Below are 111,162 nucleotides of genomic sequence, written 5' to 3'. Positions count from 1 at the left end.
GATGGATATTAACTGCTTTTTGTATAACATTAAAATACAATTTATTTACTATATATTGTCTAACTTTCTTGTCAGAAATTGATCTATATTAAGACAACTCATTGAATTATTTTTGATGCAGGGACTACACATTTAGCCTGATGGGGTAAGTAGTCGTACAGGTAAGGAATGTGAACCAGTATAGACTTTTATAGACAGTGCAGAAATATTTTACTTTTTGGGATGTTACACTGTTCCAAGTGGATACAAATTTAAGAAATATACTGACATCTCATTTCTTATTGTACTGTTACACTTTGATCTTTAAATATTAATACTTGCTGTGATCATTTTCTAAATGCAGCCTATTTAATTTTATCTACATTTTCCCCATTTTTGCTTTTGCTATACCATGAGATATTGAGCTACAGCAGTTAAACTAGTGGCCAGTAGGCTTGAAATTAAGACTTCTTTTAAATAAATGTGTTGTTTCTCATTATTGAGACTTATATTTCAATTCTTTCAAAGGCTGTTGATAAATAGCGTGGACTAATTTTACATCCAGACTTTGGTTTGAGTAATAGATAAACTCCTATTAAGTTACCTAGGTTTAGGCGCTTGCCTAAAGTTAGTTAATAGGCTGTTTTTGTTTTCTATGTTTTAAGAAATGGTCAGTTCCTTTGATATTAAGAGTTCTAAGTGATGGTATGGCTGGAGCTGAGAAAATCTTGGTACGTTTGGTTGATTCGAATACCTTCTCAGACCTTGTAATGGAATTTATAAAAAAATTTGTTTAGTTAGTGGAAGTCTGTTTGTTTAGTGAATTGATGTCAGAACTCTGATTTTTTTTTTTTTTTTTTTTTTTAAGTATTCATGATTTATGTAATAATGTCACTTATTTTTAAAATTAGGTTATTTTATGTGGTTGGTACTTTGATTTTTATTTGCAATTACTTCCTTGATATTAAGAAAACAAGGTATTAAACTTCCTGGTTCATTTTTAAGTTGCACAAACAACATTCAACAACCATCTATCTCATTTTACTGATCTGGAAATTGCAGTACTCCTCCGGCCATATTAGTTCAGAATAGGCAGCAGCAATGAATGTTTCCCCATACCACCTAGCCAGTCTCCCTTAGCCAGGACCTGGAAGTAAAAAGGGTGGCAGCTATTTATGTTCTCCTGCTCAATTGTTGATATTTGCTCCAAATTTCGCCCACTTAGACTCTCACATACTATACACAGGGGATAATACACTATTAGATATTGGTAAGTTACAGAGATGCTAACTTTGGTTTGAGATATTTACAAAAAAAATAGGGAGGAATTGGAACATTTGCTTGGACTAGTGGTATGTGCTAAAGATGCAAAGCCAAATACATATAGGATGGGATGTGGGGTAGTACTTTGAATGCTTATGGTGCATTTTAGGTGCACTTCTGTGCATGCTACAGTAGTTGGGCCCTCTCTCTCTCTCCCCATCTGTAGCCAACTACCATTGCAACCTGACACACCCCTAAACAGGGAGAAGTGACCTCTCCTGCCAGATGCAAGTCTGAAGGTCTAACACCAGAGGGAGCACTAGAAGTTACTCTAGAGCAGTGTTTCTTAACCTGGAGTTTTAGAGGGGTCGCAAGTGCAGAGCTGGTATTGGGGGTGGCAAGAAAGGTAATTGCCTGGAGCCACAGGGGCGCCATGAAACTAAGTTACATGCCTCAGCCCCGTGGGGGTGGGACTCAGGCTTACAGTAGTTTGGAAAGGTTAAGAACCACTGCTCTAGAGTCCTCTGAATTTTGGGCAAGGGTAGTTTTGTTTTGGGAGAGAATCTAACATTTAAATACATATACCATATGAACTTTCAGTGTCATGCATACAGTTATGTTTTGGGTTTAGTTAACAGAACAAATTTAGAAATAAGATAATTGCACTATTTTCAAACGCTGTCCATACTATAAACCGCTTCAGAGAATACACAAGAAAAAAGGATGATACATATAACAGGATACACCATCCATCAAAAACAGTAACAGGCTAGGAGACTGTAAAGAGATTGACATTTATCTGGCACAAGACTTAATCCTTGAATTGAAGATAGGGTTGCTTTAGAGGTGTATGTCGGCATAAGTGTAGCACTTACATAAAATGTTTACTGCTTGTTGTATATTAATTTTTAAAACTTTTTTAAAATTGTGTGCAAAAAGGATACTGGGTCTTAAAGGCTTAATTTCTTGCATCTACAATGGTCTGTGGTTTGGGATAGTTCAGAATTCTGTGTAATTTGAGAGACTTGAAAGGTGAGCTTGTGATAGTCCGCCAAACAGTTGCTCATATCAATGACGAATTGTAAAAGACTTTTTCATTGTGTTTTACAGGTAATGTATGCTAAATTGTAGTTAAATGTTGCATTCAGACTTTAGGTTCTAATGAAAATGTTTTCTCCCCCCTTTCCCCCTCCTCTCCCCCCGACATTTATTAGACTGAGAATGGTTAAACATGTTCATGGAAAGACATTAAGTATAGACTGAATTTTTTTTTACTGTTATGCAATAAGACATTACTGACCTATACTAAATGTCTATCCTATTAGCTATCACCAGATCTAAAAATAGTGGTATTTAAAATGTCTGGAAATGTCATATTAGCCCTGAAGAGTTTACTTTATTCTAATGGAAAAAGTACTCTATTATCTTTATTTAAAACAATAGAATGAAGATTCTTCTGTTTGTATATTTTTAATATATCTTAATGTCAAACAGTTCTATCCTTAATCAAAATACCTGTTTATGTGTGTTATTGTCATTAATAAAAAATTATAGCTACATAGGCTTTGGGAAGTCAAAATGTGAGTGTTAACATTGTGTTTCTCCAGACATTATTTGCGCTCATTTGGTTATTTAAGATATTAAAAATTGTTTGCACTATGTACAGTGATCCGTAACCTTCCAATAACTGAAGCTGTACTGTAATTCTAAGTAAATTGTCCAGATTAATTCATAATATAATTTTGTTTAGTATAATGAATTTAAGTAACTTTTTAAAGCTCTTCTCAATAAAATTAAGAATTGTTTCATACTATGATACTTAAGAAAAATACTTAAGTCTATGGATAGAGGGAAGGAACAGCAACTGCATTTTTACAGCTTTGCAAGCCTGTTGATCTTAGACTAAGTGTGTAGTCAGAGTAGAAGGCTTTTCAAAGTTGCATTAGACAGCTGACACCAATAGCAAGATTTTGAGTATCAATTACAACTTAACCCCTTAATGCAATGAAGTTGTGACTTTGGAGGGCCTTTATTGTTTATGTCAAGAATAGGATTCACATGATAGTGGGGAAAATATTAACAGCTGAATGCATTAAATAAAGTAGTGTGTGTCCTTAATCCCAAAAAGTGTACTGGTAAAGGTGGTGTTATGCATAATAGCAGAAATTCAATTTATTTAGCTCTTAGATAGCAAAGGCTCTCATTAATGTGTGTTTAATTAACATCCTTTGTATTATTAGTTTAAAAGATTTTTTTATATTTAAAACAAAAAAAAATGCAATGTGTGTTCAACCAGTAGCTTTCCAGGGCCTGGTTCCTGCCTGGAAAATTCCAAGTTCAGTGAAATACAATGCACTTACAGCAGCTCAGCATAAGCTCTGCAAATGTAATTTGTGTACAGAATTTCTGCTTGGCTCTTCTAAATGTAGTTTTGAGTGCATCTGTGCAACAAAATTACGATATGCAGGATGTTGGATCCTAGGAAAACTGAGTCCTCAACTAGGTTCTATAGTGGACACCACCTCAGTGGCCCTGTTGTTATGGAAGTTACTTTATTAGAACACTTTGTCTAAGTCAGTCACACAATCTTATACATCCCCTACAGAATCTATGTACCCATCTTTCCCAGGGAAAGGGTGTATATTTATCAATTTTAAAAAAAACAGCCTCACAGCAGAGAGTTTTTCATGGCTTGTTTAAATAGAAAGCTCCTTCTGTGGCATTTCTCTCTACCAAGTAATGGTTACTGCCTTGTCCCTCCATGTGAAAAAGGAGCAGCTTAGGGTAGGAAGCTTTTAGTTTCCTGCCTGTCTTGTGGCAAAATTGGTTGTTTTGTTTGCTGGTGTCAATTATTGATGTAATGTTTACAATGCTTCACACACTGGAACCATCTAGGACTTTTTGGCACCTTTCTGCTTTGCTGAGCATTCCAGTACACTTCTGAGGGCTCACTCACACCCAGTAAATAACTGGAATGATGGACCTTCAAATTCTGAAAACTTACAGGTAAGGAGCAACTGTCCTATTTGTCTTAATCTAAAGATGCAATAAACACTCTTGATCCTTGGCTTCTAAGGCTATATTCCAAAACTAGTATTTGGGGCCCTTCTGCAGAGAGGGATTTTGTATTCTTTTTAATATAATTCATTAAGCAGTTGTAAGAACAACACTGAACAATGTAGGATTAGTCCTACTATGATCCACAGCTTTAACAGACTTCCTTATACACTGCATATATAGAAGCCAGTTGAAGCAAAATATTTTAGTGTGCGCTTCAGTGTGATTACCCATTAATTAATCATTACAATCCTGTCACAAACACACATTTGTCTTGAAGTCTACAACATGTTAGTTCCAGTGGTGGTATATTTCAAAACTAGCCATTCATTAGTAGAACTAGCTTACAGGAAGTGTGGTCAAACCTTTATTCATCTAATACCAAACTGAAAAATTTAAGTTTAAAAAATCTGAAATACTACATGACTTCAATCTCTCTTCATGGCCTAACATAAGGAAAACAACATTCAAAGAAAGAGGCTCCTATTCACAATATAATCAGCTTTCCCATCATTTAAAACAGATGTGTAGACTGATGTGCTGTCTGTAATTTAAACTACCCACTTAAAAAGAGGGTGGAAAAATGCATGAGGTTACGAGAATAATACGATTCTTTACAAAGGGAGTATGGCAAAGGAAACTAGAAATTAACAATTTAAGGGTGTGCTTTCTCTATACTCTTCAGAAATATTTATACTACAACTACTATGTTAGAGCTTTAAAACCCCAAATCAAAAACTTTTTTTCATTTTGAGTACCCAGTTTTTCCACAGGTGAGATTTAAGGCTTTCTGTGTACAAGCTTGAATTTTCTCTCTTCAACCTTCCTTCCCCATGCAAAAAACCTACCTTTTTAAAAACTCATGTGATTTGTCAAATTTCTCATGATGCTGCTGTGCCAGAAGAGCACAGTTTTAGAAATTCCAGGAGAGAATGAAGTTAAATACTAAACTGTTGGGAGAAAAAAAAATTAATTCTTTGCATATTTTAAGAATCCTCTAACATCATGTTCCAAAAATCCATGTTATTTAGTTGGTCATACTTTTCATTGGGGACTTATACTCTATTCTTCACAGACATGTACCCAATGCTGAATGTCTGAATAGGTATTAGTGTACTAAATAAAGCCTTCGTTCAAGTATAACACTGAGTGAAGGCTGAAAAAACAGCCTGTATCTGGGCTCAGTGACTATTAGTATTTTTTGACTAATGTTAAAGGGACTTTGAAGCTAAAATTGCTAGGTGTGACCTGACTAATATCCATAGCAGAATAAGACAGTAAAGAGGAGAGATCAGTGATGCAAACCAGTAACTCAAATGTCTCTGCTGTACTGGGTGGCTTTAGTATCTTGATCCTTATTTTCATCTTAAAAATATTTCTTAAACATTTATTATGCCTCAGTGACATTCCTATGAGAGAATAATCATAGCCCTATTTTACAGATGGGGAAAATAAGCTCCGATGTTTATTTTGCTCAATTATCCTACCAGGCAGTGGCAAAGCCAGGTTTAGAACCTTATGGATAATGGGCTAGATGATGCTGTGCATGCAGATGTCATTTAACCATTAAAATGGGCAGACATGCTAAACAAGTGATTAATTGATATGTTTTTCCCATGTGCTACAGTAGCTTTGGTGGCATGCATTCACTGGGTGAGAGTATTTGTGCATTTGATATTATCTGTAACTCCGATTAGTGAAATCTTATATTTTATTCCACATCTATGGGGGCTCCTCCCTTCCCCCCAAACAGACTCCATTTCATTTATCACAAATGTGTATTAAATACTTGTGCTGACGAAGATGAGAAACTTTTCTCATAGTTGTGGGAGAGATGGGTCTTAAGTCTTATTTTAACCACTCTTCCCCCATACCTAACCTAAGGGACCTGTCCGCAACTGCATCATCAAATATTTCCTAGCTTTTAACAGTTTGGCCTAAAAATGCTATAAATGTAGGCTGGCAGTGTTAAAGCTTGAAAATACACAACTGAGTATTAAGATTAGGCTCTTAAAATAAGTCCTTGATCCAAAAATGAACAAAATCGGGAATATAGGAGTCTGGCAATGGTATCTGAGCACCACAACCACCTTAACTGGGACTCACGCTTTACATTTCTTTTAAATTTAATCACACTGAAATTCGTGTTTTGTAATATTTTAACACATGCATTTTTGCAAGGTTTTTAGACACAGGACATTAATGCATAGTAACTTTTTTTTTTCTGGGGAAATAAGCAGTCTTTACTGATAGCTCATCTGAAAAATAGTAAGTGCATTTACTTTAATTACATGAAGTTTAATATGGATAACTTATATAATACAAATGTTACCTTATCACTAAAGCTATCATTATACCCATCTGTGTACTGTAAACATAAAACTAGAGTATCAGAGACATTAAGTATTTAGAGCAAAAGTTTCAAAAATGCTTAACTGAGTTAGATGCTTTTAAAAATATACCCCTACTCTTCTTCACATTCTGGTGTCTGCTGGGGTTTGCAAGCATGTATACTCTCCTTCACTGATGCCTGTCCATGCTGCTGATTAGAATTGTTATATGTAAAACTTGTTTAGTAAATTGGCACATATAAAGCTGCAGGAGCACTTTTCTATTACTAATAGTCAAGTAGAACTGAGATTGAGACCCCACTCAAAGTCAGGCCTAACTTTTAATGGGTGGCATCACACATCACTGTTTTTTGTATCACTAGGGTCCCATTTTTACCACCTGACAGTTGAACATGAGTGTTAAATGTAGACATGCAGGATATCTCGCCCAATCGGCTTAAAGTTTACTATTCAAGTGCTCAAGACTGGTCTTGACTGAAAATCCCCCGTCGAAAGCTGCATTCAGAACTTCATCCAGGCAGCTTGCAGTAACAAAACTCAAATCGTGCCGCACATTCATTGCAATCTCTTCAAGGTCTTTTTCATTTCTGTGAGGAATGATAATTCTCTTCAGTCCAGCTCTGTGAGCTGCTAGGACTTTGTCCTTAATTCCCCCAACCTATTAAACACACAATTTAAAAAGAAAAGTTACTTAGTTATGATGATTGCAAGCAGAGCAGTCATGAGGCATTTTGAATTAAATCTTAAGTGAACAAGACAGGATCCCAGATGTGCATCCATAATTCAGTAAATACTGAGAGCTTAAACTGCATGGGCATCTTTTCAATGGAGTGGTTTTCAAGAGTGGCACTTTTTAGGAGAAAAATTTGAAAGGGTTGGCAATCATTTTAGCTCATAGTGGTAAGGAAAACAGGTGCATATTAACCTTAAACTGCTGGAATGTGAAATGCAACATGATTATTGAAAGAGGAAGAAACCTCATTGGCCCAACAAAGATTCCAGCTGTACAGGTTCAAGAATCTCAAACATGAGACCTCATTAGTCTCTTAGCCTTCCTTGCACCCATCTTCATAGATGTTTTTTTAGAAGCGTTTTTCTTATCTCCCTTATGATTCCCATTAACATAATATCACTAAGGTGTGCACAGCAGGGCAGAGCCAAGCCTTAATGGTGGAAAGGCAGGCCACTGTTTCAGGTATATCTGCCTCCCTCTGCCATGTAGACAAGCCTTTATTTTAAAAATAAAGCCTTACATACAAAAGAACTTATGCAAACAACTATACTTTTCAAGCAGTTGAAAATACATGCTGTAGCACATTCAAAAGGCAGCCAAGCATCCCAACTACAGCTGTGAATCCCTACACGTAGGGCCAAAATATGTAGCCGCTATGTATGTTTAATGGAGTTTGTTCAAAGAATCCAAAGAGGGATCATTATTTCACTAACAAATTACTAGAATAAAATTATTTCTTTCACAGTATGAAATCTTACAGCTAAAGAGACATGAAATATGCAGGTAAGTGGGAAAGAAATCACCAATTAATGTTTGGTGGTGGTGTACTTTATTGGTTCAGGAAAAAAAAACTAGCAGAATGGAAAAATCTTGGAGGGGATTTTCAAAAGCACCTTAGACTGAGCAGCCCTCATCACAAAACAGTTGTGCTCCTTTGGCAGTTGGCTTTGAAAATCCTTTTTTGTAGGAGTGTTTAAGAGCAGCACTCCCTTTAAGTCTCCTGTCTTGAGCTGAACAAACCTCATAATTTGTTAGTGCATTTCACCTCTAATCCTATCTGCAAAATTTACAGAAATGGACACTTTACCATCCAAAGAAAGCAAAAGCTGTAGTGCATCATGGGAAGGGAAGAATGGATCAACACAAATTAAAGTAAAACCAATCCAAAAGGAAATATTTAGATCTGCTTCAACAAACTGACAGGAAATGTGAGTTAGGAATGTCAACTTTCAGAAGTGGGTGAGATATCTTTTATTGGACCAACTTCTGTTAGTGAAAGAAACAAGATTTTTGAGCTTTCACAGAGCTCTTCAAGTGTGGGAAAGGAAGAAGGTTGTAAACTCATCTTTCTCCAGCAGAAGTTGGTCCAATAAAAGATATTAGCTCATCCCCCCTTGTCTTTAAGACCCTGAGATCAACACAACTACAATAACACTACAAATTACCAAAATTGTCAATATTTTGACAAACCAAACCAGAATTTTTCAGAACTTTATTTTGTGAAAAGTTGATATTTTGAGTTTGTCCTACTTCAGAAAGAAAACAAGTGTCAATATCAATTTCCTGCATGACAGAAATTTCAGTTTTAGACCAACGTTTATGATATGTGATCTAGTATCTTGTAATGGCTAGGAGATTAGTGATGCCCTTAGAGCCATAGAAGTTTATTTGCACATCTCTCTCTCAAATTCTACCACCAAGCTTAATCATACTATGGGGTGAGAAGAAACATGAGCCACTTTTATTCTCTCTCTAAAAAACCAGGTCTGGTATCTAGTACAAAGCACCATAAATACCATAGTAGTTAGCACCAAACTATCACTCTGAAATAAATGTTAGCCATTAGGCTTTATGAGCCAAAAGTGAAATTAACAAGTTTCTCTTGAAAATGTAACTTTGCCATTATAGTCAAACATCTTTGACAATGTCTTATAACAATCAGTGACATAAGTGTAATACATGGATTACCATTCTAAACACATCATATGTATTTTTAAAAAAAGTCTTGCAAGTGACAGGTCTGATCTCAAACAAGTTGTTATGCAACGGTCTGTCTTTCCTTCCCCCTCACTGCAAACAGAATGGGTTGACAAAGAGCTTTCCAAAATGCTCAAAATTTGTCAGATGATGTTCTTACTGGAATTAATGAGCCAGCTCCTCAGCTGCTGTAAGGTGGTGTGGTTTTGTTGACTGCAATGAGCTACTCTAACTTATAGCAGTTAAGGCTAAGGCATTAAAAAGCATTTCTTGGGTACAAATCAATGAATTTTAAACAGGTCAGTCTTTGCTCAGGAATTTAAGTTAAAAAATAAAGTATTCCAGGTGGGAAAGTGACCATAAAGAATGGACTTAAGTTGGCATTCTTATAAATCCTAAACCAATGAAAGTCCTTGAGGGAGAGAGCTTCCTTTTGCTACGATGAAGCACAGTTAGAATGCAAAATTAGGATTCTGTATTTTTAACATCAAAATAAAACCAAACAATCCTACTTATCACAAAATAGAAAAAGGGCCCAGTCCTGCTAACTCCCACTATCTGCCCTAAAGTGTCCTACTACATGAAGTCCTTTTGAATTCAATGGGCTCCTCATGTGAGTGTCATCAGGATTCTGGACTTTCAAGAGCCAGCTTTCAGAAAGGATAGAAGAGCATTTCTCAAAAACAGCTAATACAGGCATGTATTTGCAGTTTGTACTTAATGACCTGACCAAAAAACTGTGCCAGATCTCTTATGTTATTTAAGATGCAACAACTATATTTAATTTGGAAATCTGAGATCAGAGTAAATGCTCTCAATTACTGCAACACCCTCTTTCTCTGGCCTTCACAAATGCAATTTTGCCCTGGTCACATTCAGAATGCTGCTGCAGAGATCATTCTCCTAGCCTCTCACTAACATCACCTGTCAAACATAAGTGGCTTGTCTTCACTTTCAAAGCTCTTCACACCCTGTCCCCACCCTATCACTTCTTACTCACTACTGGAATGTCAACTCCCATCTCTCATCAGCCCATAATGCCAGCCTACATTGCCTACTTGTTAAATTTTCAAACAAGCAGCTTTGTGCTTTTCCTGATGCTGCCTCTCATGCTTGGAGGAGCTCCCTATAAATAGCCACAAATCTACTCCACTCATTAGCTTCCTTCAAAGCCCTTTGGCTGCCTGATGCCTATAAAAATTAGGCTGTTTGTTTGCTCATACCACAACCTATCATACTGACCAATATTGCCTCATTGTTTCCTTGAATTCCCCTGTCTGTCTGTATCCACTTCCGTCTTATGGTTAGATTGTAAGATCTTTGGGGCAGGGACTGTCTTTTCATTCTGGGGACTTGGGCTGGGCTGCAAGCTGCTATGGTAATATAATACTACATAATAGACATTTTTGCACTGCCCTCCTAATTGCATGGTTTAAGGTAGTTTTTAAATTGTGAAATAAATACTGTTCATGTTAAGTATAGTATAGTTCTATAACTAAACTACACCCAACTTAACTCAATTCTTTACACATAGTTGCTATAATTATGTTCAAAAAGAGCTTAGGGCCTTGACTAAAGCCAGATTTTATCGACACCATACTTTAGTGTTAAGGGGAAGAAAAACATTTGTGGTTTAGATTGAACTTCAGCCCATAGCCATAGCACGTTTGTGATGCCTACATATGCTAATTGTACAAATAAAGTGTATGCTATTATAGTAGTCTAATCCTCTCTACATAGACCACCATAATAAAAACACCCTGTCAATACAAAGAATATATTTTTTCCCCCAACCCCAGGAATTAATGCTTTATTTGCAATACACATGTAGGAAATGTAAATGGATATTGTGAATTTTAGAAAAGGAAATTTGTACAAGTAATAAATCTAAGTTATCTACTTCTGTTCCATTGAAAACATCACCCATATACTAAACTTTTTCATGCAAATTACATAAATTCAGGTAACTTTTGTAGTGTACATCTGGATGTTAACTATAAGTTGTTTTCTGTGTGTCTACCCTAATTATACTGAAAGAATGCAGAGCTGTCTAGGAATGATCTGTAGAAAGATTACAAGGTTTACACCTGGGTAAGTAGCTTTGAAAAAAATGACTAATTCATCTTACAGTTGGCATAAAGAGGAAAAGCCCACAGTGCTAACTTAATATAGGTTATCTTTTCCAAATGTGACTTACTGGAAGAACAAGGCCTCTTAGTGTAATTTCTCCAGTCATTGCTACATCTGAACGCACCAGCCGCCCACTGAAAAGTGAGGCAAGACAGGTTACTATGGTAACACCAGCAGATGGTCCATCCTTTGTGACAGCTCCAGCTGGGAAGTGCAGATGGATGTCAGTGTTGTCAAGGAGATCAAAACTTCCAGAAGCTTAAAGAAAAGAGAATGGTTTTGAATGTGGAAAATTTAAACCTGGACTGTTCCTTGTCATTGTTCTAAAAAGGCCAATGGAGAACTAGAATTCTTAGCAAATGTGTTATTTGAAAACAGTCCACTTAAAAATGGAAAGAAAAAAAAAAACCCCAAACACACTATATAGGACCCAGAAAAACCTAAATTTCTTAAGCCAAGGTGGCTTGCTAGTGATATTAAATAGGATAAAAGTCTATTTTTGGGGGGAAAAAATTGGATTTTTTTATTTAAATTATAATTTTTTCTTTTAAAAAATAAACCCATTTAAAATGAAATCAGAATTTAATACAAAATGTGTTTAAGGCCTAAACTTATTACAATCTCTTAAAACATTTAAGTAGAAATAAATATGCTGAATCCATGAGCCTCCATCAAAATCTTTGAGTTAAAAAAGGCTGCTTTTCTATATAAAGAATGAATCAGGAATAAAATATTTAATTTTTAAAGTAAAGCTTTATAAATGGCATAATAGGCCATGTACTATATTAAGGGTTTGATCCTGTGGAGCCATGCTACTGGGTTCAAGAGACTGGTAAAGTCATCACAGGCAGTGGGACCCAGCCTTTGACTCCAGGAGACACCATCATGTATCTCATCAGCATCATCCACTAAGCCTATGTGGGCAGTCTCACTCTCCTACTTTATAGCTTCTCCCTACCCGAGCTCTGATTGGCTCAGTTCACAATTTAAAAAACAGCACTAGCAAAGCACCTGGAGCCATAGTTTGTGGAAGTGCAAAACCAGTTTTTGATAGTAATAGCCTCTTCTGCAGGCAAAGAAAGATTATTTTCATTCAAGTTGAGAAATCAACTGGAAGTTGAAAAAGTAGGAAAATCACTTTTTTCACTTCCAATCAATCATTAAAAACAAGGGAAGGAATGAGATCTACTAGATTTAAAAGTTTGAAGGACAAAATAACAGACTGTCTCATTTTCAAGAGACTTAAGGCAATTAGAAACTCAAGCGCCAATCATTTTCATTTAGGCATATTTGAAAATTTTCCCAAGCTGACCTGAAATCAATTTAATTCACTGACAAAAGTTAAGCCCTCTGTTTAATAATAAATTGTTTAATTGTGGAACACCTTTTATAAAAAAATGTATGTATTCAAACATTGTTTTAATAAAAATAAATTTTATGTACTGTTCTGTATATTTGAATTCCAGTTACTATATTAATGCAGCCTGATACAAACCATGAGCTAAAAGTTAATTATCTAGCAAATAAGCAATATATCATTCACCATTTTTAATAGACTATAAATGTACAATAAGAATCTGAAAATATTAAGCTATCTAATCACTTAAATAAATGTTTAGAGTTTATAGCATATCCTCCTAGCTAGCAAAAAGATGTACCAAATCTAGTATAAAGGCTCTATTTAGTTGTAAATCAACATGTTTTAATGGTTATGTCAACCAATGAGAAAATGCACCTCTCTAGAAAATAACTGAAGAACAAATAGAAAAGTTGATTAAAATCAATTATTTAAATTGAGGCTTTCCCCTTAGTAATTTAAATTGCCTTCATATAAATCAATCCACCCTGATACTATATTCCTAAATAAAAAATATAATTTAACAATGAATTAAGATTGCAAATTTACTTACAAAAAATTAAAATGTTTAGAAGTCACAGGGTGGCTTACAAGTTAAATGTCAGGAAACTCTAACATGGAATCAGTAATAAAGGACTAATAATTTCTGGAAATCATTAGAGGTTCAAAATACACCTTAACTGTGATCTGTACCCCAACCACAATCTTTCAACAATGGACCACAGTCCCCAAAACCCCAGAGAAAACTGCTTGCTTGCCTGTAAACTAATCTGATCCTTTAATAAAGATCTGAATGAAGTCTACATATTCCCCTTGCACTTCCCGTATGGGACACAGAACACATCTCACATTACCACGTAGCATTCTGCTTCTGGTTACCATCCTACCTGATACACTCACTACAGATTATATGTTGTAGCCAAATCAGAAATCGTTCATTTGGTCCTTGGACCCTCTGCTAAAACTACCAACAGAAGGTCGGTCAGTCAGTCATGTTTATTGTGATGGTTTTTATTATTTGGCTATTCAATTCCTGAGAACAGGTCACAAAACCATGCTGCAGACTTCTAGAACTTTTTATTTTCTTGATTAAATCGTACTAGATTTAAAACTCATTTTCATGATGAAGTCTTTTTCTCAGGCTATTCATGGGTAAAAGATGTTTGTGTTTCACAGTTTAATAGTTCTATTACAACCCAAACATGTTGAAAGCCAGTCAAATAGTCTATGTCTACAAGGCTTATTAAACAAAGTTTTCCAAAACAACTTTTTATAGAAATGGTTACTTTATTTTATAAAACAAAGTGTTTTTCTGAAAAATAAACTGCCCTGAGGCATTTACCTCTCAAACACCATAGCACTAGGTTAGTAACAGAGAACCAGAAAGTGAGCAAGCAGCACAATGATGAAAAAAGTAAAATTAGAAATTTAAACTGGATAGAATTTTAAACATCTAAAGTTGTATTAAATAGGTAAAGCCACTTAATAATCAAAGAGAACACGGGGTTGAATCCTTAGAACTGGCTAAACATTATCAGGCAGAGGAGGAACCACAAAGGAGCGATTTATGGCTGATTTTTTCAGCACAGTAGAGCAGGCCCTTTTCTCCTTAAAGGTAAATATAATTCTTTTAATGTTCTTAAATAAGACTTAATCAGCATGTTGTTATAATCCATTACTGAAAAATATGATACATTTTGTGTCATCACAGAAACATCATAAGCCTTGCATTTATGCATCTCTTAAGTGAGAGTTACAACAGGTATTCACCACTATGCTGTATTAGGCTCACACCAACATTCTTGTTTTGTGTTTTTCACATACCATTAGTTAGTTGGTATTTCTTTGCATTGCTGCGCAGCCAGCTAATTGCAAGATGTGCCGACTCCTTCATGACATCCCCCAGCTGTCCAGTTAGAGTAAGCTGACCTTCTCCATCCATTTGGCTGGCTTCTACAAACATGATCTCACCTCCTAAAGGGGTCCAAGCCAAGCCTATGGCTACTCCTGGCTGATTCAAACGTTCAGATACCTGAAAGAAAACAATCCACAGTAGAACAAGATTTTCAAGAAAGAGAACTCAGGAAGGTTTTGAAAATACTTTTGAAACTCCTATTTAACATTCAGAACTTAAAGTTAAAACTTTTAGGATAGCCTAATTTGGTAGGGCAGGGATGCCTCTGATGCCTTCAAAGCAACTATTAAGTTTAGACAGAATGGAAACTTGCCTTTAGCCTCTCTCTCATTTAATCTCTGTAAGTATGAAAATAAGTTACAGTAGTAGGGCATGTCAATGGATGTGCTAACTATCATCTATGGCATGCAGCTGGGCAAACAGATGCTGACCCAGAGTCCACTTAAATCAATGGGAGGTTTTCCTTTGACTTCAATGGACTTTGGATCAGGCCCATTCTGCAAATACTTGTTTAAACAAGTTCATGTTGACTGTGTTCTCATCTCTAACATATTTCTTATTATGGCTCTTCTACCAAGATGCAAAATTCATTGACTCAATTATTCATCAGAAATGGTTTGTCCAGTTCTACTAATGAATAAGGAAGGCCTTGCCCCTTAGGAAGTTCCAATCGCTATGTGGCTAGGACCTACTTATCTGAAAGATTGTATACATTTCTCTTGCCACACAGGCACTGTTGAAGCAGTGGGGGAGCCGGGAGAAAGGACAGATGGCAGGTGTTCTCAGTGACGGCCCCTCTGGTTTGGAACTCCCCCACCCAGTCTGAAATAGTTCTAGCGTATCAACCTTCAAGGCCCTCTGCAAGATTTGTTTTCCTGAGCTGGAAGAGTGGAAGGACTGTGGCAGGAGATTATAAAAATATCCATCAGGTTTTCAGATGCCAGGTTATTGTATATTTATTACTGAGCAAAAAGGGGATACTGGAGTAGTCCACATGTAAGATGTGTGTCACAAGCAGTGCCTAGAGCAAAGGAAAAGTGCTCCTTATATGGAATGAGTGTATAAATACAAATAAATAAAGGTGACATATGAGTTTCCTTTCCATTTTTATATTCCCTCCCTCCCCATAGAATTGCAAAGATTGAAATTAATTTGAGTCAGGGCTCTGAAAAGATGGATTATTAGCAAAATGCTTTAGAGAACAGTTTCATTTTACAGGGACAGAAGAGAAGTGCCTCAAATGGGCTTTTTGCAACAGGGAGTGGAGAAATCATTTTGCAACCTTCAGACAAATGAGTGGAAACTTCTTCAGTGATAGCATGGATGCAAAATTTCCACCTGTCCTGATTTCATAGCATAATCCAGTTACATCCTCCTCCTCAGCTCTTCAAACGTAAATACAATGCAATGAAGGGCCAAACAGTGTATGGGCCACACAACAGTGCTACTCTAAAATCAAGGTTTTTAAAGCAAACCATTCTTTGTAAAGTTTGCACACTAGCTACCGTCCTCCTCTTAAAAAAATCCCTCTATTATGCCATCAAATACCTAAGACGACATCTCAGCTGCAGAGTGGTGGAATGAGTTTCTTTTGAATGGTAACTCTCTACACAGCAAAGATTATCGTTATCCGAGCAGTTTCCTTAGGTTCGCTGTCCTCTAAGCATTGCCACTATCAAAGGTAAACAAGTTAGTGTTTGTACAACACTGTGAAAATGTAGAGCACTGTATCTGGTACGTGTGAGAAACCGATATGTCTGTACCAAACTGCCAACTACATTTTGTTTTGTGTCTTCCAGTGTATGTGCTAACTGCCGGTTTGTATTCTGTGTTGTAAAAGCAGCCTGGCCTTGATGTGGCCAGTCGATTCTAGACACTGACCCTGCCCAGAAAGGGTGAAACACCTTGAAGATGAGTTTCAATAAGAGTTATTAAGGGCAATCAATTCCGTCTCTCAACTACTGGCCCATGCACAAGCCCAATGAATTGTCTACAAAGAAGCCCAGCTGGGGTGTGTGGCTGGAGTATGTCACTCAGCCTTGGCACAAGGCCAAAGGGGTCTAAGGTTTCATTTAAGAGGGAATGCTCTCTGTGAAAGGAGGTCATCCATCACCCTTGTGACTGACTGTGTTACAGACTTCTGCTGGTATTACCTGTGTTGGTTATGAGTGAACAGGCGTGTGATCCCTGAGCAACAGTTTTGCTGGCAGAAGTCTGATTTAGATGCAGTCATACTGGCAAAAACTACAGTTTTTCTGGGATAGCTTGTTTTGTTCAGGAGCAGTGATTTTACTATTTGGTACAAAGGGCAGCTATGCTAGTATACCTATACCACTAAAGCACTTCTAGTGTAGACATCATCTAAGTCAGTGTTTCTTAACCTGGGGGTTTAGAGGGGTCGCAAGTGCAGATCTGGTATTGGGGGTGGCAAGAAAGGCAATTGCCTGGAGCCACAGGGGCGCCATGAAACTAAGTTACATGCCTCAGCCCCGTGGGGGTGGGACTCAGGCTTCAGGGGTACAGTAGTTTGGAAAGGTTAAGAACCACTGATCTAAGTATTTTAGCCCTTCCTCAGATGCCTTCCTGTAAACATTCCTTCAAGACTACCAAAAATTCTCAGATATATCACAGCTCAAGCATAGGCCTACCTTCCTCCAGCCCTGTCAGAACAACATCAATCTGAGGTAAGCATAAGGAAGGGTATGTTGTGCTCCTGTTTATTTTACTTATCTGGGCTCTGACTAATACACTGACATCCAAACATAATTAACAATGCAACATTCAGGCAGTAATCCATCCCATTACCAAAGTATAATTAAAATTGAGAATGCAAAGGTTTCTTAATGTTTGGCTTTCACAAGTTCCCTTTCCTGTCTAACCAGTACAAAACAACTTCCTTTCTGCAGTTAAAATGAGTGAACAGTTTGGTCCCATTGGTTACTGGCCAAAGGATGTTCAGGAAAGAAAGGCAGCTGATTCCCACACTCTCTCTCTCAACATAGCTACCGCCATTCAGGGGGGTGGTAAGCTCGCTAAGGTAGATATGGCCCTAGTTAGAACAGCTGTTTCTTTTTTTAGAATGTTGTTTGTACAGACTTGATTTCTCTTATATGGCATTCTTAAAAGCATCAAGGATCATTTAATCTACTGAAAACTCTACAGGACTTGTATCCTAATAGGAGCCACAATGATCACTACCTGGAATTTTCTTTAGCTACAGTATGCATTTTTCTCCTCACATATTATTAGAATATTGAACAAACATCTGTTCACCTAGAGTAGTAAGAAAAGTCCAATAATAAAACCAAGGATTGTTTGATCTCAGTCTGGTGTGAAGTGCCTAGCAATGTTCCAAAGTTTTATTGCTCTTGCTTTGGAGACCAGTTGCCCAACACTCATGCATTTGGGCACCCCGTCATGTAGACTCTTTATAATGAGCGTGTCTGCCCCATAGACTACTCTTTGGCATACAGAATGGTGCACTGGGCTGGGTGCCAGGACACCATGAGTCTAACTTGAATGGTGTTAATATTCCTGTGTATTTCATAACCTAATCCATCCACTCCCACTGAAACAGGACCAAATACATTTATCTAGACTATCCCTGACAGGTGCTTGTCCAACCTGTTCTTAAAAACCTCCAATGATGGAGATTCCACAACTTCTCTTGCTAACACATTCCAGCACTTAAACTATCCTTATAGTTAGAAAATTTTTCCTATGTAGATAAAGACCATGGCCATTTCTGAATCACTTCCTTTCTCACAATGGCAAAGGAATTCAAATTATAACAAAGACCCCATTACACTTGCAAAACAACTGAAATTAACAATGGTCATTTACAACAGTCACTGTACCTCATGTAAATTTAATCAGGTTAGACATGGTTGGCTTTTCCCTTTGTTGAGAGAGGGAGAGGAGGTCAAACAGCATGAACCTTTTTTTTAAAGTTATTTATCCCAAGCAGAGGTGAGACCAACCCTTGTTATAAACCAGTTGGGCCACAACTGGTTAAACAATCATTGTTAAATGTTTTGGTTGCATGGAGAGGACTAAAAATAAAAGGCACAAACATCTAAAAGAGCATCTGACTGCACTAAATAATTTTTTTAATATCTGCAGAGATAAGAAAAGGGAAGACATTCTCAGAATGTGAAGAGTTTTAGATGTGAAAAAAGAAAAAAATGAAGCTAGATATAAAAGCATTTTGCTTTCTAGATTTATATTGCTTTGCTGTGTCCATTTATTAGAACAGGACCCATTTTTGATGGCTTTGATTCTACAAATCCACATGTAGTGCACAGCACAAGTGTGACTGGATGCTAGATATGGACATGAATAAAATGAAGCATTTGGTGAAGTCAGTTCTCTTACCCTCTCTGCCAGAGCACCTTCCTCAAGTGCACTGGATTAAAAAAAACAGAGGGTTGTTGTAGGTAGACATGAGCCTAAGCATGATCATCATACTGGCAAGGTGCTCAGCTTTCTCTCTTTGACCTTCTTTTGCTCCTAAGTATAAGTAAGTTGGCTGTAGCAAATTAGCGATGGCTTTGGTACAGAATCAAATTCCTCCAAGAATCCTGATCTGCACATCACTTTTCATCTTACGTTTATTATGCACAGTATATGATCAAACTTGTACCTGATTATACTGTCAAAGTGCAAGGCATGAAAATGAGAAAACATTAATAGTGACAATAAATGCCGCAGTGTAAAAATGCTGAGGAGGGTAAGTAACTATGCTGAGTAAGAATCCATAAAATTAGAATGGCCCAATAAAGAATAAAACTTGAATTGAACGACTAACAAGTCAGTGCTAGTACTTTGGTGACGAAACATTGATCTTCACAGTCTTGACTACTGTGGCCGGATTTCTGTATACATGATGTTTCAAGCACTGAAGCAATGCACCTCTAAGACATCATTCTAGTTCTCTCTCTATTTATTTTACAGGCCGTATTTTGTAGGTCTTTGGATAGCAGAAGACTCTATCTTCTAAGCATCTTTTCTTAAGATTGCTTTAGCCAGTTTAGAAAGCATTTATAGGTTGAAAAGATTAAAAAAAGGGGGGTGGAGGAGAGGAAACATATGTTAAAGATTCCTTTAATATAGCAAAGCAGTAATGTTGTGGCTGTATCAGACCAGTAATTTATTCATTTTAAGGTACTCACACACTCAAGTTCAGAAGGGACCAATATGATCATCTAGTCTGACCTGCACAACGCAGGCTACAGAACCTCACCCATCCACTCCTGTAATAGACCTCTGACCGAGTTATTAAAGTCCTCAAATCATGGTTTAAAGACTTTAAGGAATAGAAAATTCACCAGCAAGTGAGCTGTGCCCCATGCTACAGAGGAAGGTGAAAAACCCCCAGAGCCTTTGCCAATCTGCCCTGGGGGAAAATTCCTTCCCGACGCCATCATGTGCCTGATAAATCCTAATATGCTGTATTAATGGAAGAATACACAACATCTTACATCGACATAAATTATATCACTCAGGAGATGTGAATTAAGTCAACATAATTTAATGCCCGGGTGGACAGAATTATGTCCACAGCAGAGCTTCTCGCACTGACACAGCTACCACTGCTCACAGGGGCTGGAGTAACCAGCTTAGAGCAGCTACCTTAGACTGCTAGTGTAGCCAGAGCCTCAGAAGTGTCTATTTTCTAAATAAATCCTTGGCCAAAAAAAAAAAAAAAAAAAAAAATTATTTTCACTCCTTGTTCTTTTTAACTTGAGTATATTCAAATAGGACTACAAACATGGACCAAAAGAAACTGGGTTTCTTTTTAATATGGCACAGAAAACTTTCAAAATCCACCCTTTTATGTCCAGAGAGTATTTTCCCTTTAGATTAAAAGCCCACAATTCCTGCCAAGACACAGGATCAAATATAAACAAACACCCTACTTTATATAATTTTTCATTAAACTCTAAGTTTTAATTCTTGACAGAGGGAACAAAAATAGGCAAAACTGTCTACAAGTCACCCTACCTCTAGAAAATGCATATTATTAACAGAATAACAACACTTAAAAGGTCATACATGATACATTTCCCCCATTCAAAAAGGAGCATATTACTTTGAGTTAATGAAAAGTAATTCTTTCCTTGTCATTGAACATTCCTTTTACAAGACGCATTAAACTAGCTGATGCCAGTATATTTAAGACCATCAGACACACATTTCCAGACTGTCTGATTTAGAAATTGAGTAAGTCAGCACAGTTGACAAATGCCCATTAAGTCACGGATCAATAATGCCAAGATCAGTAAGAAAGGTTATCGATGAACATTTTGTTATTACATTGTCGTTCTGGAGGCCCTCACATCTACGCCCCCTCCTATTCCTTCATGGTAAGCATTTTTACAATTTACTCCTTCATTTACCAATGGCCAAAAGACAGAAGCAGTTTTGCTCTAACTGGGGGAGACTCCCTTATCCTGCAAAAACCACCACATCAATGATGCGTTTTTCAGATAATGTCTCCTTTAAAAGTGCCCAGATACAGGCAAAGACCATCGGTTATTATTTTTATCTGCCATCTAATACATTATATAGATTTCTGCACCACTAATGAAGTGGGACTCTATACTTTCGTGGCACCCACGCTTTTCACTTCCAAGCACAATTGATGAGTATATTTCTGTGCTCAAGACCATTCTATCCTCACTCCTGTTATATTCACAAAAAAAAAAACTTACTAATTCTGCTGAGTTTTTAATTTGGTATTGAGAACGTTTCACTAGCTCACTGGAATTAAGAGAGGAAAGGAAATGAGCCACTGAGCTTGGGGCTAAAATCCAGGCGGTAATAGCAATGTTTTGTTTCAGAACTCCAGAAAGATAGAAAAAGTTATGAGAGTATGTTGTGCTAGGAGGCATCACAAGTCTGCCACAATTTAAACTACTGTTATGATTCTTCCAAAGCCTCTTCCATCATTAGCCAACTTTGACATCCTAGGAAACGTAAGTTTTGTTCTTTAAGGTAACCTGCCAAGATTATTGTTTGTTGAAAATTAACCTTACAGTTAAGACTGAGGTTTAGATCCACAAAGGGACTTAAACACTGCAGTGCCTAACCCTTCGATACCACACCATCCAGTGGAATCCATAGCCCCAAGTTAGACATCTAGACTCCCTATAACACACATGAAGGGAATTAGGTGCCTAAGAATGAGATCCAGAAAAGCCAGACTGCTGAGCAGGGAGCTGCCTAACCTAGCTAAGAGGCAATGATGGATCCTTCACCCTGACTCTCTCAGGAAGCTCTGCTGCTAAATATAGGCCTGAAGGAAGTTCTTATCTCCGCTTGGGATACTCAGATGTGAACCATCTCCTGGAGTTACCAACTTGTGCTTTTTTTTTTTTTTTTTGGGGGGGGGGGGGGGGATTGAGGGGACAACAGCCTCCATTATAACCTTTAGCCCAGTAGTCAGGGACCTCACCTGTGAGGTGGGAGACCTGCGTTAGGTGAGTGCCCTAACCACTGGGATATGGGATATCTGGTGTGGGTTTCTCTCAATCTATTGAAGCTGTTCCATGATGTATAAATAATTAATTAGTCACTGGGCCACAGAAAGAGTGAGAGAGAATGACTAAGTCCAGCCGGTAGGGCACTCACCTGAGAGGTGGGAAACCTAAGTTCAAATGCCGTCTGTACATCAGGAAGAGAACCCAAGTCTCCTACATCTCAAGATTATAAAGGAGGCTTCCTTCTCTCATCCCCACCCAAAAAAACCTCCCCTGAGCTGTTTTGTGTGAGTTTAGACAGCTTCTAGGCATGCCTACCAAATGGAGCCCCACAGGTGAGATAGGTGGGGCGATGCCATCAAAGGGATCCCCCGGGGCTTAGGCATGAGATAAGTGCCCAGATGCCTAGACTGAAGCAGTTGTGCATTGGCATGAACATAGGCACCTCAAGGACTTTAATGGTTGAAATCAGGTGCCTACAGGGATAAGCACCAGCTGAGCAAGACTTTTGAGGAGCTCAGTGGCACCTAAGTGTTGGACATAGATGCTCAACTCTTTTAGAGGAACTATCCTTCTGTCCATTTTTATTGGGAGACCTCAGCAAAAAATTATAGGAGTAATTTATTAAAAAGTTCTCATTCCACGGTATTCCCTTAGGGAAAGCAGATCAATCCAATCACTTTAAGTGTTCAATTCCTCTTTGCTTGATCCACTACAACTAAGTACTAGCATGACAATCATCTTCATTGTGTCTTGATTTCAGCTAATTATATATGGCAGAATGTAGATCATAGGCTCTCAAAGCTAGATATTGAGAGAAACAAGACTCTCTGCAGGTTGCAAAAAAGAAAAACAAGTGGAATCCATCCTTCTTTGGGATGAGGGCTACACTTTTCATTAGAAAGAGAATCACTGGGCCATTTGAGAAAGTTCATTAGAAAGAGAATTTAATTGAGGAAATTCATTAGAAAAGAGTCACAGGGTCATCTTAGGAATCAAACACACACACACAAATTCACATGACCAAAAGTATTTATTTTGAAATATTCTGGAATCCATGTAATAGTTATGTATCACAAGATAGTTACACAATTACCAGCCAATGCAATTTGTTATCTGGAAGCTGATCACCCTTAGTTATGCCTCCCATCAGTTAGTTATGGAAACAGTAACTGATATATTTATTGCTCAGGGATAATTTGACTAGCACAACATATTTCAAGTAACAGATATGAGAGAAATTTCAAGGTGTTTAGGGACTTAAAGCTTTGCCTGGATTCATCTATTCCTATAAATGCCATTTGGTTTGTCTCCCTGACTTCCAAGTATGTAAAAAATGTTTACATATTTGAGGCACAGACCAAAAGTTTTAGCCAGCCTTTGTTTTGCTAATATGAGGCCAGTGGATTCAGGCAATGTGTACATGTACAAGCTCTGCAACTATATATGCAAAATAATAACTACATATACAGAGGCAGAATTCACCCAAATTTGCACATGAAAATTGGATGAGTGCACATGCAAAGAGTGGCACTTGCACATTTGTCCATGTAGCATTAGGAACAAGGTTTAAGCTTGACATGTAATATTTATCCCTGAAAAACTTCAGAACTGTTAAAATATTTGGGAAAATGTGACAAATTAGCAAAAATAGTACACAAAAAGGTGCATTCCTGTTCCAAGTTGAACAACCTATTCTAGAACTGGTTCCAAACTGAGATAACTGATAATTGAGATAACTGATGAAAGTCATAAATCAAAATGCTGGGATTTTTTGTCTGTAACCTGAATAAAGAATACAAAGAAATGTGACCATTTCAAAAGGATTCAAGAACTACTCCTCTTCTTGACTGGAAAATGGTGTGTAGCTAGCTATGTGTGTGGGTGTAATGAACTTTTGTTGGGATTTAAGAAGAGAATCCTTGTTGACACTGCAGTATTTAGAGCCATCATTTAGTTTTATCCCCAAATTTTTTACTATGAAATCTCCCCTAGCAACAGTGTTGACTTGTCCAATCAGAGATCAACAAATTGTGTAGATCAGAGCTTCGCCTAGGTTTTGAATTCCTTGAATATTTAAATCCATAGGTTACTGTGATAGCTTTAGACAAATCTGCACTTAAAATATTAAAAATTCAAGTAATTCCCAGATGATCCCTTCAGATTCTACCCTTAAAACCAAATTTTCCGTGGCCAAAGTAAATTTGTATAATTGAGAAAATGATATAAAATGTTATTTCCTTGAAATGCACTTTCTGTATTTCACTAACTTGTTTCCAAACACAACAGACTCCAAGGAAAGACTGCATAAGCAATTCCTGTAAAAGCTGTAGACAGTATTACAAATAATGTGATAGCAACTTGCAATTAAACACAGTCATATCAACACTAGGGGAAAGATTTAAAAGGCACCATCTTAAATCAAACTCTCTCTCAATTTGTAATCTGCCCAAATTCTGCTGTTGGGATTAGCAGGAGGTTTCTGCAGGACTGAAATGAAAGGATGGAGGCTGCAGAAAAATCAAAATCATTTGCCTAGCAAGCAAGTTCCTCTACTTCTTACCTCCCAATGTGCAAGTGCAGAGGCCAAAATTGCTAATGTGAGCTTATTCCACCAAAGACCAATTTACATTATTACCCCATGCTTCACTATGAGTTCTCCTCCCTTCCCTGCCTCCAATTCCCTCAGCTTCCCCTGCTCCTATCAATCATTTTTTCATCATCCTTTCTGACACAATTCCATTGTTCCTGCCTCTTTACCAATCTCATTTCCCTTTCTCTCCATTACCACCAATCTCTTCATCCCTGACAGGTTTATACTCCAAGCATCCCCTCAGCCAGATCCCAAACAATTAACTCATTTTCCTCCCCAGTCTATGCATCCCCAGATGCCTCTTTCCTCTCCAAACTCCTTTACAGTCTGGCCCTCCCATCCCAGTGAGAGGGAACTTCAGGGACAAGCTATTAGAAGCAAGCATTTATCATCCCATTAGTCTTCTCTTCACTTTTATTACTTATTGGTTCATTGCTCCCTTCTCCAGAAATAAGGAAACAAATATGGCTCTCTTCATCAGCAACTGTTTTGCTCTCCTGTGGTACTAGACATTGACTTATGGAGTACTACAGCCACCATTTGCCGCTCAGTAAGTTCACCTGGATCCAAGGTGAGGCACAGAATAACTGTAGTACAAGAAGCCAACAGAGAATCTGAAGATAGGGAGTCTAACTTAAGGAATGGTAGTTGGTTCCTATAACAAAGAGCAAAGTACCACCTGTGGGAAGGAAGTAACAGGAGGACTAAAGGCATGCCCTTTCAGAGACGGGCAAAGGAGACTAAAGTTGGGATGGGGCTGTAGTGTCAAACACAGTTTTTGGTAGCAAGTGGTATAAAGTGAAGTGGTTGGTTTTATATCTAAAAAATCTTATTTTAATTAGGTTTTGGGTTTAGCTGTTAGGGTCTGTGCTTAGGAGACAGGATTCCTGGGTTCCACTTTTGTCTTTTTGTCTAAGGCAAATAAAAATAAATTTATAAGCACTACCAAACAATATACTTTTCAATTTTTTTATCTAAAGAAATTTAATCTTGTTGCATGCAGTCCAGATGAAAAGATGCTTAGGGAGAAGGGTCGCCAAAGGGAGGAAACACAGTTCTAACAAAAATACATTAAAAAATAAAAAACACATCCTGCACAAAATCAGTCACCAGTAATGGAACGACTAATCACAATGGACAAAAATATAAAGTGAAAAGTGAGAAGTAACCAAAGAAAAATTAAAGACTTACCTCCATTTCATACATAGGTGGCCCCAGAATATCTTTTAAGGCATGAAAATCAATTAATATCGGCATTTCAGGTGGCAGAGCCAGATCGGGTGTGTCACTGATGGATTCAGTTTTTGCATCTTCTGTGGCATGCTCTCTGCTGTCTAAGAAAAGAAATTCCCCTTAGGACTTGTAGTAGTATTTCTTAAACACTAACTCTCAGATAAAATTCTTTTATTACCACAGAGGAAAACAAACACTCAAAAGATCAGAATCATTAAAAGTAGTTTATAAATAAACCTAAAACATTTAAGTCTTTGAAAAATATCCACTCATCAGATAAGAAAATACTCAAGATAAGATTATGTGCTATCCAATTTTACTATTATGCTTAAATAGCCAAGTATTTTAGTGGAACAGAAGAGATGTCAATTCAGAGATGAGGATGGGAGAGAAGTGGTAATGTTGACCTATAAATTATTTCTTAAAACTAGGTTATTTAAAATAGTAAGTCATTTAGTTATTGCATCCACAGAACAAAAGGCAGTTTTGTTTTGGGTTTATATTCTCCCTCAGAGACATGCGTACACATTATTTGTAAGGTATAATCATATTTAGTGTACCATTATGTGGAAACAGTTGCTCTGAATATGGAAATAACAGTTATAGTTATGTCTCTTGCTAGTATTTTGTAAACATGGTCAATATTGCACAGTATTGCACTCTTTTTGCAAGGGGCCAAGGACTTGAATTGGCAACACTCAAAACAAGTTCTGTAAAATGAAGCAACAGTACTTCGGCCAAGTTCGTATCAGACATTGTTTTGCTGTATGCCTGCAATTAGCTATGATTATCTTGCTTTTATGTTCAGCTGTAATTAGTAATACAAGGATGTAAACAACTAGGGGAGATTTGGGGATTCCATTAACAAACACACACTGAGTGCAGAACAGAAGCTCGTTATCTCATTTTAAATCTTTAAAATTTTTATTGTTATGTTATAAAACTACTCATTAAAGTGATATTCAACAGATTTAAAGAAAAAAAACAAAGTTCCAGCATGCCCCCTGCCCAAATTAAAAAAAGTTGTCTATATCCCTGTAATAGCAAAAAAAGACAAAGTTTGCTGTTCAATAGCTCTGCTTCCCTCACCTCAATCCACAGATTCCATTCCTATTTTCCAAGCAGTATGTCCTGTCAATCACTGTTGGGGGTGGCAGAGAATGGAAAAGAAAAAAGCCACCTGTCTGGAATGCAAATATGTCTCATTGTGGCTCATCAGATCCTGACATGCTGGATTTCACATTACAGACACTCAGAGGGATGCAGTAACCCAGTCCAATAAAACTCACCTTTCTCACTCAAAGAATACTCTAATTTCTTCAGATTCTCTCTCAGATGGCTGTTTTAGGCTACTTAACCCTCCATACATAAAATCCACTTCCCTAGTTTGTAGAGTGGCTAGTTGGGCCCACACTGAGCAAAACTGAAGTCAATAGGAAAAATCTCCAAATGATTTCAATGAGACCATGACTTGGTACAGTTGCTTTGTCTTGAAAGGTTATCCCTGCACTGGGGTACTGTACTATTAAAATGAGTGCCTCTATTTGTTTGCTGGATGTGATGTCTTTCAAAAACTAACAATACCATAATGAAATTCTACTCAAAAGATAGATCACTTCCAGATAGATTCTTATAGAAATATTTGTGTGTGCTTATGTGCCTTACAGGGCTATGTCATCCAAATAGCCTGACCCTTAGGCCTGGTCTACACCTAAAATTTAGGTCAACCTAGTTACATTGCCCAGGGCTGTGAAAAATTTCAAGACCTGGGCAACATATTTAGGTCGACCTAACCCTCACTGCAGATGCAGCTAGATCTTAGCTATTGACTCTCAAAGGGGTGGATTTATTATAGCAACAGATAAGTCCCGTCCATCACTTTAGTGTCTACCCTGCAGCGGTGCCACTGTAACATTTGTAGTGTAGACATACCCTTATAAACAAAATACTTGAGGGCCACAAAAGAGGATGATCCAGTGGTTTGGGTGCTAGCCTGACATTCAGGAAACCTGGCTTCAATTCCTTGCTCAACCTACAGGCTTCCTCTGTGATCCTAGGTAAGTCGCTCCGTCTCTCTGTGCCTCAGTTCCCCATACATAAAATGGGGATAAAATGACTTCCCTACCTCACATGGGTGAAGATTAAGAATTGCTCAGATACCATAATAATGGTGGCTGTAAAAACGTATCTTTGATAGAGAGCTTCAAAGCTCTCTTAACCTAGTCTGTTTGTGTAGGTATAACCTTTTGCACACTTGTGACCCAAAGAACCCCTCAGTGACAATTGGCAAGAGGGTTACAGGGATATCCTGATTCTAATGTGTACATTCTAGTTCACCAAAGAATGTGATGTAAGGTCTTAAATGAAAGCCAGTGTCATGGGTCATTGTTATTGTTCTGAAATGTATGTATGGATACTACAAAAGGAGTTAAATATGTATACCAACAATATGTTCTTAGTTTCTGTATCACAGCAAAGGTGGAGAAACAGGTTTCCTGTCAGATAGGGGATGTTTATTCACTTCTCTCTCTGCTGGATATGAGGAGAAGCCAAGGAAGATATGCCCTTATCCTGCACTTCGGAAGTAAACAAGCAGCATGTTTACATTCACGAAAATAAGATCTCAACCAGCCTTGGTTGCTAACACCACAGAAGATATTTGGGGTGAGAATCTTCTGTAGACAGGAGGTTTAGCCCGATTAGTCTCTAGAACATGTTCTGATTTTGTTTCCATTATCTTTACTCACTATCTCTTGAATCTTGGATAATAAACATTGTTATTTTCAATATAAATACATCTCAGTGCTGTGGTAACAAGTTGCTGATGCTGAGCTGAATCATACAAGCTAGTGTGTACACTGTTGTGTACACTGGTGTGACAGCAGACCTGGTATATCTATAAGCATTCCATGGATAAGGGAATGGACACTACAGGGAAAGGCTTCAAAAGGGCTTGAGAACTGGGTACACCTATTCTTAATCTGAAAGGCAACATTAGGGCTGGCACTGCCCAGAGGAGAGTGCTTGGGTGGCTAACACACTGGTGGTGTCAGGTGGCTGACATCCAGTTAAACACGAGCAAGTCTTCCTCTGCTGAAGACAAGAGGATAACAAGGTGACTCAGAGTCCTCGGTACCCGATATCTTTGATAGATAGTTACAAAGCTCTCTTAACCTAGACTATTTCTGCATGCATACTTTTTTTTACACACTGCTGCTTGGCTGAATAAGCTGAAGAATTTAAACATAGCAAGTGCCATTTGTTCCTTATTTGTGCTCAGCTTCCATGTGCACTTGCATATAGTGTACTGAGGAAGATAATGTAAGTGGGATTCAGCTCCATGTGGCATTTGATCCAGATGCAGAAGACTGATAACCATTCCCTTTAGAGCACTATGCAGATCTCAGTGGAACATTTATCAGAGAATTAAAAAATATCGGAAATAACCAGATGTTTCCATGGCAGTGTGTATGAATGTTATCATGTGTGTGTATTGTGATAGTGCCTAGATGCCCTATGGCCCTTAATGTGCTAGGCACTGTACACATAAACATAATGATGATGTGCTACCCCAAAGATCTAAGAACAAATAATCTAGGAACAAGCTAATAAAATCTACAAATTATTTACAGAGTAATTCCTTATTACCACATGATGTAAGGGATTCCAAATGGGAAACTTCCCTCTCCCCACCATACTATTTTAGAAAATCAACTTCTGCTGCTGCTTCAAGAGAAGAATAATTCACATAGCCTCTTTTTCTTTGAAACTTCTTCCCTCTCCAATTCAAGTGGAGTGTTCTTACATTCAGCGTGAGAGATCTACTTTCCTCCCATACTAGTGGAGGCATATAATTTCTATAAATATTAATAAAAGATACGTATGAATAGCCTTTCCACACCAACACTTTCCAATAAATGAATTCATCTATTTAAGTTCTCTTTCATACAGGAAACCCTTGGTATCAGTGTGGAATAGAATAAGACATTAAGTCTACATTTCATAATGCACATTAATAACAAACTGCCTTTTTATTAGCACTCTGAGGTACCTAGCCCCCTACAAAAAACTAAGTTACAGTTAAGGTTGCTTTAATGCTTTTCTTAACAATGCAAACAATAAAAATCAAGGAAGTCATTTGTTAAATCACCATTAACCACATCAACCTTACTTCACATGTGTTAACTCCAAAGGAACTTCTAATTTCCACAACAAACTTTTCACATTCAGCATACAACCATCAGTTCCTCCAAGACATCTCCTCAGTCTGGTGACCCTTATACATTACTTTATATCATATGTTGAACTGGAATTTCTGCAAAGGTGGTATGCAAAGGAAAGCACAATGGGGTAGAATGGCTATGAAAAGAGCAGAAGCAACAATAGGAGAAGCAGGGGCCAAACATTATGCTTCTCTGACCCCCCAAGCCTCTCTACACAAGCAACATATGTTTGAGTCTGCATCAGTTTTGACATGACAGAACTAAGGCTACATCTACACTACGAGCTAGGGATGTGATTCCCAGCTTGTGTTCACATGATCACAATAGTTCTTATCAAGCTAGCACAAGTATAAATAATAGTGTACTGCGATAGCACAGGCAGTGGCGGCACAGCTTAGCAATGCTGAATGTAAACCTGCCCGAAACTGGTGGGTATGCACTCACCAGAGCCACTGCCCATGCAACCACAGCTACACTAGTATTTATACACACACTAGCTCAAAAGCTAGTGGGAGTACGTGTACACAAGCTGGGAATCACACCTATAGCTTGTAGTGTATACGTACCCAAAGAAGCCACCATGGCACACTATGTGCTTCTCTAGCAACTTGCCTGGAAATGACAGTGGAAGATTAGTGCTATCAACTTTCATTAACTCTGTGCCTTCAAGGTACGAACCATCTTTTGTAGCAGATGTACAATGTTGGATTTTTTTTTAAAGGGAATAATATTCAGGGAGCATAAGCACAGCTTGTTTTTGTCCCAAAGCCAACGTATTTTAGTCAAAGATTTTTTTCCCCAAGCAAATATGATTTCCACATGAGTATTTCTGCCTCTTTTTACTCTACCTAGTTCTCTGTATACAGCTGAGGCATACACAGAGGCTTCTTGTAAATGAATCAGTAGTTAATTGTTGAGGCCATCTGCCTTATTAAAAATAAGATTCTCTTTTCTTTGTGCTTAAATAACCTAATTGAGTAAGCCCTGTTCTACATTCTGTAAAATAATAGAAGGCACTCAGGACTTCCCCAATCTTCTACACAATTAACTTCAACTCTGACCTTTTCTTATATATTATTACAATTCAACTATATGTTCCAAAGCCTAATTATAACCAACACTAATTTTTTTACTCCAAAGATCATACTTTCTCACTTCCATGTCTTAACAAATAAGTGGGTGCTGAATATGAGGAATCTACAAAGTACCAAATAATCAGATTTGCATTCATTATAAACATATGCATGGGCACACAAAGGCACAGCCATAAATCATAATGTAGGTTACATGACACTAACTGTTGTTTGCAGTATTTTTGTAGATATGTTGGTTTCAGGATATGAAAGAGACAAGGCATGTGAGATATCTTTTATTAGACCAACTTCTGTTGGTGAAGCAAGCTTTCAAGCTCCACAGAGCTCTTATTCAGGTCTGGGTAGCTGGTCTTGACTCACTAATCTGTCTAGAAAAAATTACTCATCAACTATTTAACATTATTAGATTCAATGTGAAAGAATAAACTCAAAATTTTCAATTTTCGGTGGGCAGTTTTGGGAGGGGAAAAGGGGAGGAGGGGGGGGGAGAAAGAATCTAGCTTGTTTAAATTTAGCCTTAAGTTAAAGGACTAAAAAGTAAATACATACATAAAATGAAAGGACATATTGAAAGAAGTGCCAAAGCCACTTCAGGAACTTCCAACTTTGTACTGGAATTATGTTTTCTGTTCTTCTATCAAGACATTATTTCAAAAATAAGAATTATAATATTTAATCATTTTAACAATTTACAACAAGCTCAATCAAAAGAAGCAGCCTGTTTTAGATTCAAACATACTCACAAAGGAAACTAGAGTTGCTCTTCCAAAGCCAGCCAAGAAAAGCAAATATTTTGTTTATGATACTTAATGGTTCAAGTTTAATATCTGACTCCAAATTATAAATCCTTCATTTTACAGTACTGTCTTAACTAAGAAATACAATGCTAGACACAGCCAATTCAGAGTTTTAATGTGCAGAAAAAATATTTAAAATCGTTGTATACAGGTGACTGTATATGCTTTAAGTTAATATTAAACATTCCCATAAGAATTAAAGGAATCACAGGGATTTTAATTTTCAAAACTGCAGCTTTCTTTTAGGAATACTATGAAAGTGAATAAGCAGAAGTTCTGTACAGTTTTTTCATACTTGTACCAATAATTTCTGTCTTCTGGTAAACCCAATGCTTGCTTCCAAGCAACGAACATCAGCTAACCAGATTGTTTCACATACAGAGATTTCTGGTTATGTCTATTGACCAGAAGTGAGATGGAAAACAATGAAAACTTGAAAATAAAATTAAAACAATATTTAATGTATCACATGCTGCTTTAGTGCACTGCTACAAAAGAAGGACCAAGACATTTTTAAAAAATCAGCATAAAAACAAAGGGTTTTTGTCCTTAAATGCAAGAAGGGGGAAATGGCACATTCGCTTCTTCTTAACTAATTTACAATATCACCTGCAAGGGCCCCACAACATGAGACCATAGACCTGGTATTTCCTACACCCCTCCAAATTAAGAAGGAAATCCACAGAACTGCTTTTTGGTGGCAGTTAGAAGATGGTGTTGGTTCTTATCTTCCGCAACCTATGGAGAATTCTGTGGGAAAGCTGTTTAGCACCAGTGTCTTTCACAATATTATTCTAAGACAGCATTCTACTGTACACAGAGAAGGCACAAGAAATGTATTTAACAAAACAAACACTGCTATTATTGGAGCCATGCAGTTATTATTCAAGTTTTTTACGCAAAATATTCAATTATCCTCAAGAAATTTATGAGGGGATATTAGAAAAATCTCAAGAGATATTTAGGTCCAGGAAAGTGAGCTGCTTCATAGTTTTCCACGTCTGGTCCTAAGTCATTAAATATGTTTGGCCAGTACAAGAACATAAGCAATTTCCACACAGAAAAAGCATTTCTGGATATAGCCAGCAGAGCTGTTTTATTTCCACAGTCCCCCCACTGCCCCAAATTAATAGGGTAATATAAACACTCATGAAGGGTACTATCATTCATTGCTTTTTTCTCCAGCTCTTTTCAGTCCCATGGGGTTTTCAGGAATACCCTAGAGAAGTACTTTTTCTTAAGCTTACCTATTGCAGGGTTGAAGGTCTAAATTCATCTCACAGTTACACCAGTACAGACCTAGAGAAACTCTTGTGATTTCAGTCATGCTACAACTTCAGGTTTTCACTGGTGTAACACAGCAGAATTTGGGTCATAAATCTATTCCTTCTAAAGCAATCTTCTTCCAGTGAGTGATGTCCAGATCTGACAGATAGTCTGAGTTACCCAATACAGAGTTTTCTTTTGTCCAGCATTTTATTCTGAAGTTTAAAAACTATATAATCAGATGTCAATCCATCAATGCTCTTCTTTTCTTTTAATGGCCCAATCCTGAAACTTGCACAATTAGTCCTCAATCCTGCAAACACACATATGCTTAACTTTAAGCATGTGAGTAGTTCTGCTGTCTCAAAGTTAAACACATGTAAACATTTGCAGGATCAGGGCCCTGGGCCTTTCTCAATTAACTTCAATGGGAGTACGTTCATGTGAAGAAGGGCTAGTTGCAGGATCAGCCCTCAGGTTTACATAATATTTTTAAAAGTTGTACATGAACATCTGATAGCAGAAAGTGGCTCAGAAACAATAAAATATTTCAGTTTGTTTTACAATTATTTGTTTAAGGATATTCCGATCTTGGTATCATGCTTTATACACCACCCAAAACATTTTTTGTTTTGATGTTGTCATGTCAGAAAGTATTGACAAACAAAATAAAATATTAAGTGACAAATAGCTTGTATATATAACCAACTTCCAACTTTTTTGACAGCATCTGCACTACTCTGGCCTACCAAAACAAAACCCAAGAGATCTGGGAAGCAAGCCAAGCATTACATTTTGCTAAGATTCCTTAAGTATATTAACCACAGTGCAACTTTATTCAAAACTTACAAGTGCCTTCAGTCAATACCACCTTGGGATCTACGCTCATCAGACTGCATGAGCCAGCTCCCCAGCACAGTGTAAAAGGAGGCTTTGTGCTGCTTGTACTGCTGTTTTTTTGGTACGGGATGTAAAACAGAGGCTCTCATGGCTTTTTGCAAGAAAAGGGATGTCAGCCCAGGTGTTCTGAGATCCTATACACACTAAAACAACCATGTTTAATAATGCTTGGGATCCAAACATTTAATACCCAGGTTAAGAAAACCACATGTTTTTAGCCCTTTCTTGGATTCCCATCTCCTAACACTGAATTTGTTAATGTAGAGGCTATAGCCCCTTACATATGTATTTTACCAGTGTTTGGCAACAGTGTGTTTTTTTTATACATGTAAAATCAATTAGTAGTTTAGAAAAAATTTTAGGTGACAATGGTAATGATGGTGGTACACTGCGTATTCATTAAAAGTTTCATTAATTAAATTAAATCAAAGCAGATTACATCATCATGCAAAAAAAAATCCAAACTCAGGCTGGGAGCAAAAGTTCAAACATAATATAATAAAAACTTTATTATACAATTACCAATATTACTACTAATTTTGTTTAACTGATGTTAAGGGAATGTATGTTCACTTGACAGCCTGAATGAAAAATCAAAACAAAAACATAATACAGATAGTATATATTTTTAAAATTAATGACATGCTGAAGAAAATACAGCTGGGTATAAATACATTACTAGTACAAAATAAACCCCATATTTTAAAGGTGAGTGTACCATTCTGTAAATGTCTCTAGATTACAAAGATTAATTATATGTCCCACCTGCCTTCTAGATTCCCTTTCATTATTCTGTATTGCCTGCTGCCACTTTAGACCCCACAAACACAACTGTTCACAGCTCAGTGCTTTTGAACCTGCTCCAAATTGTGCGTCAATCAAAAATACTAGAGTTTCACCCTGTTTGAAGTACATAGCTTGCAATTACTTTTCTAGATAGCAGGAGTTGCAAGACCAGCACTAATTTCACATTGTAAATAACTCTGTTACTGGATTACTTGAACTTTCTAATACAGCTCCTTTTTGTTCAGCATTCTAATAGTAAATAATTAAGAATATGAAGAATTGTGCTATTAAGCTACATTTTAACTGTTTCATTAGAAGCAGTGATAATCAGAGTCCAGAAACCACAAGGGGAAAACAGAAAGATTAAATCCTCCCAAAAATAAGCAGTTAAATCAACTGATAGCATACTATGTTATTTTATTGTAAGAATATATGGAGTAAGATCTTTTATGAAGGCCTGTAATACAATGAACTTAATAATCATTATGCGATATGTGTACAGGTTATTGTTGTGAAGATTATGTATGCATATATGGAAAATTGTAACTGCAGTCAGTTTTACACAAACTGTAAATAAAGCCTGAGGCTATGCTTATTTTCTGTGTAACTTGTATATGTTTGATTTCCCCCTACTATTTCATCTTTGAATCTGTGGATTTTCTATTAAATAAACTTTCTGTTTATTTTTATCACAAGCAGGTCTCTGGTGTGCAAACCATGTGGAGTGTGAATGCCAAAGTGGGCTGATAACTGGGGGGCTGGTTTCAAGCCTTCCAGGGCGATGAACCAAATGGAAACGATATTAGTATTTGGCAGTTAAGAATTCAGGGAGGACATATTTGGCAAGATGTGGAACTGGAAAGGATATTGGGGTCACCCTGCAAAGAGTACCTAGGCTAGTGAGAACCAGGGTTAGGCCTTATGCTTGTGGGAAGGCATCTGGTGTCAGGGAATTGGAACCATAGCTGCACAGAATAAAGGTCCCCAAAGTTACAGGGCAACTGGTGACAGAATCCCTTATTGGTCTGAGTGGACCCCAAAACATCACAGAAGCCTTAAAAAAGAATGGAATGTTTTTCTTTTATCCAGCAATTACGAGAATCCTTTCAAACACATTAAAATGATTTATAGGACAATCTTTCAATTTAATGAGACTTAAAAATATGCCATATGTAAACCCAAGACAATATTCTACTTCAGAAAAGTTTTCAAACTGGAACAAATAAAGTTAAGATAGACAAGATACTTTGCTTCTGATTACCTGTATTTCTGTTTTTAGTGAGTTAGTGTAGATAGATGTGTACATGAAAGCTCTCTTTCAGTGTAGAATGAAGCAGAGAGTAGAATATGTAATTAGGGGGTAAAGTCACGACTAATATAAGCCAGCACTGAATTTGGCCTATAATCAACTTTCTGACATCAGATATTATTTCTATGGGAATTCTTATGAGCTCACAAGAACACAGGAAATGGCAAGTTGAAAGAGAAGACATTTTCAAAGAACAAGTATTGCATAAGGAAAAAATAGCAAGGACAATTCTGAAAAACAGATTGTTAAATGGATTTTCATAGAAATATCATGTAACAGTGTTTTATAATTGGTAAAGTTCCTTTATATCTCCTTTCTTATTAATGGTATATTTTTACAGGAAGAAGTCTCAAAGCTTACTGAATTGCATATTACTAACCTGATTTTTTCCTGTTTTTCTGATCTCAGAAAAGTCTCCACTTTTAATATGGAGTGGTCACCTGAAAATGTACAGTGCATGAAAAACACCGTGGCATATTATATCTATATATATTTCGCCATTAACCTCAAATTCTCCACTATGCACAATGTCCAACATCTCCATGACTTTTGAAGATTGGCATAAAGCTAACTGAAGGATTTTCTACAATACAGGCTTGCCAAGAGCTTTCAAGGTTACTCAGCACTATCTAGACAATCTAAACAGCGTACTATATCTTAAGGTCCTTCTATTGTGGAGAGAAAGACACTAAAAATAGACATTATTTGTCTCAAAATATATCTGGAAAAAACAATATATTTTGAAGTATAAGATACTGAAACCAATACTCCCACAGCCAACCTAAACAAAAATGCAATCTCTAAAGTACATTCTACACCCCAACAGTAAAAGCCAGAAAGCATTTTATAATTCACATTTAAGATAAGCATGTTCATTAGTATGCATATGTATTCTCTGCTGTAAAGAATGAGAGAATTCTGAGGACATACTGTGTTTTTACCTCAGTATTGAATACAAAAATATTTGTATGATTATTACTGGTACTGCTTATCCAAGAGATTTTAATTCAGAAGCAAAATAAATGGTGAGAAGATATGAAAACTCTTTAAACCCTATGGATGAACACCTGTTTTCAAAATTGACTACTGTATAGAGATATTTTATGAAAGATGCATTTTTATTAGAGAGGCAATGTGTTTAGTGAAGAAAGCCATTGACTGGGAATCAAGAGAACTGGGTTCAATTCCCAGCTCTGCTTCTGGCCTACTGGGTGACCTTGGACAAGTCATTTCACTTTTTTGTGCCTCAGTTTTCCATTTGTAAAATGGGAATAATGGTACTCATCTCCTCAGTAAATCACTTTGAGATCTACTAATAATTGTTATACAACAGTAAGGTATTATTATGTGTATGGTATAAGTTATTATGTTACTTAGGGCAGGTCTACACTACCTCTTAAGTTGATCTAACTGACATCAGTCAGGGGTGTGAAAAAAGACACTTCTGAGTGACACAAGTTACAGCAATCTAAATGCTGTCCACACCGCTGCTATGTAGGCGGGAGACGTTCTCCTGCCAACACAACTTCCAGCTCTTGTGGAGTAATTACACCAACCGGACAGTGCTCATGTCGGCATACCGCATCCTGCCCTTTGGAATCTAGGTAGAAAGTAAAAGTTCTTGCTCCACAGAACAGAAAAGTGGCGAAGAGATAAAGCCACAATGGGTAAAGCGAAGAGATAAAGCCACAATGGGTAAAGCCCATTGAAGGTCTATAATTTTTATGTTTTTCAACCATATCCCTATTGAAAAGATGGCATTCAACATGGAGACAAAATGCAAGCTCTCAAAGCTACATCACTGTTCCACTGCACAAACAACGAAATTGCATTTGCACTTCCTCTCGTAAAGGGATGTTGGAGTAAAGAATATAAAACAATTTCAAACAAAACAAAAAGAGAGGACACAGTCAGAACAAAAAATTAAAGACTTTACCAGGGTAAGTGTCACCTAATAGTCCAGTTTGAGAGGAAAAACTGTCACAATGCTTGTGGCTGGCAATAGTTGCATCAACATCACTAGAGCCAATGGAAAATTAAGTAGCAAAAAAAAGCTTGGAAATGAGGTAAAAGTTCAGGCAGTTTGAGTTAATCAGATCTTTCAACTATTGTAAGAGTATTCTCGCCTGTTTCTTGGTTGTAAGAGCCTGCATTCACTACAGAATGGTTTCTCCTGTGCAATTTGTTCTGACAGCTCCCACACCACCTTGAATTGACTAAATGTTTAAGGATGGCATCCAACAAGCAAAGAAGTTCTATGAACCAAAATATATTAAAACAAAATACCCAGCTGAAAATATTTTACAGCCATGGTTCCCAACCTTTTTGGCTCGAGGGTCACAAATATGATTTTTATAACCCTGAAGGGTCATCAGTCTCTGCCAGGACCTCCCCCCATCCGGCCCCCCTGCAGCCAGGAAGAAGGAGTTCAACTCCACCTGGGTCCCTAGGCAGTGGCTCCCTTCTGCACCCAGGGGGAATGGGAAATCAGTGCTCTCCTCCCTCTGGCTCCAGCAGGGACCCAGTGCTTAGGGACCCAGGCAAAGCACTTTGCTCTCTGCTGGGGGAGGGGAGCGCTGATCTCCCATTCCCCTGGCTGCAGCAGGGAACCCTGCGCTCCACCTGGGTCCCTAGGCAGCTGCTCTCTTCTGCAGCCAGGGTGACAGGAGGATCAGTTCTCCCTTCCCTCTGGCTCCAGCAGGGACCCCACCACCTAGAGACCCAGGTGGAGCGCTTTGCCGAGCTCCCTGCTTCAGCCCCCAGAGGAGGGGAGTGTTGATCTCCCCTCCCCTTGGCTGCAGAAAGGAGCCTGAACCATCTTTCAGCCCCACAGCAAAGCGCTCTGCCTGGGTCCTCAGGCAGCAGCAGCTCTCTTCTGCAGCCAGTGGGACGGGAGTGCTGGGCCATTTTGAAAGCCCCTACGGGCCACGGGTTGAGAACCACTGCTTTAGAGGCTTGTAACCTGCTCTTAATCTGAGTAAATAGCTGGCCAGGTTGGCCAAAATAGAGGTTGCTTTCCCTTTTCCATTGTTCAGCCTCAATATACTCTAGAATGATAAATTCTCTTTTCAGTAGCAAAGTAGATGGGCAGGCATGGAAGTTTTTTTAAAAAGTGAAAAAATATTAATAATATTGATATATGAACACTGAAATACTTTTAAAACTGATTTGTTTTCCTTTTTCAAATAAAACAGATATGATAATCACAGACAGTTTTAGCTTTCTAACTATTTCACAGCTACATCTTGGACCTTGTGTAACTTCCATCTGTGGTTATTGCTTTTGGTCCTAATTAGTCTATCTGCTATCATAAATGACAAACAAAAAGTTGGCTAAGAAAGACGTTTGGAGACAAGTGGACTATTAGCAAGATGTCAGGTAGTAGATAAGCACAGGAATGACGGCAAGCTATTGTTAATTTCCAAAGCCTGAGAAAAATGCTAGCAGAATAGTGTACTGAGAGCAATTTATAAACATAAATGGTTTTCAAGCTCTTACCAATTCTCTTATCAAGTATTTGTATATTCATCTCTAAAATTATCAGGGTTTACTATATAGAAGAATGCTGAGATATTGAGTGTATAGATCACTTGGAAAGCCAAGTTTACTGACTCAAGTATTATTTATTTTAATACTCTTCATGCTATTTTTCCATGACACACCAGTTCACACATCTTTAAAAAACATGAACAGGCATGAATAATAGGCAAGGTTACCAGAAAGAGATTTTATATTATATATAAAATGCACATTATTCTGGAGATGCAAAACCCCTACTATTCCACACCTGGAAAACTACCACATTTCTAAGCCAAATCCTGCTGTTCTTATTTAGGCAATACTGTCACAGAAATCAGTGTTTTGCCGGAAGCAAGACTGCAAGATTTGATCCATATTTAACAGCTTTACAATGTGGCAAAGCTCTACTAGGACTCAAGTGTAGAGTGCTGCACATTTCTCTCATGACCTATGGAGAGCTGACTTTAGCTCTGCCACAAGTGAAAGGCTAGCTCATTAACCTACTGCACTGGCCTCACCCCCAGAACATTTTATACAAATAAAACCAATGTAATTATAGTGTTTAATTGGATTTGGTGAACTTCTGCACACTAGGCAAAAGAAAGGGCAGAGTGAGAACCAATCTGTGTTAAAAGTTTGTCGTTCAGTATTCCCACACAGTAACAAGATACTGCTGCAGCAGTAAGATACTAACTTCCCTGAACTTCTGTGCATTTAAGTACAGCGATAAGTTTTCACAAAGGTACATTATAACTGATTGTTAACAGGTTTATATTTGTCTGGGTTACAGGGAACAATAAATCACTATCTTCTGTATACATAGAAAATAACTATAGACTTGATAAAGCTGAAAGTAGTTACTAAAGCTCTGAGAGACCAATATCAAGTACTACAATATGCATGGATCAAATAAAAAAATCCTAGTACTTACAAAATGCAAAACAATTTAATTTCCACACTAAAAAAGAGTTTGTCTCTGAGGAGAAAAAATTCCTTGGCTTCCTCCAGACATCAAACTTAAAAAAATGTCAAATACAAACTCTTGATCATTGAAGTATCACTTTCTAGGGTTAGAAGGACACTGTTTCAACCTATGCGCCTCAGCAAGAGCCCTATAATTCTTTTTTGACAGATGTATTGCCTCCTTAAAGCATACAAAAAACCTCAACATATCCATGTCCACAAGTACACTCTCACAATTCAGTAGGTGGCCAGATAATAGCACGAAACAGTTGTGAGCTGGTAAAGTGTTCTGGGTATAGAGATAGAACAATAAAGAAAAAAAAATTCACAAAAACTGGAACCAGGCCATAGTTCAATCTTTGGTTAAAAGTATACTTTCCATGAAGAGCAAAAAGGGGCGTGTGAAAGTTTGTTTACATTAATAACTTGATCTGAGTGACTGAAAACCATATATAAAGCTAATCCCAGAAACCGGAGATGGAAAAGACTTATTTCATTACCTTGTTAATCATCCTAGGAGGGTCGGATTGTGCCCTACGTACGTTCTTAGCCCTGATTCACTACTATGTCACTCCAGTTTTCAAAGCTATTATTCCATTGAAAAGCTTATAAAAACAATGTAGTTACAGAGACATAAAACTCTAGAGTATGGCAGTGGTGAATCAAGCCCCTAATAGTGGATATGCTTCTAAAGTGAACATACCACCACGAGCCTACTTTCTGATAATGTACAAAAAAGGAACACAAACCTTCTTCAGTCACTTCAGAGCGATCAGACTTTGTTTCCTTGTGCTGCCCTTCTGCCACTTTCACAGCCACTGCTCTGCAAATAGCTCCAAATTTCCGATCCAAAGAGCGGACTCCTGCCTCTCTGGTGTATCTGCCACAAAGAAAATATTTTACTCCAGATTTAAGTCTATAAGCAGAGTATCATCAATGCCTGCTTCATTTACCAACACATCAACTTCCTCCCCCCCAAAATCCTATTGCAGTACAGGTACTTTTTCAACGATAGCTTTTGCTTTGTTTCTAGTTTAAAAGATTTCTCTAAAGAGGCTGCAACATCCTTAATCTGAGCAGGGGAAGGAAGAAAAGAACACCTGTGTCCTGACACCTGCTCAGAAAATTTGTTGCAGTATTGGGGAAGAGTGCAGAGAAACAACCCCATAAAAATGGATCCAAATTAGACCTGTGACCAACCCGTGATATAAAACGAGGAGAAGTTTCAGGGAAAATAGGGAGAAAAACATTTTCTCTCAGGTAAGGAAAATACAACTAGGGAAGGATTGAGAAGAGCACTTGTGACATCCCTCAAACAGGAACTTGTGGCAAAAGAGCAAGTTTCCATTTCAAAGAAAATCGTGGCATTGTTGGGGTGCAAGGGAACTCACTACCTATGATACTGACCACCATCTACAGAGTGCCAGGCTGCTGCCCTCTATAAGTCTTCCTCTGCACTTCCCACCTGATATTCCTTTGATCTGCCACTCAAAGGAAGGAGAGAGAATAAGGGTCTTCTTACAGACCCAGGATCATCCTCTCCAGTCCCAACAGTATCCTCTCTCCTGCCTTCTGCAGTGTGAGGTGGATAGTGCAGCCTGCTGCCTTCTCTACCGTTTATGCAATCCAACATGGCCTTTGGCATCACTCCACCCTTGTGCAAAATTTTACATCTCCAGAAGCACACGAAGTGAATAGCTTTTGTTCTCCTCTAAAACACAGGGTCTGTGTTCATCTGCCATCATTGAGTGGTGTGTGCAAGGTTGAGGTGGGAGGTAGGTTCCTTGTATTCTCCTATCCCATCTGTGTTGCAGGCCCTACTGCAGGTGCAATTTTAATATCCAAAACAAGTCAGGAAATTCAAAGTTATGTAGCCCTCAACAACCCCTAACTTAACCCCCTTGTGGATATATGTTATATTTTATTTTCCACTGTTAATTTTATTACCTTAATATATATCTGGAGCATCTTGAATGAGTGGTATTAAAAATAGTGGAAAACCATGTACATGACTTCCTAACATTTAAAGGATTTTTTTTTAAACCATGTTTCTATAAACATGTAATAAGTAGTGGATTAAGACAGTAGTTCTTTACAGGAGATATTAACAAGGATTTTCCAATCTAGGCATAAATAAGTCTTCCATTAAAACAAAAAGCAGCACATGACCTGCTAGGAAGCAAGTTTATAAACAATTGTGCATATTGTGACTCCATGACAGCCTAACCACTCGAATATTGTATGCCCGTAGTTATTCAGTTTACAAAGGAATCCCTTCCTTATGAATCTTGTGGAAATGCTTTATGATGCTTGTGGAATCTTGTGGAAATGCTTAAAAATGTTCTATTTATGTACCACAAAAAAGTGACCTACAACCTAAAAGCAGTGAACAGCACATTTACCTGGTGATGATGTCCAGAGTAGTTACTTGTGGAATCTGAATCTGCTGAGGAGTCAACCCATGCTGTTCTAGCTGTTTAGGGATCAAGTGTCTATGTGCAATTTCTATCTTCTCTTCTTGTGTATATCCTTCAAAAGAAAGCATTTCATTCATCTTCTTACCTACACTATAACAGGATGTCAAACATCTTACTAAATTAAATGTAAACCTAAGGAAATTTAATAATGTAAGGAGTTAGTTTACTGAATTATATTCAATCACTCTCAACCTCAAATAATCCCAGAAGTCAATTACCTCCAACAGATGAATTGCTTGCCCAACTAGACAGTTATTTTAAATTTCCAAAGCATGTCCTATAAAAATTGCTGATTTTTGCTTAGATCAGGCCTTGGATTGAGAGACTGCAAGATTTGGTTTCTGCCATGCCAGATTGTATGAATAATCAATGAAAGCGGAAAATGCTTCTGAAGTATGTTAGGGGGAAACTTCACATCTGTCCATATACTCCATAGTTATTCTGTTGCCAATATGGGAACAATCAAGTATTTACTTATTATGATCATCAAGGGCTTAATTTTGAAAAAAGTTTCTAATTTCACAGGCACAGGCAATTATAGTAACTATTTGCATAGTACATTCATGGCATGGTATGTTATATACAACACACAACTGAATTAGACATCTAATTTTTGGTTACAAGTAGCTCTTACACATTCAAGTTTGGTAGCTGGATGCCAGAATTATATCTATTTAAACCCACAAAATTTCAAATGCAAAATCAGACCCAAACCTGCAAACATGCATGTGTGTGTTTATTCACCCAAACAATTCCACTATGTGCATATGAATTTGCTGGATTGAGGTCTTAGAGAATAAACTGAGACTCTCTAGAAAATTGGCACTGTACGCCATGTAAAAACAATCCGAATGTAAAGCAACAAAAATACAACCACTAAGAGATTCTTCTCCCCTTAAGAATTAGGGTGCACTCAAGGAGGACTTTTTTCTGTGTAGGTCAATGCATATTTCAATGTTGTATCTAAGCAGCACACAGCAACAAATCTGTGACCAGTTAGAATTTAATGGCTGCCACCATGATACCTGCTGTGGCCATTCAATAGGGATAGAACTCCAATCTTCCTACTTCAAAGCAAAAGCTTTCTCATGAAGATCTTGTCAGCTAATAGCTTCTTCACAGCAGGATAGAACAGATACACATCAATCCATTCATTAAAATATTTCACAGAGTGCACAGTACTGCATCTGTCACAAACTGTGTGTCACACACACAGGCCTAGATTTTCAAAAGTGAAATATTAAACATCCCTTTTCTGAAAATCAGGAACCTATTACAGTGTTTCAAGATGGACATCCAAAAATGGAGGCATTCAAATTAACTAGTTGCTTTAGAAAGTCTTGGCAAAGTATTCTAGTTTTCTGTGCTGCTAGTCTTATAAGAGTACACTTTTTCGAAGGGAAGAAATCCATATGATCTAGAACACAAAGCAATCATTTTAGTCAAAGCACTTAAGTGTTACCTGGAACCTGAATGACCTCCATTCTGTCCAACAGAGCTGGTGGGATGGTAGCAGTAGTGTTGGCAGTGGCTATAAAAAGGACTTGGGATAGGTCGAAGGCTACATTTAAGTAGTGATCGGTGAAGCTATGATTTTGTTCTGGATCCAAGACCTTAACAAGAGTGAACACAAAAATAATGCTATATGTCTCTGACATACTGCTTAGCTGTTTTAGTTAATTACTTCTAGAGTCTATACTGCACAGAACACACAAAATTGTAATAGAAATTCCTTAATAAAACTTGTGTCTAGTTTAGAGTAATGAGTAGATATTAATCTTTTCCAGATACCAGCATGAATACATTTAGATAACATGAGCATATTTTTAAACACCATCACTATTCTTACTTTTAGAATAGGATATCAGAAACTACTGAAAGCCAAACTCTGTACAATACACACAGTGTATTCTGATTCCTAAACCCTTCTAAACTCATGCAGTTTACTTCAGCTCAGTTCCACTGAAGCTGCCACTAGCATTTCAAAATTAACTTCTTTAAAATCTCTTATATTAGAGCTTTTATATGCATTACTTTTCATATTCCTGTATGATCAACTTTGCCTTTTAAAAATGTTTATATAAACCTCAACCATTTTCTTCTCGTGCTGATTGTGCCTTCAGGATTCATATTACACAATGCCAGCAACGTCATCAAGCATTCCAATAAGCACTGCTCTGGTGAGGCCACTGATACCAAAAATTAAGAGCTTCATTCAGTCTTCAGGCTAGTTTATTCCTCTCATAAGACTACACATACTACATAAATCACTACAGTATTCCACCACAGCCAAAGGATTACTTTTCAAATTATACCCTGAAGAAGTGAAGGGTTTCACTTACTATTATTCAGAGTATTTATAATGTCTGAAGTATTTATACAGGTAGTACAAAGACTCCTCTAAAAAAATCTCTGCTTGCAGAGAAGCCCTCCCTCAAGGAATTTAACAAAATATAGACTCTGTTTTCATAGTTTTTAAAGAAATGAAGAGGTCTTGATTTCTCTATATCTGTCACTTAGCCTCGGAGTCGGAGGTGCACTGTTGGTTCCTACGTGACCAGGGCTGTACGGTGCCAGGGAGCAGTGCTACGGGGAGGGCAACCATAGCATCATGGATGTCTTGCCCCTAGATGGTACTGGGAACTTTTTTTAAACCAGTGGCCTGGGGTCCTGTTCTCGATCCCGCCTAAGATGGAGTGTTGGTACCATGCTCTCTATGAGCACTCTCGCCGCCTCAAAGGTCTCCGGAGTGGAGGGGAGCTGCAACACCTCCTCATGCTCTCCCTGGGTGGGAAGTCCAAGGGCACCAGATTCAACAGACCCCCTCAGTGGGGCCGGAGTCAATGGTACCATGCCTGAGGGTCTGGGACTGGAGTGGCCCAACGTAGGTCGCACTCTGCTCAAGCCTTTATGCCCAGATGTTTTTGGCATCAGCGAGTGTCTCTTCTGTTTTCTTTTGCTTTTTATGTAGGACCAGGGATTGATAGCGGTGCCATGTCTCTCCATGTGACTCATCCCTCAGTGCCAGTGATGCATGCCAGTGCCAAGTGTCTCTATGCACAGAATCTTTCCTCAACGCCGTATTTCTTACCTATGTCGGTGCACTCTGCACCAAAACGCTGGGCCTTGGTTCTGCAGGACTTTGCTCCGGGGTTGGAGAGCTGCCTCCATTAGGATATATTTAAGTTTCTGGCTTCTTTCCTTTTTGGCTCTAGAGCAGAAACCCCTGCAGATCTTGCGGCGATCCCTCTAATGGGTCTCTCCCACACACTTGAGATAGGTTGAATGTGGATCATTTCTTGGCATAGGTTTTTTACAGGCCCTGCATGACTTAAAGCTAGGGAATCGAGGCATGCCCTGGCACGGGGGACAGGAGGAAGAAGGGAAAAGACCCCAATAAGTGGGATCCTAACTACTCTAATTATACTAATCTATGAACTATCACTACTAATGCTAAATTTTAACTATTTACAGGTATGTATGAAAAAGTCCACCGGGGAAGAGCTTGCTGAGCAAGAGAAGGGCGATGTTCCAGCAACTGTCACAGTTGGTAAGAAGGAACTGAAGGGGTGGGGGTGTCGGCAGGGCCCTATATATGGTGCCATGAGGGCGCAACTCCAGGGGGCACCAGAGCGGATCCTCTGGATACCACTAGGGGAAAAAACCTTCTGGCAACTGTGTATGTGGCGCACACACACCTACTTGGAATCAACATGACCAAGTACTCGAAGAATACATGTTTCCCCAGTTTAGGTTTTATAGTATACATGGAAGTGGCTGGTAATAGATAGCTACCTATTTAACCCTCAAGGCCCTCAAAATATTGAATTTAACACTACAGAGCAGAAGAATTATGCCTGCTTTGGAGTGAGTCTTTATACAGCTTTTGCATTATATATTCTTCCACACAGGAATTTCAAACATATTAAATAGATAATTAAAGTTAATTTAATAGAAATTCACTAACTTGTCTGGCCTATCCACATTACTAGAGTTCTATAATATTTGTAGTAAAATGGAAAGTATTGAGGGATGACCATGACCTCTAATGACTGAGCCTTGGGTTGGCACCACATCTTTCCTCTGTAGTAGCAGGGAAGGAAGCAAAAACCACAAGTCCTGTGGAAGCAGTGCAAGGGATCTACATGAATGGTAGGGGAAAATAACGAGGAGAAGTACTCTACTATACTTTTCCATATACCTGTCACCAAAGCACTCTTCACTAACTCTGTGTTGCTCATGGGTTACTTGGAAAAAAGGTTCAGGGATAGCATGGAGTGGAGTCATGGTAAAGAAGCCCTGTCTGGAATGTTCCTATTTCAGGGCAGCCCAGATTCCAAAGTAAATGGATATTAGTTAATGCAGCTCAAAATGCCATTAGCTTCCTCTCTGCATTGTGTGATTCTCCATCAAAAGGGTCCAAAAGAATAGTCATCGCCCAGGTTAACAGAAGTTGATCCAATAAAAGATATTACCTTCTCACTTTGCGTGTCTCATATCCTTGGACCAACACAACTACAACAACAACGCTAAATTAAAATGGAAATTCCATACTGATCTCAGCTCATCAAAATTAGTATTAACGCAGTAAGCACCAATAGAATTCACTTATGTTCAAGTGGGCAATTGGAGAATTATTTGAGAGGAAAAGACAATTAACTACTTGCTGGTGTACAGCTCTCATTTCTAAATGCTGATATTGGTATACCCAGAAATTCTAGACCACCAGCACCTACAGAAAATATTTTGTTGCACATTCAATGGTCTCAACATGCTTCACGTGCATAGTACTAAGATACAATGGGCATGAGCAACACGCCTTATTTAGGCCAAACAACAATTAAAAGGTCACTTTAAACTGGAAATCAAAGCAATTAAAAAAATAATGCATTAGTAGCAGTTTAAGGTAATGTACCTACCTGAGTCCTTCTGCCAGTTTCAATAGTTCTAAAAATCACATTTTTTCTATTATTCAAAGTGTTTTTCTTTCCCTTGTTGCTGTGTAAAATATCCACACAAACAGTAGGCAACCCTCCTACTGGGAAAACATTGAAACTGTTTCAAATGTATAAACTGCAAAAAAACAAGGTTACTTACCAGTAACTGCTGTTCTTTGAGATGTGCTGCTCGTGTCCATTCCACTACAGGTGTGCATACCTCCGTGCACGGTTACCCAGAACTTTTTTCCCCTTAGCAGATCCCATAGGGCCAGTTCCCGTGCCCCCTGGAGCTCCTTGCACATGCCACGGTATATGAGGCGCTGCTGGCCCTACGTCCCCTCAGTCCCTTCTTTCTGCCAACTCCAGCAGCGGGGACAGGGGATGGGTTGCAGAATGGACATTTAACACTTGGAGACCCCCCGGAAAGAAGGAACTGAGGGGGTATAGGCCAGCAGCGCCTCATATACTGCGGCATGTGCGTGGGGCTCCAGGGGGCGCCGGAGCCAGCCCTATGGAATCTGCTAAGGGGAAAAGAGTTCCAGTTAACCGTGCACAGGGGTGTGCACACCTATAGCGGAATGGACATGAGCAAGCACTCAAAGAAGAATAAACTATTTTCTCTGATCTCTTTCAGTTACATTCACCTTAGAGATCACTCGCAACAACAGCAGGTAAACAGGAGTTTGATTTTTAAGTCAACGCCGGCCCTTTAAATTTCAGTGGTATTTTTGCCTGACTAAAGAATGAAGGATCAAGGCCGGTGTTTACAAAATGAACATGAAAAGTCTGGAAAATGTTATATATTTAAACAATCCCACATGTACTAAAGGTTTACTTAGTGTATGTGGTTCTGTTATAAAGTTGTTTAGTACCCCTAAAGTTGTGTGTGTTTGGTTTTACCAAAAGCTCATTTACAATCCTTTGTATAATTTTGGTTTGAATGAAAAACATAACTAAGCCAGCAATCTCATTGATCTGACTACATCATGTATACTAAGCTCGTGTATCAGATGACCTGAAATTAGCCTCTACTGAATTTTGTGACTGCAAAAATGCATGTGCACCCCATTTTATATGCATGCGTTGGCATTTGCACACCGAATTCAGGTAGCTTGATGTTTATTTACATAGCTAGATGTTCAACTACCTAAATCTATATGCTTTAAAACAGGCGCACGTGTATTCCTGTGAAAATCTGGCTCACTGTGTGCAAATTAGTTACAGCATAGAAAATTCATTGCCATATAGTGACATTAACTCTGACAAGGAAAACCACAATAATTTACTGCTGTTATAAAAGAAAAACTAAAGGCTTAAATAATAAAGTGTTGGCTTTCTGCTGCTAGTATTTTTTACTGAAGAAGTGTTAGTTGAAATACTCGCACGTATTTCAGCTTTCACTTGACTCATTTTTCACTATTAAAAAAGTACAGTATTTACATGGATCAAATCACTATGAATGTGCTGTCCTCCAGCTTTTGAATTGTGTCTGAAATTAAAAGTCCATACATATGGTAATAATCCACATCTGCTTCCTACCCCACACCTGTCTACCACCTTCATCTTTCTCTCTTAAATTACTGTGCTTTTTCTTCCCACATGATAAATTATCAATGCTATGTTGACACGAAAAGTTCTCACATTACACATAATGGAACCTATGCAACTCCTGAGCAATTGCATATTGCTGTCAAGATAATTTATCCTTCGCATTATGGCATGAATACATCCCTTGTCCTAACTATTTGAATAACAGCCCTGAACAGTGTTTGTAGTTTTTTTTAAAATTACAATCTGACTGAATACAAACACTCAGAAATAACTTTCATTATTATAAATCCTTTGCACTTTTTGAAAAAAGAACATTTTAGTTCAAAAAGCTTTCAATCACAAAGAATCAGTCAGGTGCATTTTTAACTCACTGTAAACGCAAAACAGCTAAGAAGCAGATGTTAAATGGAACTATTTTAGTTGATGTCATTTCATTAGTAAGGCACCCGTTTTGAAATCCTGTACATGGTCTGGATAAGTATCTGGAAATATACGACTATATAATAAAATGCAATTCATATATTCATTTTACAGATAAGGTCTGATTATTAAAAGCATACTTGAAAAATATACTTATGTCCTAAAGGCAAGAATATGACTCACTGAACATTTCCCCTCAGCAGTTATTGTTCATCACTGTGTCATTAGGTTATTCAGAGGCTTGTTACTGAGCACTCTCCTCAGCAGACACCTGTTGTGATCATTTATCTTCTCCTTTACTAACTGAGACAAAGGCCCTCAAGAATCATGGCCAGCCAACTGCATTGAGCACTAATTCAATCAGCCTGGTTATATATGAATCCCTATTATCACATTCTAATTCTACAATTTAGAGGAGTGTATAACCATATAAAATATTGTGACCAAAGCTGTGGTAGATTTTCTCCAAAGAAAACAACTATCAATAGAGATCACAACCAGAATTAATCGTTTGTTGAAAGCCTACTCTTGTTCCTTTTCAGGTAAAACTGTTCTATCATGACTTCCACTGAAATCTCAGCAGGATATGAACAAAATAACTTTGTTTCATTAATTGAGACAAAATGGAGCTTATTTACACTGGCAATTTTATTAGAGTTTATGGTTAAACTTTTCAAAAGGGCCTCAAACCCATCCCCTAACTTTCAACATGCTCATTTATGCACGCAAGCAGCATTTGCATACAATTTAGAACTGTGCACACAAACTGGCCACATCTTTGAAGCATACATCATATATTTCTGAAAATGTTAAAGCCATTGAATCTTGAAAGCACAATATTCTTACAGTCATATGCAGCAAGTTAAAAACACTGGGAATGCCCCTCAAGTTTTATTTACTGGATTTTAAAATTCATTCAAGTGTACACATCAATCCTCCCCATTTTCTTCCCATCCCATCTGTCTAACCACATCCTTTATGGAATCCATTTCTTAGGGCTAAGTTGTTGGCCAACATGTTATTTATGCAATAGCAATAATGTATTTTAAAATACTTCCAGACAATATGATTGGATACCTTTTATCTTATGGTTTCAGTTAAGAGTCAGATGTATGAAATTTTGAATTATCTGACGGAATTTTAGTTTTTCACAAGAGCAGACTTCTCTCTCTAGATTAGTACCTCTTTTCTTTGCCATGCTGGATATTTCTAAGGTGAGGAAAAAGAGAGACACTCCACTTTTATTTGGACACTATTCCAACAACCTTTCCAAAGTCAACAAAGGTGCGTTTCAACAACTTGCCTTTATCTAATATAGCAAGGTTAGAATTTTTCCAAAATTTAGGTTGATGGAAAATATCATTTTATGCAAAAATAATACATAAGGAGAAAAAATATCTTGGTAATTTCCTGCAGAATGTTCACATGCATACAAAGGTTTCTCTGTACAAAATATTTTACTACCACAAAATCCAGAGGTAAGTCCCATGGATGTTTAACTGCCTGCCAATAATGCTTGGTCTTATTTCACTTTCCTACAGGCACATACTAACAAGCACTTAAATCTATTTCTATTTTCTCCAGCTTTCAACAGAGGACATCTAAATTTAGAATAAATGTTCCCTTGTTGACCAATAGTAACTGGAAATAAGACGACATTCTGTTTTGCTCTAGCAATAACTCCACAGAAGCATTAGGACAAAAATATATCCAATTTCACCTTCAAATTTGTGGGACAAGACACATTTATTCTTGAGTTTACCCACTGTACTGGTACCATTGAGGATTATCACCATTATAGTATACCTACACACATTAAGACAGGGCTCGACAAATTTGTTTTGGAGCTAGGAGCCAGCCCAAAAATGTAAGGAGCCAGACAAGGTGGGCTCAGTGGCGGGGCGCCCTGGCCAGAGCACAGCAGCCGCAGCACTCCCACCTCCCAGCCATGCCACATGGGCGCAGCGGCACCCTGGCCGGAGCATGGTGGCCGCTCCCCCCAGAGAAATACTAGGTGCCAGACTTAAATTTCTAGGCGCCATGGCAACCTGGCGCCCGGGGTTTGCCGAGCCCTACATTAAGACCTTTTTCCCATGCCGTTTAAGATTAATAATGGAAGCTAGCCAGCATAAAAGTGTAGTTCGAATAACAGATGTGCCACTCAGCTGATCACATGTGGTAATTATTTTCCTATAAAATAGCCACACTTGTTCAATCCAAATGGAAATTCCAACAAAAACACAACCACCAAAGCACATTAAAATTGCCAGATATTGAGGTACGAGTTCTTCAGTAGAGGACGTGAAGGACCAGCTTCAAAATGTTTAGGCAGCAGATATCAAGTAGGTTTTGGAATAAGGAGGCAAGTAGGTTTTGGTAACCTTAGTAACAATACTGATGTAATTTAAAGAAAGATAATGCTATGGCTCAAATCACCTTAGAAAGGCAGCAAAAGAAATGATAAGACGCAAGACTGCCGGGAAATGAGCTCACAAAAAAATACTTAAGATCTCTGTAATGAACATGTACTTGAGAATATCAGATTTTCCACATTGGGTTTGTATCAAGAAGGCAACTAGGAAATAAGAGATTCATTCAACTATTCATTGTACCTGGAAGTCAAGGTGGAACAATCAGTTAGGTTTGGTATTATATTCAGTGTCCAATCATTGTTTGAGCAAACAATCGGGTTCATTAAACACTGAACGGAAATAAATGTATTTGTGATATAGTCAGATCTTTGAACCAAAAGGAAAACCAAAAACTTTACAAACTATGGGGGACAGATCCTCTACTAGTATGAAGTATTGCAGCTTCATTCAAGTTAATGGCACTAAGGCAATTTGCACCATCAGAAGATCTGGCTTAGTTTGCTCAAAGTACAAATTCCTTCATGCCCTACTGGAATGCCCACTATTATGGAGGTAAAATGTGCAAAATGCTTAAAAGCATATAAAAACACGACCCAGTAATCTAAGATAGGAAATGAAGAATACTCTAGCTGAAACTTTCAGAGGGGTAGCCGTGTTAGTCTGTATACAGCAAAAACAACGAGAGTTCTGTGGCACTTTAAAGACTAACAAATTTAATATTTGCAGACATAAGTTTTCGAGAGACTTCAGCTCTCTTCTTCAGATGCAGTAATACAGAAAATAGGTAACACAGAGGCATCTTATAGATATCCAGGTGCATTGAGAACAATGGGGGAGGTGGAGTCCGGAAGTTACAGGTAGAATAAAATTAATCAAACTAGAATTTGGGTACAAACTTTGGGGATAGCACCCCTACTCTTAAGAAAATTGTCACACTTTTTATATTTCATGCAAAAGACGGCACCTCCAGATAACAGATGCTGAGCCACTGCTTCAGTATTGACTCCAAGTGTTTACTAAGTGGCACATTTTCCACTTCCACCACTTATGCCAGTACCTAGATTCTCCTAGGATCTCTCTCATCCTTGCACTGACTAGGCCCAGTCCAGCTTAGTCCGAACTCTGAAGATATGAGTGCAGAAGTACTAGAAAAGGCTGACACTGAACTTGATTATTACCAGTGTACTAAGTAGCTTCGATTTTTAGGTTTTAAACACAGATTTTCTCCTGTTATTTTTTAAAGCTCATTGTCACATGAAACTATTGGCCTGATCATACTTTGAGGTTTTCTATGCATTTCAGGAATGGGTACTTGATAGTTAGGGAACTACGTAATTAGATGACCATGCATTGCTTGGATTTTTAATAAAAGTTATTTAATGAGAATATGAGATTCTTTCAGGCAAACAGATTGCAAATTAACTTGAACTAAACATAAAAACACCACAAAAGACAACTAAATCAATGGCTTGTAATCATTCTGAGTTTCAAGGGACTGGCTGACATTCTCAAAAAATCATGTATACGGTTAAGATTCTGTCATGGTAATTTTTAGTAAAAGTCACAGGCAACTTGTGGGAAATAAAAATTCACGGAAGCCCACAGCCTGACTTCTACTAAAAATAATTGTGGGGGAGGAGGGGTGGAACGCCCGAGCCCTGCCACCCTGGGGTGAGGGGCTCCAGCACCTGCCACTGAAGCCAAAAAAGTCACAGAGGTTTGTTAAAGTCACAGAATCCGTGACCTACGTGACTAAATCATATCCTTAATCATGTATAATGGGGAAAAACAAAGTTAAACTGCTTTTGTAGAAAGGCATACGCCAAAGTGACAACTGCCATAGAACAACACTTGCTTTTAAACAGTGTCTTTCATACTTAAAGTATTCCATAGTGCTAAGCAGTAAGTTAAAAAAACCACATGATTGCAAATGACTCTGTAGGCAATGGAATAATGATTGCACACTCAGTAATAGTGCACACACAGCCATGATAAGTACAAGCCTGATGAAAAAAGGGTGTTGATTAGGATACCAGGATAAGCCTGTAATCTTTGAGAAAAGGCTCACAGAAATATTAAATTGCACCCTTGACAACTATCAGAGATGAGCAATAAGTTGGATACAGTACTCCAGATGAGGCTTCATTAGTGCCCAGGAGAGAGGGACAATTACCTTCCATTTCTTACACAGAACACTCCTGTTAAATACACCCCAGAATGATATTAGCCTTTTTCACAACTGCATCACGTTGTTGACTGACATACAATTTGTGGTCATCGATAACCTCTATTTATTTGTGGTCATCTATAATCTCTATCCTTTCCTTTTCAGCAGCTCTACCATCTAGCCAATTATTTCCCATTTTGTAGTTGTGCATTTGATTGTTCCTTCCTAAGTGCAGTACTTTGCACTTGTCTTTTCTGAATTTCATCTAGTTAACTTCAGACCAATTCTCCAATATCATAGAATCATAGAATATTAGAGTTGGAAGGGACCTCAGGAGGTCATCTAGTCCAACCCCCTGCTCAAAGCAGGACTAATCTCAACTATATCATCCCAACCAGGGCTTTGTCAAGCCTCAGCTTAAAAACCTCTAAGGATGGAGATTCCACCACCTCCCTAGGTAACCCATTCCAGTGCTTCACCACCCTCCTAGTAAAAAACTTTTTCCTAATGTCCAACCTAGACCTCCCGCCCTGCAACTTGAGACCGTTGCTCCTTGTTCTGTCATCTGCCACCACCGAGAACAGCCTTGCCCCATCCTCCCTGGAACCCCCTTTCAGGTAGTTAAAGGCCGCTATCAAATCCCCCTCACTCTTCTCTTTTGCAGACTAAACAAGCCCAGTTCCCTCAGCCTCTCCTCATAAGTCCTGTGCTCCAGCCCCTAATCATTTTGGTTGCCCTCCGCTGCACTCTCTCTAACTTGTCCACATCCTTTTTGTAGTGGGGGGCCCAAAACTGGACACAATATTCTAAATGCGGCCTCACCAATGCCGAATAGAGGGGAATAATCACTTCCCGTGACCTGCTGGCAATGCCCCTCCTAATGCAGCCCAATATGCCATTAGCCTTCTTGACAACCAGGGCACACTGCTGACTCATATCCAGCTTTTTATCCACCGTTACCCCTAGGTCCTTTTCTGTAGAGCTGCTGCCCAGCTTGTCGGTCCCCAGTCTATAGCTGTGCATGGGATTCTTCCTTCCTAAGTGGAGGACTCTGCACTTGTCCTTGTTGAATCTCATTAGATTTCTTTTGGCCCAATCCTCCAGTTTGTTTAGGTCACTCTGTATCCTATCCCTACCCTCCAGGGTATCTACCACTCCCCCCAGCTTAGTGTCGTCCGCAAACTTGCTGAGGGTGCAATCTACCCCATCCTCCAGATCATTAATAAAGATGTTGAACAAAACCGGCCCCAGGACCGACCCCTGGGGAACTCCGCTTGTGACCGGTTGCCAGCGAGACATGGAGCCATTGATCACTACTCGTTGAGCCCTATGCTCTAGCCAGTTCTCTATCCATTTTATAGTCCATTCATCCAACCCATACTTCTTTAACTTGCTGATAAGAATACTGTGTGAGACAGTATCAAATATGTCAAGGTCATTTTGAATTCTAATCATGTTTTCCAAAGTGCTTAATATTCTTACCAACTTGGTTTCATCCACAAATTTTATAAGCACAGTCCACTCCATTATCTAAATCAGTAATGAAAATATTGAATAATACCAGACTCAGGACTGATCCTGCAAGAAACCACTATATATGTCCTCCCAGTTTGATAGCAAAGCACTGATAACTATCCTGAGTATGGTCTTTCAACCAGTTGTACACCTACGTTATAGTAAATTCATCTAGACCACACTTATCTAGTTTGCTTATGAAAATGTCATGTGGGACTGTCAAAAGCCTTACTAAAAATCAAGATATATCATCTCTGCTCCCCACTATTTACAAGGCCAGTAACACTGGAAATTTATTTGTTTTGGTATGATTTGTTCTTGACAAATCCATGCTGGCTGTCTCTTATAATCCTATAAGCTACTTAGTATTTACAAATTGTTTAATAGTTTATTCCAGTATTTTTCCAGGTATTGAAGTTAGGCTGACTGAACTATAATTCCTTGGGTCCTCTTTGTTCTTTTTTTTTAAAGACAGGTTCTATGTTTACCTTTCTCCAGTCCTCTGGGGCCTCACTCATCTTCCAGGAGTTCTCAAAGACAATTGCTACGGATATGATTTAGTCATAAAGGTCACTGATTCTGTGACTTTAATGAACCTCTCTGACTTCTTTGGCTTCAGTCTCCAAGGCGGGGGCTGCAACTGTCAGCCCCCTTGGCTGTAGGGCAAGGGCTGGAGCCCCCCTACCTGGCAGCAGAGCTCAGGCTTCAGTTCCCCACTCCCTCTGTGGTCAGCCTCTACCATCCCCCCCCATTATTTTTAGTAAAAGTTAAGTCACAGGCAATAAACAAAAATTCATGGACACACACAACCTGACTTTTACTAAAAATAACTCTGACAAAATTTTAATCTTAATAATTGCTAATGGTTCTGAGATTGCTTCAGCTAGTTTCTTAAGTCCCCAAGGATGAATTTTATCAGGGCCTGCAAAGTTGAATACATCTAACTAATCTAAATATTGTTTAATCAGTTCTTTCTCTATTTTGACTTGCATTCCTTCCTCCTTATTAATATTAATTGTGTTGAGTATCTGATCACCATTAGCCTTTTTAGTGAAGACTGAAGCAAAACAGGCATTAAACACCTCAGTCTTCTTAATGTCATCAGTTATTAGCTCTCATTCCCTGCTAAACAGAGGACGTATGCTTTCCTTTCTCTTTCTCTCTCTCCCAATGTATGTAAAGAACCTCTTCTTATTGTCTTTTAAGTCCCTTTCTAGGTATAATTCATTTTGTGCCCTACCCTTTCTGATTTTCTCTCTACATATATGTGCTATTATTTTGTACTCATCCTTAGCAATTTGCCTATGTTTCCACATTTGGTAGGATTCCTTTATGATTTTCAGGTCACTAAAGAGCTCTGATGGAGCCATACTGAACTCTTCCTATCTTTCCTTCGCATCAGGATAGTTTGCAGTTGTTTCTTTAATATCATCTTGAGAAACTGCCAACTCCTCCTGAACTACTTTTTTCCCTTAGATTTTCTTCCCATGGGAACTTACCTCCAGTTCTCTTAGTTATTTAAGTTTGCTTTTTGAAATCCATTGTTGTTATTCTGCTGCTCTAACTCCTTTTCCTTAAAATCATGATCACTTTCATCCACATTGCCTTCCACCTTTAGCTTCGCTACCAATTCCTCCCTGTTGGTCAGAATCAAGTTTAAAATGACTGACCCTCTGATTACTTTCTCCACTTCTGAAATAAAAAGGTGTCTTCAATACATTACAAGAACTTACTGGAAATATTGTGTTTTGCTATATGATTTTTTTCAACAAATGTTTGGGTAATTAAAATCCCCCATTACTACCAGGTCTTGTGTTTTGGATATTTCTGTTATTTGTTCTAGAAATGCCTCATCTACCTCCTTTTCCCGATTTAGTGGTCTGTAATAGACCCCTTTCATGCCATTACCCCTATTTTTTACCCCTTTTACCCAGAAACTTTAAACTGGTCTGCCTCTCACCTCCTTCTGACTTCAGAACAAGTGTATATATTCTTGATGTACAATGTAACACCACCTCCTTTTTTATCCTGTCCGTCCTTCCTGGATAAGCTTTACCCTTCTATACCAACATTCCAGTCATGAGACTTATCTCACCAAGTCGCTGTGATACCAATTAAATAATAATTTAGCTGCTGGACTAATACTTATGGTTCTTCCTGCTTACCCCCCATTGATGAGGCGTAATCCATTACTGTTAGTTAAGCACTGAGCTCACTGGATTAACAAATAAGTGCGAAGTGTTTGTATCTAATTCACTATAAAAATACCAATTTAAAATATAACAATGATAGTGTAAGTACACATGTTACCCTCCCTGTACTAAATCATGTACTTGATTATAGTATTAGCTTATACCACTGAAAGCTTAAAAATCAAATAAAAAGGACTAAATTCCAGGGAAAACCTCAAAAAAAAAATCCAACTATACCTAGATTTAATTACCAATCATATTTTTCACATATGCTGGCTGGCTCATGGGTTTCTTCACATCTGCTTATAATGTTGTATCAATAAAAATCTATTTGATTAAAGACTTATGTCATCTAGTGTAAGAATATTCTCAACAGAACCAATTTTGCTACAATTAAAAAAAACTTCGTATTAAAGTTTAAAACACTATGTTGAGCATATGTAAAAAGCCATTTTGAAATCAGCAAAATTAAAAAATTAAACAAAAGATAACTGTTCTTAAAAATATCTTAGAAAATGTCCTACTAGTAGGATTTGCACCGTGTATGAGAAATTGCAAAAAGTCCAATTATCAAGATCATGGACTAGCAGTACACAAAACCATTACCTCAGCCTGTCTTTCACTCACTGTACCTTCCTCAAACTGACATTCTTCCTGAAAATGATATTCAAACTCTGCTAGTCGGAAATGAAACAATCTTTGGAATTTACAGTATGTGACAGTGAGAATAAGATGATTCCATATCTCACCTCAAGCAAAGCAGCTGCAGGATCTCCCTGAAGGCTCTTCCCCAGTTTGTCAACCTCATCTAATAGGAACACTGGATTGTTAACCCCAACAGTTTTCAAGCCATTGATTATTCGACCAGGCATGCTGCCAACATAGGTGCGCCTGCGTGAAACAAGTGGGGGAAAAAAATCAGAAGCAGAAGACATCAGGCATGAAAACAACAAAACTAAAATCCAAAGTAACAAATCTGGAAACAAGCAGCCTTATAGTAATACTTGTGTAAAAACCCGTCTCTCTTCCTCTGTAACCAGTGGACAAGAAGTTCTCATGTTTCCATTGTTGAATACACAACGTAATAAATGTAACAGATTAAAGGATGATATTCCAATCCCAATGTTTTACTGAAATATTTGCTCCACGCAGAGTTAAGCATGTCTAAAATCCATACATTGCATGATCACTTCACATGGTTGTAAGCAGGATTTGGGGATTTTTCCCAAACCTTTGGGCCAACTAGAAACATATTTTTTTTAACTCTGCATCATTTTTATAGTTTTAACAACAGTGGTACTGGTATCCTAACAAAAATCAGAATTTGTGACATACAGTATTAATAAATTAGGACATAATTCAACATATGCCAGATTCCATTAAGCCTCCTGTAGGTAGCCATAAAGAGAGATTTTTAACTCAATAACTTTTTAAAAAACATTATAGTTTATTTTATCATATTTGAACAAAAGAGCCAAATTAAATTAGCAAAACATGCATGGAATGAAAATATCTGTCCACATTTATTTACATAATTTGGTATGCTTACATGAAAGACATCTTAAATTTACAGCCTGAATTTAACAAGTCCACGGATATCAATTTTCCCTTTACATCTGTAACAGCTTTCCTTGGAGAAAATTAGTCTGCCTATAATTCTGTACTATAAAGTGCCATTGCTACTGGTGGAGCATTATCCAATTTTATTATTGCATTCATTTGACAGACTCAAGACTCACAATACTGACAAGTAATGCTAGTTTTGCAAGAGGTTAATAAATACTATACAAAGGCAGATCTGTATGGGGATATTAGCAAGACTAAATATAATATGACAGGAGGAATAACATCTTAACATGATAATCATGGATCTGAATTTCTTTTACTAAAATTTTTCAACATTTCAGAATCTAAATTGCTTCCAAGTTTCAATATTAAAAAATTAATGACTGGTACAATTAACTACTAACAACAAAATCTTGAACATTTAACATTTTTGACCTACTCATTTCTACCACATAATATGACTATAATTTCCTCTGCTGTGGGAAAGCATAAACCGAAGCTTCATGAGGATTCCTTCTTGTATTGTTGTTCTTCCCCCCTTCAGTAACAAAGTGGTCCATCCAAATTCAAGTTTAAGAAAAGTAGCAGCTTTATCAATATCATCCAAACTCTAGAGTTTAATCCAAAAAACAGAACAAAAAATGGGTGCCTTTATAAGAACAAAAAGAGGGCCCAACTGTCCTCACCACAAGCCTAGACAGTCAGCTGATGACAGCTTCTTCTAAAGACCTCTACTGTAGAAAAACAAATGCTTCCTCATATGGGTCTTGTTAGGTTACGCTAACACACTTCAATGTGGACTTTCAACTTGATTTAGTCCACACTAGTATCAGAAGCTCGCTAGCAATAAATGTGTTTAAACACAGCTACTGCTAGAGGGATTTTAACAGATTCCCTCATCAATGCACAAAGAAAATTATGCTAGTTAGTACATAAGAACAACCATACTGGGACAGACTAGCCCAGTGATCCATCCTGTTGGCCATTCCCAGCCTCTAGCAAAGAGCAATCCCTGCTTAACTTTGCTAATATCCATTGATGGAGCTAGTTCTTTGTTGAATCCTATTATAGTCCTGGGGTAGTAAATTATAGTATACGGTACAGCATTTATGTCAACAGTACATACAATGTAATTTTCAGACAAAAGAAAAAAGATCCTTGTTCATGCTGGTCAAGGAAACCCTGCTAAAAACAAATGATTTTTAAAAAAAGACTGTAGCTTGTGTGGAATTTATTCCAGTATGGGCAAGATCTTAAGGCTCTTGATACAAAATTACACAAAGTAAAACTTTGCATCCTTAACTATAAACATGTAGATATTGACTTTACTTGTGGAATGAGAATTAAACAATATAAAAATGGTTTAAGGAAACAAAGAGCTGGCATCCTGTGAAATAAAATCAGATAGTTTCTCTCAAGAACTGCCTAAAAATATTTTGGAATTAGAAGCAGTACCCTATGCCAAAATACTATACAATGAAATTTAGTTACCTAATCTAAATCTCATTTTTATTTGGACTCCATTCATTTTAGATTTTACATTGTACATATGCATTATAAAAATTGTTGCCAGCTGCATATCTTTAATACCCAGGCACACAGATAAAGTACACTGAATTAGTGGGGTCTAACTTCATAACAAGTATTAACTTAAAAGTGTATTTGTGATTAAAAAATAAAATCAGAATTTTTGCATGTTCCATAAGATAGATGACTATGTTTTGTGGAACAAAATGGTAGCAAAAACCTGGTTACTTGCTTTGCCACATATGCTCCCAAGATTATCAAGGAACTCCTTTTGAGGGCAGATGATACAAATATTTCCACATCTCACTTTGCTCATATGAGTAGTCCCATTGAAATCAATGTAATAAAGATACTTACACATACGAGTGTTTGCAGAATCATGCCTTTACCCTATGCCAGCTGCTCTGCATCTTTCAAAAGGGTACACTGCCAAAACAGTCCGCTTTCAGATTTCTTCTAAAACGTGCAATACAAATACCCAATTTTCCTACCACTCAGTACTTTTATGATGATGTAACTATTGAATTCAATTAAGTTCTTCCTGATTGAAACTGGTGGGAGGGGAAAATCAGGCCTGATAACAGCATATTAGACAAATGTAACTTTTTCCTGCTAATTAGATACACTCGCTCTCTATTAGACTATGGGAACAGAACATATCCTCATTTTAAAATGCACTTATAGATCCAGTTCCTTTGGGTGATTTCCTGTCAGTGCAATGAAATAACTTATACTTTATGCTACAAAAGTTCTGAAATTCATAGATTTCTTTATTGTTACATTTGTTTAAAAATATTTAACACTGAGTAACTTATTAGGTCATGCAGAATGGTGGCTTGATTCCCCTATATTTGTTCCCAATCTGGCTCACTACTTATTCTTTTCTACAGCAGCAATAACTGCCTCTAAATTTACAAGAATACTGGTATTATTCAAAACAAAGCAGCATTTTGTCCCTAGAGGTTTTCTGCATACTGTTCTGAAGAGAACAAAAGATTAAAATGCTATTATTCACAGGATTTCTTCCATTAATGTGTGTAGTTCAATGAAAAATTTAACTGATACAAACAGAATCGATGAAGCCCAAGTATTGCAAGTGAATAAGATTTAAGAGGTTATAAAATGGGAAACATAGCCAGGTCAGATTTAATAAACTGGCAGATAAAGGTGTATTTTGATTCTTTTTTGATGTTAGTAGCAGACTATTTTGAAAGATTTTAAAATATTTAATAAGACAGAATTGCTTGCAAATTTGTTTCAGTATTTCATTTATTTTGGCTCGGAGAGATGTCATGTTATTGCAGAACAAAAAATAATTTAGCAGTATTTTGCCAAAGATGCTTATCTCAATGATAAATTATTGACATTATACAATTTAAAGTGGTAATTACAATAGAAGTTTTTTCTTGTATAACACATGTATACTCTGTACATGACTCCAAATATATCTACCGAGTTAAAGCACATTTGTTCTTATTTGAAACATATGTACTAATAATAAACCTAATTTAACATTTCGGAAGGTTTATTTTCAACCCGATTTCCTAACTGAAAATGCTTTCAAAGTTTTCTTAAGAGCTATGGTATAAAACCTTAGATTACAACATCCCATAGTTTACAATAAAACTGCAATAACTAAGTTAAATACATCATTAAGAACTGAATGGAGAAGATGCTTAATTCAGTATTTGGATAAAAATATAAGATGGCTAACTATAGAAAATGCATAAATGAAAGACATTGGAGGGTTAACAAGAACACTTGATTTAAATATATTTACAAAATTTTAGCATGCTTACAAAAATGTAAAACCTGATCTTGGTTTCAATGCTTATGAATCTTTTACTCCAGTTTTCAGGAACAGAAGAAAATTGTTCCAATACCCAAATAATGAAATTGTGAGGTGATGCAATAGAGGTTAGACCTGTGTTTCTCAGCCTTATTGACACCAGGGACCAGCTTGCTGCTTTCCTAAACCGTGTCAGGGAGATCTCAGGGACTGGAGCCAGTCCACGGACTGGTCACTGAGAAACTCTGGGTTACACTACGTGCATGCAATGGACAATTATAATGAGAAATAATGACCTTGGTGCTGATCTCATTTACACTAGTGTAAATGAAGAGAGAATCAGGACTGTTAATTGTTTTTCGTTTTAAGGAAAAAAAAAATATAAACCAAGAATAAAAAGCCACATAGCCACAGTACAAGATAAAAATTAATGTTTAAATAACTTGGGAAAAAACCTAACAATTTTTTTTTAATTTTCTACTGTTTCTTCAATTCTCTTTTTAATAAAGAAGTTTGCATCAAATGTAAAGCAACAAACTTTTACATATGCAGTAGATGAGTTGTGAAAGCCAAGGACAGCTGGAGGATGTCTGATAAAGCAGTTCTGTTTTTGTACTGCAATGTTGACTTCATTTTGAGAATGCAGAACAGTAGTGACTACTCATAGCCTAATGAAAAAAAGGATTCACATGAACTCCAGCTGCAAGCATGTGATCAGTGGTTAAACTTGTAAAAGCTGGGCGTTTCCAGATTACCATATTTGTACATCGCATGAAACTGAACACCCATCTAAACACCACCCCATGACACAACGCTGCAATCTAATGCAGCTACTTTTTTCCTGTTGAATCAATCATTCAGTATACACTTTCCTCCCACATAGAAGATCAGTGGCAAAATATAGTGACTGCTATTTTTGGTAGCCCTTGCTTGTAAACAAAACACAGCCAAATGGTGTTAAATCAAATCAATTTAAAAGCTTTTATTCACTAGGAGCAGGAGAGGTAACAAGCACTAACAGTACCCCTACATATCACTGCAGTGTTAATGGCAAGTCTTCTTTAATAGTATGGAGAGGAGCCATTAAGTGGAATCAAGGCCTCATTCCTAAGGAATGACTCACAGACATGTAATCTTCGGGAACCTTGTGTCTTTTTGCACAGGCATCACCATTTACCCTATCCACTGTATATTCCAAAGAAAAGCAGCTAATAGTCTCCTACTCTCCGACCACCCCTTCATCTTTTTTCTCCCCTCTTCTTTACCGCCTGTAATTTCTGTCTGATGTTATTCATTACATAAGACGAGAATGGTGTTTTTATGCTAACTAAAGCATCTTTGAGACAGTTTGCAGGCAAAAGTTATATGGTACAACTTTATTGTGCGTGTTTCCAATCTTTTAATTGGATCCTTATGGATTCAGCCCTTCACTAGCACACAGACCTACTGAAGGCACCACATAGGGGCAGGGATTCACCTGTGAAGATTCAATTGTGGAATCAGGGCTTAATTACATAAAATAATTTATAAGAACAAATTGCGAATGCAGAAAAACAAATTTTTAATAAAGGCAAACCCTACACTGAAACACAAAAAACCTATAGTAAAACTCAATAAAGGCAGGGAAAATTAAAAGGCAAAATTACAAACATTTCAGTCTTAATTCATTCTGTTGTGAATAAACATTCCATCACATACTGGTCCTAACATTACACACACAAAATCCTGCAGGAATAGTCAGAAGAGTTAAACAGGGAGGAATAATCTGGCTATTGACTAAGTGAGCAGAACTCACATTGATTTTAATTGGCATAGAAGGATATATTTGGTCATTAAGCTATGTATTCCTTTGTTCACAGAAGAATTAACTGAATCTCTTGCTATACCTTAAAGATACCTTGTTCTTTCCCGATGCCATATTCTGGTAGCCAGAAAGTTCTCAATCAGTTTATTTTTGACAGACAACTTTATTTAAAAACATGCATTTCTAGAGAATAATGTTTTAACAAAGTCCTTACAAAAATACTGATAACCTAAAACATTTTAGCTTAAAATTGTGTTACATGCCATTATTGTACAACACTAGTATTTATGTTTTTAAATGGATAAGATGGGGAGTCTAAAATAAAACAGGTAAAACTATTAAGAACTATTGGTAACTGAAGAAAGTTACTAATGACTTGACTTTAGATAACCGTTCAGGCAAAGCATTTACCTGGAAACCTAGCAGAAAAGCATTAGATGAAATTAGATGCATTAGCATCTATGGGTGCTTCTTTAAGAAGTGTTTGACACCCTCTAGTGGTTCCAGTTTGAATAGCAACACATTACACATTGATTTAAATTGTGTATGTATCATGCAAAGTTTTAACATTCATATCACTAGAAACACCTGAATTATTAAATGCAAACTACTGTTTAGCATTAAAGTCCATGACCCCATAATACAGAAAGCTTTGTACTGATATAAGTGGACAAGTTTTCTCTATCTTCCATCAATGCCTAAGAGATTTTACAATATGGACAGATGCTAAAAGGTCAGATTTTACCAAACTGTTACAGAAAACACACTCATGTCTGTTGCAACCTAAAAAGCTGCAATTTTGTGTATAAAACATCCACAGCTCCCACTTTTCACTGACTGCTGGATCTACATGTGGATCCTTCTCCAAGGGAAGGTTTAAAAGAGCCCCTCTAAAGCCAGAAACTCAAATACGATCAAATAGGAACTCTTGGCAGCACATACATAATTGTTACTTGCCCATTAATAACTGCTGTGGAGACTTATACATTTCCTATTTAATGTTCTACTTCAATGATATACTGAACAGAGTAGTTGTGTTCATCTTTAAAGATTATGCAAATGATGTCAACAACCAGTATAAGTGTCAGACCATTTAACTGACACACTTTCTAAAAAGAAATAGAACTCAGCTTGCAATTGCTGCATAAACAGTAGAGAAAACAGCCATGGGGAAAGAAGTTGCAGTACAAGTCGCCTTCAGCAGAAAGTTATCTGCAAATTAAAACATACACAAAATACTGCCTTTTAAAATATTCTCTTCTGAATTTCCAGAAGCTGCATAGTTTCACCAGGAAATACCATTCCAGTATGTTTTTTCACATTTCATCAGAAACAAGGAAAGGACTAAAATAATGAAAACAGGCCATGCGTCTAAACAAAAGAAAAAATTAAATATCATCAAAAGTTAAGAAGAAAGATGGAAAGGATTCTTGCTCCTCCCAAAAAAGTGTGAAAAATCAGTTCTTTTGGATATGTCAAGCTCAAACGTGCCACTGAATAAAACTTTGGCTTTTGAAAAAGAAGAGTAAAACATCGATGAATAGGAAGATACTGCCAACAAGAAATTTTCAATGCCATCACCATCACTGCAACATAGCTGCAAAGGCATCAACTTCATTGGACAATGTGCATGCCTTTTTATGTTTGTGTAAGAAATGGTTCTTTACCGTAACTGTGGTTCTTCAAGATATGATGAAGACAAGTATTCCACTTAGATGTGTACGCACCTAGTGTGCCGGAGACTTTTGCCTAGCAGTACCTGTAAAGTGGTGGTGCTCATGCCTTGTGGCTATGGCCCCTCCCCTGGCTATAAGAGGCAACACTCTCCCAACTCCTTCCAGTTGCTTCGCACCAAAAGCCCTTGAGAAGAGACTCTGATGCAGAGGGGACAGAGGGTGGGTCGTGGAATACATGTCTGCATCACATCTCAAGAACCACAGATACAGTAAGTTAACCATTTCTTCTTCTTCGAGTAGATGCAGATGTATATTCCACTAAGACGACTTGTGAGCATTACCCCCAATCTGGAGATGCGGCTCGGAGTCTACTGAAATAAAGATTGCAGGATCATCCTTCCAAGGCCTGCATCTGCTTTGGAAGATGCAGCAATAGCATAGTGGTCCATAAACGTATTGTGGCAAGGGAGGCCCGTTCTGCCCCTCTGCAGGTCCTGTGCTCTTTTCGGCTACACTGGTGGTATGGCTGGGTGAGAGCAGGGGGGGGTTGGTGGACCCGCCTCTACCCTGGGCCCTGACCCAGGGACCCTGTGAGGAGTAGCCTCAAACCGCTTAGTTCATGAGGGCTACCACCTTCCCTGGGTCGCCTGCCCTTGGCCTCACTGCTCACAGTATGCTCCCTGGAACCAGGGTGAGGGTTTTCCCTCCTTCCAAACCATGGGTCTCTCTGTCCCTGTGATCCTCTCCCTGTTTGGGTGAGGTCACCCCACCTTTACTCCTTTGTTCAGTCGTCTGAGCAACCAGGTCCTCCTTCAGGCCTCTGTGCCTATGACCTTTTGCCCTGCCCGAACGGGCTTCTCCTTAATTCCAGTACCTTTGATGTTGTGGTAGCAACAGTAATCACTCTAAGCTCTGTAGCAGCTCAGATCCACTCCACTCCACTCCACTCCTCCTCTCAACTCCCTTCCAGCTGTCCTTATCTGCCTGACAGGGAGGCTTTTAACTGCTGGGGCAAGCTCCTCAATTGGCCTCAGCAGGCCTAACTGACTTGGAGTAACCCCAGCTGAATCACCCAGGGAACAAGGATCTGTTGATCCTGGGGCTAATATATATCCCCTCCAATACTCTCCTATAGCCATCAGGTCTGGCCCTGTCACAGTATGTATGGACGACGACATAGCCGCCCTGCAAATACACAATATGGAAAGAAAGTGGTATGAGAGGCTAAGCCGACAGAGCAAGGAAGTCTGAGAACCAGCACTGTCTCTGCCATGCTGGAGCAATGAGGATGAGCTTGGCCCAATCTGCCTTGAGCTTGAGGATGACCTGCAAAATGATATGAATTGGGAGAAAGTGTACAGAAAAGTCAAATGCCTGCTGCAGTGGAAGGCATCGGAGAGGGAGCCCGGACTGAGGTTCCCCCCACAGCACAATAGACGACACTTTGTTTCCCTCATTGCAAACAGGTTGATCACTGGGATGTCCCACATGGCGAAGGCAATCCAGAGAACACTTTCCTCCTGTGCCACTTGAGTCTTCTTTTTCAATGATTTACAAATCAAACAGCACTCTTTACGGTGGGCTGCGTCAAGACAAAGCAAGCACCACCTATGGTGGTCACTGTTGGGTATCATCCCTTCACATGAAGGACCCTTAAACCCTGGTGAGAGAATCAATGGGTAACACTAAGTATTAACTAACATTATTCTAATTACTAACACTAACCACATACAATAAACTAGACTAAGACGAAATTCAAGGCTGTGAGACTACAACCACACAGCTCCAACTCCAGCCACAGGTGGTGAGAAGGGCTGAGAGGGATCAGAGCAGTGCCGCCTCCTATAGCCGGGGAGGGGACGAAGCCATGAGGCACAAGTGCCACCCCTCTATGGGTACCACTAAGCAAAAGTCTCCGCCATGCTGGGTGCACACACACCTAAGTGGAACATACATCTGTATCTACTTGAAGAACAAAAATCTTAATGCAGTTAATCACATGGTGTTCATTTGGTGTTTTGTTTAATAAAATCTTTGTGGTCTTTTTAGTGGGGCAAATCAGAGCCACTCTATTAAATTGTTTTGACTGTGCATGAGTTTGTCTACTACAATTCAGTTCCAGCATGCACAGAAGTTGGAGATGAGAGAGGACTGAACATAACAATCAAACAGTATTATGTCCCCTCCACACATTCCCCTTCTTTTCCCTTTTAATTCCTTCTTACATTGGTACCGGAAGACCGCTCCCACAAACTACCACTTTTTCAAGAAAGCATTCTGGTATAGCAGGGTAACTCTCTGATAGATTAAGGACTTACCTTTGTTGATAATCTGATCTACCACTAATTTTGTATTTAGGAACACTCCTGAGCCATTATCCCTGGATATCATTTTATCAGTTGTCTTTTTTTCATATTGTTTCTGACAAACGTTGCTCGCTAACAACCACAAACTCCTAGACTCTGTCCACTGTTCTTAAATTTTGAAAGACTTCCAGATTTAGCCATGATGTTACATGCCATATGAGCCCTAATAATAAAGGACAACAGGATCAGGTATGGATAAGCCCAGTCAGCCTTAATACTGAAGTCCTAAATTATTATTTAATTTCCATCCAATTGAGTGGAAATCACAACTACGTTAAACCCTCTCAATAAAAACATTAGTGAGATAATGAAGGGAAATCACCACCAGGAGATAACATTGGGAAAAAATTTACAAGCATGAAACACGAATAAAATTACCTGTGGCCTCGAATGTCAGACTGATCACATACTCCTCCTAAGGCTATCCTATGGAACTCTCGGCCCAGGGTCTTTGCAACAGATCTTCCCACGCTAGTTTTACCAACTCCAGGAGGGCCCACAAAACAAAGGATGGGCCCCTTTAGGTTGTTTTTAAGTTGTCTGACAGCTAAATACTCCAAAACTCGTTTCTTCAACTTCTCCATGGCATAATGGTCATTGTCCAGAAGAATTCTGGCTGCACGAATATCCAGACAATCTGCCAAGCATCAAAATAAGGAGATCAGCATAATTTTTCATTAAATATTAAAGCACTGTTTCTAAAATCCTACTGATAAATTTACTATTGTAAATACTATTGTATTGTAAATGGCCACATTTCAGACTGTTTTCTGAGAGCAGCAAAATTACAGTTTTTCCCCATCTTGAAGAAATAAGATTAACCAAAAACAGTGTTAAAATCAATACAATCTCCTTTCCTTTCCTGTAAAGAATGTGTTAAAAGGAAGCTAGACAGATCCTGGTACTGGAATATGGAGCTTTCAGCTCTTGGTCATGGATTCAAAATCTGACCCAGCTTAGAAGCAACCATTATATGAAGTCAGTTTGTTGACCTATATGAAATGAGTTGGTCTCAGTTCAACTGTAATGAATTGGTTATCACACAACAAAAATCATTACTACAGTCTTGTTGGCAATCTCAATAGAAAGGTCAGGGGCAGTGCCTCCCAAACAGATTATTCTGGATGGTCTCAAAAGATTCACAATCCAGGGAAATAAAGAAAAATATATAGGAATTCTTTCAGCACATACCAACAATCTAGACTCAGATGTCAGTGCACACAGCTTTTGAAAATACCTCCAGTCAAAACTCTAGCAGTTAGAGCTTTGGAAAAAAGCCTTACTTATTTTACCTGAAATGTCAAATTGTTATTCAGGGGCACAACATGTGCACTGGCAAGTACATTACCCTCAATGGTAAGTATGACTCAAGTAACTGTGAATCTAAACTATGCATATATACACCATCTGTTCTCTCTCTCTGAGGCAGGTGCAAATGCTGGTTTATAAATTTACTCAATTCCAGCAACATTTTGAACACGCAGTGAAACTCTAAAACTAACAAAAGCACATCCTGATCTTGCTTCAAGTAGAGTCAATGACAGAATCCCTCAATCAAAGCAATCGAGACAGAGAGCCAGAGTAATGACTGATCTTTAAATTAGGTATCATTTACATAATCTTGTATCTACACCCAAGTTCTACTCAGTCACATGCAATTCAAGCAATTTTACCTCCTCAATTACTTTCAATAAAAAGAAAAAACCACAAGAATCAAAGGGCCTGATTGTGCTTTTACTTATGCCAACATAAACCAAGAGTAATTTCAATTAAGATAATGGAATTTCAGCGGTGTAGAACCAGAGGGAAGACTCAGGCCCTAAAAATCTGTTTGCAATTGCTCAGTGTGACAGATACTGATTGCAGCGGCAATATCTTTGGGGGAACACACTGTATTAAATGTCTGTATCACTGTGGGCTGGGAACTGTACAAATGATTGTGTTCTACTCCATGCTGGAGGGTTACCACAGCTCCTTCATGAACTAAAACAGTGGGGAGCGATTAAGGTGAATCACTCATATTGTAAACACCTCCAGAGAAGTACCACTCTCTGGGGAGGTTCACATATTCTGGTTCAAACTGGGTTTCAGTGTGGGGAGACAAAGAAAGGGATTTTGGCATAAAAAGATTCTGTTTAAACAGACTCTTGGTCTTTTTTCTGATCTAGCAACTGGGCAGGTCTTTTGCTCAAGGAGGGGCCGCAACCTCTGCAGAAAGGTTGGAAAGACTTTGGCCTACCAGGGTCCCATAAGAATGAAGGGAGACCACTGGAAAGCTTTTAGGGTGCATTTAAGTTGATTTTTTTGGTAATGCTTTTACTTTCAGAATAAATGTGCTTACTTAGGAAGAGCTGTGTGGTAACTTGTAACTGCTGGCAATACACTGTTCATAGCCCTCAGAAAAAGCAAAGTACAGATGCGGGCCATCAGACAGAATAACTTGCTGGTGATGTCACAGTGTAAGGCAGGTAGCTGTGCAGCCATAAAACCTTCTGGTCAGAAGGGACGGCAGTGGGACAAGTGTCCCTACACAGAGACAGGTGATAACAGGAGACCTCAGACATGACTGGGAACTGCTGGAATGAACCAAGGATGTGAGGCGGTGGGCGTGGAAGATGCAAGTGCAGTTACCTTGAAACTGACACTCAGAAACAAATAAAGATGGAAAAAAACAGGAGGGACTATTCCAGAAGTGACAAGTAAATGTCAAAGATATATTAAGCACTTACTTTCTCCTACACATAGGCCTGGATCTATGACATCCTTATCCATATCTAACTTTCTTCATGTAAAGAGATTTGGACCAAATCCAGGATTTTGCTTTGAGCCCACTTCTACTGTCTACCTCCAGTGACCTTGTGCTGTAACCTATTAAACTCTCTTGAGCAGAGCAGGATTCAGTAAGTTGGATAGGATGCCTCCAATTATTACCAACTTGTTTTAGGAAATGTTAGTGATTTAACAATCAATACTCTTCCCAAAGCCAGTTCTGAGCAAATGGCCCACACTGCTAAAGGCTAAAATGGTGTGTTACAGCTGCCATCTTTTAAGAGAGACAAATTAGAGAACCTGACCAGTTGTCTTAATTAAATTCCACTTTATGTAAGCACTGAGATTTTACTCCAGTGTCCTGTCCAAATTCCAGGGCTCCATTTGAATGGTTACATATCCCATACCTATTTCACAGTAATGTGTTAACATTTATAAAGCGCTGAGTTTCTTGGATGAAAGCTGTCACAAGTATTATTAGTGGCATGAAAAGCAAAGAGGCAGCAAGACAGGAGAAAAAGCCAGAGAGACTATCTTCTGACAAAGTGCACAGTTACTCAAAAAGTGTTTTGTCTTGGACAAATAAATAACGTCAGTCCTGAGATACTGTACGCCACACCTATTACCTTATGATGAAAAATATTTTACATTTAAAATGTACACAAATTCTCAATAAGAACCACATGACATTTTCTTAAAATGCCACCACAGTACTGAGCTACCGAGGGGGCAAAAATACAAGTATATTTGTATTTCTCAGGTTTCTAATACATTAATATGAATTAAATATTGTGCCTACATACACTGCATGCCTGGATTGCAAAGCAGGCACATTTGTTCAAAATGACAAGATTCAAACCATCTTCAACATGGTGTCATTTTGGAAGATGGAGAGACTCTGGTAGCTAAGATTGTAAACACATAACAAACAACACAGAATGCTTTGAAAACATTTATATTCAGATATTAACTATTATGAAAAAATCAGAGTACTGTACAGTAACATCAATAATGTAGTGAGGTGTCCGGTCACAGCAAGTTGATCATGGTAGCTGAAAGAACCTTGCAAAGTAGTTTTTTCAGTTTAGTTCAGTTCAGTTTAAGAACATTTTTAGTTAGAATGATTAAAATTCTTTATATTGCAACTGAAATGGTCATTTTCTAGTTTTCAGTTAACTAACTTTCAGTCACTCTGTATTTAAAAGCTAGATGAAATCACTACAAAGAAGAACTTCAACTTATAAATCACTCAGTCATACTAAAATATACATTTTGGACACTAACCTCAGCAGTGTCATCAGCCCAACTTTATGAATGAATTAGCTGAAAGATGCTGTGGAATCAGCAAAGGGAGCACGGAACTCTAACCTAATCAAACATTATCAGTGGAAATACTCTATATTCAGCTGAACAATTCAAAGCAAACTTTCAGGACTTCAAAAGATAAGAACATAAGAATGGCCATTCTGGGTCAGACCAATGGTCCACCTAGCCCAATAGTCTGTCTTCCAGCAGTGGTCAGTGCCAGATGTTTCAGAGGGAATGAACACAACAGAGTAATTTATTGAGTGATACATCCCTGTCATCCAGTTCTAGCTTCTGACAGTCAGAGTTTTAGGTGTCCCTGACCATCTTGGGCAGTGGTTCCCAATCTTTTTGGCTCGAGGGCCACGAATATCATTTTTATAATCCTGAAGGGCCACCAGTCCATCAACTCATAAAAAATGTACTGACCTATACACCATTAAGGACTACAAATCACTAAATATTTAAAGTAAACATTTACTGCAAAACAAATTAAAAAATTGAACTGTTAAAAACAGTTACAAAGTTACACCTACAAATTAATCACAGTATATCACATACTCACAGAAAAAGCACCAGTGTAGATGAGGGACTGTCACTACACACTGAAGCACATGGCCTGGCAACTAGGTCATGATGGGTGGCCTGCTAAGTGCAGTCCAAATCGGAAGGCACTGATTTTTAGAGTCCTCCTCCCCCAACAGCCAGACAGAAGAAGTTCAGCAAGGAGACTGCCTCCTCATTATCTCCCATCCCCCTGGCTGCAGCAGAGAAACTGCACACGTCCTGTAGCCCCATGTGCTCCACCTGGATCCCTTGGCAGTGGCTCCCTTCTGCAGCCAGGGGGACGGGAGATCAGTGCTCCTCTCCCTCTGGCTCCAGCATGGACCCCGGTACCTATGGACTTCGTTGGAGCGCCTTGCCATGCTCCCTGCTACAGCTAGGAGAAGGGGAGTGCTGATCTCCCGTTCCCTTGGCTGCAGCAAGGAGCCTGAACTGGTCTTGTAGCCTCTCAGCAACGCATTCTGCATGGGCCCTTAGGCAAGTGGAAGGGGAGCGGCGAGCCACTTTGAAAGACCCTGCAAACCATGGGTTGGGAACCACTGATCTTCGGTAATAGCCATTGATGGACCTATCCTCCATAAACTTATCTAGTTCTTTTTTGAACCCAGTTATATTTTCAACCTTCACAACATCCCCTGGCAACAGTTCTACAGACTGACTGTGCATTGTGTGAACAAGTATTTGTTTGCTTTAACCTGCAGCCTATCAATTTTATTGGGTGACCCTGGTTTGTGTGAAGGGGTAAATAGCATCTCCCTATTTACTTTCTCCATGCCATTCATGGTTTAATGGACCTCTATCATATCCTCTCTCCGTGGTCTCTTTTCTGAGTTGAAAAGTCCCAGTCTTTTTAATCTCTCTTCATATGGAAGCTGTTCTACAACCCCAATAATTTTTGGTGCCCTTCTTTGTACTTTTTCCAATTCTAACATTTTTTTAGATGGGGCAACCATAACAGCATGCAGTATTCAAGGTGTGAGCATATCATGGATTTATATAGTGGCATTATGATATTTTCTGTCTTATCTATCCCTTTCCTACTTGTTCCTAACATTATTAGTTTTTGACTGCGGCTCCAAACTGAACAGATGTTTTCAGAGAACTGTCAGTGGTGATGCCAAGATCTCTTTCTTGAGTTGTAACAGCTAATTTCCATCCCATCATTTTGTATATATATATAGTTATTTTTTCCAATGTGCAGGTTTACAACAAACATAAGGAAGTACTTCATACAATGCACAGTCAATCTTTGGAACTCATCGCCAGAAGATGATGTGAACTGGATTAAAAAAAGAATTTGATAAATTCATGGAGGATAGGTCCAACACTGGTGATTAGCTTTTGTAAGTCATCTGCTATCCAGAGCCTGATGAATGTAAACTGTTAAAAAACTAAAGGTAAACTTAAAAAAAAAGATTTGACACGGCCAGGGAAGTGTTTCTGTCCTTGCTTCATTGAAGATGGTTAAAAGCAGTATTTTTCTTCTGCACACTAAACTTTCAAATGTTCAGTTGTAAGCTTTTGAAAGAACAACCATAATGTTTTGTTCAGAGTTATGAACATTTCAGAATTATGAACAACCTCCATTCCCAAGGTATTCGTAACTCTGAGGTACTAAACTCCTAATTAGCAATTCACTGCTATAGTCACTTTAGAGGAAATCTTTGATTGAATGAGAAGGGGAATCATATCCCTAACTCAGAGTGTAGACATAGCCTTAGTTTGCAGTCCCAAATTACCAGAAGAAACTAACTGTTCCTTTTTAACAGGCATCAGCAATGTCTGGGTTTAAAAAACTTTTGATTTCTTAACTAACACTGTCAATGCAAACAAAGCTGAAAGTGATTTGTTGATGTTTTAACTATGAACAGCTGACACAATGGTTTCTACCTACACTAATACTACCATGTATTTTAACACCACATAAATTAACGTGTATTGTAACCTGGTTCATGTAAGCCATGAATGACCCACATTCTGCTGTTTATACTATACTAACATATAATGTGTGTCCTGGGGTAAGACTGTAAACTGTTCTCTTATTAGAACCATGATGAAAACAAGATATACATCTCATGGGGTAGTCTCAGTAAGCAAATACTTGAATAAAAATTCAAAAAGGAAACAGATTTCCTTGTGAAGCCTCTGTGAGGTTCCCACAAAAAAGTGGAAACAAAATTACTTTGCAAAATAATGGAAACTATAGTGTCAGGCTTCATTTAAATAACAGGCTTATTTCCTCAGTTGTTCATATATCTTCAGTGATGCTTAAGCAATAAGGAGACACTCAAGGCAAAACTATGTTGGCTTCAGTGACTTGTTCTCCATAAAAAAGTCATTTGGTGTAAAGGGTTTTTTTAATAAGGGAAATGAATGAGTGCCAAATGTAAACTCATTAAACAGGCAGAACAGAATATGCTGTAAATTTCTAAGAGGATATTAACAATAATCACTTAAAAACAGGTGCTTTAATGACTTTACAATGTGAAAAATCTAAGCAAAAAGCAAAGTATATGTGACATCAATAAAGCAAGAAAAATTAGGCAGTGATCAGATCAAAACCTTTTGCTCAACACTCCTCTAATCACCATTTTTCTGATGTATACATAAGTTAAATTTATATTTCATAGGCCACTTGATTAGTTTTACCTGGTTAAGAATAATTTATTTTTAAAACCAAATTAGTACATTAAGGGCATTTATGCTATCAGACCATGCAACAAGAATTTACAAGACAGACCCAATTAAGTACCAGAGTACTTTTTAAGTACCAGATATTTTTCCTGGAATTTCTCCATGACAGACAATCAGCACCAAAGAAGGTCTAATGGGCATTTATTTACCTTTTGTACTTTTGTTCCATGGAAGTTCCACCATTAGTTCCAAATAATTTCTGGTCAAGGCATATTCTGGCATTGATTGAGGCATTTTCTTTAATCTGAAAGTACATGAATATATAGTGGATATGTTTATCAAGGAGATAGAATCTCAACTCAAACTTTTCTCCTGCCTCAAAACATGTATCTGGTGCACGGAGGTCCACAGCATTCCTATTTACTACACTGAAAATCTTAATGCTAAGAAATGAAGCAGAGTACTGTTGCACAAATTATAAGATTGTGTGCAGAACTGAGCTAATTTTTTTTTTCTGATTTGGGTCTGAACTGGAAAACCGTGAAGTTGCAAACTTCAAACCAAATTCAAACCAAAACTGAAATATTTCATTCTCTCATGCAGAAACTAAAAAAAAAGATTTTTGTTTAACTTTCAGTGTTTTTTTAAAAACCCTTTCTGGTTTTTTTAAAATAAATATAGTTAAATTTCTAAAAAAAACATTGTTCTGAAATGCTTTATTTCAAAATAGTCAAAATTATTATTTTGACTTTTTTTCATTTTCTTTTTTCATTTTTTTGGCCAAAACTATTTGCCAAATTCCACCTGAATTTGCAAATAGTTATGATGCCCCAAAAATGCATTTTCTGGCAAATTTAATATTTACCAAAAAAATTCAGCAAGATCTATCGTGAGTCATGCATAAAACCGCATCTTTGTATAACTAGCATGAACAAATAGAGGCTGTCCCTCATATTTACATTATGTTACATCCATGAGAAATCTTTAAAAAAATTTAAACCAGACATGCCACATTACTATAGGTGTCAGAAAAGTCTCATGGGTTATACGCAACTTATGTGTCCAATAGCTAGGTATGTCACTCAATCAAGACTGGACAGTAGTACCATCACCAGAGAGATCACCAGGTATTTGTTTTGTCTCTGTGTTTCAAGAACTCACTAACACATACCCATCCTGTATCTGTTCTTGAATAGCTGCACTGATGGAGCCCAGATCACCCTTCTTGGCATCTATTCCACTGCACGTTTTTTAAAAATAACTCCCACCTAAAGCTAATTCAAAGTCTTCTTTTATTAGCCGTATGCAGGTGCAAATGGAATGCAGATGCAACTTAGTAGCCTCTAAGTAACTGACTGTGAGCAAAAAATCAGACAGATACGTGAATACTTAGGTACTGGCCCACCTTTCTTTCTGTAGTGTGCAAAAATGCAGGTGCAAAAAAAGAGGCTGAGAATCAGCCCTTCAGAAATGCACCCCTAAAAGTTTCCCTCCTTATTTCTACCTTACTGGATTTTTATTTATGCATCATTTTTATCTATCCTTATTGAAATCCTAACAGGCTGTTATCCACTTTTCTTTACCTATTATATTTTCTTTACCTATTAATTAATTTAATTTGATTGTAATTTCCTATTTTAATAAAAAGAAATATATGCCTAGAAGCTAAAAGTGTTGCCTAGTGGATAGACCACTAGACTGGGACTCAGTAGACCTGGGTTCCAATCCCAGCTTCTCCGCTGTCCTGCTGGGTGATCTTGGGTAAATCACTTTACCTCTCCTTACCTCATTTTCTCCATCTGTAAGAGGAGGATAATGATGCTTACCTCCTTTGTAAAGTAGTGAGATCTCCTAATTAAAAGTATTATATATGAGCATTACAGGCCAGGCTGGTGGCATTAGCTATTACGAAGGTTGCCCCAACACTTACAATTAGAAGACGCTGTTTTCACTTTAACCAAACTCTTCACAGGTGACCACAAATTATGTTTTCCTCATTTTCTGGGTGCCCATCTTGAGACCCTGGGGCCTCATTTGCAGGAGTGCTGAGCACTCACAACTGCAGCAGAAGCCAATGGAAGCTGTGTAATGCTAAGTGCTCTAATAAGTCAGTTCATAGGTGTCCCAAATTGTCCAAAATTAGTGGTTACTTTTGACCTTAATGTCTGTGACCCTCAGCTCCCCAAATGTAAAATGGGATAATACCACTCCCTCACTTTACAGGGGTTTTGTGAAAATAAATTGCACACGCAACCTTTATTCTGGCATTTCCTAACTTCTGGGTGCTTGATTTGCAACCTAAACACATTAACATAGCTTTTTGTGTGTGTAATTATTATTTCTATTAACCCATGTAAGTATGATTGCACTTTCAGATTTTTTTTTTTAAATAAAGTAAATCTTTTGGCCCTTTATCTATGAGAATCCATACATTATTTTCAGCAGCATGACTTAATGATAAAGTCCATCCTCCTTATTTTAAAGTTTTTGAGACTGTTCCACGTCTCTGAATGTTATATATATATATATATATATATAACATTTAACAGCACATCACCGCAATAGCCAAGCACTGACCTATCATAAACATAGGTTTAAAGCTTGAGCATGTTATCTGTTTTCTAAGCAATGAAGGTTTAGAGAAACTAAGTTTTAGTATCAAGTTATACTCATTCTTCGTCATCATCTAGGGGCTTTCTTTGTGTTTCCTCTTATTTATAAACACTTCTTTAAAAAAACACAAAAATGATTAAATTAACACAACTCTGTTCTGCTTAAAATTTTATTTTTTAAATTATTTCCCAACATAATCAAAAACCTACAAACATCTCAAGAGGAAGACAGACTATGGCAAGAATGGCCAATTTGAAATGTAAAGTAAATTAATCAATTTATGAAAATCTCACTATTTTAGAGGTTTTATCACTTACCTCTTTATTTCTTTTACACAAACTTTAAGAGCCTGCTCTGGCATACTGGATGTTCTAATTTTCTTTTCTAGCATGACAATATCATCATGATCTTCATCCTCCTCTTCATCTTCTACAGTACGTGGAATGTGATTGATCCTCCGAATAGGACGAATAGCTACCACCTAAGAAGTGGAAAACAGAAGCACAGAATGGCACATGAATAGCTGTTTAGAAGATAAACTGTGGCTTAAACTGAAGTTAAGTGCTTGATACATAGTTTATTTGCCGAGGTTCATTGGCCTGTGTTATGCAGAAATCAGATCAGATGGGCATAATGGTACCTTCTAGTCTTTAAAATCTGTGAATTTATTAAATTGTTCTAAATATGATCTTGTGATTATTAAAGTAAAGAAATATATTTATCTTATGGCACCTGTACAAAAATACACTAATTATCCTGCCAGACCTACTGGATACTAGAAGACAAGAAAGAAATTTGAAGGTGTTATTAATTATACTTTTAAAATCTCTGCATTACAGCTCACAGTAACAATTGGATAGGACTATAATCTCCACAGTGAATAAATAGGGCTCTTTTTCAGCCTCAATTCCCATAAAAGTAATTGTTCATCATTAAACATGGTTGCATATATATTAATATGTGTTATCAGGCTATCATGTTTTGGAAAACTACAAGTCTCAATGCTTGTTTCATGTATGTATAAAACATCTATTTCAGAAGTAAATTTTATTCTCATGCTGTTGGACAATAAAGATCATATTCAATTTTTCACTTCTGAAGTTTTCAATAGTTCAAGCAGAATTTGCACGAGCAAATTGGGAAATGAGAAATGATTCTGTTGTGTAAGCCAATTTGTATTTTTAATGGATATCAAATGTGCCTAAACCCTTTGGCTTGGTGCTTTTTTATTATTTTCTAAAAAACTAAATAAATAGTCATCTTGAGTAGAATATGGGAGTTGGATGTTTTGAACTGATTATTACTTGGATATGGAAAATTATGATCACAGAAATTAAGTGTGAATGTTTGTGGGTTCAATTTTAGATGCCATTTTTTAAATTGTGACCCTATATTTAATTAAATGATTCCTCTCTGCCAAACCATGAAGTGCATTTGAGAATTTCATGTGTAAAAGTCCATACCCTTTTATCATCGTCCTGTTTGGGTTTTCTGGTTTTTTGAAGCAGCTTCAGGCCTTCAATCTGTCTAACAAGCAATGGTATAGTCATCTTGAATCGCTCCTCCAGGCTAACAGCATCTAAAATCTATCATCAGAAAATAAGAAAAACAGTTAATAATATTTCTCTGTAACATGTAGAGCTTAGTGTATAAGTAACAATAGTGCACAGATTTTTTCTGAGTTAATGATGGATTGTTATCAGAGTTCTGGAGTAGACAGTTTGCAAATATAATAGGAAAGCAGTTATTAGTAATAGCAGAGTGGAATATAAGACTTCTATCTCAGATGTGTGAAATTACTTCAGGGTTTGGTTTGTACTTAGCATTTGTTGTTAAGCTGGCACAAAGGCAGCTGGAAGCACACAGTGTAAGAGATGAACAGGGAAAATAGACCAGACATAATGTATATGTCTACACATGCAGACAAACATGCATAGCTCTGCTCAAGCCTGCACATGAAAAATAGCAGTGTGACTGGGGCAGCACAGGTGGCAGCTTAAGCTAGCCACACGAAAATAATTCTGCCCAAACCTCTGGGTACATACTCAGGTGATTAGCAGAGCCACCTCCCAGACTGCTGAGGCCACTCTGCTATTTTTAGCACACCAACTCCAGCAAAGCTATGCATGTTTGGCTACTCAAGCTAGGAAGCATTCTCACAGCTGCTGTGTAGACAAACAATGAGAGTGGAGGAAATCTTCAAAAAGAGATACAACAGCAGTGTTGCTAGGTGAGCCTACTGTGTGTTTAATGCCTTATTTTGTTTTGCTGACAGAGAAGTACACTTCCCTCAGGTACCTGCTTTTAGGAAATCCCCAGAGTAAGAGTGGAGAAATTAATGGGCCAAGGGGGGGTGGGAGGGGGCAGCCCCCAGGCGCTGGCCTGTTGGTGGGTGCCAGGCAGCTGGCCGGCCCAACACGACGCGCAAAGGGCGCAGGCGGAAGGGGGAGGGGGGGGCAAGAAACTCAGATGGGGCAGCCTCACCCCTTCACGACGCAGAGTGGGGGTGTGTGCAGGAGTAGGAGCAGCTGCCCCTCAGCCTCTGCGCCCCCCACCCTCCGTGAAGGGCCAACCCTGAACCCCCCTCAGGCTGGCTGCAGGGCTGGAGCAGTGGGTAAGAGTGTGGGGGGCATGCTGGGCCAGAGCCAGGCTGCGGGGCTGGAGCAGAAGGCAAGTGGTGGGAGACGGGGGATGCAGGAGGTTCTGAGGGGCCCCCCTCCCCAGGCCAGGGGCTGAGGCTACCCCATCCAAGCTGGCGCCGGGAAGTGTGGGTAGAGGGGGAGGCAGCAGAGCCAAGCCTGCATTTGCGCACCCCCAGCCCCCAGATACAGACTCCTCCTCCCTAGGACAGCTGGGGGGCAGCGCCAGGACTCCTCCTGCCTTGCACGGGGGGAGGAGCATGAGACCAGGGGTGGAGGGGGAAGAGCAAATATAGGCTTGGCCCCCAGGCGCCAGAAATCCTCCATACACCACTGGTTCACACGGATCATGTGAATGTTTAGGTACCCCATCTCTTATTAGGCAATGAAAGCTTATTATGGCTTGCTACCATCCCAAACGTTGGCAGTGTTAAATATGCAGAGATTTAGGCTAATGTCTTCACTGATGGTGTCAAATTCTCTGCCATCAGATCAACTTATCTGGATCAACTGAGCGCTCAGTGAAGACCTGCTCAGTCGATCCAGAAATCGACGTATTGAGACCACCTTCTCAAGTGGCGTAGCACTGCCTTGACGGGAACGCGATTCCCGTCGGTGCAGTGAAGATGGCGTGAAGAACAGAAGTTGATGGGAGTTACGCAAGTTTTTTACGTAGTTTGTGTAACTCCAGTCGACTGCCGCTGAGTCTCTGAGGTAAGTGAAGACAAGCCCTTACTAATCTGCACAGACTACTAAACCATTAGAGGTGTGTCAATGAAGCCAACCATGGGCCAATTAGGAGTTCCTGTCCCTGTGCTCAACAATGCCCTGAAATACATTTAGTATTTTCCTCCCCTTCTTGCTGGAGCTGGGTCACTAGGAAAGGTGGGGCAGGGCTCCTATAGACATATTAAAGCTAGAGGAGTACAAGTAACATAAATGCTAGTCTGGAACAGGGCAGACAGACTTCTGAAAAATCACCTCTTCTTCAATCTCCTTGGTGCTGCCTCCTACTCTATGCTTCCCACTGCATTCAGAGGGCCAGGAAGCAAGTAAAAAAGACAGCTCCTGGCTACCTCCATCTACTCTACTTGCAATGAAAAGCTGTAGGGTGCAGAGCTAAAGACTGGTCTATTTTTCCTTTGCACAAGAACCAGCTGCACTCTATATTTTCACTTCAGATCAGTAACAAGTCTTCTATTTGGCTGCCAGGGGAGCAGCGAAAGTCTGTCCCTGTTTCAGGTAGGAGGAGGAACAGCACAATCACTGATACTAGGAGAATACTGGGGTTGAGGCCAACATGGTGTTAATTCATCATCATGACTATCATATGACATGCACCTGCCTGCCTTTGGCAGCGCAAGCAAAACCTTGACACTCAGCCCTTCAGTAAACAAAACACACGAAAATCCACTTTCAATGGTTGTTTGTAGTTCACCAGGGAGATTCTTCTATACACCACTTTCTTTAGAAACTTATTACTGTTAGTACTAACAAGTCAATACAGATATAGAAAAGTGAACTGGGGTCCAGTGCATCAAGAGTACTCTCAATTAAATTCTGACAGCAGAATATTTACATACAAGGATGAAGCAGAATCTCCAGATGGGTTTAAATCCCAGGTTTAGTTTGCAGCACTGGCAGTTATAAAACAAAAACTTTTTACTTAAGAACAGAGAAAACTGGATACAGAAATCACTGAGCCCAATAAAATGAAACCTTAAATGCCATTCACAGTGTAATCATATTTCAAAGAAATGAAAGTAGTTAGATTTATATCCATTTTCTAAGAGTCCCTAATGATCCAGTAATCTAATCTTACAGAAATAACTACAAAAGTAACTGGTAATGGACCAAAATTTAACAACACAAACAAAGGTATGACAGTAACTTTTACACACAGTTTGCCAACTCTAAAGTAAGCAATAAGTCTAAGAAAATCTGGAAAAAGAAAAAGAAGTCCCATATGATTCTATAAACAAATAGATTTCAAGATTCAGTCACTCTTTTAAGGTAAACTATTAGTCAACTTCAGTTATACAAAAATGCATCCTTTGACAGCTCAATATAGTTTTGAATAATGTGGAAATGTTTTTTTAAAATACAGTCATACATGTGCAATGTAGACAATTACTTTTTTTTTTTAGCAAAATTTTAGTACTTTGTAATTTCCAAAGATGAGTGATTCTGAAGTTATCTAATAATGGACTGAACCGTAAGTGTTAAACCACTGGTTCCCATGGAAGTTTAAGGCAGCAGTATACAGTACCCGAAGTTTTTCTTGGTTGGTTGTGCGGATGATTGAAGTCAGTATATCTGGTAAAGCTTCTCTAGGCAGATTGTCTAAAAGACGTCTCAGCTTAGCAACTGCGGGGACAGACATATCCAACATTTCAACCAGCTGTAAGAAGGAAACAAAGTGAGAAAAATTTTCCATATTTTCTGGTGTTTCTTTTTGATTGGAAAAAACAGTTGTCTAGATATTATTATTAAGGTGAACAACCACAAACTGAGAAATAATTGCGTCTTTGAAAGGAAAAGATTTCTATTTGCATAGCCAAACAGCAGTTTTTACAGTCAGCAAAAAGAACTAAAAGGACTTTACCCCATCTACCAGGACTGTAAAAATGTTAGTTTCTTTGCTTGTTTGTTTGAGACAGACCTTAAATATTATAGTTTTTTGCGCTTTCCTTAATCCCATTTTTTTCAGTGTTAGAAAGGAAGAAAGAACAAAATCTCTCCCATTCACATTGTACCAAATCTTTTTATCCCTTAAAATGTGATTATAACAGTTATGATTCTTACTCTGACATCTCAGGTTTGTGCATCCCTCGGACAATATAATTTCTATAAAGTTTTTTTTTTTTTTTTTAAATGGTTAAAGGAGAGTACCTTAATCAGACTTTTAATAGTATTCTTGTTACAAAGAGAACAATTACACTTGACACATGACAAGAGTCAACTTTGTTCCTTCAGAATTGTTATATTAAGATGCATTTAAGATGTACATAGCTACCATGCGGTGCTATTGGTATGCCTGGGATTATTCAATTGTAGCACCTAGGCTGTGATCTTGTTAAATTTCACAAGCTAAGCAACATCACTCCTAATCAGTCTTTAGTAGAAGAAAACAGAAAGCAAAAGTGCTGCAAGCTGTACTCTCAGCACTTCAGTTACTGTCATTCTTGAGTGAACTGAACCAGTACTCCAGTTTGGTGATATGGAATACTATACTCCTGGTAAGTGACGTCTTTTGAATGAGATATAAATCAAATTTCTGATTATTTGTGGTCACTTAAAGTTCCATTACACTTTTTGCTGGGTATCGAATAGCAGGACTGAGCTTCCAACATGAAAATCCTGGAGAAATCTGGTTTGGTCAGCAACAAGGCTCATTTGATCTGCACCCAATTGAAATAGACTGGCCAAGTAGTCCATATTCCTGAGACCCATTTATCAAAGCAATTCTTGTATACCAGATTAAGCTCTGGCAATTGTAAACATGGATGGCAGATTAAATACTTCAAAGACCACTGAAATAAAGTCTATGCAAACAAACATTTCTGACTCAACCTTTAAGCAACTGGCAATTGGCCATTGTGACACCCTGCACCCCCATGGTCACCCTTATAGCGTAATGGTATATTGTCTAATGAAAAGTGTCACGTTAGAGGTCTTTGAAATGCTCATGATGTACTGATATTATTGTTATAATAACATGTTTATTGTAATGTCATGTGTATAGTTATGAGGCTTGAAACATATCCAGGCAAAACTCTCCAGGATCAGAGGGGCAGTTTGCACTGCATCAAGGCGTGTATAGTACAAACCCAGCTCAGCTTCCAGGAACAAAGGACTGGCCTAGGCATCAAAGGAAGATCAACTGGATTCTCGAGTGAGTCGTCTCCCTTCCTTGGGTAGCTTGGAAGCATGAGGAGGTAATGCTTACTGACTGAGGACACGGATGAGTCCAAAGAAGGACATCGTTTGTCACCTGACCCCGAGGGGGGGGACAAAGCCCCAAAGGAGAGAAGGAACATTATAAAAAGGGGAGACATTTACCATGCTCTCTCTCTCCCACCTCCGTCTACAAACACCAACACACAACTTAAGTGCTGACCAAAGAGGAGGGCTGACTGAAGGGAAGCCAGCGAGCCTGTGGTGAGAATCATCTAAATATGTAAAGATGCTGAAAGTGTTAAGCTTAGTTTAGGTGTTTTGTTTTTGTTTATCCTGATCAAATCTGACTTGTCATGCTTTGACTTATAATCACTTAAAATCCTTCAGTAGTTAATAAGTTGTGTCCTGCTTACAAAGAGACAGACTGCACTGAGGAGTACTTTACTACTTTTGAAAAGCTCTGTGAGGTACACAAAATTCCTGAGGACCAAAAAGTTCCCACCCTCATTGCAAAACTGTCTGGTAAAGCTTTGCCTGTATTTAATGAAATGCCAACTGAGGAAGCTTTGATATATGCTGAATTGAAGAGAGTTGTTTTGCAAAGGTTTCAGATTACTCCAGAAGTGTATAGAATGAAATTTAGGAATCTTAAGAGGGGTATTGGTGAGTCACAGCAAATATGCTTATAAATTGTGTGATTTGTTAAAGAAATGGGTGAAGGGAAAAGGTGTTGAAACCTATGACTTATTCTTTGACCTCACTGCCCAAGAAAAGTTTTTAAGCATGCGTACAGATGATGTGAGGAATAGCTTGTGGGATAAAGATTTGAAATCTGTAACAGAAATGGCTGCACTGGCAGATGCCTTTGAAAAGCACAGATGTCTATGGGCCATAAGCCTCAGAAAGAGGGGTATAAACCCAGTTTTAAAGGGGGATCCCATTTTACCCCTGTGAAGGAGGGTGGATGGGAGGGTAGGCAATCACCCCCCAAAGGCCTTCCTCTCCTAGAAAACCCCATCATAAACCACCTGTGAAGGAGGAGGGCCCAAGAAGGTGTTATCAGGTAAGTCTACTGAGCATTTGAAGAATCACTGCCTTGAGCTGAAAGAAGCTAACCTCCCTCCCAGCCCAAGTGAATGCAGTAATCCTAGCACCTGAAACTCCGGAGGTACCCACCGTTTATATGACTGGCTTTGTGGGTGTTGGTTTTGCAGGGGAGATAAGGAGTTTATCAAATATATTAAGATAAATGGCAAGGAGACTGTAGGGTGGAAGGACTCTGGTGCACAACCTTCCGTAGTCAAGCCAAGCTGGGTCCCAAAGAATGACATGTTACCTGGCCAGAAAGCATTAATCATAGTGGCAGGTGGTAGGATTTCAGTACCCATGGCTAGAGTTCAGGTAGAGTGTGAAGGCTTGGAAGACAATCTAAGGGTGCTGGACAAGATCTCCACTGAAATGTTAACGGAGAGTGAATTTCCACAGGTGGCTAAAGCTATTAGTGTGGTGACCTGCCACGGCAAGGAATACCATCCTGAGATCCCAGGGCAGCGGGGCAAGATCCTGGGAACTGCAGCAGCCATATCGCATGCTGCTACACCATGAGGATGAATGTCCATGAGTTTGAGAAAAACCCTGTTGCGGAGCTGGAAAGACAGTGCCAGGCACAGAAACAAATGTGCAACTCAATCATCACAACTAGGCAAATGGCCCTGTGGCCAATGCGGTAAATGTTGTTCTTCTCAAACTGATCTATGGAGTCACTCAAAGATCCATTAGCATAAATTAGGACTGTCAATGTCATCCTCAAAATCAAGGTGACTAGCATCACCACCACCACCACTCCTTTCGCAAGATATTATGCATATGCTGCCAACAAGGTTGCAAATAAGCAGAAGTTGATTCTACAGCTTTACTATCAGACTTATTATCCACTGTTAGGAAGTGTAGTAGGCTCCCACACAGAATACAAAGAAGACACGGTGTCTGCCGCAGAGTTTACAATGTAAATTCAGTCAAAAATTAAACAGAGGAAAGGGATAAACATACAAGCAAGTGAAGTACATCATGTGTTATTACTGCATAATATTTTGGGGGAGTGAAACAGACTACATGTTTAGTTCTACTCTTTTCTTTCTGCTCATTTGCTGCTTCTAGCCATCTGTCAAAGATCCACACCCTTCCTCTTATAAAACAAAAACTTTTCTTCTCTACCTTCTACCTTTCAATCATTTCTATCTATGTTTTCCATCCTAGATTTTCAACTAAGTAGGGGAATTAAATCATGAGGGGATAAACCAAGGAGAAAAAAAAGTCAATCTGAAAATATCTTTAATTGTTCTATGAATTTGGAGCATATTCTAAAGGTAGTTTGGTGGGAATAAACTTCAGCTGCTGAAGTCCAGCAGAACTAGTCAAGAGAAGAGTTTCCTGACAGTCAGTCAAGACTGTTGAGGCAGGGACGGGTGTGGGTGTGTGTGTGGGTGTGTTTTGCCATGGAGCAATATGAGTCACTGCTGACTTCAGTATGCCCAGGACTCAATATCTGCTCAAACATATCCTTTTCTTTAAGCAAAGCTCATGGAAAAGCTCAAAAAGACAGCATAATGTTACCATATTTGGTCTCACAGTGGACCTCACATGAAACAGCTGGTGGGGGAAGAAAGAGACCCTCCCTCACAACTTTTGGACCAGTGGTTAGGGTACTCACCTGGGTCATATAAGATCCCTCGCTCAAGTCCCCCTCCACCTGAGGGGGAGCAGTGATTGGAGCAGGGATTTGCCATCTCTCAGGTGAGTGCCCTAACCACTGGGCTATAGGATATTCTGATGTGGGACTCCCTCAGTCTCTTCTATTGAAGCCGCTCCACTATGGATACATATTTAAAAGAGTCACTGGAACAGGGAAACTAGACTCTGGGTCTCCCAACTCCCAGTTAGTGCTCTAACCACCAGCCTGCAGAGTCATTTTTGTGCTTTTTCTTTCTCCCTCTCTCTCTGACCCAATGATTCTTTCATTATTTAGCCACAATAGAATAGTTTCAACAGGAGAACCTGAGGGACCCCCAAATCAGAATATTCCATAATCCAGTGGCCAGGCCAATCAACTGAGATATGACAGACCCCTGTTCAAATCTCTTCTCCTCCTCAGGTGAAAAGGGTTGCTCCACAACAAGAGAGGGTTTGCAGCTAAGAATCCAAAGCAGAGGAAGATGACTCCTTGCATCTTGGATTTAGGCACTGATCTTTCAGAGGGACAAGAATTAGGACATACTCCTCTCCCTGGCATCGCCCATCAATTTACTAAAGCAAGGAGCCACGTAGTATGCTGGCTCTTGTTTATCCTATTTATTCTGAGTATGCAGTTGGTCCTTGTATCCTGAGACACCTCTCTCCATCCATTCATAGTATAGGAAGTCTGAGCACTAACTCGAGCTTTGTCAGTCCCAGTGATTTTCTAAGCACCTTTTACTTAGGTTTGGCAAAGTATCGCCACACCTAAATTCCTTTAAGAATCTAGCCCCATGTAGGCTAATCCTACTTAATGTTCAAGAAAGTTTGTGATTTTTGTCACAATAAAACAGCATAAGCGTTTCTACTTCCTGATAAATGATTTAGTCCCAAATCTTTCAATGAACTCTGCCTAGCACAGGATGTTCCCACATGGAGCTCATTACAGGATCAAGACCTTAGCATACAGGATCTTTGAACTATATCAAAGAACGTTTCAAAAACCACTAGTTTTGTAGCAAGAGGATTTAAGGACGATGTAGTACACAAAAATAAAATACAAAGCTAAGAAATATAAACAAAAGCAATTCTAGAGGATCAAATCAACTAACCTGTACAGCATATTTGTAGAACTGTTCTGACAGCTCTCCCAATTCCTCCTCGGATTTAGTCTGGTTGGTAAATTGTTCAAGTCGGTCCAACTGTTCAACCTCAGCAATGGGATATGGTTTCTCTTTCAGCAGCTGCAAGATTTGGAATCTACAGAGGCCAGTAATCAGCAACGTGTAATGTGGTTTAGGCCAGTTACTACCAACCACCTGAACTGCCAGCGCAGCAGTGCCAATCCTGAAAATGTTCCAAAAACTCATGTTATTTGCAAGCATTCAGCTGAGCATTTACCTGAACAACCAAGCTGATCTCCAACATTTATATCTCATAAAAAATTCATACTGCATTAAAAAGAAACCAAACTAAAATCTCAAGAAAAGAAACAGAGCTAACCACAACAACAATTTAGGCCCCAAACCTGCACATACACACGTGTAACAATGAACATGAATAGTCCCGCTGAACTCAATGGGACTACTCATGGGGGGGAGGAAGACGGGGAGGGTGGGGGCCCAGTCAAGTAGGCGGTGTCTGACGGGGGAAGGATAGAGAATGGGGGGCTCGGCCAGGCAGGTGGGGTGTGGCGGGGGGAGGGGAGAAGGGGATCGGGGGGCCGGGCCGGGCCCATGGCGGGGGAAGCCCGGCCAGTTGCTGTACCGGGGCCGTCACCTGTGCAAAGAGGGCAGCTCTTCGCAGTCGGAGAGCGGGTCGCTGGTGTTGGGGATCACCCCGATGATGGTGCTCTTCAGCGAGGTGCCCTTCAGCAGCCGGCTCCGCACCAGCTGCATGTTCCGCGGCGAGTCCACGCTGCTGCGCATGGTGGAGCCGGGCAGCAGGACCCCCTCGTGAGTGAGCAGCAGCGGCAGGCGGCTGGGTATCTGAATGGCGCTGCCGGAGGCCATGGCCGGGCGCTACTGCGGGGAGCCGGAGCAGGGCCGCACGGGGCTGGGCAGGGCAAAGTCCGTGCTCCCCAGCCGTAGCACCCGCTCGCCCACGTACGGGCTGCCGGCAGGGACAATCAGCCTGGGGGCTTCGTGCTGCCACCTGCTGGGCGCTGCGGCTGCTACAGCCAATGCACAGAGTGAGCCGGCCTCTCACAACCCTTGACACCCACACAGCCCGCGCCTGGGGTCATGATCATCAGTGGAGAGAAGAGAGGGACACGTATAAGAAATACACATTCAGGGAATGCAATTAATATTAAAACAATGCATAAAGCGAATCCTGTTAAAACTAAATGCACATTAATAATTAAAATAACGCACACAATACATTATACCAATCATAAAGTATATAATTAATAAACGAATGACAATACAATAATAGTGATTTTAATAGGTAATATGTAGGGTGGTGTGGGTGTCAAAGTATTGAGGACAGTTGGGGAGATTTCAATATGAAATGAGGAAAAGTGCTAAAAAAAAAACAAATGTTCATGCAATTTTAACCAAAAATTAAAAGCTTTGTCCCCTAAAATAAACCTCCATCTAGACATTTTTACTTTCTTCAGAATGGCCAGTTTTCCACTGAAACATAAAAATTCATTTTATATGTTTTGATTAAAGAAAAAAAATCTTCATCTGAACAAATGTCTGAAAATCCTAATTTTGAAAATGTCCAAGTTTTTACTAAGACTTTGTGCCACTGACAGAACAGCCAACCTCTGTGTATGTCCTATAACAACTTAACAGGCGGTATTACAATTGAAATCAAGACAATTTGTGTGTGGCTATCAAAGAAATTTTAATCAGACTAGCAATCTCCAACCTATTACTTTGAATTAATAAGAATCAAAGAATAGTTGCTATGTGTATTTGTCTGTGTTTACCTATATCTTGTTAGAAGTTTAACAATGTGATCAAATTAGCTTCTAAACGCTAAATCCTGTTCCTGTTTTATGATGCTTCTATACTGAATTCTATTGACTCTGAGATCAAAAAGGTCTATTCATATTTAAGATGGAGTTTGTGGAGTAATAATGTTATGTTCTCATTTCTCTTTGAAATTTGTAATTCCACGTAGTAAACTACCAGTGAACTGTTTTCATAGTTTGAGAAAGGACCATTAAGTAGAGCTCAAACTGTCCATTCACTTTCATCAAAGCCCATGTGGTGGAATTACCTGTGCTTAAACTTTGACGGGAAAAGTCTAAACCACAAAACTGACATCTGCAGATTTACTCTGGATTTACCCTTTAATTCTCATGAAAGAATGTGAACAAACTACACATGGACTGCTTATTGGACTATAATCTTTTAAATTGATTCCAGAAAGACTTTTACAAATCAGCAACCTCACCATCTCTACTGTGAAACTGACCAAGGACTTTACACACATTTGTATGTATATTGACTTCTTAACCATATACAACTCTTTCTTTATAAATCTTAGATTTAGTTAATAAGGATTGGTTGTAAGCATCTATTGGGTGAGATTTGAAATATTCATTGACCTGGTGGACAATGTGCCCAGTCCTTTGGGATTGATAGAACTTTAAGTATGGTGAATAAGGTTTTCAATAACTCATCACTATATGAGACTTGGTTGTCTAGATGGGAACCAAAGGCTGGATTGCACAAAGGGGACTATCTTTGACTTGTGGTTAACCAATGTGATATTACAGAAGCTGTTTTGTTATTGGCTTGCTGAATCTAATTATAGAATAAACCACCAGTTTTGGAGATTATCTGTCATATTTCTTGCAGTCTGCCCTAAACTGGCATTCTCATCATGGCCCATCCAGGCACCACAGTCAGACCCTGAGCCAGGAAATCAATTACACAGGCTGTCTATTGACGAAAAGAGGCAGTATGACTTAGTGGACACATCATGGGGCTGGGACTGTGGGGCTACAGGTTCTATTCCTGGCTTTACAACTGACTTGCTGTGTGACTTATAAGTCATTTCCCTTTTCACACTTTGGCTGTCCCTTAGATCCAGAGGGTTTCAGGTGCTCTGTTTTAGGCCCTGATCCTGGAAGATGATCTCTGCTTTGACAGACTCTGCACCCACTAATCCAATGAAGTCATTGTCTCTCTGGACAGGCTTTTGAGAGGGTTGCACAAGTGGTAAAGGCAGAATTAAAAAGAAATGCACCTGGTTAACTAAAGTAAATTATGTGTAGGTATTTAAATGGTGCAGCAGACATATGGAGAGATCTGCGTTTCAAAGTAAAGTGCTGCTTTTTCTATTTGTTAATTGTGGGTCACATCACTGAATAGGATACCTCACATCTGCCAAACTTGCAAGTAGCTTCTATTGTTGAAGCTTTCTGAGTGTTGTTACATCTATCTCAGCCACCAGATGTCAGGCCAGCACCTACAATTAATTTATATTCTTTTTGTTAAAGGGAGACAAAATGTACTATAAATATGCAGACTAATATGGAGATGGGAGTTTATACCATAAAGATATTGTCTTCTGTTAAGTATGATGGTTCATAAGTGACTTCTGGCTATTCTCTGTTTCACAAACCATGGACTCCTGCTCACTCTTATGAACTAAAACCTGCCCTATGCTGTTCAGGTGTGCAAAGCGCACAAGAAGCCTCTTTCCTTATGCAAGTAGCAGGGCATGAATTCTCTGAAATGCTCAAGACAATCCTGGAAAATACTGATGACCCATCCATCACATCTCTTGTACAAAGTGGGGGCACATTGGTTAAACAACTTATCCAGCTTTCCACCAGGCTAGTCTAATCAACATTGGCTAGAGGAACACTACAACTGCTAAAAGAAGCAGGAAAGTGCAGTACTACACAAGTACATCCCTTCATCCATCCCCATGGAATCCTGACCTGGCCAACAGGAGTTCTTTTTCAGAGGATAAACTAATCTATGCTCCCCTTTCCTATGCCAACTAGGCCATTATATAGCTACACACACTAAAAAAATCCTTCCAAGGTTTTCTACTGAGCCACTCAATGCTTAGACTAGACTCTGGGTCTTAGCAAGTGCTGTGTGAATATTATTTATTATTATTGTTATTATTATTAATTATTTTTGTTCAGCACTTCGAGGCCCCTTCTAGGATCAGGGCCTCATTGTGCCACATTTTGAATTAAGGAACTCCAGATCTCTTGAGAAATAACTACACTCACTCCCCTCCCACAGTCACCACCACTCTTGTTCTATGTATCCAGCTACTATTTTCTTTCACTAGAAACAAATCTCTAAAAAATAAATTTAAAGAGAAGAGAAACAGCAGAATTAAGCCCATTCTGCTTGTTTTTCATCAGCATTGCATTGGCATCCCATGGCCTATTGGTGGAATGTTGGTATATGACAAGCTTTGTCCTCAATCCCACAAAGGTTCATTAAAGTGAATGGTCCAGACTCCCAGATCAGATTGCTGGATTGGGTCTTTGACATACCTCATTCAGCATGTTCTCCACTGATGTAAAAAATGCAATGTCAAAATGGCTTAGTACATGATGTTACCTGACCCCTTGTTAATTACTGACTTTGATGGTGTACTTTGAACTACTGCTTTTCTGTACAGAGGTAAATCTCATAATAACAGAAGTGTTTATACTAACTGATGTCTTACAGATTTGCTGCAATAGCCACAGTGCAAACAAACTTGTTTAGTCATGTAGTTTATTAACATCTTCTTAGCAATCTTGCATTCTACTTGAAAATGCCAAACTAACAGGTTATCTTTAAATACACACAAGAGATTCCTATGGCTGAGAACTATGCTCTTGCTCATAAGAATACATCTCTTCCCCAGCCCGCCACCTCAAGCACCTCAGCTGGACTGTGGGGTTTTGTCTGGACCAAGAAGGGAAGGGTTTCAAACCTGCTAGTTAGCCCACTAAGGGTCTTCAGGAAAGCAGTATTAGTGATGTTGTTTGTCTATTTAAATGTGCTATTCAATGTGGTATTTAGAAAACATGAATGTAAAGTGCAAATTACATAGAAATATGAGAAATGTTTTGTGAACTTTCTGGTATTGGATATAATAAGCATGTAAACATATGCTTAATATTCCGAGGGGGGAAGGATTGTGTTCATATAAATGTTTAAACTTCCCTAACTATGTTTGTTTGGAACATGAACACAAACTAAGCCTAAAAGGTTAAACATTTGCTAGTGCATATCCATTTGTAGGCTTTCTGAGCCATCAGATAAAATTATAGCACCATTATATTACTGCATTAAAGAAAGCGCACATATATCAATAGTTATGCCTATTCCTCCCATCCATCCATTTTTTCCCTCTTCCTGACAGATGGCTAGTTCCTAAGGTCATTTAGGGAAAGCTCCTCATTCAATTTTTGGGCTCTATCAATTCTTTCAAAGAGAAATAAATTCCAATTATTGGTATAAAAGACTCTGCTTTGCTGATCTGTCTTGAACAAGTCTTCAGGGCCAGCACTATCTCTTACTACATATTTGTACAGGGGTTAGCACAATGGGGCTTCAACATTCATATGCCCCTTCATGCTTCAACTCGTAGCCTCTAAAATTTTACATCATTTTTTTTTTAGTGTAGTTATGTTTTTTTTTAAATTCTACATTTGTAAGTTGATCTTTCACAAAGGGATTGCATGATAGTACTTGTATGAGGTAAATTGAAAAATTTGTATCTTTTTTACAGTGCAAATATTTGTAATAAAAATAATATAAAGTAAGCACTATATACGTCGTATTTTGTGTGGTAATTGAAATCAATATATTTGAGAATGTAGAAAAACAAAAAAATATAATACATTTAAATTAATATTCTATTAACAGTGAGATTAAAACTGCAATTAATCAACTATTTTTTTTAATATTGTGATTTTTAAAAATCATTTGACAGCCCTAATACAGAAGTAACACCACCTCCCTACTCCTTCTTGATATTCCCTTGTACCTCCAAGGATTGTATTCACTCTCTTAGTTACCGCATTGCACTGGCAGCCCAAGTTCAGTTGGTTATCTATTGTTATCCTAGGCTCCATGGGGTCACCTGACTTGATTCCCTAAAGATGGATTGCTAGGACAATTGGGCCTTATAGAATCAGAAACTTTGGTTTTCAAGTCATGTGCACACTAGGGAAATTTAGCAAAACATATCAGGTGATCACCAGTTCATCTGCACCAGTGGGAGTCCTAGTGTTGACAGTGTTCTGCTACTTTCTGATGTTTTTACTATCAAGCAGGGCTGAGACTGAGCCAATACATCCTGGCACAGTGTACAAATATCCCTCTCACACTGTCATGATGTAAAATTCAATTCCCAATTTAAAAAATAAGTTTCTAAGTGTTACAGTAGCAAAGAAACATTGAGATCACATTTTTTTTTTGGTTAACTGATACAATGGGCATGGAACAATAGCACTGAGCAGTTTGAACTGACCCTATTAATTCTGGTACCCAGTGATGATACTGTCAAGATTGCTAGCTACTTGCTCATGAAAGCATGTAAGCAAGCAGAGGAAAGATCACAGATCCTCACAATCTCTTCAAGTTAAAAGAGCCAAGCAAGGTTCTGATTTCCTCCAAGGAAGAGCCAAGCCCAAGGGGCATATCAGGGCATCTAAGTACCACAGGGGAGCCATGCTTGAGGAGCCTAGCACAGTCTATTGGTACATTCCAAGCTGAAGGGGAGCCAAGCTTGAGGAGCCTGAAGAAGCTTGCACTGGCTGGCCCCATGTAAACTAAATTGTGTTGGCTTGATTTAGGACCTAGTTCAGCAACATACTAAAACCACATATTTAATCTTAAGCATGTGAGTAGTCACACTTACTTAATGTACTTAAGTGTGCTGCTGGATCAAGAACAAAATACTCATGAGCTGATTAGCAAGGCCACTGTACACAGGCCTTGCCTTTTCTCAGTTAAGTCCCCCCCTGCCCCTTGACACCCTCTTTCTCTGTGAAACCTACAAGATACTAGCCAACTTAGAGATCTATTTATTTTATTCCTTTTTTAAACTAACTTATTTATTCCACTGTGTTGTGCATGAGCTCTCCCATTTACTTCAAAGTGTGAGCACAGCATCTCTGAAAACCAGGGCTTGAGTGTCTCATGTTGGGCACCCAAAATTCAGATACAATAAATACTTCTCAAAATTTGGACCCAAGACTTGCTCAAGTCACAATGTGGGTTAGTGGTAGAGCCATGATGAGAACCCAGAAATCCTAATTCTTAGTTCTCTGCTCTGATTTATACCTCCAACTATTTTCCTTGCATATTACCCCTAATATTACATACAGCATTCTTGATCATACCAGATTCATAAACCAGCCTTCATAAACCCTTACTTGCATGGGTAAGGTGAATAGGATGTACATTTTCTATGGCTAAATAGAAATCTCCACAAGCTTTAAACTGACTTTTATAAAAGACACATTTAATTATATTAGTGCTTTATCTAGAATTGCACAGGACTATCTAATCTAATAACAGACTTTAGACTAATTACACTGAGAAACTGCTGCAATACCACCACATATAAAAACATCTGCCACAAGAACTTTGTCCATTGCACAGAAGTTTATTCAATAGGATGAGCCAAACACGTCTAACTCACATGGTAGTGCAATCTTCATTTTTTTTTACATGTGCACTGTAAATGTAAACTTGGAATCAATGTGAGATTTTTCTGCAATAAGCTGCATATTAAAAGTGATAATATAATGGCATCAGACTATTTTTCCAGATTAATGTTCCACTGAGTTTTAATATGCAGACATATATTGAAAAGAAAAATGACTTACCCTTTATATTACTTGTATGACAGTTAACTTGTTAGTTATGAAAATACTTTGTCATGAAAAATCTATATTATAAGTAATAAAATGTCAAAGAAAACATCATACATTGTGCAGTGCAGTGCAGTAAGGTCAACACAAGGCACTTTACATCAATCTAGTTGTGCCCCATTACGCCGAGTTAGTAACACCACCTTCTTGAGCGGCATAGAGCCAAGGTTGATGTACTGAGGTCGATGCAGTGTGAGTGTAGATAGTACATTAGTTATGTCAAACATTGCTAACCTCCAGCAGCTGTCCCACAATGCTCCACACTGATTGCTCTAGTTACTATTGTGAACTCTGCTGCTCAGGGGTCACGGAGAGCAGAAGCCCCCCCTTTAAAGCCCTGTGAATTTTTGAAATTCCTTTTCCCAATTGCCTGGGTGGGCAAGCACACCTAGCAGCTCTCCATTGTCCAATACAACTGCCCAGATGATCATGCCAGCTACCTGCTACAGATGTGCTCCAGTTTGGAGTAGATAGGAGATATTGGATCTCCTGGGCCTATGGAGAGAAGAGGCCATGCAGACACAGTACCAAACCAGACACAGAAACATGTACATCTCTGAGAAGTCTGCTCAGCAGATGCAAGAGAAGAGATATAACAGGAACCACCAGGACTGCCATGTCAAAGTCAAGGAGCTGCAGCAGGCATATCAGAAGACCAGGGAGGCTAACAATCAATCCAGGGCTGAGCCGCATACCTGCCACTTTTACAAAGAGCTGCATGCCATACTCGGTGGAGACCCCAACACCACACCCAACAGCACCAGCAGATACCTCCAAGGAGTATGAATCACAGGCCCCTGCTGTAAACAGTGAGGACGAGGTGGTGGAGGAGGAGTATGAGGGACAGGCAACCAGGGGATCCAACTGCATAGCAAGCCAGGACCTGTTTTTGACTCCATTGCAGTCCAGCCAGTCGAGCCTGGGCAAGCTTTGAGCCAAGGAAAAGAATCTTGGGTAAATCTGTAGTTTAATTTTAAATAACAAGGATGGCCCCCACCCAAAGTAGCATGTCTTTTGACTTATCAATGATTTACTCACGCAAGAAAAGGTAGTGGTACAATCAAGAGAGGCAGAGTTGTTGTTTGCTTTTCATTCCTCTCTAGAGTTGTTTAAGTGCACAGGGATGTCCCACAAATCCTCTGGAGAGATCTCAAGGAAACTTTCCTGGAGTTATTACACAATTCTATGCTGAAGGTTTCTAGGGAGGGCCGCCTTATTTCTTCCTCCACTGTAGTATGTTTTCCCATGCCACTCAGCAATAACTTCTGCAGGACCATCATAGTACACTGGCTAGTAGCTGTGTTCTCTCACAGACCTGGGTGGTTTTGGGACCCCAGCAGCAGCTGTGTTCTCTCTGCCTTTGTCATCCTCAGGAGTTAGATATCAGGTAAAACCACCATGGCCTGCAGAAAATGGTGCCAGTATTCAGTGTTATTACCCTATACTACTAGAAACATGCAACCAAGCAATTCCCTCCTTATTTCCACAACCCCCGGAGGGCCATACTCACGATAGCTGGTGCTGTGATTGGTGCCATGCACAAGCTATCCAAAACTTAAAACTTTCGGGGATCTACGAGAGTGAGGACAGCATCTTAAGTTTCACTTTCCATAGTGAATACACTGACAATGTGTGGAGAGCCCTGCAAATCTGCGGATATCTGCTTTATATCTGCAGACCATGTTTGCGGATCACGGATTGGATGCCAATACAAATTTTGTATCTATGAAGGACTCTGTCTGTGTGTTTTATCTGCAGCTGCTGTCCTTGCGGCCTTCGGGGTTTCTCCCTCCACATCTGTAGAACACCTGAGCCAGATAAGGAGAAAGAAGAGGATTCTGAATGACATGTTCCAGGAGATCCTGCAAGCCAGTACTGCATCAGGGAACGAATAGAGGATCTGGAGGATGAACACTGCAGACAGCCTGGAGAAGGATAGAATAGTGAGGAGAAAGGCACAGGGAAAAGGAGAAAAACATGCACCAGGACATACTGGGGCTTCTCAGACAGTGAACAGAGATGATGCAGATTCTGGTGCACCTGCAGGTTCAATAATCCCCGGCTTGCCTTTTTCTGCAGCCCATTGAGAACTCAGTATTGGGACCCTCCTATGCCCCCTTTCAACATTCCACATGGCATAATGGGTTGTTGCACTATCCCTACCACTCCACTCCTAGAGACATTAAAGACGATCACAGCTTCACATACACCAACTGTGGTTTTCATACTTCAGTGTTTATGTAGCTGAAATGGACACGAATGTTCTTTCCCCTTCATAAGTTCTGTTCTCCTAATTTATTAAGTTTTAAATGTATTTGTTTTTTAATAGCTTGGGGGTTTTTTTTGCACAGATTTTGTTACTAAATAAAATTTGGAACATAGTTAATCTTTACTAGTTCACAACATAAGCTGGCTGGTTCTTAGAAGTTCTGAAAGCAACCAATTACCTATTACTGCAGAGTATCATACAATTCACAAGATCATTCACAAACAAAATTAATAGGTGCATTAACAATGTTATATTCTTATATTTACAGCAATCATCACACAATTCATACCAGGTCACAAAAGAGCAGGGACAGGTAGGGCACACAACACGACATACTATTCTGGCTCTCTATTAAAATGGTCTTTCAAAGCCTCCCTGAGCCATATTGTTCTGAGTGAACCTCTTTTAATAGCCCTTGTATCTGGCTGTTCAAATTCAACAGACAGCTACTCTACCTCTGCCCTCCACACCAGTGGAAATTTTCCCCCTTTTGCTTCATAGATATTATGCAGGACACTGCAGGCAGCTATAACCACTGGGATATTTTTCTCACTGAGATCCAATCTTGTGAGTAAACAATGCCAGCGACCCTTCAAACAACCAAAGACACTTCAACTGTCATTTTGCACTTGCTGAGCCTGTAGTTGAATCTTTTCTTGGTGCTGTTGAGGAAGCCTGTGTATGGCTTCATGAGTTAGGGGTACGCTGGGTCACCCTGGATCACTATTGGCATTTTAACTCTGCCAATGGTAATCTGCTGGTCAGGAAAGAAAGTCTCTGCTTGCAGCTTTCTGAACAGTCCTGTGTTCTTAAAGGTGTGAGCATCATGCACCTTCCCTGATCAGCCCACACTGATTTCAGTGAAGCATCTCTGGAGATCCATCAGCACTCGCATAACCATAGATATGTAGCCCTTTCTGTCGATGAACTCTGTGGCAAAGTGGTCTGTTGCCAAAATAGGGATATGTGTTCCATCTCTCTCTCCACCACAGTTCAGGAACCCCATTTCTGCAAATCCATCCACTATGTCCTGCACACTGCTGAGAGGTAACAGTCCTATGTGCAGGACCATTAATCACCTCCTGCTACCCTTGAATGACCGTGGCCCGAAAGATGGATTTCCTAACTCCAAATTTATTCCCGACTGACCAGCAGCAATCTGGCATTGCAAGTTTCCACAGTGCGATAGACACTCGCTTCTCTATTGTCAGTGCAGCTCTCATTTTGGTGTCTGTACTTGAGGGCTTGGGTGAGCTTGGCACACAGATCCAGGAATATGGCCTTGTACATCTGAAAGATCTGCAGCCACTGTTCATTATCTCAAATTTGCATTATGATGCAATGCCACCAGTCAGTGCTTGTTTCTCAGGCCCGGAATCAGTGCTCCATCTGCAGCTGCTCCATGAATGCCACCAGCAACCTTGAAGTGTTTCTTGCTATGTCCCACAGCCACCTGTCCTCCAAGGAATCATCATGATCCCTTGCCTCTCCTTGTGGTTCTTTAAATACTGCAGGATTGCATGCCTTGTGCTTGCAATGCTCATGAGAATAGTGCAGAGTGGTGCAGGCTCCATGCTTCTGTCAGAGATGGTGGAAAGTAAGGAAGGCCACGCAGGTTTGTGGAATACAGATGACATTATGGGATGGCAATAGTTGCAAACTAGGAAGTTGACCCTATGCTCCCAGTCACCCCTTCGTGACTGATTTCGGCCCTATCGTGCATTGCCAAAACTTCCCAAAAGACAGCATGTTGGACAGTGGGATATCTACCCATAGGGCACCACACTCTGCATTGATACAAGTGCTCTTGGTGAGTATGCACACTGCCACACAAGGAGCAAAGTACACATGTACATAAGCAATGTACTAACTGCGGCAGCTGTATGCAATGTAACTTGAGTTAACATAACTCAACGTCTTCATTAATGATCTGGAGGATGGGGTGGGTTGCACCCTCAGCAAGTTTGCAGATGCCATTAAGTTGGAAGGAGTGGTAGATACACTGGAGGGTATGGATAGGATACAGAGAGACCTGGACAAATTGGATGATTGGGCTAAAAGAAATCTGATGAGGTTCAACAAGGACAAGTGCAGAGTCCTGCACTTTGGACAGAAGAATCCCATACAAAGTTACAGACCGGGGACCGATGAGCTAGGCAGCAGTTCTGCAGAAAAGGACCTGGGGGTTACAGTGGATAAGAAGCTGGATATGAGTCAGCAGTGTGCCCTGGTTGCCAAGAAGGCTAATAGCATATTGGGCTGCATTAGTAGGAGCACTGCCAACAGATCAAGGGAAGTGATTATTCCCCTCTATTTGGCACTGGTGAGGCCATTTGGAGTACTGTGTCCAGTTTTGGGCTCCCCACTACAGAAAGGATGTGGACAAATTGGAGAGAATTCAGCGAAGGCAACAAAAATGATTAGGGGGCTGTAGTACATGACTTACTGAGAGGCTGAGGGAATTAGGCTTGTTTAGTCTGCAGAAGAGAAGAATGAGGGGGGATTTGATAGCAGCCTTTAACTACCTGAAAGGGGGTTCCAGGGAGGATGGAGCTAGGCTGTTCTCAGTGGTAACAGATGACAGAACTAGGAGCAATGGTCTCAAGTTGCAGTGGGGGAGATCTAGGTTGAATATTAGGAAAACCTTTTTCACTAGGAGGGTGGTGAAGCACTGGAATGGGTTACTTTCAGAGGTACCTCTATTTTTAAGGTGCAGTTTGACAAAGCTCTGGCTGGCATGGTTTAGTTGGGGCTGGGTCCTACTTTGAGCAGGGAGTTGGAGTAGATGACCTCCTGAATTCTCTTCCAACCCTAATCTTCTATGATTCTAAGTTTGTAGTGTAGACATGGCCTGATTCTGATGGTTCCCTTTGGGAACTACATTCATCTCTCCTCTCTAGAGTGCTAGATTAATCCTGTCGAATTAAGATAAAGCAAACTAAGGTCACTTGACTTCTGAATGAGAGCATCCACACAAGCATTTAATGGACTCTAACTTCATACTCTTAGTTAATTTATCTTCGCTTTCCTGAATGTCCCTATGCAGACAAGCCCTACATTTCTTCCTCTCCAGGATATCAGCTAAGAGGCCCCCCTTCTCAGTCCACACTGAGTATATACCTAGGCCCCAGTCCAGTAAAGCACTTAAACATATAGTCAACCATACAGATGTGAACAGTCCCATTGAATTTAACAAAGCTTTAATCACCACTTTAATCAGCTGATGATCTGTCCCACAGAGAATGCCTGAATGGAAGTGAGGTAGGGTGTGGTATAAAGCATTTATTGTCATGAATTTAGAACAGCCTTATTATGCACAAGTGATGAAGTCATGTAAAGTTATGCAGGTCATTCTAGATGACGGATTACATGAATGCACTGTCCATTCTCCATGTGAAGGAACAGAGATGAATAGTCTGGTCATCAGCCTATTTGCCTCAATATAGAGAGACTTCACCTTTTCCAAATGTGGCAAAAATTTCACATATTTCTCAGCATCTTGCCATATTCATATATCATCAAGGCCCCACAAATCATAAAACTATCAAACAGGAGATTTTGAATGTCAAGCTATTCAATGCATGCATCATAAAATAATTGCACTGTTTTCTAAAATTCATCTGTCTGAATGTCTCTCACACTAGAAGGTTGCATTGGAAATGTAAAAATCTATTTTTCACATGTAGTCTCTCTATTAAATATCCTCAATCATTCTTCTGCCCTTACCCAAAGGATCACTGTTTTCCCCATATCCAGCTTGACTGAAATACTGCCAATTGGTTGTGTAAGTTCAATATGTGGAAAGCATGCCAAAAATTGCTGGCAGTCCATTCCTGTCAAAAAGAATGAGTTTAAGACCCTACAGAGATTTTCAATTGTGTGTGGGGGATTCTTTCACAATAATTGCATTGTGCAATATTCTAGGAATATTTGTTAATGAACCTCAGATTTCAATCTCTCCATTCAAATATGAACGAGGGGCCCTGGTGAAAGGGGGATGGTGAGAAATGGCAGCCCAACATGAGGAACTTCAGTCTAACCAGATATGAAACTGGGGCCTGGAAGTGTGTGGAGAAAAGTTCAGAACTAGCAGCCCAAGAGGAGGAACATCAAGAGTGCATTGCCAATCCACTCTTGAGTTTGATTTTTCTAGATTCAAACAAACTTCTGGAAAACACATGTAATTCCCCTGGAAAAGGAATGGAGCTATGCTGATTAAACGTAAGTGAAGATTTGGCCCTAAGAGCTGCTGTTCTGCATCCTATCAGATCAGCTTTTGTTTAGGGAACTGCTGGCGGAAGGTAAGTGTTTCTTAAGCACAGTTTAACTGAATGAAAAAGCTGTGGTAAGGGAAAAGGCTTCAGGCCCAATTACCTTTGGTGTGTTTTTTTAATGTTTGTTTTATTTTCTTCCACATTTTAGAAAAGAAAGAGTTGTGGTTTTAACAGAAAATGCCAAGCAAGAAGAATAAATATTTTTCTGACCCCAATAATAATTCAACCACAGAGAAGAATGTAGAAAGTAACAGAGTTATCGGCCTGACTTACATAAGTAACGATTTCTTGAGCTAAACTATGTCACAGCCATGTATAATGGCTCATGTTCTATTTACTCACCCAGTCTGAAGGCGCTACAAAAGGAGCTTTCAGTGCCACTTTACATTGTCAGGATCATTTCTCTTCTGCATAGCTCATAAAAAGATTGGTTTGTCTGCAAAGTAAATATGGTATATTAATGGTCTAAAATAGGTCCAGTTTATTGATTTTAATAAAAGTAACAGCTGGGGGAGGAAGACAATTTTAGGGCCTAATTTTGCAGTCCACACTGCTTTGGTAAGGAATACAGGATGGGCCCATTTTAAAAATGCTTAATATTGTACCATGAAATAGAATTTGCACAGCTGATCCTACAGCTTACTCCCCCCAATGACTGCATCTTTTCTTCATGACTGGCTATTAAAAGACACCAAGGGGGCAGGATGTGTTCCCTGCCCCCACACCAGACAAGGACTGAATCCCCATTCTGTCAAACATCACAGGGACCTAAAAAAGAAATAGCTTTTCTGCTTTTTCTGTGTGTGGGCTCTGAAAGAGGATTCAAGAGAGGTGTGGATAGCCCCAGCACCACGTTCCCCAAAAGGATCCTGCACTGTGAGGGAAGGGAGCCCTGATGCTGGGCTACCAAAGAGAATCTATAGTGGAGTTAATTTGCCCTTTATGCATAAAAAAGTTATCTTGATGGATACCTTCTAGCTTTTGCTTCAAGCAGAATGTTTGGGGTGATGTTTCCTTAACAGAATGGGGAAAGGAATGTTGGTGCCAAAAAGTTCCCTGCAGGTTGCAAGTGGCAGTTGGACTGGGCAGTTGGAGAGCAAGAGGTCAGTGTAATAGTAGTGAGAGTGGCAAGATTTCCCTCAGAATAGAGAGAAGCAGGTGATGACAAAAATGATTTGAAGGAGAAATAGAACAACAGAGAAAATATAAAGAAGAGATTCAAGAGACAAAATTAAAAGGAAAGGAACAAGGAAGAGCCCAAGGAAACAGGTAAGTGCTTTGTATTGCACCTGCTAGGGATGATCAATTTGGGCCTAATTTTCTGAGAACTTGCAATTCCCACTGACGTCAGCTGGAGTGGAGGATGCTCAGCACTTGAGGCCTCTAGTGGCTAAAGGGAACAAGAACTCCTCTGATAACTGTAGTGCTATAAAGGAAAGTGTTGCAAGGCTAGGGGGCAGCTAGCTGGAGGGAATGGGGAGCTTGTAGCCTGGGACACACGAGTCTTTTGTTAGTATTACTTTAAAAATTCCCATCTAACAGCTTGTTTAAAAATGTTTTCCCTTATAGAGAAGGCTTGTGCTCTTACTAGTTTTGATGTGACCTGAGAGCAGGTTAGGAAAAAGATTGGGGCTACAGAATAAAAAGAAGCCACTAGTGTTCCATCTACTCTGATTCATAGATTACAAATAGTGAAGAGCCTGAAGTCAAGGCAGGAAGGGGATCCTGGCTAGGTATGGGTAGTCTTCATACCAGATCACCCAAGGAAGTCCTTCTTTGAGCCCCTAGAACCCGGCTCCCTGTAAAAGATATTATACAAAAGGAGTTGGAGCAAAGAAGAGACTTGTTGTGTAATAGAAATAATAATAATTATTCACTTGTATTATGCTTCATTAAATGATTATGATTGCTTATGACCCCAAGGAGCTATTCCTACAGCTAGCGTTTGCTTGGGTATAGAATGTTGTGGTCATGCCCCTTTTCTCCTGGTTACACTTTTCTTCTGGCCACACGGAGGTGGGAGCCACTACAATGATGTGTGACACCCTAAGACATCCCCTTTGCAGAGTCCTCCAGTAGCTGGCTCAATTAAGTTTAGGGCTGTTTCACACCAGTGGCACAGCATTCAATAGCCTCAGTGTAGGAGTGGATCTGGCTTTATATATTCCCATAGCAAATTCTTATTTAACTAATGATTTTTAACTCTTACCTAACCATGCTTTCAAAATCCTTCAGTATTTTTGTTGCTTTTCCTGGACGCTCTCCATTTTATTAGCATCCTAGTGGTTATCCAGATGCAGCTGTATGGAAACTAGTGCTGTATCTTTTTCATGTTATATGAAATCCTCCTCTGATACAGCCTGTGCTTTCTCTGCAACTGTATTTCACTGTAGAGTAACATTCCATTTACTGGCTATTATTTTGCCCAAAGCTTTGTCTGCAGTATTGCTGTCTAACTAGCATTCTTCTATATTAATTATTGCACAGGCATTTTATTCTTAGGTAAAAAAAAAAATGTGGCCAGATTTCAAGAGGTGTTGATCCCTTGCGAAACACCTTCAATTCCCACTGTGGTACACAGTACTTGCAGATATTTAGTACATGCTCAGCACGTCCCAGGATTTTTGCTTTAGCATTTGTCTTTATTAAACCACATTTTATTAATTTCTGTCCACTTCTGTAAATTTTTTAGCTAAAGTTATATCTTCGCTTTGTCTCACATCGTTTGCCTCTCCTCCTCATGTTATATCACCTATAATTTAATTTGTGTACCATCCACCCTCTCCTTTAGGTTATTAAATATACAAACTAGTACTAGTCCCAGAACTATCCCTTCAGCTGACATGGTTTCCCTATGTGACAGTTCGATAAAATTTCCCTACATGATACATGACCATTAATAATTACTCTGCTTCTAGTTATTCAGCCTATTATGTATCTAGTTTTACAAAACTCTTACCCATAATGTTCACTTTTTTACCGAAAAAAGCCTAAATAGAATAAAATATCTGGGATGTAAATAGTAATACTGATAATTTTGCCTCTGAGTTGGCCATATAAGCCTTTCTATATTGACTATTGTTTTTTGTTTTGGTGGTGTTTTTTTGTTTTTGTTTTTTGCTATTACTGCCTCTGAATAGCCACTTGGCAGAATATGTTCTATATCACCATACAACACTTCACTACTGTTTTTTGATTATGTTACAGACTGGATGAAGATATTAGCCCAACTACCATTTCAATTGGGGGGGGGGGAGGTTGCTATCAAATACTGCAAATGTTGTTCCAGCTCCATTGGCTTGAAGCCATTAAGTAATCATAACTGTGTATTCTCTGAGGATGTTTCAGGAAATTATATCCTAGAACCAATTTCCTTCTTTAATAGGGATGTCTAAATTCAGGTCAGGTATCCACTGACCTTCATGTCTGAAATCACTGTAGCAGAAACCACTGGCATGCATAAATGGCAACCAAATTGTTACTCTATGGTGACTTCTTTAAAGCACATGAAACTTGTTATGACATAGAACTGATTGTAGTAGTTCACAACATATTCAAGTTATTAAAATTTTATCCCATAGGGCTCTTGTTAGAGAATTAAAATATTGTACATAATAAAAAATGACAGATATAGAGAGACTTATTTTTGCCCATTGCACGTCTGTTAAAACAACTCTGCAGCTGCTGTCTTTTTATTAACAGGTCAAATTGCCTTGTGTAAGGCAGTGTTCTTCAGTATATTATACAAAAGTTCCTTATGAATCTTTAGAAAAGTTACTAGCAGTGTTATTTAGAAATTGCAATTAATAAGGCTTAATAAACAACAAAAAGCCCCAAAGGGCCACCTGGTATATCAGATATTATTAAGTGTGCAGTACATATCTGGGAAATGTGTTGTAATTTACATATAACTGACTTAAGTATGTACATTACAATGTATGAATTCTCAGACTCAGGATGTGCTGTACAGATTGAAATTCATGGTTTCAATGTCATAATTTAAGACCAGAAGAGACCACCAGATAATTGAGGCTGAGCTCCTATATATCACACTGAAAAGAAGGGGCACGTTTCACCAAATTGGGGATCTGAGTGAAGGAACTTGTATTAAAACCATTTTCTCCTCAAACATCATCCAATGTGGCAAAATTTCACCACCATTATATAATATATACAATGTACCCACATATTTCAGGCTTCATGCAGAAAGACAATTAGAGAATATCATGTGCAAGCAGTACTGAAGTGGACTATAAAATAATGAGAGGAAAAGCAGATTTATCTTGCTGTATGCTTTAGCTCAGAGCTGGAAGTTTTAGCCCACCTCTTGTCCTGCTCAAGTAACCTTTTAATCCCTACCCCATAGCTATCAGAGATTGAAGATAGTTTATTTGCATTCTAATTAGAAATGTAAGGCCAACTATGCTGTCAATTACACTGGTACAAGCCCATAAATTTCAGTGGGGTTGCACTTGTGTAACAGAGCAGAATTTTACCCTTATTCTGTATAATTAAATCCAGAATGCATTCAAATTTTTATACACTTCTTTCGGGATATTTTATGTTTCATTCATTATTATTAATTAAAAGTGATCTGAAAAACAAAACAAAACAAAATTTGCTTTTATTAGGCCCTGATTTAGTAAAGTGCTTAACACTCACTTACTCCATCCTATTCTGAACAGCACTTAAGCTTGTGCTTAAGTCTCACTGAAGTCAAAGTGAATGAAGCATGTATTAAAGGCAGTCCTGAATAAAGATAGCTTCCTGAATTGAAGTGTATATACACAGATGGCTTCTCAAACTTTCAAAAAGTTTTGCTTTGGTTGTACGTGACAAATTTTAACGATAGCATACCCAGTTCTGGGATGAATATTTACACAACACATATATGTGTGACTTATACAAATATTCATTGTGTATGTATCTATATAAACACATACATACACACAAACATTTTTAGGTAACATGCCCTGAATCATTTTCCAATGGCTAATGAAGGTGAACATTTATGTTTCAGGAAACCTTGGCTATCCACACATCCCCAACTATTAATCTAGCATTTACTTTAAATGTATTTGAGTTGAGATTACTTTTTCTGCTGCAAAAAAAAAAACAGCTTCCCCCTCCCCCAATTTATCACAAGTATAATGTTACAAAATTAACATTACCTATTTTAATGGCAACATGTGCACTACATTAGTGATAACTCGTACAGTATTTGACATAATCAAGTTTAATACAATTTCACTGTCAGACCGAAATGTTTAGCATCATTTTGAGCAAATATTGGTTTATAACATGGGTATGTTATGATCTATATTGCTGATAGTCCTGTAACTGTCCATTAGCAGTTTATAGTACAACTGTTCTTAAAAATATATCTTTACATCTTTTTAGAAGAATCCCTATATATTGTACTTTATATCTATATAAAAAAAAGAAAAAATAGAGAAAAAATGGTAAACTGAAACCTTTAGAGATTTGGCTAAAGGAAACTGACATGAGACATGGTTTTTGCAGCTGAATTGCAAAGAGCACCATTTTAAAAATTCATGTAAAATATGGCAATTTGTTTTCTCAGCAGCCTCAATTTTATTGTTAAATCAATTGAGTATTTTAAATCAGATTAGTTGTATTGCGCAGATTATCATCATCTTTAGTTGACATGATTGCAGTAAGTTTATTTAAAAAATTGCATATAATAGGAGTTGCACATATAGGAGAATTGTGCCCAGTATCCATCTGAGCATTTATGAGAGCAAAAATGTAACCAGAAATAAAAGATAATGGGACTTGAATCTCTGAACACTGGCATAGAGGGTAATCAGTCTTTTTAATTTTTTCCTAAAGATATGCCTTTTTCAGCATTTTAGAAGAATGTTGCATTGTCTTATTTGAAAATCTCAGTCCTTGTTCACCAAAGAGCATTTTTCTTGGCTGTGTGTTCAGTGCTCAGCATATTGTATCAAACATTTTGTTAAATATTCCTACAAGGTCTAATCTGCTTTCTGAGAAATATAAATGGTTATGGGGTTTCAAATGCACTTTATTGCCTTAAACTAGAAAGGAAAGGGACACAAAGTTTTTAGAACCGAGACTGTCTATAATGGCCAGAAAAATAGTGCTAGCACTTAGCACCCTTCTAGTGAACTGTGCTTAAACATATTTTTTTGGTGAAAATTCTCTAATCCAAGTGTCCATGTTCGCTGTATGCAGGACCATAAAGACCATGCAAACAAATTAAATGGCACAAACAGGGAATAAAACAATAAAGAAAGAAATAATGGAAATGAGCAAGATGCCTGTTTCCAACTCCCTGCATTTATACATGTTCTAGAGATGGCTGGCGTCAGTTTCACAGATATAAATCAAGACTAACTCCAGTGAAGTCAATGGGGGTAAGACTGGGGAAAAAATTGAGTGAGGGAAATCAGAATCTGGCTCCTGCTTGGATAAATCTACCTGCCCAGGGTATGTACAGTCTTCACCAACATATTAAAAAATGGTTTATTTTCATTACGTGGAGGCAAAATATCAAATTGGTGTCTGGTCCCAATAGCATCAATATTGGGTCTATGTTTGCTTAATATTTTATAAACAATTTAGAACAAATAAATTATAAATTGATCAAATATGTAGATATCACAAAATTTCTGTAGGAGGATCTGCAAACATGCCCTTAGAAAGAATAACAGAATGATCCAGAGAGAACTAAAGAACTGGACAGAAATCAGTGGGAATGAGTTTATTTTGAAAAATGTATTATGTGAGCATGAGACGGGAAATAAGAAAATAACAGCAATCAGATGTACAAAACGGAGAATGATGGTTAAGACAGCTTAAATACAGAAAGGAATATAGGCACAAAAATCCAACATGAATTTACAGATGCTACAGTGGGGTGGGGGAAGAGAAGCAATGCTATTCTGGAGTATACGTGCACTGCATCTCTTAATAGAGCTTTAGTACATTCAGACTCAGACTGTTTACAGTTTGAAACTCTTCACTAAAAAAAGACAAAGAGAAACTCCACAGAAAGGCTACAAAAATAATAAAAGGATTAGACAGTATAACATCCAAAGACAGACTAAGGCCTCAACCCTGGAGTCCTAACATAGAAAAAAACCTCCTTTTGACTTCAGTGAGGTCCTTCAGTGTCCATTTATTGACCCTAAATTGCCAAGATAGGTCATTGAGGAAATAGCACTAGAAATGTTAACCATAAACTTAATTAAACTCTTAGGTACCTATACTTGAAAATATAGGCATAAAATTAAGCATCTATTTCCATATTAGGTACCAAAAATAAGT

At 38.7% G+C, this 111,162-nt stretch overlaps 1 protein-coding gene across 1 annotated transcript; it reads right to left on the bottom strand.

Annotated features, from left to right (window-relative positions):
- Positions 1–6,338: 6,338 nt before the first annotated feature.
- Positions 6,339–90,509, bottom strand: LONP2 (lon peptidase 2, peroxisomal). Its single transcript, XM_067550562.1, has 15 exons — positions 90,222–90,509; positions 89,555–89,789; positions 84,082–84,213; positions 80,637–80,759; positions 79,491–79,654; positions 76,770–76,864; positions 69,667–69,925; positions 59,310–59,451; positions 44,866–45,016; positions 43,329–43,455; positions 41,676–41,806; positions 26,028–26,170; positions 14,672–14,879; positions 11,558–11,748; positions 6,339–7,308 (listed from the first exon to the last, which is right to left on the bottom strand). The coding sequence occupies exons 1-15, from the start codon at positions 90,452–90,454 to the stop codon at positions 7,087–7,089; spliced, it is 2,556 nt and encodes an 851-aa protein (XP_067406663.1). The 5' UTR covers positions 90,455–90,509; the 3' UTR covers positions 6,339–7,086.
- Between the last annotated feature and the right edge of the window lie 20,653 nt (positions 90,510–111,162).

This window comes from Emydura macquarii, unplaced genomic scaffold (genome assembly GCF_026122565.2).
Source record: "Emydura macquarii macquarii isolate MOO-44397 ecotype Brisbane River unplaced genomic scaffold, CSIRO-AGI_Emac_v2 contig_295, whole genome shotgun sequence".
Lineage (NCBI taxonomy): Eukaryota > Metazoa > Chordata > Testudines > Chelidae > Emydura > Emydura macquarii.
Note: the sequence above shows the minus strand (reverse complement) of the source record. Positions and strands in the feature narration are given on the sequence as shown.

Coding starts and splice junctions, on each gene's coding strand:
- LONP2 (XM_067550562.1), bottom strand. CDS start 90,454: ATGGCCTCCGGCAGCGCCATTCAGATACCCAGCCGCCTGCCGCTGCTG. Junction 76,865..79,490: donor TGTGTAAAAGAAATAAAGAG/GTAAGTGATAAA, acceptor ATGTACTTTCAG/ATTAAAGAAAATGCCTCAAT. Junction 43,456..44,865: donor GGAGGTCATTCAGGTTCCAG/GTAACACTTAAG, acceptor TTTCTTTTGAAG/GATATACACAAGAAGAGAAG.